General features: G+C 38.3%; 2 protein-coding genes, 1 long non-coding RNA gene and 1 pseudogene across 3 annotated transcripts; 2 read left to right on the top strand and 2 right to left on the bottom strand.

Moving 5' to 3' along the window:
- Nucleotides 1-48,808: 48,808 nt before the first annotated feature.
- Nucleotides 48,809-109,656, bottom strand: Trhr (thyrotropin releasing hormone receptor). Its single transcript, XM_004850174.3, has 3 exons — nt 109,486-109,656; nt 108,072-108,949; nt 48,809-55,787 (listed from the first exon to the last, which is right to left on the bottom strand). Exons 2-3 carry the CDS (start codon nt 108,861-108,863, stop codon nt 55,380-55,382), a joined length of 1,200 nt encoding a protein of 399 aa, XP_004850231.1. The 5' UTR covers nt 108,864-108,949; nt 109,486-109,656; the 3' UTR covers nt 48,809-55,379.
- On the bottom strand, nt 65,270-75,025 carry LOC147824087 (uncharacterized). The gene has a single exon (XM_087190685.1). It carries the CDS (start codon nt 73,811-73,813, stop codon nt 69,104-69,106), a length of 4,710 nt encoding a protein of 1,569 aa, XP_087046811.1. The 5' UTR covers nt 73,814-75,025; the 3' UTR covers nt 65,270-69,103.
- LOC147824086 (protein CDV3 homolog pseudogene) lies at nt 79,141-83,265 on the top strand (annotated as a pseudogene).
- On the top strand, nt 107,864-110,580 carry LOC110350343 (uncharacterized). Its single transcript, XR_002396841.2, has 4 exons — nt 107,864-108,114; nt 108,185-108,295; nt 108,893-109,013; nt 109,654-110,580. It is a non-coding gene; the product is annotated as an uncharacterized LOC110350343 (long non-coding RNA).
- Nucleotides 110,581-144,179: the final 33,599 nt, after the last annotated feature.

Below are 144,179 nucleotides of genomic sequence, written 5' to 3'. Positions count from 1 at the left end.
CCCATTTGACCCAGCTATTCCCCTGCTGGGGATCTTCCTCAAAGTATTAAAACAATCATACCACAGTGATATATGTACCCATGTTTGTAGTGGCACAGTTTGTAATAGCTAAAGCTTGGAAACAGCCCAGTTGCCCATCAAATGGAGACTCGACAAAGAAAATGTGTGTTTTTTTTAAAAGAATAAAATGGAGTAGTACTCAGCCACAAAGAATGAGAAATTAGAGACATTTATAGCTAAATGAATGCACATTGAGGTGATACTCTTAAGTGAAATAAATAGGACACAGATGTGTAAATACCGAATAGTTTCTCTGGTGTGAGAAACTGAAAGTGTAGATAAGGATCAAAATGTGTAATAGATAATGTGAAATAGGAAGAAAAGGGGCAAAGGGGAAGGAGAAGTGGGAGGGGTAGGGGAAAGGAATGAAGGGAATGGAATTAACATGAGAAAATAAAAAAATGGAAACAAAGTCTTTGTAAATAGAGAGTGGTGGAGGGGTTGAAGGGAGGGCAGGGGAAGGGGAAAAATAAGAACCAAGAGAGATTATGTAAAGGTGCAAATCTCCAATGATGAATGTCATTACATTGTATACCTAAAATGTACCAATATAATTAATTTTAAAAAATAAAGAAAAAAAATGTGTGCTGAGACAACATAGGATTGTAAAAATTCATTACAGCATGTTAAGTTCATTAGAAATGCTTAAAATAGAAACCCTTTGATTTCCCTGAGCTATCTAAAAATATTCTTGAGTGTGTTGTCTTTTGAAGGATACAGAATGGAAAAAATATTGGGGCTTCTCTTTGCTCTAAATTAAAGGAGATTAGTTTTTCGATATTTTAAATATGCAACCTGATAGACCTCAAGTAAGACAGTACTCATTCTATGTTGATATTCTTTTAATGCCCAAGTGATTGTGTAGAAGTAGCCAGAATTATAATGGAATGGATATTTTCATTTCTTAGAGATAGTATTTTGAAAGGAAGGCTTTTCCAGGTATGCTCCTAAGTAAAGCTCATGTCCTAGGAAGACTTTAGTAAATTAAAAATGACCAACAGGAAAAAGCAAGGTGTGTCTGGGAGGATGAGCCACATAATCAAGGATACTGGGTAACTTCCTTTCATAAGTCACTAACAAACTAGAATTATAAACACAAGAAGACAATCTTAGCTAGAGCGAGCTGCAGCCTTTCTTTCTTCTTTCTATCTTTCTTTCTTTCATTTTTTCTCTCTCTTTCTTTCTCTGTCTGTCTTATTGTTTCTGTTCTTGAGCTACTGGGGACTGAACCCAGGGGTGTTCTACTCTGAGCTACACTACTGGCCCCTTTTATTTAGTGATGACAAACTGAATGTCTACGGGCCAAACCTGGTATAAAAATATGCTTTTCAGTATCTTTAAGATTAAATTAGTTGCCAACATTTAAAATTGGGAAAATTTACACAAAACAAATCCAGAAATCTGACAACACTGAGTCCACATTTTTGCCTGGCAGCATTCAGCCACTGTTGAGGAGCAGGTTTTCATGTGGCTTACCCCCCTCGTGAATGTGGGCTCAGTAGATATTTGAGGTGGAGCTTATGGTTGTCTCCTTTCCCTTCTCTTCCTCCTCCTCCCACCATTCTTAGTGGTTTCAATAACCTCTAAAAGACCTATCCAGTACCTTGGGTCCAAGGGTCTTGATATTCTTACAAAGTGACTCATACAAGTTCTTGATATTCCAAAGAAAGCCAGGGCTTCAAAGTAACTGAAAACCAGAAAATGGTGTATGAGACAAGTCCAATGGGCACTTGAGAATTCAAAAACAAAGCACCTCTCTAAATTGGCACCTGACTGAGTACTGATGGACTGCAGCATAGGGGCTATGCACGTGTTGGTGAGCAGTCTCTGGGAGTGGTGTAACCCTGGGGAAAGGAGAGGATGGACTGACTCAGAAATATTTAGTTGCTCATACACCAGGTATGCTGTGCATGCCGTCTGGCACATGCCCACAGAGGAGACCCTAACAACCCCTGCCAAGGATTGCTAAAGGTAGAGACCCCTGAGAGGGTAACAAGTCTGTGGGTTAGAAAGGGTCAACTGGAGTGAGAGGTCCCTGGTGGAAATCAATGGACAACCTGGTGCTGGGCCAATTACTCCTTATCCTCCCCTCCTTTAATTAACTGAGATAGGGCCAGGGATTTAGCTCAGTGGTTTCTCCACCTGCTGTGCAAGTGCAAGGACCCAAGTTTGATCCCCAGTACCAAAAAAAAAAAAAAAAAAAAAAAATTAACCGAGGTAGTCAGATCCTGAAAGAGAGCCAAAGGATTGCAGTTAGCCATTCCAACCATGGTTAAAACCAGGTGGCTGGCCCAGAGAGTCAACTGGATTGGTGAGCTTCCTTGCACACAGGCAGACAACAAAGAAAACCATGGGGTTGGAGACCAGCAAATGAAGTCAGACTGCAGTGAAATGGAACAATGAGGAAACTCAGTTTTGTGCTCTTATAACTGCAAGATGATTTTGCTTTGTTTTGTTTTGGGTTGTTGCTTTTTAATTTTTTATTATATATTTTTATTTTATTTTTTCTCTGCCTATTTTTTACATGTTCTTATTCCTTTTCTGCCCCCTTGCTTCTTTTTTTTTTCTTCTTTCTTCCTTTCTTATTCCCTTTACTTTCCTCTTCACCTTTACACCTTCCATCTGGCGTGTATGTATGAGATGACTGTGTACATGCAAAAGAGACTAAGAATCAACTAGTGCCTTACTTAAATAGTGCCTTTCGAGGACATGTCAGGAAACCCTTGACAAAATTGTGCATAGAGGACCCAAATGTAACTACCAACATATTAATAGGTCCCAGGAATCTCACAGTTTCACTTATAGTATGTCTTAGTTACTTTTTTTGTTGCTACGACAAAGTACCTGACACCCATATGTTAAGGAAGGAAAGGTTTATTTAGCTCACAGTTTGTAGAGGTTTCAGTTCATAGTCAGCTGGCTCCAGGCAGAGGGGGATGGCAGAGGGGCATTGCAGAGGAGAAATAGCTCATGGTGTGGTAGGCAGAAGGCAGGAAGTAGCAAGCAGCAGCAGCAAAGCCCGCCTTCTTTCTGTCTCATTATATTCCATGCAGGCTACAAGACTATTGACTGGTGTCACCCACACTCAAGGCACAGCTTCCATTATCCACACCCTTAATCCACATTCACACACAGTAATCCAGCCACCTTCAAAACACCCCACCTATGACCATATGAGGCTTTGGGGGACATCTAGATACAAGCCTTAACATTCTCTAATTACACTTCCCTCCCTCTGCATTAGTCTTCCCACAAATTTTCTCTGAAACCACTTCAACACCAGCCCTTTACTCCGGCTATAAAAATAATACCAATAGAGTCTGACCTGGTATTTGTTTTTTGCTTATTGATATTTCTCTTCTCACTCTTCCTTCCTTTCTTCTTCCTTTTTCCTTCCCCCTCCCTCCATATAGCAGTCTAACTGTTGAGAGTAATATAGTTCAGTCTGCAAGGGACATTGCTAAAGGGTGAAATTGTTAAAACAAGTTTCAATATACATGATTTATATCTGTTTAAATCTGTGACATTTTTATAACTTGTGGGAATTTTCCTTTGTAATATAATGATTGAGACCAATCCTATTTAACTAAGTATTTCAAGGAGGCAAATAATACCAGAAGTAAAGAAAGCCAAGATCACATCACTGGAAAACACACACTAGCTGAAGGGATCGCCATGCTAGCCACAGAATCTTTCCAATCTAGTTGATCTGTTGATCTTCAATACTCAGTGTGCATGTGTGTATATTTGTGAAAGTGGGGTATTGAAGTGCACCACTATTATTGTGTTGAAGTTTATGTGACCTTTTATGTACAGTAGTACTGTTGTATAAAGTTGAGTGTGCCAGTATTTGGTGCATATATATTTACAACTGTTATCTCTTCCTGTTTAATCATTTTCTTAACTAATATGTAGTGACATTCTTTGCATCTTTTGATTAGTTTTGGCTTGAAGTCCACTTTGAAAACAGAATAGCTGCTCTTGCTTGATTTTGGACTTCTGTTGCATAGTATATTGTTTTCCATCCTTAATTTTTTGTTTTGCTTTGATTGTTCTTTTGAGACAGGGTCTTGCTCTGTAATTCAGGATGGACTTGAACTCACTACGTAGCCAGGCTGGGCTTGAACTCATGGCAATCCTTCTGCCTGAGACTCCCAAGTGCTGGCATTACAAGTATGTGCACCACACCTGGCTTCTATCCTTTAATTTTTAATCTATGAATTTCTTATTAGAAATAAATTTAGTGCATCACAGAAATAGAAGCAAGGGAAAAATCATGTAATTCTCTCAACAGATATGAGAAAAGCCTTGGGAAAAAACAACATATTTTTATAATTAAAAACCCTGAAAAAAATAGGTTTAGAAGGACCTTATATCAACCTGATAAAAGCCATTTATGAGTAATCTACTGCCAACCTCATATTAAATGGGGAAAAGCTAAAAGCTTTTCCTCTAAAATCATGAACAAGACAAGGATGTCAGCTATCACTGCTCCTATTCAATATAATACTCAAAACATTAGCTAGAGCAATCAGGCAAGAGAAAGAAATAAAAGGGATATGTAAGCTGGGTGCAGTGGCACAAACCTATAATTTCAGCACTTGGGAGGCTGAGGCAAGAGGCTTGCTATGAGTTTGAGACAAGCTTGGGCTACATAGTAAGCTCAAGGCCAGCTTGAACTACTAGTGAGATCCTGTCTCAAAAAATAAAACAAAAAGGGTATGTATAGAAAAAAATAAAATCAACCTATCATTATTTGCAGACAACATGATCCTTTACATAGAGGACCCCAAAAATTCCACCAGAAGACTCCTAGAACTAATAATTTAATTCAGCAATGTAGCAGGATACAAAACCAGCACACAAAAATGAATAGCATCCCTGTACTCTAATAATGAACTCAATGAGAAAGAAATAGGGAAAACAATACCATTAACAACAGCATCAAGAAAAATTAAATACTTAGAAATTAACCCAACCAAGAAAGTGAAAGATCATTTTACAATTTGCAATTGTAATGAAAAGTACTGTACTTTGAAAAAGAAAATTGAAGAGGACACCAGAAAATGTGAAGACATCCCCTGTTCCTGGATAGACAGAATCAATATTAACAAAATGTCCATATTTGCCATCATTTTATATATACATAATTCAATCCCAATAAAAATATCAACACCATACCTCAGATGACCTCAAACATACAAGAACTGACACAGAGTGACAAAAGCAATCCCAGGCAAGAAGAGCAAAGCAGGAGACACCACGATCCTTGATTTCAAGTTGTGTTACAAAAATCTAGTAATAAAAGCAGCATGGTATTGGCACAAAAACAGGTATGTGAACCAATATAACAAAAACAGCACAAGGCACATTTAGCTCTCTGATCTTTCACAAAGGAACAAATAACACCCTGGAAGCCCCTTTAATAAATGGTAGTGGAAAATTGGTTATACATATGTAGAAGGCTGAATCTAGATCCAAATATCCCACTGTATACTAAAATAAAATAAAATAAAAAATGAATCAAAGACCTAGGTTTTAAAACAGAAACACTTAATATCCTCAAAAATAAAACAGGCAAATCCGATGTCTGGAAGACATAGGCATATGTAGAGACTTTTGAAACAGAACCTCAATTATATAAGAAATAAAATCAAGAATCAACAAAATGACAATATCAAATTAAAAATCTTCACAGCAAAAGAAACCACCAGTAGAATGAAGAGACACTACAGAATAGGAAAAAAAATTTTTCCAGCTAGTCCTCAGATGACTAATATCTAAAAATTATAAAGAACTCAAAAAAATTAGACCAGCCCAAAATAAAAGATCCAGTAAAAAAAAAGGGCACTTGAAAGGAATAGATACTTCTCAGAAGAAATACAATGGCCAATAAATACCTGAAAAAATGCCTGACATCTGGCCAATAGAGAAATGCAAATTAAAACAATGGTTAGATTCTACCATAATGCAGGGAGAAAGACTATCATTAAGAAATTAAATAATGAAAAATGTTGGCAAGGCTGCAGGAAAAAACAGCATTTCCACATTGTTAGTGGGAGTGTATGCTAGCCACTATGGAAATCATTATGCAGATTCCTCAAAAAGCTGAAAATAGAAATTCCATTTGACCCAGATATTCCCCTTATAGGTATCTTCCCAAAAGAGTTGAAAACATCATATTATAGCGATAGATACCTACCCATATTTATAGCACCACAACTCATAATAGCTAAATCTTGGAAGAGGCCTGGATGTCCATCAACAGAAGATTAGACAAAGAAAATGTATTTATGCACAATGGAGTACTACTCTGCCATAAAGAAGGAGAAATTTGAATGATTGTGGGAAAATAGATACATCTTGAGACTGTAATATTAAGTAAAATAAATTAGACATGAGCTTCAATATTGCATGGTTTCTCTTACATGAGAAACCCAAGTATAAATAAGGAGAAAAATAAAAGATGGATAAGACGAATGAGCCAGGTGGATCGTTTGCAAATAAGAAAGGTATCTAGAGTTGGAGGGAATGGGACGGAGGGAAGGGAAAAGAAATAAAAAGAATTAAGATGTGTTATGTACGTGTACCAACTCACCTCAGTGAATGTAATCACTATGTACTGCAAATATATGCTAATAAAATATTTTAAAATAAGAGCATTTGTAAAGTACAGACTACCTTAGCATGAGACATGACTCTGCACACTCCATTCAAGCTATAAAGCAGGCCCTAGTTCAGTTTTGGTTGCTGGAAAGACACGTTCTACTTTTTGCCCTATCTGTATAGTGGCCCACTAGCTCACAGTTGAAGAGAGTGGCTTTGAAATCCCTAAAAGGCATTTGTGAAATGCGTGCTGTCTCAGCCTAGCAAATGCCTCTGCCCCCTCCCTTCAGTGGCTAAATCATCCAGAAGTCAACGGTTTTGTTCCTGGATTCACACTTTGCTTTTCAGCCTGTGTAACGGCCCATTTCCTTCCAATATAGCAGAGTGGACTTGGAATGGGTAAAGAACATTTGTGAAGTGCAGACCACCATAGTCTGGGACATATAATTCCACGCTCCACTCAAAATATGAAGCTTGTCCCAGGTTAAATTAAGATTATAATTAATTATAATTAATTTGGGTTTATTTCAGGTGTTCAAAATATTCTGTAGTTTATGTGTCCCCAGGTATGCTATTTTGTCCTCCCTAGTTGTTAGGACTGGAGGCACTTTGTGGTTTTCAGAGTGCTCTCTTGCGCCCCTAGCCCCAGGATCCCATTGTCCAACCATCCCCTTGTTTTTACTAGGTGTGGTCTAGTTCTTAGGACTGTACGTTCTCTGCAGTTTTGGAGAGGTTGCTTCCTGTTTTCTTCTCTGCCCCTTATTCTCCCTTCCACCTCACTTTTACCATATGATACAACAACAGTACTACTTGGGATAAACTCAAAAAAGCAGAAAACGTATCTGCACAAAAACCTGCATAAAATTTTTTATAACAGCTTCATTCATAATTGTCCAGACATGGGTGTAAGCGAATGTTTCTCAGTAGATGAAGGGATAAACTGTTGTTCATCTAAACAGTGGACTATTATTCAGTGATAAAAGGGAATAAGCTATCAAGCTGTGAAAAAATATAGAGAAAGCTAAAATGGAAATCACTAGCTGAAAGAAATCAATCTGAAAAATTATATACTGTTTAACTCTGACTGTGTGACATTCTGGTAAAGACACAGCTGTGATAACAGTAAAATAACCAGTGCTTACCTAAGATTGAGTTGTGGGAGAAGGCTACATAGGCAAAGCACAGTGGGATTTCAAAGTCGTAAAAATACTACACATGAAACTGTACGGTGGATACATGTCATTTTTCATTTGTCCAGATCCATAGAATGTGTCCCGCCAAGAGTGAATCCTAATGTAAGCTGTTGACTTTGGGTTATTATGATGTGTCAATGTAGGTTCATAAGTAATAGTAAATGTACCACTCTGGTGTTGGATTTTGACAATGGGGCTATGTGTGAGGGTTGGGGAAAACGGGAACTTTCTGTACCTTCCTCTCCATTTTGATGTGAATTTAAAATTATTCTAAAAACCAAGTCTTTAAAACATAAAGCTATTTTTGTTGGTACCAGAGATTGAACTCGGGTCTTTGCACTTCATAAAACTATTTTGAAAAATTTTAAACAAATAAAAAATAAATTGAAGTTTTGGACTGTAGAAATGTAGAGCTTCTCTAAGTACCTAGCTTGATGAGAAAGAGCTCATTCTGGGCTTAAAAATAGAACCAATATGAAAGTATAATTACACACAGTGCGGTTCAAATTTAAACCTTCTGAATGGAAGGAAGTGAAAAGAGTAAACAAGTTTGTATTCAAACTTAGTTATAGAAAGTCATTAGCAAACCTCGACTCCATGTCATCCAAGTGTCAGGGAATACTGTTCTTCCCCTTACAACTAGGAAGATTACTTCAACACCTACCGTAAGACATGTGAAAAGTTTCACCACTCCCCATGAATCTCTGCAGTTTCTCAGGGCACTTATATCCTCTTTGACTCTAGTCTCTGCTGTTTCTAAAGAAGTAATTCCAAAAAGTGGTTGCAAATGAGTATGGATTCTAGAGGCCAGTGGCATAGGATCAAATCTTCTTACCAACTGATTGGCTGTGTGCCCTTGGGTGAATTATTTTACCTCTGCTTGGATTTATTTGACTGAAAAATGAGATCCCCACAGGATTGTAATGACGTCTAAAACGATATATGTAAAAGTCTTAAAGCTGTGCCTTCGACACGTTATTACCCGGTTTGTGACGTTCTTCTCATTTTACTTGTGATACCCTTTATTTAATGCTTTTTATTTCTCACTGAAACCTACTTACACGAAGTGTTTGAGTATGTAGCAGGCTTTACTCAAGTAGCATGTTTGTAATAGAAATATGAGCTACCTATGCAAGTTTTAGTTATAATAATCACATTTGAAAAAGATAAAATTAATTGTAACAGTGTATTTTTCCTTAAACTAAAATACCCCAAATATCATCATGATCAATTGTGATCAATCTGAAGCATAATTATTAATGATGTATTTCCATTGTTCTTATTTATATTAAATCTTTGAAGTCCAGTGCATATTTTACACTTAAGTGCATCTTAACTCTTTACAGTCACATATCAGTGATTTATTGGTCACCTGTAGCTGGTGGCTGCCATATTGCTCAATGCAAGTCTAAAGTGGCCAACAACTTAAATTGAATTATTAAATATTGTTGTTTGCAAAAGTCTTTTTCCTAAGGAATGTTTAAAGCCCCTATTGAATTTAGTACCTGGTTAGCTTCTCTCTTCTTTTCATTCCCTGAACTTTCAGGAGCCAGAGTAAAAAAATCAATGGAAATCAATTCATCTAATTTAATTGTGTAAAGCATGTCGACCTTTTCCAGCCTTCAGCTGAAACCTCAGCCTCTCTGTGAAATACACATTCTTGACTGCACAGAATGATTTTCCCTTGTACATCTGGGAACAGCGAACAAAAGCTACAAATGGAATGACTTGACCTGTGGCTTTTCCACTTTACCATGGTGTGAAAACATCATGTTTCGGTTGTCATTCAGATTTTGAATTCTGATCTCTTCTTAGACAGTGAAATGCTGTAGAATGCTCTCTGGTGGTGCTGGATAGCCACAGCTCCCAGTCAGCCACACAATCAACTAACCACCCACACCTAGAGTGTAGTGGGATGCTTAGCCATGATTGTGCTAGGGTAGGTGTATGAGGTGCATTTTTGATTTGTGGTATTTTCATCTTGTGACAGGCCTATTGGGAAGTAACACATCACAAGTAAATTGAGGACCATCTGTATTCACCTTCTACACTGTTTTGATAGCCAACAAGGGCTGCTTATAATTTTTAAGGTTTTATTTCTTAGGTAAAGACTTTCTTTCTATTCCCTATATTGTGCATAAATAGGGCCATTTCTTTCGTTTGTTTATTTATTGTTTTGTTTATTTATTACTAAGGTTTCTGTGCATAAATATAAATTTTATTTTTAGATATATTGATTTAGTGTAGCTTTTACAGCTGGGAAAGCACTGGAAAAAAGATACTGTATCAGAAGAACAATAATGATATTCTCCAAGTATCAAAGAAATGCTGTTTTTCCCCCTAGCATGAAGGTGGTAGAAAGTTTTCCAGAGCGTAGTGTGGAGTCCTCTTTAGGCTTCCTCGGGTAGATTCATTGTTACTTTTTCTTATCAGAGGGAATTTAAGATTGTAGAACTGAGTTAAAGATCTCTATTTTTACATCTGAGATCGTTTAAAGTGTCAGATATTTTAAACAGTCATACACAAGAAATGTATAAAAAGATGATATACGATCCATCAAATTAACACTAGACTTTTACCAAGAGCTTTTGTGTTTAATGGGGCACTAGAAGGTGAAATCTTAAAGTGATAGCTTTTTAATTACCATACAAAATAGATCCCTGATGTAGCAAATGCAACTTTATCATCAATGTATTTCATTTCAGAGGCTTTATAATTTTATCTATCTATTTAACCCTATCTATTTATTTATCTATCCAGATATCTATCTGTGTCAGATTGATTTGTCTCCCTTGCTCAGGTAGAGAATAGAGGACAGGCTGAAATTATTTTTTAATCAGAAAATTTAATCGATCTCATGTTTGAACATTCTTTGTGCAGTAAAAACATAACCTATGCTTCAGTGATGATTATGAAGAGTTCATAATCCCAATGAGCCTCTCAAATTATCAAAGTGAAATTAAATGGTATGCTTTATACTTTCTTATAAGTAATATTTGAGATTTTTTATAGTTCAAAATTATTAATCCACATATGGAGTGTATATTATATCTTTTGGGAATGAATGGTTAAATAACTCAGTTATTCCATTCTGTTACCATAAGATGGAAGTAGGTTTATTGTAAAATAATAAGATTAAAAATAAGTTTCTTTTCACTGCAATTATTATAACAGAAAGTGGAAATATGCTTCACTAAGATTTACAATTGAGGTTTCTATGGAAAAAAATTCGAGGGGGCATTATTCTTTTTCTTATATTAATTAATCCTTCCAACTTAATTTGTTTTTTTCATACATTCATCTGAACCTTAAAAGTAAAAGAAACTGTTTGAGGTACAGACTGACAAAGCCCACACTGTGCCCTGACATTTTAGTCACAAATAGAAATACAAAGGGAATCTACATACTGAGATTCTTTTTCCTTGAAGAACTCCTCTATTTTCCCTTGTTACTCTGAGCTTCACCATGCGAACAACACCTAATCAATACTTCCAGGTCTGACACCTTCTCTGGGCTCAGGTCTTTCACTTCCAATGTCTAATGGATATTTACGTTTGGAAGTTCAACAGGCACGTGAAAAATCATGACATCTCCAGGTCAATTCCTACCCTTTCAACTTAACATTTCATTGTACTATTCTCCCGCTTAAGTTGAAATTACAAGTTCACTTCCAAACTCTTCATTTTTTTCCTCACCTCTATCCACTAGTGACTTCACCCTGTTGTTTCTGTGAAAAGCCTTCAGTAGCTTCCTGTTTAAGATGTGTTCATTCTAGTTGTGGCTCTTATCTCACATGTAGACAGTGACAGTCCTCATCATCTGGCCTTTGTGTATCATGCATTTTCCTCCTCTGGCCTATTCTACTGCTACCATCTAAGGGATGCAGCCTGGATAGAATATAAGGGACAGAAAGAGGGCTGCTGCTGCTGTCACTTGCTGCTTGCTGCCTTCTGTTTTTCTGCCCTTTTCTCCTCTCTGCCCACCATGAATATTTCTCCTCTATGATGCCCCTCTGCCATGCCTGCCTGCCTTGGAGCCAGCCAATTATGGACTGAAACCTCTACAGACTGTGAGCTACAGTAAACCTTTCCTCCTTGAACTTTGGGTGTTGGGTGTTTTGTCTCAGCAATGAGCAAATAACTAAGACACTTCTCAAAACACAATGTTGAGGGCTTGTGAAAGTGTTATAGGAGCCAAGTGAAAGAACTCTCAATGCTCAGAGCTGGGACGATTGGAGGAACAAAATAAGAAAGTAACATTGTGTTAAAATCACATGTAAAAATATCCACAATTCCATATGAATATAAATAATTGAGTAATGCACCAATGCATGAGAAGTGACAAATCCTCCATGCCTCAGATTTTCATATTTTATAAAGGTATCCTGCACTCAAGGAAGTACGTAGAACATAATTCCCACTTCTTCAATGTGGGCAGTGCATGAAGACTTCCTGTGAAAGAACAGGATAGAAAAGAGAATACAGAGTAACTTCATCATGACGAATCTAGGCACTGTCAGAGAGCCGGATGATTAAGTTTAACCACAATAGTGACGAGTCATCTTGATATCATATATCCTCTCTGTGATTTGACCAAAAGAACTGAAAACTTCACTTCTGCAGTTTTCCTCTCCAAAGCACACAGTTCTTGTCCAAAATAGGGAAGATATTAGAATATTCCAGTTAAAGGACATTCTAAAATATTACCTGACTAGCTGCCAGATTCATTAAAATTATGAAAAATCTGAATTTTGTTCACAAACAAGAGGAGTGGAAGGAGACATGATGAATAAATGTAACAGAATATTCAGAATAGGATCTTGAAATGGAAAAAGGAGATTAGGGAAAAAAACAAGAAAACTTCCATAAAGTATGGACTTTAGTCCAACAACAATTAATATTAGTTCATCAGTTATAACGAAAGTATTACACTTGTGTGAAATATTAGAAGCTGGGTATTGAATAATGGGAGCTCTATTAGCTTCACAATTTTTCTGTAAATCTGAAACTATTCTAAAATAAAAATGTTATTAAACCAATTCAGTAACAAAAATTAGAAAATTATAACCAGAATAAAGGATGGCTCCAAAACTTCTATCTCAGTGTGACTTAGAAGATGGAAAAGTGAGGGTTGGGGATTTAGCTCAATGGTTCCGCTGCCTGCCTCGCAAGAGCAAGGTCCCAAGTTCGATCCCCGGTACCAAAAAAAAGGAGAAGGAGATCGAAAAACAGGTCTAAGAGAGTTGGTTTCAAGTTCCCATTAGCTTTGTGGCAAGCACAGTGTTTACACTTGGATTCTATGTGACATATATACTATCAAATACAGGGTCTTCCTAAGTCGTAAGTTGCCCAGGCAGGGCTCAAATTTGCAGCCTTCATGCCTCATCTCCCAAAGTGCTGGGAATATAGGCATGTACCACCAAACCTGGATTCAAAGTGCTTTTATTTAGCTTTATGTAAGTATGGAAAAAGTTGAACTGCTCTTGTCAAAGAGCGTTGTTATTTCTATGAGGGTGGCTTGAAGGGACACTTCTGAAAAGATCACCTATGAAGAAAGATTAGCAGGGACCTGATCACCTATAATATGGGCAAGTCAAGGAAGTCTTTCTGAAAACTCAGCACCTGAGCTGAAGACTCAGCGCAAAGTAGTTAACCAGTGATAAAGGAGGAGAGAAAAATGCACTTCCAGTATAGGAAACATGCATAAAATTCCCCTGGAAGGTACTAGACTGATGAGATGGAGGATGGGAAAGCAGGCCAGTATAGTCTGAGAGAAAAAAATGAGGATCTGTGGTGGACCAGGCTGAGGAGGCACATTCAAGGCAGACCAGATAGGACCTCATCTGCATGTCAAAGAACTTTAGTGTTTATCACTAGGGCACCAAAAAATCATTAAAGGGTTTTAACCAAGGCATTGATGTTGTATTTGGGAAGATATCTGGCTGAAGTATGGAGTGTAGATTAAAAGAAGGCAAGATGTGGATATGTGGGCGAGTGGAGTTATGAGGTAGTGCCATGGTCCCGGTCAGAGACGACGGTGGAACAGGTGAGAGAGCAGATGGAGACAGAATCCCAGCTTCTTTTGAAAAGAGTAAGATACTGACCTTTTCTGTCTTGTAATTTCCTCTTTTGTTAAAGATGTGACATTCCAGGCAGAATCCAATTTATAGTTAGCTCTTAAAACATTAACTTTTTTTTTTTTTTTTACAAATTAGCAATGCTTGAGTACTGTTTCAAAAAATAACATCATTTATGTCATAAAATTGAGAAGTAATTGCATTACTCAATGAAGCATTGTGTATTGTTCCGATCTTCACATTTTTAGAGTGTTGAGAATCAAAATCAATGAGATCTTAGAACAAGAAAGAAAGATTAAATGAGTTTAATTTATTTACCTTACAGGAAAAGAAAATGAAGTGATGAAGTTTGATGTATAACATTTTTTTCAATAAAATAAAATTTATAGAAAATATAGCCAAAGGATATATAGAATATATGTATCCTTTCTTTTTATGAGAGTTTTAACGAGAAATAATGGCTTAAATTCCTAGCGAAGAGTTGGAATATATATATATATATATCATATTAGCATAGATTATAGAACTTGTAGGCCTGAAATCTATAAAATCTATAGAGCAGACAATAATTTTCCTTATTCATTTTAGTTTTCCTTTATAAATAAATGGGATTGTAGCAGAAGGCTCCTGGAGGTCTCTTTCAACCCTTTTATTCTTTTAGAGAAGAGATTAGTATCTACTGATTCTTTTTTTTTTGTACCAGGGATCGAACTTGGGACCTTGCATTTGAGAGGCAGGCACCGGAACCACTGAGCTAAATCCCCAGCCCTACTGATTCTTAACTTGGTGACACCTGTTTTCATTATGTCCCTTAATCCTTGTCATAATGCTGTGAGGCTGGATAATCGTGCCTCATGTATAGATATCAAACAGTTCTTTTCTTCCACTTCTTTCTCCAAACCTTAGAAAGAATCTATTTGGATAGGAAAGAAATAACAGCTAGGCTCTTACAACATCTCATAAATCTTTTTATGTATAGTAGTTAAACTGTTTATAGGCACAGACTCATGGATGCAAAAATAAAATTTTATTCTTCATCTTGCCAAGCTAAGAAACTCAGTCATTGTCAGTTAGAGCTCAGATTCTGAAATCTCCCTCCACCCATTTCTTCTCCTTTCTTTCCCCCTTTTTTGAATCACATTCTGAGACTGAGGGGAATTTTGGGTTATGTGACATCATCAAACATGTGGGGATTCCAAGATTGTCTTAGGACATTTTTGCCTGTGCCTGTAGGTGTCTGGCCAATGGAGTCAGCACCAGGGACAGCAGCATTCCCCAACACTGTTATCTATCAAGGCCTTTGATTATTTGTACATCATGGTCTGTCAGACTTACTTCAGCCCCAAGCTTTGTTCTGTCTACTGTTAATTTCTATGCCTTTCTTGGAGACCTGAGTATTGTTAGATGATATGTTTCTAGAACTGGAGGAGATTGGGGGAAAATATATCAGGCCCTTTTTTTTTTCTTTTCACATTGCTTCTTCACTTTCTGCTGTGGTGTGAATACCAAGCTTCTCCCAGAGGTTTGCAGTCTTTTTGGACTAAACTTTGAGAAAGCAGCCAAGTATATTCTTCTCTATTCCCTCTCTAAACTGCCCGGCCACCTGGGATTAGCATTGAGTGGGGGAATATGGCAGAGGCTTGCATACCACCCATTTATATCCTATTCTTCTACTTTCCTTTTTTGAGTTATTTCCAAGTTCCTTCTTTGCCTATAACCCATGAAATGCTTTGAGTATCATTCTTGGTTTTGGGAAAGCTATTCTTGTGACAGAACATGGGTTTCTCTGCTGTTTTGAATTTTCCTGGCTTTGCTTTTAATAAGTATATTCAAGTTTTCAAAAGTTTCCCATTCCACTAGAAAATTCCCAGAGAAAAACCAAACCATGTACAAACTATTATCTCCTTCAAATAACTGGTCTTTGCAATAGAAATCCACTGCTTTTAAGATTAATTTGGAACAAAATCTCAAAATTTGACACTCTCTTCTTATTGAGTTGCTTTTAGGGTAAGAAATTTTAGCTTCAAGGTCTTTCTTATTTTAGGTAACTCTGACATTGAAAATTAAAATAGACACAAGAGTACACACAAAAAGAAGCATATGGCTTTACTGACATATTATAAAGTGCACACTAGTGATCTCATTACTGACATCAAGAAATAGAACATTACCCATATCCTAGAAACTCCTTATCACTTTTCTTCCCCAGATTCTACTTCATCTTCAAAGGAACCACTGGTCCAGCATTTAATTCTATAGGCTAAATTTTTTTCTATTTTGAATTATATGTAAATGACAGGATACAGGAGGTAATGCTTGTGTCTGACATGTTTAGTTCAGCATTACATCTGTGATAATCATTCTTATTGTGAATAGCAGCAGATTCACTTTCATTACTACACACAACATTCCATTGTACAAATATTCCCCTGTGTATTTATCCATTTTGTTGCTGATAGATATTTAGGTTGTGAATTAGTCAGTTTTCCCTTTTTTTGAGACACAATACCTGAAAGCCCACAGTTTATGAAAGGAAAGGTTTCATTTAGCTCATAGTTTTGGGAGAGTCAACACATGGTTGTCAGATCCCAAAGCAGAGATATCATAGTGGAAGAGCGTGGAGGAGTAAAGCTGCTTATTTCATGTTTTCCAGGAAGCAGAGTGTGGGAAGAGTGCCAGAATGGAAGGGCAAGAGACCAGACATAGACCCCAAGGCTACATTTCCATGTCCCATCCAGTTATACCTAGAAGTGCACTCTACTGATCCCTGAGGATGATCCTGAAGTCAATAAAATTGAAACTTCACCCTGATGGCTACATCATACCCCCTTCTAACTTGTTACCCAAACCGATCTCCTTAAACTATACTTATCTCCAAATAAAGACCATAGCAAGTGCGTAATAATACCTAACACAGGGCCGGGGATTTAGCTCAGTGGTTCTGCCCACTGCCTCACAAGCACAAGGTCCCGAGTTTAATACCCAGTACAAAAAAGAAAACACAAACAAACCCTAACACAGTACAAGTATCTTGGGTACAACCTAAAACACAATAATCCCTTCCCCAAAGTCTCAACTGTCGTAGCATTTTTCAGAAATCCAAGTCAGGTCTCTTTGAGACTCAAGACAGACTCTTAGCTGTGAACCTCTGAAAAAAAAAATAACAAAACCCCAAGAAACAAAGGCACAAGGTAAACATTTCTCAAAAAGAGGAACTGGGGGGATAAAAAAAAAAATGGATCAAAGTAAAACCAAATCCCAGAAGGGCAAACATTGGGTCCAGTAGCTCTGCCTGGCATCCTGTGCATATAGTGTGAGGTCCTGAGGGTTTGGGCAGCCCCAGTCCTACAGCCTTGGTGATTGCAGCCCATACAGACTCTCTCTGGGGCTGGCTTCACTCTTGGGTTGCAGCTTTCTTTGGCAGACATCCCATGTTCCAGGCATCTTCGATTTCCCAGGGTTACCACTGCTCCTTTGGCTTCATAACCTACACCTTTATACACTGTCCCCTTTTGACACTACAACTGTTACATTCTGTGTACCAGTAAATCAGTATAATGTGGATGATATCAAGGTCTGCTGTCAGTGGAAGCAGCAGCCATGTACCTCCGCCCTACACACACACACACACACACACACACACACACACACACACACAGAGTGTCTGGATGGCTGAGAACAGTGAAATGAATCCTGGGGAACTGTTTCCCTAGAGGCCTTTCTTGAGCAGGGATCCTAGAGATTCTCTTCTCAAAAGAAAGGTTGACATTCCTATATCCGTGAGTTGGCAATGCATGGGTTCTTGCTAATTCCTGAAATGTCCCCAAGCTATCTTTCTTCTTGTCCCTGTGTGAAGCACTTGCTTTCTTTTTAGTACCACTAATCTCTTTCACAGGTATACCTCTTTTGGCCCCAACTTTAAACATGATTTCTTCTGGAAAAAAATAATGAGTTTCTCAAATTTCTCCTCTGTCTCGCTCCCCGATCCACAATATAAATATGGATAAAAACAGCCAGCAATGCCCATGCCGCAGCCTGAATGTTAGGCTTCTTGAAATTTTCTCTGACAGAGGAGATTAACCCATGATCCTTAGTCTCATTTACCTGCAAACTCCCAGGACAAGGGCAAAATACAGAGAATTTTTTTCCAGAACATAACACACATGGTCTCTAGTCAAACTGCCAATGACCTATTTGTTCACATTTCTAACAGCATTCTGGTCTTCTGAGATCTGACCAGAATAACTCATCAGGTGCTGTTTATAGGATTGTAGGGCTTTCCTATCTCACGTCTCCAAACCTTTGCAAACCCCTCCCACAAATCACTTCTATAAGCTTCTGAGCCATATGGTCAGGTGTAGCCACAGCCATGGTACTACTTCTCTGGTACCAGTTTTCTGTATTAGTCAGCATTCCTGTCATTAAGACCCAATATCCAACACACACAATTTAAAGGAGGGAAGGGTTAGTTTAGCTCATCGTTTCGGGAGATTCCCTGCATGATCAGCAGATTCTAAGGACGGCAGATAGGTGTGGCAGACTAAAGCTGCTGAATTTGTGGTGGACAGGATGCAGAACAAGGAAAGAGTGCCAGAGTGGAAGGGGCAGGGGACCAGACACAGAACCCCAAGACCACGAATTTCATTTGCCATACACTTTATGCACTTCTGTTGAATAATTTATTTGGTGAGAAATGTTTATCTTTCAACGACAGTGTTTAGTCTGGATGCATTATTATTTGAATATCTTCTTATCTTGATTTCTTTTTTCTCTAATGCCTTCTGTCCACTATTGATAGGATACTTTCTAAAAATCAGATCCAATTCTGTGATTCAGAATCCTCAATCACATCAGTTGTGTCCCATTGCTCTGGAAACTAATTATAAACCCCTTTCATAGCCTATAGAACCTTCTATAATTTGGCATCTGCTTACTTCATTCTTCACTCTTTTCACCAAACTTTGCTCTTTCCTACATGCTCTCCTTTTACAAATGGTTTGTTTCCTTTGTTGTAAGCTCAGTTCTTTGTCATTCTTTGACCATCTCCCTGCCCATTCCCTATTATGATTTTATCTGCTAGCTCCTAATTACTCAGGCCACACCTTGTCATTTCTGTGACAAAATAAAAAGTCAAACTGTCAAATTCTGTGCATTTTGGAAATTGCATCATTTGAGTGAAACATGGAAAAAAGTCCAAGCATCTTGACAAAGCTTCCCAGGTGCATTCTTCTCATTCTAGGGTATATAAATGATGCTTAGCAATATCATTTGCACAAAGAGAGCCATTTCAGTTATGGAACATCTTATTTATATTCCTCCTTCATTAAATAGTTTTCATGACATTTTCCCCTGAGCTGTGTACCATAAATTCACAAATGTCCACTTTATTTACAATGTACCATCTAGATAGACCACAGTTAGAACATATCATAGAAAAAAATCTTCCCATAAAAAATATTAGGTCTTTCATTAGCAGGTTTACAAAGAGATCAACTATGGCATCTCTTGTACAGATTGATTTTTGGCAATTTTTCTTTCCCAAAGAGCGGGGAAAGTAGACTGTAGACTTGGTGCTAATCTTTTCCTTCTCAATTTCCTAAGGGAAGCACTTTCCCCTTCTTAGTCTAGATTGATCTCCTACTATTTTATTTGTGTCTAGATTCTCCACCAAAGCCTCATGTGGTCATAGCTGGGGCTTTTTTCAGAGGTGGCTGGATGTAGAATGTTTGATGCTAGGATTAAGAGTGTGTGCTTACTAAATTAATCCACTGATTGGTTTAGCACACGCCTTAATCCAGGTACCCCACATAGAATATAAAAGGGCCAGAAAGAAGCTGCTATTGTCACTTGTCACTTATTGCTTCAGTGCTTGTCTACTGCAATGCCTCTCTGCCATGCCACCTTACCTTTGAGCCAGATGATTTGGGTTGAAACCTCTGCAAACCGTGAGCCAAAATAAATATTTCCTCCCTTAACTTTGGATATTGGGTATTTTGCATCAACAATGAGAAAAGTAATTAAAACAGAATTTGGTATCAGAAAAATAGGGTCGTTGCTGTGACCATGTGGTTCAGGAACTTCTGGAACTGGCTTGAGGGAAGAGTTTGGAAAGGTTCAGAGATTCCAGCCAAAAAAGCAGCCCTGGAATGCCTGAGGCTGTATTTGATGAAAGAGTCTGGTTAAAGCTCAGAAGACCAGAATGCTGATAGAAATTCTGCTGGTAAAGACTAGGCTTGGGAGGTTTCTTCTGGGAATGGCTGCATTGGCTATTGAACTCCAGACAATGTGTGTTATGGCTTGGCAAGAAATTTATCTTCATTTTGCTTGTGTCCAGGGACTTTGCCTGACACTGAGATTAAGGGTGGCAGACTAATTAATCTGGTAGAAGAAATTTCAAGGTAGTCTAATGTTGAGGCTGGTGGCCTGGCTACATTAGGAGCTTTTAGTCAGACTTCTGTTGAGAATCAAGAGCAAAGAGCTCAGCACAATGATTTAAAACATTTTGAATTTGGCCAGAATGGAAGCTTAGTTAAATTTGAGGCCTTCAAAGATGGAACAGAAGAGAAATTGGTTGCTGAAAGGATTAGCAAGAAAAAGCCAAGTATTTCAGAAGATGAAAGAAAAGATGGCCTGAGAGCATCAGAAGAAGCAGTAAGACTCCAGCCCTTGAAACCTCCAAATTGCAAAAGTGAAAGGCTTTACTTTGAGAAGAGAGCCCCAGCATACCATGTTTCAGAATGGGATTGGCCTAGGGAAGTTGTTCCTTAGGATTTGGTTCCTAGGCACTGGACCCCTACACCCAAAAGAGAAGGAAACCTGGCTACTGCTCCAGCTGGTGGCAGACCTTGACATCATCCACGTGGTGCTGGGTTTAGGTGCATGCAGAATACAAGAGCTGTGAGCTCAGGAAGGCTTCCACCTAGATTTCAGAAGAAGGCCTGGGAGGCCCAGGCAGGTGCCCCTGAGAGGGCGGTGTGTGAAGCTGTATGAAGCTGAAGGTGCTGTGGAGACCCCAGAAGCCAGGAATGTGGATCATCTGAGGAAAACTGCAAGGAGTGAGCAAAGTCAGGCCCAGAGAGAAGCCATGGGAGCTACAACCACCAGTAGTGCTATAGGGGCAGAGCCACCCAAGCCCTTTGGAGTTCACAACTTGCCGTAGATTGCCAGGAATGCTGGAAGTGGATCTGTGGGATTTAATGTTTGCCCTGCTGGAGTTTGGTCTTGCTTTGTTCCCATTCCTTGCTATCGCCCTGTTTGTAACTTTTGGAATGGAAATGTCTATCTTGTGTCACTGAATGTTAGAAGTGTTTCACTTTCTTTTCACTTGCACAGGTGTTTGCCACTAAGACTTTGCCTTAAATCTCAGTGGAGACGTTAGACTTGGGCTTTTCAGCAATACTGAAACTGTTGGGACTTTGCTAACTCTTAGGGATGGACTGAATGCCTTTTGCATAAAGTAGTGTGCATGAGTTGCTGGAGGTGTGGCAGGGGTGATGAAGCATTATGGCTGTGTCTAGATGGCCTCACAAAGCCTCATGCAGTCATAGGTGGGATTTTCCCCGAGGTGGCTGGATCTAGAGTGTGTGTTGGTGGAATTGATAAGGTCCAATGCTAGGATCAAGGGCCCTAGGATTAAGGGTGTGGGTGCTACCTGCCCTAAATAGCCCTGGTAAGATATAAGGGATAGAAAAAGCTGTGGTCGCTCCCTTGCCTGCTTTTGCTGTTTTCTGCCTGCCACAAACTGTTTCTCCTCTGTGATGACCCTCTGCCAAGCCACCCTGCCTTGGAGCCAGTCAATTATGGACTGAAACCTTACAGACTGTGAGCTAAATAAACTTTTTCTCCCTTAACTTGTGAGTGTTGGGTATTTTGTCTCAGCGATGAGAAAAGTAACTAAGACACCCCTTGTTTGTACCTTCTGGAATAGCAATGTTTATCTTGTGTCACTGTATGTTGGAAGTGTCTGACTTTCTTTTCATTTGTACAGGGGCTTGCAGCTAAGAATTTGGCTTCAATCTCAGAAGAGACTTTAGACTTGGACTTTTCAACAATGCTGAAATTGTTCGGACTTTGGTAGTGGAGATAGACTAAGTGCCTTTGCATAAAGGGATGTGCATGAGTCTTTGGAGGGCCAGGAGTGGAATGTTATGCTTTGTATCTAGACGTCCCCCCAAAGCCTCATGTGGTCATAGCTGGGGCTTTCTGGAGGCGGCTGGATCTAGAGTGTGTGCTGATAGGGTAAGGGTGTGTGCTTACTAAATTTGTCCACTGATTGGTTCAGCACCTGCCCTAAGCTGGGTAGCCTAGAGAGAGTATAAACGGGGCTTGTTGCTTATTGCTGTGGGTGCTTGTGTTCTGCACTGCCCCTTGGCCATGCACCCTGCCTTGGAGCCAGCTGATTACAAGTTGAAACCTCTTCAAACTGTGAGCCAAAATGCACCTTTCCTCCTTTAACTTTGGGTGTTGGGTATTTTGTCTCAGCAACAAGAAAAGTAACTGAAACACCTACCAATGTTTTTGAGGCTTCCTGTGTTCTCTACTCAAGTGTTCCTGAGTTTTCATAACTTCTCGTTTTCTTGTTGGCTGTAGCTCCCTTCGTAGTGTAAATTCCATTGGAGTGATTACATATATTTCATTTATTCTTGTGTGCCCGAAGCCTGGTATCAGTGTAGAATGGGATCCATCTTTTCTTCCATTATTAGGATTCAACAACATTTGTGAATTGTGGAGTTGTTTAAATATATCTGCTCCTTTAAACTAAAGTCATTTGTTTGCCCAGTCTCCAAGCTGATGTGTTGCTTTCTAGAGCTTGTTGAATGAAGTTTATATATAGTTAAAATTGATTGATGATTTTAGCATGGCAGGGAGAAAAAGATTCATGAGTTTCTTGTACAGACCTTGTCATCATAATCCAATTTTACATTCTCATCAAATATAAGCCATAATATATGTCTTTGACCTTTCCAGAGATGTTTTATTTATTCCCAGGCACATTTCCGCTGATTTAATTTCTCTGTTTCATTATCCTCTTTTTAAAAAAATCTTCTCCTTTTCTATCCATATCTCTTTGTGATTTATATTTCCTTTTTGACTTTTAAAAAGATCCATTCTATTTCCTTAGTTTTTGTCACCTCATTAAGAGAATTTTAAAAAATCAAATTTTCCTTGTGTTTGAATTTGAGATTAAAATAGTGAGCTTCTGGTTACTGTAATAATTAGTGGTTTAGTACCAGCTTCATTCTGCAAAGGCTGACTTCCAGTTTATACAGGAGGTTGAGTGATAAGATTATAAGACTATTAGCACTGATAAGATTATAGGCCCTTGGGCTGGGGATGTAGCTCAGTGGCTCTGCGCCTGCCTGGTGAGCATAAGGTCCTGAGTTCCATCCCTGATACTGGAAAGAAGAAGCTTATAGGCCCTGGAAATTTCTACACTATTCCAAAGCACTTCAATGAAAAGTGATACATTTACTTATTAAACTGGATTTAAATAATACCTCATTCCAACAGAATTCATAATAATGATAATTCTGAGTTTATGTGATAGATGACAATTTTTTAAAAAACTAAATCATCCTTTACACAGAGAGTATGGCACCAACTGAGGCTATATGTGTTCTTTTGAATCTGATATGCCTGTGTTTCCTTGCTCTATGGGATGATTGAGTTGTACAATCTTTTTATTCTAACATGTTTCTCTAATCTAATTGCTCCTAAAACAACATGTGTAATCTCACTTGGTCTTCACTGGGTGTGAATTCACGACTTATGTAATTAGCTCACCTCTGTTACCTCATTATCTAGTCTTATTAGCAACAGTTAAAGAAGTACTACTTGATGTTAGTGTAATCTTAATTATAAATCCAAATATGGGCACCAAAAGTATGTAGACATCGTGAGCAACAAAGTCATCATCTAGATGTTTTAAAATAAGTTCATATTAATTTTTAAGATAATTATTAAAATAGATACATACAAATTAAAAATTTTATAGGAAACTCCTAGGTCCTTGGGATTATATTTTTGACTCCCTGGAGTGATATATACTAGTTTGAGAAACAGCACCCTCTTAATTCTTAGACCAGTGTCTCTCCAAGTTTGGTCCTAGGCCAACAGTAACTGCATCTCTTGAGAAGTTGTTAAAATGTCATTTTGAGGCCCCACCCAAAACCTACTGAAAAAACAACTTTGAAGGTGGGGACCACAACTCTGTGTTTTAGCTTTCCAGGCAACCTGATGCACAGTAAGTTTTGAGAACCGCTGTCCTAGACTTATGAGGGAAAGCTATCTGCCCCTGGATAAAAAAGATGGTAGAATAATATAGTTGCATTTATTCTAGGATACACATGTGACTTGGTGTATACAGATATTCTTCGTTTAATGACTTATCTGTTTAAAGGCAGTTCAGACATATAACTGAGGTAGTCTTTCCGATTTACGACCCGCTGCTTGGACTTATGACCCATCTTTTCTTTCTTTTTCCTTTGTTCTTCTCTTCTTTTCTTTTCTTTTTTTGTACAGTTCTATTTGTAGAGCCTCAATGCTCTTGTTTATAGAGCCTCAATGTCTTTTTTGTACATACTAATTCAATTAATGACTGAGTCACAGGACCAGAACTCGGTCTTTCAACCACAATGTTTGTATATCACAAATCTTAAAAGATTAGTATTCAATCTTAACCAAGGGTAAAGTTCTTGTAAATTTTGCTGTAAAGCACGAAGAGGACAGTAGTAAGACCAAAATAAGGCTGTCCTCGTGCTACAAGGTACGGCATCATGGGCTGGATGCTAGAACTTACCCTATGAAGATCAGAGGCAAGAGAGACCAAAGCTCAGAGTGTATGAGGAGTGTCAGAGAGAAACAATGTGAAATCTGAGTATTAGGGGTTAATAATCAGTGTTCATGAACAAAGCAAGTCTAAATTCTAAACCAGCTGGAGACAGTAATTTGTAGACTTCCTGTTGCCATGGAGTTATTTGGACTAGACAAGACCTGCTACTGTGAGAGGGCATATTGTTATTATTCTTGAAACTTCAGTGTCCTGACAATTATAGTTTAGTGAGATATGGTGAGGGCTGTTACATGAAATTGTATTTGAGAATATATCAGCATCTGAAGATTGTCTGTGTTCACCTAGTTGGCACCTAATCATGCAGGGGTCAGTGTGAGCTTCACTTCTCCAGGAATATTTTCCTGGCCTTATGAGAAGAATAAAGGATTTCTCTGAAATTCTCTCATCATGGGAATTTTCTGCTGTAATGTCAGGGCCCTTTTCCTCCAGTATGTTAGAAAACTTCATAAAGGACTGTGTCAGGAATCCTCAAGACTCCCCGATCTTTGAAGTTTTCTTGGAAAGGTCCATGGGACTCTTTATATAGATGTGATCATGGCTAACATTTATCACAACTGTGTAATAATGTTACACAGCCATATCAGAAGAGAAAAAAGAAGATTCTGGAAGAATTCATGGGCAATCTGTCTCGTGCTCTCTCTATCCCATAAAAGAACACAGAATGTACTTCCCCAGCAATGAAAATGCAACAAACTGTGTTATGTTTCTACCTAGGCAAACCCAACAGAGTCAGAATGCTCAGTGCTACCAATGGGAGTTGTTCAAGTAGGCATCCTCTGCAAAGCATATAAGAAAATTCAAGACTCCCAAAAGGAAAGCATATACACAGCATAAGCTATCTAGCCACAGTTTAGTCCTGTCAGTTAACTGTTTAAACTGGGGTCGATCTGCATACCAAATTCCCAGATGCCAGGCGAGGCCAACCTTGGAAACAGACCCTTCTAAAGGTAACCTTCTTCTTCACTGGGACCAGGTCTGCCATATTCTCTGCTATTTCTCTAGCAACTAGCACATTGCTTGAGACGCAGAAAATCTTCAAGATATATTTTATAAATAGATTTCCTGTAGCAAAGCTGATAGACTCTTAAGACAAACAGCATGGTTCTAGAGAAGCTTTGGCTTGAGCATGTTTGTCTACACATATGTGTGTGCACACACATACACACGCACAGAGCAAGCACTAAAAAATGTTCCATGTTGTAAGGCTCTCTTATGAGTTACATGAGAGTTACAAGGCTCTGGATATTTGCCGTCTGTTTGAGGGCAAGGTCACAGACTTGCTGAAGCTTTTTTATATGCCTGTCAGCAGACCTGGAAATTGATTCCAGACTCAGAGTCCCCTTTAATCTGGTGCAAAGGGGGTGATGTAAAAAGTGCTCTCTCTCACGTCTTTCCCTTCCTTTCCCTCTCTTCCTCCCTCCCTCCCTGAAAGATACCCTGTACTGCCCCACCCCGTGCATTCTGAAGCATGGTCCAGACTCTGAACCCCATAATTACCTCTTCTGCCAAAGATACCTTCATCCTGCAGAGAATCATAACTGCAATGGTTTTCTGTTGGCACTTTTGCATTATTATTTTATGTCAGTGCTCACTAGCAAAACAGGTTTATATAAGATATGTAAGGATTTACAAGAGTTAGGTGTGGACGAGTGCAGAAGGGATGCCTGATCTCTGGAGACCCGAAGGATCCAGTCAAAGGTCAAAGGCCTGAAGCTCACTGTAGTGTCCCATGTAAGACTGTATCAGGAGGCTGAGGAGTCTGTGCTGGAAGCCAGGAGATGAAGTCCAAGGTGAAGGTGAAGACGGCAGCGCCTCCAATGAAACAGAAGCGAGCCTTCCTTCTTCATTCCCCTTTTTATTCCATTCAGGGTACAAGCCTATTTGCTGGTGCTACTCACACCCAGGGTGGGTCTTCTGTCTTACGTAAATCCACTGTGCTACCCCCAGAACTGTGCTTATCCAATTAGCTAGATGTTTCTTACTCAAATTGACACAACAGGTAACTATTACAATTGTAATCTGAAAACAAAAAAGTGTTGCAAATAATATCAGCTGCAAATAATTTTCCTTCAGTTACTTGTAACATCAACTTCAAAAGATGCTGTGTTGTGGTTATGTGCGTGCGTGCGTGTGTGTGTGTGTGTAAAGTAGAGAATTCACCACTATTGTTTGGCTGTACTAGTTGCTCTGGACCCAGCTATTATATCACGGGAACTGCAGTGGAGTTAATCAGATATTTAAAGAGATTCTCTGTCCTTCCTTGAACAATAACTCCAGCAAATATCTTTCCACTGTCTTGCTAGTAGGAGTTTATCTGGTCAGCAATGAAAGGACATTAAGAAAGCAACGAGACTTAAATCCTCTCTATAATAATTTTCATTCTTCATTGGTTATTATTGCACTAGGAACCTGTCATTAAAGATGAGTATTAGCTGGCTTCTGTTCTCAAGGAACATTCTCAAGATACACAGATTACAATATGCTATGCTAAGTACCAAAACGGAATGTCACCCAATTATAAAAACAGCATATGGGGATAAATTATTCTCTACCTAGGAAAATTTCAATATGGGTTGATTTCTAAACTCTTTTGAAAGATGAATGAGAGTTGTCCAAACTCAGAAAAATAATACATGGGATAGCAGGAAAGGGTTAAAACCAGCATCCTGGTAATAAGTGAAGCCACAGAATGGGGACTTTTTCTATTTCGAGCAGTGCTGTGGACTGAGGTACTAAGGCACAGCTATCTCTACCACAGCAAAATATTTTCAGAATGTTGGGTTAAGTTCACAAGAAAATACTGTGTGGGAACTCTTGAAGGACCAGAAAATAAGAAGAGAATGCTGAAATCACAGAGGTGGATAAACGTAGACATGGAAGCTAGTGCTGCCGTGGATAAAAAGGTTATTTGTTACAGAGAATTTACGTAACAAAGACCACTTGAGCAGTATTTGCCTTTTATAGATAATACAGATTGAAAAATGCTGAAAAAGCCCAGAAAACTACTAGAGATTTTTAAATTTGGAAATCTCTTCACAAAAAGAATATAGCTGGCTAAGTAGATGTATTTGTGCTAGCTCTCTATTTCTGTATTAGGCCACTTTCCATTACTATGACAAAATACCCGAGATAATAAACTTAAAAGAAAGAAGGTTTATGTTGGCTCACAGTTTCCGTGCATGGCTGCTTCACCCTGTTGCCTCTGGGTTTGTGGCCAGAATATACCACAGAGAAAGCCTGTTGACTTTGTGGTGGTCAGAAAGCAAAGAGAGAAAGGACAAGGAAAGAATGGGGTCCTAACATCCCTTTCAAGAACACATCCCCTCGTGACCTAAATTCCTCCAGTAGTCACCTGCACCAGCTCCACAAAGGTTCCACCCCCACCCCCAAAGTGCCAGGGGGAGCTGAGGACCAAACCCAGTGGGGCATATTTGAAATCCAAAGAGTAGCACCAGGTGTTTAATGGAGATGTATTCATATTTCTGCCTGATGTGACAGTTAATGCTTTTGGAATTATAATGGCAAGCATAAGAAGCAGAAAGCATGAGAGACATAGCTAGGGGAGAATGGACGTTGGAAAGGTAAGATAAAGCCAGCCTCATCGTTCTCATCCCTAGTCACTGTCAAGAGCTTGGCTAATAATGAATTTGTACTTTCTGATGCCACAGGCTCTTGCCAGGTAGGAATTAAAATCCTTTCAAAAGCAAAGAAGAAAATAGTAATTCCCAAGGCAACTTTCTGAAGCTGTACAAGCAAACCCATTGAAAAATTTCCAACTACAAATAATGACTGCGAGAATAAGAAGCTACTTAGGATTCACAGAGGAACGTAAGCATAAGAGAAATGCTGTCAAAAGTTATGTAGAAGATAGCAACAGAAATAAGTCATTGAGGAGGGAAAAATAAAGTCTTTGAAGCATTTTTGTATTTCAGCCAAATGCACGTGTTTCATAATTAACTCTGAAAGATACTCATTCATTTGTGCTTGTGTTATTCGCTTAATAAAGAGCGAGAGCCAAGTATGTGCCATATAACGTGTCCTTCCACTTTTGGGATGGGATGCAAAGGCAATGAGTAAAGATATGAAAGATTGTGAGTTGGGATGAATAAACTGTCTTCTTCCTTCGATAGAGTGATCCTTGTCATTCCCCATAATCCAGAGAGGGTTTTGAAGTGGGAGAAACTGGAGAAGATTTAAGTTGGGGGTTTATGAAGCCCTTTCTGAGCTTTTCAAATGAGATTTCACAGATTATGTTCCTGAATGTGCGTATACATATCTATATATATTACAACCAGTGTGTATGCACTACAACAGCAGAATAAAAATATCAGGAAGAAGGGCCAGGGATTCAGCTCAGTGGTTCTACAGCCTGCCTCGTAAGCGCAAGGTCCCAAGTTCGATCCCCAGTACCCACCCCCCCAAAATCAGGAAGCAAAAAACAAGTAAATAGGTAAATTCAGGTATAACAAAGGAATAGGCTAAATGATATAAATCTTTGGATATGAATCTGTTTCTATTCTTGATTTCTTTTGATTTGGGACTGGGAGTCATGCAGAGGATTATAAAAAGTAATAATTGCTTACTTGAAACATAGCTTGTAGGGTAAATTAAGTGTGGAATCCAGAATCTGTGTAGCCTGGGCTCAATCCAAGCAGAGCTGCAGACTCCTCGGGGACTCCAGGCACAATATTGAAAAGCACAGCCTTAGTCTTCTCATTTAGAAAATGGGGATGTAGTTAAAATCTTTCTTTATAGAATGTTAGGATGAGGCTAACACAGTGCTTATAAACAGCTTAATACCTTTGATGATAATGAAAAGCCACCCATGCTTCAGAGGAGCAGACAGCCTGGTCACCTTTGGCCTAATGGTTCTCACAGTTTCAGCCTATTAGCATCACATGGGGTAGGGCTGGCTTCGTGGGTGTGTGCCTTGTGCAGTCCTACAGAGCCTCCAAAAATAGGGCCCTGTACTTAGTTTAATGCTCTGCAGACACCATTTTAACCTTCTTAGTAATTTTTGAGAAGAGCTCTATAATTTAATATTTGCAATGGACACTGTAAATTATGTAGCTGGTCCTTTGTGAGGAATGCTTAACAGTTCCAACTCCTGAAGCCTATCAATATGAATTAAGTCAGAATTGTCGAGGCTAGGACTAGAGATCTTTCTACATATTTAAAGCTCCATAGAGAACTCTCATACTTAGCAAAGTTGAAAACCAGTGCCTTTGTTTCCGGTTGACTGACAGTAGTCCAGGGTTGTTTTATTTTGTTTGTTTGCTTGTTTGTATTTTCTCTCTTTCTTTTTTGCTTCAATGGCCCATATAATCTTGGTAAGGGACATTTCAGTGGGGGCATAAGTTTGTAGATGTAAGAGAATTAGCATAAATTCCCCAGCTTTGAACATGTCTAGCAGCAGGCTGCACACGTTGCAGTGCCTATGGAATAACACTGACGGAAATGAACTTTCCTTAATCTACAAAATGGGCCTTTTAACATAACACACAGAGAACTAAGGAGATCATGCATATTAAATGCTTAACAGAGCTGACATGTAGTAAGTGTTCAATAAATGAGAGATGTTATGAATATTATGATGTTTACATGTTATTTTTTGTTTGATTAATAACAGAATCCTTTGATGACCCAAAGACTCCTATCAAGGGAACATCAGTATTTGTTCCAAAGGATGTATCTAACAGCTCTTCACGCAAAGAAGTGTAGAAAACACTTGGTCAAAGATGTAGGTGGCTAGTGGCCAGCCACACCACAGCATACAGGAAGTTTCAATAGGTTACTCTTCCTGCCAAACTGTCAAATTATTGAAACGTTTTCCAAAACATCATTTGACCTGTTTTTTCAGACCCTCCTCCTGTAAGAAAGACATGGCTTACTGGAAGGAAAAAAAAAGTGTTCTCAGTTCTCATGCTCTGTGCACATCAAAACATAGCATCTGATACTCCTCTCAGTCTCTACCCAGGCCAACAGCATCTCTCCACTGTCAATGAACATGCTTAACGAGTGTTCCTTGATCTTAATTTTCCTCTTTATTGTGATCATAAAATAACAGAGTGGATCCTATAATTCACTTTGCTTAGAGCTTCAAACATTACTACAATGATGATAGATAGGTTTTAAGCCTTAGAGGAAGATAAAGACCAAAGAAAATGTAATGTTGTTGTTTTAAGCCATAAACAAGCCATAAACCTATGGTTTTAATATAACAGCTTGAAATTTAAATTTTCTATTCTCCTCCATTTGAGAGATTACTGGTATTTTGCTAGTACCACAGGGAGAAAAAATTATGAATGACTTTTAGTGGAAAATTACGAAGTATGTAAACACTGGTTTAATTAGAATTCAACAAGGAAGCCAAAGGCAGACATTATGTTCCTGACACCTGGTCAACATGTTTCTTTGGCACAATGTTTGTTAGTGTGGCAGCACTTGGGGTTGACTTGGTGAACTCAAAATCGTACTGAGGCTCAGCCCTCATCCACGACCAGTTAAATTAGAATCTTTGAAAATGCAAGTATGGAACATCAATACTTGAAAATTCTTCCCCAACTGATTCTAATATATAGAGAGCTTGAAAACATGGATACTCTGATAGAAACGTGAAGGATCTTTGTAGAAGTCTCAAGGGTCACATGCCTTAAGGGTTTAAGAAAGCATAAAGGGAGTACAACAACAAAACAAAAAACCCAATCAACCACACAAGGTAATAAAAACAAACAGTCCATTTGGTAATCTGAGTGAACTGCATCTACAAACAAATCATACAATGTAATAGTGCTTATGTTTAGCTTTAAAAAAAAAAGCTATACATAAAGATACCTCCAACCATATTGGTTGGAGTAAATCCTCTCAGAGAACTTTCTTATGATGGAAGCAACCTGAAGGCTCCAACTCCTGACCCTAAGGGCATATTGGTTGCAGAACAAATTCCACACAAACACAATTAAGCTTCTTTCTTCAGTGGTCTTTTGGTTTATGGCTTTTGCCATAGCTCAGCCGTTTAGCATTCCCCTTGCATACACACTCCAGTTACACTTGAGCTCCCTGTAAAGCAAGTGTCTTAATCCTCCCACGCTCAGGGTGGGGAGCTTTTCTACATTGATGTCTCTGCAGCACAAGTTGCCTGCACCCTTATTCTCTGATGTGTTCAGGTTCCTAAGGGACTCAACTTCTCCCACAGAAACAAGTGCCTAGCTTCTACTTCTGAAAGGGACTGTTGCACTGAATCTCTACCTGTAGAGAACTACCTGAACAAAGTAGAGGGGATTGGAAAGGATTCCTTTAAGCCAACTCCTGAAAGCCTACATCAGTTGTGAACCTGCTTGCTTCCTCTGGGGCACCCATCCAAGCCCCTGTGAAACTTTGAAACACAGAAACGCTCTACGCCAAGGCAGTTCTGCTAGAATAACTGTACATGGGGAAATGACACCAGAGAGGGGTGGGGGAATGGGGGAAAGGCTGAAATAAAATAGTATTTACTCATTCAGTAACCATTGAGCATGCACAGTCTAGATTAATCCTGTGCAAAGTCTCTTCTCTACCCAGGAACCAGTGATTCTTAACTACATTAAGTCACTAGTGTCACTCCACTCAATGGCTCCTTACACTCATGAGAAAGTCAAAAGGCTTTATTATGGCCCAGAAGACTGTGGTATCTATCTGCTACTCTGGAGCTTCAACTGCTTTGGCCTCTCTGCTATGCCTGGAGCTCATGGGGCACCTCAGGGCCCTTGTATTTTTCATTCCCCAGCTCAAGGCTTATCCCCCAGAATTCCACATGGCCCTCCCTCCCTTCCTTTAGGAAGAGACAAGCTGAGCTTCCTTTATATTTTGATTTAATTTTTGCTTTCATTTTGGAATATCTAAAGCTTTGCCAGAAATCACAATGATAGTAAGAGGTAGTCCCTGTACCCATCCTGCAGTCTCCCAGAGGATAGTCCCTGATAAAAACAACACCACCAATTCCCACCTCTCCCTCTTTACTCTGCTTTATGGTCCTCTGTGGCGCTTCCATCCAGCTGTCACACATTGCTGTTGTCTCCCGCCACTAACATGAAAATGTCGCTTCAGTAGAGGCCTTGCTTGGTGCATGGCTGCATTTTCAGCACATAGACGGGGAAATTATTAAATCTAAACAGTCTCAAGTAAAGTTTCAAGGCATATGTTGGAAGATCATTGAAATGGCATCACTTGGCAGAGGTGTTTCTTTAGGGAATCGGGCATAGTTGTCCTGCATTTCTACCCAAACATCTCAGCATGTCAGCAGATAAATTACAGCATGGCAGGGACTCTTGTTTTCCCATAGATTTCTCTCCAGCATCCAAAGCAGCAAAAGGCTCTCATCTGTGCCCAACATATATTTTTTGGAATGAATATAAAAAACTGAACTATCCCATCCTTCAACCAAGCCATAAACCTGAGATCCAATCTTGACTTTTTTCTTTTCTTCATACTTTACAGCAAATCATATATCAATTTGTGTGGCTTATATAGCTTCTAACCAGTTCAATAGCCATTGTTTTTGTTTAGGCTTTGAATATCTCTCACCTGATTACTACAACAGTCTCCCACCTGATCTTCCTACTTTACTTTAGCTTCCTTTTAATTCATTGTTTTAGTCTGTAGCTAGTGTATAGTTTGTTTTTTAAAGAAAATCTGACTAGGCGGGTCTCTTGAAACTTGTTAAAGACTTCCTACTGTGTTCAAGGTTAAATCCAAACTTATTAATAATGCTATATGGAAGAAGTGATTGGACTCTGCTTTACTCTTTCATATTAAACTCTAGACTCCAGACATTGGTATTGGACTCTGCCTTAGCTCTAGAATTCTGCATAAGGTGGACGAGGTGTTCCTGAGAACAGAGAATAGCTGAGAAGAGCTCCATTCCCTCCTCCTCACTCATGTGACTACCTCCTGCCACTTTTCCTTATCTACCTCCAGGTTTGGGTTATGCACCTGTTGAAGCACCTTCCCCAAACATATCTATCATTTTCTATCTCTGTGAAGGTAGAGTTGTCATCTAACTTGCTCACCATTGCATCACCAGCAATACTTGGATACTATGCTCCAGGAAGATGAAAATCAGACCTACCGTTCAGTGCTCAGGATTTACTACTAAAGATTTTTGACCTTAATGTCCTGGATTTCATCTCCTTTCACGAGTGAGGATTTATTCCCTGAACTGCAAAATCTAACATTCTGTGAGTGGTTCACTTACCAAAAGCATTCTAAGATTTAATAACACCTTAGTACAAAGACATTTTAAATGTGAAGGTAGTTAAAGGGTCTCTCCAATGCCCTGTAAACAGCACAATGTTTATTCCAATAAACCGTGCTTTGAGCTCAACAGTTCATCTTTTATTCAAGCTTTACAAACTTGCTATTGCTTGGAAAGTATCTTCCTATGGCATAGTATACTTCAACACATGTCTGCATGCAGATCCAGAGTTCTTCAGTACATTTCATGTTTATAATGCATGTAAATATGTAGTATTTAATGGACTGGAATAAGCAAAAGAGTAGAGGAGAAGGAAGGGAGGAAGACAGAAAGGAAAGGAAGGAAGAATAAAATTTAATGAACTTGGATTAATTAGACATCAAACTGGAATCATTTTTTAAAAAATTATTCATTTATTAGATTTATTTTAAGCCACTTTATTGCGATATGATCAATAAGGAAAACACTATAGCTATTTAATGTATATTTTTAAAGCTACAAAAGGCATTGTGCAGCTGTTAAAAGTGAAGTAGAAAGGAGCAAAGGAAAATAAATTCTTAAAACTGTAATAGGAATATACTGATTAGAAAGTGCCAAGTAGTGCTGCAGGCTTAAACACTGATGCATAGTTTTAAAAAACGTCTGATTTAGGGAGGCAGAGTGGCAGAGTAAGAAGTACCCAGTTTTAGAACGGCAGTCTAAGTTTAAACCCTGACTCTGCCACTTACAATCACTAAGTCCAATTCTGTATCTCAGGGTTTTCTTCTATAAATTAGGAGTGAAAAAAAAATACTAAGTCTAGTTGTTTTGAAATTTAAATAAAATATTATATAAAAAGTACCTGGATCATAGAAGTTAGTCAACAAATAACTGGCATATTAATGTTTAAATATTTGGTTGCTTTTAACAATGAAATGTGACCAAAAGGTTAATGGAATTTTTGTTCCAGGCTGATCATCAAGTACACTAGGCTCCTTCTGAAATCTCACTCATCAGAAAACAGAATTTGATGCTGGCTTCCCACTGGGTCAAAGGACCCCCGCCCCAAGGTGCATTTCTACCAGTAACGCTTTCTGTCTCTGTCCTGACTTCCGGGATTTACCAGGAGGCTTCATTAGACTTGGCACGTTGTTTTGTAAAAACAGAAGGGAAATCATTTAGAATACTCTGTAACAAGCACATCAGATGCTAATTTATTCTTTACAACGCAATTATGAGGTAGACAGATATTTTAGGGTCCCCAAATGATGAATGATGCAACTCCATTCTACTGAATGAAGGAAATTCACCCAAATTATCTAAATTCCCACAGCTTGTTAATGGCAGAGACAGGATTCAAATTAGGCCTGACTACATGCCTGCTACCTTTCTGTCACACAGAATAATATCACTGAGAGTCAATCTCAGGCAGGTGGTCTTCCAGTTTTCTTCTGAACTATAGTTCAGAAAGGGAAATATATGTGCATGCTGAGTTTACAAAACAGAGTTTTGAGAATCATGTAATCAAATGAGAACAACATTCAAAATTCCATTCAAACTGATTCTCTCAGGAGAATTTTAAAGATCAAAGCTCATTATAGAACAAAATCTATGAGCCTGACAAGATGCCATGAATATTGGTTTGGTAGCCATGAAAACAGAATCTAATTTCTTTTTTATGTTAGTTTTAGAAACCATTTAAGAAAATATCTGTGACATAAGTTCAGATTCTCTCTTTTCCAGAGAATGTTTTTCTCCATTAATTTCTAGATGCAAGAGATGTTCCTTCTAAATGATTCATTATTGAAACTTAGAGAAAACCTGTGGAAAGTCAATTTCTTTGCTCCCTCTTGTTGAGGTTCAGAAAATCCAACACATTTTAAAAACTTTGGTAAAAATTCTTTTAAAAAATATCCTTATTGAAATATAATTACTATCATCTCTATTTAATGTACATAATTTAATATATTGGGACATATGCATACATTGAACAAAAACTTCTGGTGATTTTTTTCCTTTCTTAATGCACTGACACTTCAGAATGGTCATTCTATCATCGTTCATGTGCAATATATCCACCAGTCCTTCCTAAACATCCATCTTTTGAAATAGTATGCATAAAATTTCTACTGGATCACACTATCACAAAACAAATTTTAATTGGTAGCTCATATTAAAACAGCAAAAATCTACACCAACTCAGAGACATCTCCATAGAGTTCTGCTAGTTCTTTTTCCAGAATGCATAACCTTTGTTATCTTTGTATCAGAAGTGGTATTTGTATCAGAAGTACAATAAGAATATTGTAGGTCAGTTTTCTTCATTTGCTTCCTTAAAATCTTACAGATGTTGCAAGGTGGTATTAAGGAAAGTCAAAGTTAATGGATAAATAACTATTTGGCTTCAAGGAGATATCGACACAAAGAGAGAACTATTATTTAATAGGAATTCAACAACAATAAAGGTAAACAGACTATCTTAAAATAATAATGATAATAATATCAGGAACTATTTCTAAAATACTGTGTATTTGGTACCACAAGTGTTACATACAGAATAACACTTAGCTCACTTACATGTGTTTAAAATTTAGGTATTACTAGTACTATTTTACAAATTAATAAACCAAGATTTCAGAGGGTATCATTTTGATATAGGGGGAAGAGATGTAACTCCCTAACCTACTAGATATCTGAAATGCAAGTTCATGTTCTCTAAAATCAAAGAATGAATTCTAGGAATAACAGAGGTCAAGAGTAGGAAAAATTTATTGGGAGAAAGATAGCTTCTGCCTAAGAGAGACAGAAGGGGGACCGGAAAGTGGGTCACCCACTCACCCTACTTTTCAAAGATGTTTTATACACAAAGCCATTTGGTGAGGTGGGTACAAAGTAGGACAAAACTATAAGACCCAATGGAAATTTACAAGGTGGGCATGAGGTGGGACAAAACCAACCAATAAGATTACAAGTACAGTCACCCAGGTAATATTGATTAAATGGGGGTCAAATGGGGGAGCAAGTCATGTAGCAAGTACACAAGGATTTTCAGTAAGAATGGGGGTCAGGGATATTTCCTGGAGAGGCTAGGTTAAGACCTTGACTCCCCACCCAGGTGATTGATACCTATTTAGAATATCAGTCACTTATTTATTCTACGTGAGTGTGGTAGTTTCTCTTCTTTTACAATTTTGGCCTTCAGTGAATGTGTCTTTACTCTCCTCCATGTTGGCTCCTTGTGGGCTGGCCCTGTCTAACTGCCTACAAAATATCTAATTAACTTACCTATCTGCAATAATTTCACCAAGTTTACACATCAATTGTGTGTCAAAACCAACAAAAAATTTCAAATCTGTCTGATTCCTTATTTTTACCCACTCTACCATGTAACCTTCTTGAGGTTCTAGAATTCTATGTGTGTATGTTACCCTGAGAATATCAAATTCACATTCATACTATGTGTTCCTTTAAAAAACACCCTCAAATATCTTGAAAAGAAAATTTGGTGAAATCAGAGACTATTGTGATTTTTACTACAATCAGTTGTCCATGTTAGTGCAAATAAAGTAAGTTGAATTTTTCCATTTCTTTTTACCAGAAATTAGCAGGAGTGTATTTAAAAATACTGCTTAATAATATATATGATACAAATTTTACATTTTCTAAGTATTTACAATATTGAAAGCACAGTATTAGGTCCTAGAAATACATATGCCCATGTAAAAGACTAATTGTTGAGAAAATTTGGGTTTTATTCTAAACGTTAGATGTTTAAACTTAACACAACACACTCTCCTTGACACTTCACATGTTAGTCATTGTTCCTGAGCAAGATACAATCAATCAAGAAACTTTTGTTAAACCCCTATTATATACCAGGTAGTATATTTGGTAAGTATGTTTCATTATCCAGAAACAAGTATTTTTAATTATACAGAGGGAAGAACAGGAGTAAAATTTGAGAGCTATCCTGGGTGGATGTCAGTGGAGGGGTCCTTCCCAATGCCTGGACAAAATGAAAGAACAACTGGAGAAGACTTTTGGGAGAAGATAGCAGAATGATCCCCAAGACAAATATGGTCTCCTTCTTGGTTTTACCTATTACCTGGTTGAGCAAATTTCGTAGTGCAACACAAGGGCATGACATTCTTGAACCAAGGACACTAGAGCAATTTTTCTTCTCTGTCTCCTCTGTGGTCAGGGTATGTGTGGGCCAGGCCAAAGGTCAAAAGCCCTTTTAAAAACAAAAATAATGTAATGTTTGAATCATCCATTTAAAAACACCTTAAAAATTGATAACATTTATTGTGGGTGAAAGTATAGAGGAATGATTACTCTGCTGTATTGCTGGTTGAAATGTAAATAGATACCAAATTCTTGGATACATATTTAGCAGTATCTAACAGAATATAAAATGCACATGCGCTCTGACTCAGCAATCTTACTTTTGAGGGTGAGATTGCCATAAGATTGACATGAAACACCTTCATAATGATGCTCTTTGAAGTATTTTTTGTGATACTAAAATGTTAGTGATATAACACCGCCTCCAGTGTAGAGGAGCAGAGCAACCACCAGAGCAAAGGTGAACCTTCCAAGCCACCGAACCACTGCTCCCAGCACAGAGGAGCAGAGGTAACCCCAGCAGGGAGGAGATGAACCTTCTGGGCTGCTGTACCACCACCCCCAGTGCAGAGGAGGTGAGCCACCTGGGGATCAGCAGCACATATCCACTCCCACCCCCTGCTGAAATGAGAAAACATGTAAACAAGTCTCAAAACCAGACTTACAGATCACCTACAGCAATCTGAAAGGGAAACAAGATGGAACAATCTGATACTCAACCACCTGTACTTTGTGAACTGGCACAGAAAGAGGATCTGGTAAAAATGAAATCAGAAATAATTTCTCACATAGCAGCAAAGATTGTGTCCATAGTGCAAGACATGATTAATAAATCTAGAGAGGACACAGATTAAAAAATAGAGGAGCTGAGGAACATGATAGAATCCCAACACAGGAAAAAAAATGGAATCCATAAAACAGGTGCAAACAGATTTCCAGGAGATTAAAAGCTTCATTGAAAGTTTATGCACCAGAATGAGCCAATGTGAGGACAGAATTTCAGATATAGAAGGTAAGATTGCAATTAGTGACCAGGAAAAGAAAAATTGCTTTGAAATAGGAAGGGACCAAGAGAAATCAATCCAGCAACTGCTAGATGATGCAAAGAAGAATAACATCAGACTGATCAGAGTCAATGAAGAAACAGAAGAGGGCAGATGACACAAAAAACAGTTCACAGAAGTGATGGCAGAAAACTTCCCAAACAGGGGAAAAGAACTTGACATACAGATAAGTGAGGCATAAAGGACTCCAACTAGCCTTGATTAAAAAAAAATTTACTCATAGGTATGTAATAGTTAAAATTCCAGAAACTCAACAGAAGAACAAAGTTCTACAAGCAGAGAAAAGAAACAAGTCACATTAAAAGGAAAGCCCATCAGAATCACAACAGACTTCTCAAGACACACCCTCAAGGCAAGAAGAGTTTGGAGTGACAAATTTCAAGCCCTGAAGGAAAACAGCTTCAAACCCAAATTGATGTACCCTGCAAAGTTTCCTTTCAAAACTGATGGAGAAATAAGATACTTTCATGACAAAGAGCACCTTAGGAACTTCATGAATACCAAATTAGCACTCCAAAAATCTCTAGACAATATCCTAGAAAAAGATAATGAGGATCACAACCACAGAAAGCCCAGCAGAAGGAGTCCATCAGGTATGACAAGAAATTAAATGCAAAGGGGGAGAATCCAACAAAAAGAAAAAGTCATGACAATGATAAGTCAATATGTATCAGTTATAAACATCAATATTAATGGTCTCAATTCACCAATCCAAAGAAATAGACTGGCAAAAAGATCCAACAATATGCTGCATACAAGAAACACACTTAATTCAAAGAGAAATTCATAGACTGAAAGTTAAAGGGTGGAAAACAATGCTCCATGGGACAAGAACCTGAAAAAAAATAAGGAATAGCTATCCTCTTTGCAGATCAAGTGAATTTCAAACCAACACTGATTAAGAGAGACAAAGAAGGACACTACATCCTTGTAAAGAGAACAATCCAAGAGGAAGAGATGACAATAATAAACATATATGCAGCAAACACCAGTGTGGCCAACTATATAAAACAAATACTAACAGACATGAGAAATCAAATAAGCACTAATCAACACTAAAGAAGACCTAAAAATTCTAAACAACCCAATATCAATCAATGAAATTGAAAGCATAATTAAAAGCTTACCAACTAAGAAAAGCCAGGGTCCTGATGGCTTCACTGGTGAATTCTACAAGACATTTAGAGAGGAACTACTGCCACTACTGTTTAAACTCTTCAATGAAACTGAAAGGGAAGCAATACTCCCAGATTCATCCCTGGAAGCAAGCATCACCTTGATCTCCAAAGCAGAGAAAGACCGAACTGAAAAAGACAACTATAGGCCAATCTCACTAATGAACATAGATGCAAAAATCCTTAATAAGATACTGGCAAATAGAGTGCAGAAGATCATCAAGAAGATCATACACCCTGACCAAGTGGGATTCATCCCAGGGATGCAGGGATGGTGCAGCATACACAAATCAATCAATGTAATACACTATATCAACAGAGCCAAGGACAAAAAGCATATGATCATCTCAATAGATGCAGAAAAAGCATTTGACAAAACCCAACACGCATTTATAAAAAAAACCCTACAAAAACTTGGAATAGACAGTCTCTACCTCAATTTGATCAAAGCCATCCATGAAAAACCAACAGTCAATATCATACTAAATGGTCAAAACCTGAAATCTTTCACACTAAAATCAAGAACAAGACAAGGATATCCACTTTCACCACTCCTGTTCAATATAGTTTTGGAAACATTAGCCACAGCAATTAGACAAGAGAAAGAAATAAAAGGAATAAAGACAGGAAATGAAGAAGTCAAATTGTCAGTATTTGCAGATGACTTGATACTGTATATAGATGACCCCAAGAACTCCACCAAAAATCTTCTAGACTTAATAACCAAATTCAGTACAGTAGCTGGATACAAGGTCAACACACAAAAATCAATAGCTTTCCTCTACATGAACAGTAGACTCACTGAGAGAGAAATAGGCCAAACAATTCCTTTCACAATAGCATCCAAAACACTGAAATTCCTAAGAATCCACCTAACAAAAGAAATCAAAATCCTCTTCTCTGGAAACTATAGCACTCTGAAAAGAGAGATTGAAGATGGTATCAGAAAATGGAAAGACATCCCTTGTTCCTGGGTAGGAAGAATCACCATAGTGAAAATGGCCATACTTCCAAAACTGCTAGATAGATTCAATGTAATCCCAATCAAAATCCCAGCAGCATACTTCACAGACCTTGAGAAAACAATTGAAAAGTTTATTTGGAAGAAGAGACCCAGAATAGCAAAAGCAATTTTAGTCAATAAAGTCAAGTTAGGGAGTATCACAACCTCTAACTTGAAACTATACTACAAAGCTATGGTGATAAAAACAGCATGGTACTGGCAAAGAAACAGACCTGAGAATCAGGGGAACAGATTAAAAGATGCAGAAACAACTCCAGCCACACTCAGCCACCTCGTCTTCAACAAAGGCGCCAAACACCCTCACTGGAGGAAAGATAGCCTCTTCAATAAATGGTGCTGGAAAAATTGGGTTTCAAGTTGCCAAAGATTAAAACTAGACCTATATCTCTCACCATGCAGTAAACTAAAATCAAAATGAATTAAAGATGTAAATATTAAAATAGAAATGCTGGCAGGCCAGGAAATTAGCTCAGTGGTTCCGGCGCCTGCCTCTAAAATAGAAACACTGAACTGGCTGGAACATAAGTTAGGTAGAACTCTTGAAGACATTGGTGTAGGAAAAGATTTTATGAACAAAACCTCAGTTGCGCGTGAACTAGCACAAACAAATCAACAAATGGGATCTCTTCTTATTAAAAAGCTTCTGCACAGCAAGAGAAGCCACCAACAGTGTGAAGAGACCACCCATAATGTGGGAAAAAAATCTTCACTTGTTGTTCCTCAGAGGTCTACTATCTCGAATCTATAAAGAACTTAAAAAAATCAGACCTCCCAAATTTAAAGAGCCAATCTGAAAATGGGCGTCTGAAATGAACAGATATTTCTCAGACAAAGAAGTAGAAATAGCAAATAAACATATGAAAAAATGTTCAACATCACTGGTCATTCATGAGATGCAAATGAAAACAATGCTGAGATTTCACCTCACCCCAGAAAGAATGGCTGCTATCATGAAATCAACCAATAACAAATGCTGGTGGGACTGTGGGGAAAGAGGAACCCTGCTCCATTGCTGGTGGGAGTGTAGACTGGTGCAACCACTGTGGAAATCAGTATGGAGATACCTCAAAGAACTAGGACTGGAAGGCCCATTTGACCCAGCTATTCCCCTGCTGGGCATCTTCCCCAAAGAATTAAAAGAATCATACCACAGTGATATATGTGCACCCATGTTCATAGCAGCACAATTTGTAATAGCTAAAACTGGGAAGCAGCCCAATTGTCCATCAACTGGAGACTGGGTAAAGAAAATGTGTTTTTTAAAAATAAAATGGAGTGCTACTCAGCCATAAAAAATGAGAAATTAGAGACATTTATAGCTAAATGGATGCACATTGAGGCGATACTCTTAAGTGAAAGAAACAGGACACACATGTGTAAATACTGAATAGTTTCTCTTGTGTGAGAAACTGAAAGTGTAAATAAGGACTAAAAGGTATAATAGATAATGTGAAATAGGAAGAAAAGGGGCAAAGGGTAAGCGGAAGTGGGAGGGGTAGGGGAAAGGAAAGGAGGGAATGGAATTAATATGAGAAAACAAAAAAATGGAAACAAAGTCTTTGTAAATAGGGAGGGATGGAGGGGTTGAAGGGAGAGCAGGGGAAGGGGGAAAAATAATAACCAAGAGAGATTATGTAAAGTTGCAAATTTCCAATGACAAATGTCATTATATTGTATACCTAAAATGTACCAATAAAATTAATTTTTAAAATCATTAAGAGGAACATGGTACTGAGGAAGATTATAAGACATTTTTAAGCCTTTTTGAGACCATTGATGCAAGTAGGTTCATAGATCCTGGGATATTTTGAGGTAGCATCTTGTAGAAATTTTAGAACAGGAACACTTCTACTCAATCTTAGGAGGAAATACTATTAGATGATGAGTAGGTTTTATTACCCAGCAGTGTTTGAAACAAACATCCTCATATTTATGTTTGTGTTTCATGTCTTTGTGTTATGTATTGGGCATGGGTAGGGAATTAGGGTAGTTTGGAAGAGGAGAATGAAACTCAAGACTGAAGAGAACAAGAAGGTGGCCATTAGCTATAACTGTAAACAAACCACATAAAACCAAGAGACAGATACTTACTAATATGTAAATCTACGAATACACAGTCATTCTAAGAAAAATTGCTGTTCAAGCTCAGAAACAGCTCAGGAATTGTAAATGTCTCCATTTACTTCCCATGTTGCCTTTAGTTATTATGAGGAAGCCATTTTGCCTGTTGGAAAAGATATTTTCTCTACCACTACAGATACATAAATCCTCGCCTCAGCTTCTTTCTCACTATTTACTTCATGAAAGTGACAATGTTTTTTCCTCAGGAAGCAGTTTTGATGCAGGCTCCCAATCCTTCTAAGTCCTTTATATGTCACTCTATTTGACTTTATCATGCTAATCATAAAACATGATAATATTTGCTTTTATAAATTTTCCAAACACATATTATATATATATATATGAAATTAAAGGACAGTGATTCATGTCCTATTCATTGCCATCTCTGACCAGGGAGCAGAAGGAAAGAATGAGATATAGTCTAGCTTGATGACTCACAGGTGGTGGCAAATCCAAGTCTCTAATTTGTAGCTCTCCATCTGGCTGGAGAAATCAGTGTTTCCATATCCTTCAGATACAGGATTAAGAAGAATGTGTTCAGTATTCCAGACAAAGGCATGTATTCTTTCAATTGCCTCAAATCCTTTTGGGGACCAATGGAATTCCTCCCAGGGAAAATAACCGATTGAGAATAAACTAATGGTACTCATAAGATATATTTTAATAAGGTTAAAGGAATTTTCTCCAATAAATCCAACACAGAATATGCTGCTTGAAAGTCTTTTCAGTGATCCCTTTCAAAAAAGTTCTTGTTTGTCTTCCCTTCATATAGCTATTGGGGGAATAGCTGATGTGTGTGTGTAACAAATAGGACTTAGAAGGCAAACAAATATTTTAATTGTTGTTTTTATCACCCAGTTGTTTTCAGGTTTTCTTCAAAGAGCCCAAGAATTATCCTTCCGTAAAATTTGGAAGTTGCTACCACGATGACATCTACCATATTTAGGATGCAAGACATATGATACTTAAGGTATGAGAGTGGGATAAAAGTTGAAACACCATTTTAATTATCAATGATAGAGCTTTTCTGAGGCTAACATGGCTAACATAGAGTCATTTAAAACTCCTTGAAGTGGATGAGCTTTTGATTAATGCATAAGAATGACCAAGGTCATGTAGAGGATACATAATATACTTTAGTTGATCAGTAAATGTGTGTGAATTGCAGAAATAAAGATATTATGTTTACTTTTTTTTCATTATTTTATATTTCTGAAAATTAGTATAATCTGGGGTTCAAGGAAGAGAAGAATAAAGAGAAAGGAAGGAGGGAGAGAGAAATTTTGGGATTAAATTAGCTTTTCAAACTTATGCTGCTATATAACACAGTATTAAAGTAACTGACCCAAATGAGAGCCATTCAGAAAGATCCTTGCAAACAAAGAAAAGCCTTGCTGCACTTACATTATAGTGTGACAGTTATGAACATTATTAATCATTTTTAAAAAGTTTGCATGATCTCATCATTTGACTAATGATTTTTAAAAAGCTACCTGAGTGCCAAAATAATTTTGGCTTCTGGAATTCCTTCACCAATTTTTATCATTTTTATTAGTAAACATTTTGGGGGAATAATTTTAGATTTACAGAAAAGTCACAAAGGTACTACAACCACTATTCTAAACCAGAAAAAAAGTTAAATAGTGTTGCTCTTATTATTATCATGCTTTATATTTTCAAGAAAAATTTTTTTGTTGTTTCAAAGTAAAACGTATTCCAAATAAATACCTATTTTGAATGAGCACTATTGGGGTTTAGAGTGCTGCTCTATTTTTGTCATTCCATAGTGAACAAGTATATACAATGGCCATGAAACTTATAATTACTTTTAAATGTAATTTAATTTAATCCTCTACTTTACTCATGAATTAGACGTTTCTATCTCCATTCTATCTGCAATGACTATATTTCTAAGAGTCAAATTGTATTAGTCAGCTTCTCTGTGCTATCACAGAATACCTAACATACACAACTTAAGGTAGGAGAGATTTATTTTGACTCACAGTTTCAGTCAGTTCAGTCCATGGTGGGCTGGATCCATAGCAGAAATGGCATGGTAGAAGAGCCCAGCAGAGGCTCATGTCATGGTGACCAGAAGTAGAGCAAGAAGGGAGGAGCTGGAAACAAGAATACGCCCTACCAGGTCATGCCCCCAGTGACTCACCTCTTCGGACCAAACCCCACCTACAAGCAGTACAGTTAGCTATGAATTCATCAATGGACTACTAATCCACTGCTGAGAATAGTGACTCCATGATCCAACCGCCTTTAAATACATGATACATTGAGGGTACATTTTATTTTTTTTATTTTTTATTTTTATTTTTTTTTGGTACCTGGGATCAAACTCGGGTCCTTGTGCTTGTGCAGCAGGCAGTGAAACCACTGAGCTAAATCCCCAGCCCCTGAGGGTACATTTTAGATCTAAATCATAATACAAATACTTACAAATTACATTAGAAAGAATGAGGAAAAGGAAGTTAAATTGAAATGATAGGTTCCTTTATGATTCAGGAGTATAAAGATACAATTTTTTCTGTAATTAATAAATTGTGCTGTATTAAAAGTGTAGTGACTAACCTCTATATGCAATGCTACTTCTTCAAGATTTAAAAGGGCAATCTGTGATTGGAATTACAAAGATATATCCTCAGAGTCACAGTCTAATTTTTTATTTTCAAGATGAAAAGGTATTTCTGTCCTATGACTCATAAATCATTTACTTTAAGCAAAACATGAGTCAAGGATTTGAGTACAGATGCTTCATTTTGGGGATTACTTCAGGAAGCAGAAGTGAAGGAGTTCAGACAGTGGGACAAGGAAAGACAAAGAGTCAGTGAGGATGCGTTTTTGAGCTGGTTTCCAGTATGGAGAATGAAGTTCACTCATGTGGGACCCTCGGATGAATCATTTTGAAGATACTTCAGAAATATTTCATCAGAAAATGAAAGGCTGTAGTATTTGTCCATTGGGTTTCATACCCCATCACTTGAATTTGTTGGTTCTCAGGGTCTTCACTCCCTTGAAATCTTTGGCTATTTGTATTCACAATGAATGGCTTTCCAAAGCTGTAGTGACTGTGGTGGGTAGAAGATCAGTCACTTTAGTTTGATGAGCATGGGAGATGGCAATATATGTTGAACTCTGGATCATGGGTGTGAGGAAGTTATGGAACCAGAAAGGAAGTGGGATCCAAGACACCACAAATAACTGTTGCCTGTGGTTTGCATAGATTCATCTGCGTTGTATCACCTTTTAGAACAAATGTAACAGAATGGACAGTTTTGTGGAGTGGGTGAAATGGACATGTTTAACAGATTTTCATGTCGGAGGAAACATAACTGAATCATAAAGCCAAACAAATTTTAATGTTACTATGAATGAGTAGATGGTGTTTGAGATCCAGAAGACTGAGACCTTTCAGTATCTACATCCAGTCTATACCCTTTTAGTTATTAGGTGTGGTTTACAATGCCTTCTCTTCATTAAATTCCTTAATAAATACACTTGCTTGCATCTATTAACAATAATCGTGGAAGGTCCATTATGTTCCAGGTACTTTGCTAATCACTGCACTTTGTTGGCCATAGTGAACAAAATATGCTCTCATCTTACAGTATTTTCAGAAAGTCTAGAAAAAAGTATATGCTACTTGGTACAAACTAATTATCTAAGAGAATTAAGAAAAATTTCAATAGCTTGTGGTGCTATACATTGCAATATAAGAAAAAAATGAAACTTAGGTAATGTTAGTGGTAATGTTCTGAAATATTTAAAAGAATCTTATCTTTGTTATTTCCCCATAGCCCTGCCAGTATTTATTGCAGGGCTGTAGGGAGAAAGGAACCCTGCTCCACTGTTGGTGGGAGTGTAGACTGGTACATCCACTGTGGAAATCAGTATGGAGATACCTCAGAGAACTAGGACTGGAAGTCCCATTTGACCCAGCTATTCCCCTGCTGGGGATCTTCCCCAAAGAATTAAAAAAATCATACCACAGTGATATATGTGCACCCATGTTTATAGTGGCACAGTTTGTAATAGCTATATCTTGGAAACAACCCAAATGCCCATTAACCTATGAATGGATAAAAAAGATGTAGATTTTAAAAAAATATAATGGAGTATTATTCAGTTGTAAAGAAGAATAAACTTGAGACATTTCTAGGTAAATAGATGCGTCTTGAAACCATACTCTTAAGTGAAATAAATAGAATACACGTGTAAATATTGCATTGTCTCTCTGGTGTGAGAAACTGGAAGTGTAAATAAGGACTAAAAGGTATAATAATGTGAAATAGGAAGAAAAGGGGCAAAGGGGAAGGGGAAGTGGGAGGGGTAGGGGAAAGGAAAGAAGGGAATGGAATTAATATGAGAAAATGGAAAAATGGAAACAAAGTCTTTGTAAATAGGGAGGGATGGAGGGGTTGAAGGGAGGGCAGGGGAAGGGGGAAAAATAAGAACCAAGAGAGATTATGCAAAGGTGCAAATTTCCGATGATGAATGTCATTATGTTGTGTACCGAAAATAAAATTTAAAAAATATATATATATACTCTTTTAAGATCATCATACACAGTGTATTTATCATTGTTATTCTCTAATTATTTTTGTTATGAAAAATTATTTTTCATAGAATGGCTTTTATATTTTTTGTATTAATATCTACTTGTATTACATTAAAATAAAATAAAAAAGAGCCTTATCTTGTTCACTGAATGTTTCAATGTCTAAAATGCAATATTTTATTTTCCCAAAGTTCTTCAAGTGTTAAAAAATGAAATCATTTGAACAAAGTTTGAAATTTGCTTAAGTGAGAATTCCTGCACATGGCAAAACAACTTTATCAAATGGAATTGTTTACTAGAGCCCCAGGGACTACAGAAACCTGCCTCTGTACAGAGCTGAATTTTATAACTTGGGTATTTTTGTCTCACTGAGTCCAGGTGAGCTGGAGATTATTTAGAATTATAGAGGTAATGGAGCAGTCTGCTTCACAGTAACATACAGTATTTGAGTTTACTTTGTTATTGTTCAAAAAGTGATAGAGACATTTGAAATAATTACTTCAAACAGTGTTGCCCAAATTTCAGTTACTTGTATTAAACTTATGATGTTTGCCTCATATGGTATCAAAATGAGGTTCTATTATTAATGTTAATGTAATCTGGATTTTATAAGCTAGTCATTTTTTCCAATACACATCAAATTTATTATTAAAATTGAAGATGTCTATTTGTATATTACTTATACTTATCTCAAAACCTACCAGTAGTACATCTTAGGTGGCCCTGAATTAAAATGAAATCTTTGGGACAAATGGTCAAGTTATTCCCCAAATAAAATAATTTGGAAGAAAATGAAAGAGAAAGAGCCAGGTATTTTAGTTTGATGCTTTATTGCTCACCACACATGTTGGGACAGACACACATTTCCCACTGTAGAACACATAATACTGCACTTTCTTAAAGAAGGATTTTTGTCTCAAAAAGGACACAATGGTAAATTCCCAAGTGATGAAGTGACTCAGCACATAGCCTTCTAGAACTAGGAGAAGGAAGCCAAGACATTCAGAGGTACATCATAAGCAACATGCAAGTCAACAATGTTGTCATAGTAACCTGAAGCTAATAAGTATGTGTTTTTCAATTTAATATTTGATGTTTAATCTTTAATGTTGAAGCTTAAATTCTTGAAGGATCTAGCTTGCTGAACTAGCAGATTTCTATGGTTATCATAATTGATAACTTCAGCATTGGTAAGGACCTCTGAATTATATATATATAAATATTCTTCAATACATGATGACAATATAATATAGAAAAAAGATATATATTCACTTGGAAAATTCAGACTCTAAGAATACATCTAAAATTGTAACACTTGTATGACAAATACTATACTATGTTTTCTCTAGATAATAAATGAAGCTCACAAAGTTTAGAAAATAAACATAGCTTGCTTATATACATTTCTACTTTACACCAGGATGGCTATTTTCTCACCAAATGTAAATAAAGTTAGCTCCCTTTCTTATTTTATTTTATGTTTTTTTTTTGGACTGACTGCCTGTGTTAATCAATCATCAATGAACTGGGTGTGCATTGGATGCACATTCTAATATTCAGAGTCTTGCTCTAGTTTTATTTTGTCTATCTGTGATTATTCATCTTTTTTCTCTTATATGGACTGTCTTGCCTTTTACTATCTGAATCAAATCTATCCTTGAAGGAAGTCCTATCTTCTCTACAAAGTCTTCCTCAATGGCTCAGAAACCCTTAGGTTCTCTTCCTTCTAAATAATTTGGTTATGTGTGGTATGAAATCACACAGTTTGGCTTCCAATTATGTATTCGGCTTTTATGTTTCTGTGTCACTATATCATCACTAAATTGTGATCTCCTGGAAAGCAGAGACAACGCTTTGATCTTCATTTATTATTAAATTAGGTGATTAGTGCTCATGAAATTGTCACACATGCTATATCTAAGGATTGTTCTGACCATAAACTGGTACATGAAGCAATGCCTTTCACTGAGCCAAGAAAACTGTTTAAAAAATAAAAATAAACTAAAACAATTATTGTATCTTGGTAGATTTATGGGCAAATGGAGGATCACTGAAGTTTTCTAGTATACTCCTTACTTTGGAATTCATTGATGTATTTCTTCACTTGGCAGATACTTAGGGACAATATCCAAGTTTAGATACTGTGGAATACAGTGAGAAACAGATTTGCCCAAGGAGTTTTCTCTTTAGTTGCTTATAAAAAAAATTTGATAACTAAGAGCCTTGAAGGCCCAGAACCCCGTGGTTTTCAAGGTGAGCTCAGAGGACTGCAGGCATCAAAATCACCTAACAAAGGAACACTTCTCGGGGCAGGGACAAATAAAGCACATTTTGAGATGAGCTCCCACCTAATTCTTGTGTACACCAAAGCAGGAGTGGCTCACTAGTCCCACTGAGGGTGTAAGCATTTGGCCTCATGACTGGGGCACCTTGTGCTGTTTCAGGCATAATGGAGTGCTCTTACTGACTTTTGAATTCAGACCTCATCAGAGACCTTACCCTACTGCCATACTGCATTTATTTTTCTTTCCTGAAAAGGCTCAGTCTTTGTCAGTATCAGTCCCATATATTTTTAAGGAAGTTCATGTTCTTTTTTGGCAAAGAATGGCCATATGCACAAGAAATACGGCCATTGCTTTGCAGAAAAGAAAATAATAGTTCATAGGATCTCAGGAGCTCTAGCTAACTCCATTGTTTAACCCATTTTTTACCTTTGATAATTTTTAAAGTGCTTTCATTTCCATTGTTCCAGTTTCATTTCTGTTGTAGCATGAGCTTGACCCACATTCTCCTGCATGAGAACTCGAAGTAGATTTACTTTTTGTAGTGGCCATTAGAACTATTTTTTGTGTTCTTGCCACCTTCAGATTTGAAGGCGCTGTTTCAACTGTACTATTTCATCCAGCTTTTTAAATTTTTCATATATAATTTCTAAAATATGAATTAAATTGTATTAGATGTGCCATGAATGTGCTTGGGATAGACGAATGTAGACAGGCCTGACGACATTGTGTACAAACACTGATGATCACTCTTGTCAAAGAGAATATCAGAATACTAAAATCAGAACCATATCCATTGGGCACAAACCATCTCAGTAACAAATTGTTCCTCAATGTGAAATTCTCCTAAATGAAGTTGGCTGTTGAGTGATTAGAGATTATTTTTACAGACCAAACATACAATAACAATATTATAGGGTATTACCTGACTTTGCTTTGTTTTTTCTGTGTTTAATGAAGTGAAATATTAAAAGAGTTGATATTTCTAATTATACTCCATAAAATAAAATTGGGATATGTAAATGATCTTTACATTAAGTCATTGTAAGATGTTTCCAAATGAACTATTAATAGTTGCTTTTTAAAGGTATTTATGACATCTGAAATTCATATTCTTAATATTACCAAAGAGTTAAATCTTGAAGTGATAGCATAATGGCCTTGTTTTTTATCACAGATTTTGAGATTTATAAAAATTAGAGTCTAGTGCTTCCTCAAAAATTTCTGCAGTAGCTTTTCACATATTTTTTTTTTTTACTGAAACCTCTGAAATGCCAAAACTCTACCTTATTATAATTTAAAAGTGGTTTTATGACAAGGAACATTTTCAGAACATTTTCTTATACATAAATGTATTTGAAAGAACATTTATACTTTTCTTTAAGACATTTCATGTCCAGATTTATTCTTGAATGAAGTTAGATGCACCTTTCCACTCTGTGGAAAACGATTCTTGAGGAAAGAAGAGAGTTCGATGGGGGGAAAAAAGAGAAGAAAAAAAATATTTATCACTACTGGGCTCTATAAGATTTCTTCATGTGTTTTCATCTAAAAACTTGTTTGCTCAGTTTAATCTTGGTTTTGATGGCGATTTCCTGTGGACAGCTAAAGCAGTAGAAAACACATTGTTGCAGATTTCCATGTTTGTTTGTGTCCTGGGAATGAGTGATACCAAACATTTGAAAATTTTTTTCTGTGAGCTTTAGCACTGACAGGATGCTGCTCTCTCTCATTCACATCTAGTTTTCTCACTTCATGCATAAGTATCCCAGCCCCTCTGTGAGTTGCAGTTCAGAGGTAAAAATAATATTGAAGGTAATATTTATAGAATTCATAGCATCATGAATTAAGTTTTAAAAATGTTTTTCTCCAAATGTTATTATTTTCTCTTCTATCATGTTTAAGATTTAACATATTTTAGAATGACTTCACTCTTATTTTTAAAAAGCAAACCAAAAATGTGTAGATCCAGCTTTACCGGGTCATATTATCATTATATCATTGTCCAACATAGCCTAAAAATGAAACAATTCAAGTATTTATTTAAGACTTAGTTATACCAAACTAAATCATAATAGCTTAAGTTTTCCCTTTGACATTACCAGTAGTTTAGCTCAAAGCAGCCATTTATTTTGGTAGAGTATAAAGGTATATTGTTCTATGCCATTAATCTTTTTAAAAATGATCATAGAGTTTGTACTGTTCCTATTTATCTTTGGTATTTAGAACATTTGTGTTATTTGTTAAACTTTTGAAATATACTCGCAATACTGTTGAAGGAGTCCGAGGAGGGAATTTATGTTCACTTATTTTATTCATTAACTGTACCTTTCACCTTCTTACTCAGTTTCAAGATCTAACCAAACACCACTTAGCAATTAATAAAATTGGAAGTCATAAAATAACTGAAGGAATTTTATTAAAGGTATCTCTTAATAACATTACTTTCCTCTGCCAGCAATTTTTAATTTAGCTCTTTATTTTTCATTAGATGCCATATTCAGTTTTGTGGAAATATTTTATGATTTAGTGTAGTGCAACAAAGGATGCTTTTAAAAAGTTTTATCTTCTGTGTGGAGATCTAGGTATCAGATATTACACAGGAATGTTTAATTTTATAATGGAATTTGTTTTAGAGTAGAAACACTATGAAATGCGTTCTTTTGGATTTCCCATGTGGTCTAAAACTAAGAGATTATTACCAGATAACTTTTTAAAAATTAAAATGGAAAAAACTGACCTCATGTATAAAATTTCCAAAAGGTCAGTAGATTAAATTGTGTTCTGTATATACCATATAAAACTAATCATAATTTTTTCAACTTCTGATATCATTCTGCAGATTGTATATATATATATGTATGTGTGTGTGTGTCTGTATACATACATATACATGCTTATTAGGCCAGGTTTTAAGAATTTAATAAGACTATCAACTTTAAAAAAAAGAAAAAAATAGAAAAGCAAATTTTGCCCATTTTCTCTCCTCAGTAGCCACACTATTTAGGGAAACAGCATGGATGCCTGATTACTGGTGTTTCCACCAGAGAAGGCACAGCTGTGGAGATACTGTCCTGAAGATGATGTTAAGTACTTACCTGGATGCCTAAGACACTGCAGGCACTCAATGATACTAGTTCTCTCTCCTAATGAAAAAATTCTACTTCATTCCAATCCCTTCGTTAGTCAGTTTATGTACACGTGTGTGTGTGTGTGTGTGTGTGCACCTGCACATGTGCTTGTGTGATTTAGGCTGTGTCACTCTAGTGTTACTGTAGTGCTCCAAGATTAATATTTAATTGAAAATGAAAATTCAGTTAAAATAGACTATTTAGTGTCAGGCAAATAAATTTTTAGGATATTTTTATAAATATGTGCTTGCATTTGTTTACTTATAAGGTGACAGGATAACAATGTCTTCCTGAAGTAGATGAGGCCATGTTTCATAGAAGCACATTTCAGAATAGTATTCTGGATGGCAGAGTCTTCACGAAGCAGCATTTGAAAACAGAATCTTCCAAAACAGAATGATGTATTCTTCTTTAAGAAAGTGGGGACAGGTAATTATCATTAGCAACTAAGTTCCAGAAATTTTGAAGAAATAGGGATATAGGTTGGAGAGGAAAGATGCTAGCCTATAGGGTACTTCACATACTTTTTGATTAAAAATCAGTGATTACTGAATCGTTACCAAGGGCGATTGATTTATACTCTTAGCCTGATTAGCCAAATCTCAGTAAGTAAGTCATTTGAACAAGATTAAAGTAGGACCAGACGGATGTCCTGGGTGGGTTCATATTCCCACCTGTCTAATAATCACAGGAATAGTAAGTCTAAGTCAAAAATATAAAGATACTGATAATACTATGAAATCAGTTTTGTCTCTGTGAAAAATAAAGTTAACAGACTTCCACATCACTTTGATTTAGAATATGTACACAAAATATCACTAGCATTTGAAAGTAAACCTACAAACGACAAATTTGTAGGAAGGAAAAGCAATGGCAGACAAGTTAAAATCCATCATGGGAGGTCTACACGAAATGGGAAGTCTTCATCTGGAAGTGTAATAGTTGGATTTTGGCCAACGACAAAGCTTTGGAGAATGTTTCAGACTTCTATGCTAGGTTTAGCTGGAGGGTTTTCTTGACATGGTTCAGTCGTTTTACACAGGAGAATGTTCAAAAAGGATTTTCTTCCTTAAAAGTTTCAGAGATAAAATGAATCCTTTTTTGTAATAGACCTTGTGTTAGCTATACATTTCCACATTATATGTTAATTTGTATCTCCACGGTCATTTAATCTGAGTATTTCCTACTGCCATCCACTATTTAGGAGGCTTGAAAATTTGGTAAGAGCTGGATTTATCTCAAAATCAAACCAAGTCTCTTCAATTGATAATTTGGGGTATTCTGAGATTCATTTTACATTGAAGCTGTATGATGAATCTACTTTGTCAGAAATACTTTGCATTTTTAAACATTATAAACATCATGACAGCCTTTTAAATATTTTGAACATTTTTGAAATCTCATTTTTACTCAGTAACTGAAATGGCTTTTTCTTACTTTTCTCTGTAGTTTCAGATATTCGTGAAAAGCCCTGCACTTTATGAAAATGAAATACTAAATAAAATATTTAAAAGTTTATATGTTGCCAAATTACCAAATGTATGAATAATTTTGGGGGGAAGTCACATTTGATAAGATTATTATAAATAATATAAATTTATATTCAGAGTTTACTGTAACTTCATAACCCCAGAAAAAATAGTGATTTCCCCAAGTAAATGAAAGGGGATAAACTTTTAATTTAGCTGTTTTCCAGATTTGCCCCATTGTTTTTGTGATACTAGTTTTGTAAAAAGAACAACCTGAATCATTGTCGTGGGGTGACCAGGAATTGCCAGAGCAGGGCTGAAGACTGCAATGCCTTCCAGTGTGAATTTTGGGTGCGTCCTCTTTTGTCCATAACTGCAGAGATTCTCATTTACTTTGTGGTCCATTTTCATGTAATTCACTAATCAACTTTGGCTAAAAGTTACCTCAGAAGCCAAGCAGGTATCAACAAAAGACACTTTTGTGGCAGACAAGTAAGGGTCCGTGACAGTGATGTCATCCAGCTCTGTGCTGTAGTGTTCTGACTCCTTGATGACGCTGTAACTCAGGGCCACGCTGTAGCTAGCTGGCTTTTCCGCTGGCTTCTGCTTGCAGCTGCAGAGCTTCTTGAAGGCGGCACGGAATTTCTGGGACATGAGGTTGTAAATCACCGGGTTGATGGCACTGTTGAGATATATGCAAATTCTGCAAAAGAGCAAGAACCAATTTTCTTGGAAAGGGCTTGAGAGAAATGAGTTGACAACCACAAGAGTCCTGTAGGGCATCCATAAAAGGGCAAAAAGGATTACGATCACTGCCAGCATCTTGGTGACCTGCGGAGAAAGAGAAAGAGATGAGGTACAAGCACGAATTAAAAACAAAACAAAATCACCCTCCCTCTCTTCTCTCAGGTCTTCATTCCCAAGATGTACCCTGCGGCAAGGACTTAGGTACAGGTCATTCATCTGGGAGGTGAACCCAGGCAAAAGGACTGAGAGCATAAAAGAGAGTGTGATGGAGCTGCCATAGGGGTGATGTTCAAATAGCTCCTGCTGTGGGCAGCTGCAGCTCGAGTAAGGTGCTTCAGAAGTTACAGAGGCTGGGACATTCATCCCCTGCTGCCTGCTGCCACTTGTCTAAGGGTGCCTTGGGGATTTCATCTCCTCTGTACCTCTAGGACTGTCTGGCCCAGGAAATTCCTGGAAACTGTAGAGGGGAACTTGAGGCAGAGAAGAGCAGTGACCAACACGGACCCCCGGGTGTCCAAAGAGGGGCACTATCTGAAGTGTGAAGTATAATCAAAATATGTGGTGAATGTTTACATTTTAAAAATTTATAACAGTAAAAGACACACAGTAATTGATCTCCCTCAAAATACTCCCCCTCAGTTTGAACACACTTATCCCATCCTTCTTGCTACTTTCTGAAGCAGTTCTGTGGAAGTCCTCCTTTGTGTCTTTATGAGGTGTGGTTAAAAAAAAAAAAATGCCATGAATGCTCCTGCTGAAGAGCATCCAATGGAAAGGTGGGCTTATAAAAGCACATGGTGTGTCTCATTCACCCTTCCCCAAGTCAAAATGACCACGAAAGGTAAACATTTTGAATCAGTTCAAGACATTGAGGCAGTGATAACTGGGCAACTGGAACTGGACTTCCAGAACTGCTTCAGAAAGTGGCAAGAATGATGGGATAAATTTAAATATTTAAACATTCACTGTATTTTTCAATCACATTTCAAATGTTGGTGGAAACTATAAAGTATTAGAACTAAGAGTGGAATCCAAGTGAGCCTGCATTCAAAACTTTTGCTCCTCTGACTACACAGCTTTCCTTCAGATTAGAGAGAGCTATATGAAAGAGGAAAATCTGATATTTTACCTAGGATGAACCCTTAAGTACAAGCAAAGCACAAGGGGTAGGACAAGAGGTGGGATAAGCTTAATATCCAAGATCCCCCAGGGAGAAGATTATCAACTGGAATAATTTAGTAGATTTTTCTCTTACTTCAATGCTCAGAGAGATGCTGGAAATTGGTCTGAACTATAGATCATCTGGCTTTGACTTTGAATTTGGGAGCTAACAAAACAGAATGAGCTTACTCTTCCTCCTTCACTCCTGTCATTACCCGAGCTGTTGCAATGAAGCCTCACCAGCAGCCTCCATCTTGTTATGGCGTTGAGGGAGATCATCCTGTCCTTGGAAAAGGCTGTATAAAGTTCTCCGATGTAGAAATAGAATTCTTTGTGTAGACACTCTGTTGTCAGTATCTACTATAAGCTGAGTTTCCTCCCTTGTCTTGGTAAGAGAAGCCATAACAGTCTCATGGGCTAGGCCTTTGTTGCCCAACACTCTGAGGCCTGCCCTTGGCCATGCCTCTTCCAACCCAGTTGAGATCTTTCCTGGGCTCCGTATTGTGGATAATGCTACCCTCTTGCTGTTGTTCCTTGGTCTATAGGAATTGCTTACCTTCTTCCTTGACACTATTCCAAATATTTGCTCTCAGAATTCTCATCTGTATGCACACATAGTTTTTATCTCTTTTCGCAACATTCCTGTTCCTAATGCCTCCTTACAATGGGCCTGGTGAGCTGTCTGCTTACTCTTTTTTTGTACTGGGGATCGATCTCAGGACCTTGCACTTGTGAGGCAGGTACCATGCCACTGAGCTAAATCTCCAGTCCCTTTCACTTACTCTTAATGTATGGTGCCTACTCTGCTCCCAGGGTCACTTTCTCCCCATCTTCAAGCCCTTCCAGCTTTCTGGGGCTGAGTCCCAGGCCAGCCTGTTCCATCCTACTCCCCAGTCACTGAGCTTCACTACTGACCTAATGCACATGGGATACTCATACTCCATTGTTATCAAGGGGGTGGAGAAGTTGGTCACTGGGAAGATGTGATTTACACATTGGATCACATAATACGGGATAAGGCATTCTTTTAGAGATAAGGACGGTCCACTCAGGTTGCAGGTTAACTAAAACTAGATTTTGCCTAAACACATTTTAGAGGTTATGAGTAAATATTTTTCTTGGTCCTTGGAAATCATTCTGAGCTTTGGAGGGAGCCACACTAATTATCACCTTCATTGTCATCCTCATCACAATAATCATCATTGTCATCACTTCCATCCCTGCCTAGTACTCCCAGTTCTCTGACATAAGGTCCCTGCCCCAGTCCTTGCCAAGGACTAAGTATCCTACTTTGGAATCCCCGCCTTTAAATTAGATTGCTGCCGTCATATGAACCCTCTATTAGGCCCTTCATGATGGTAATCTGATAAGTAATATAAGTATTATCTTATGAAATGCTTACAATAACTACGAGTAAACTAGTATTAATCTTACTTTGTACATGAAGAAAATGAATGCTAGAGTTTAAGTGATTTGAAAGTTAAACACACATGTGGAGTGACAGAACTGTGATTCAAATCGGACTCTACATATGCTAAAGATAGTGTTCTTTCCTTTATACTTCATCCTCCCTATGAAATTCTTTTGTATTTTCAACAGATTTCTATTGTGATCCCATCAGGATCACAAAACGTTGAACTTCTTAATGTAAAACCAACACATTTATGGCTGGTACATTTCAGAAGAAAGGTGGAATTTCATGCACTCCATATTTTCCCCTACAATTTTTGGATAAAACATGGAATTCATATGTCACATCTACATCACTCTTTTCATTTAATGTCGGTGAAGGGAGCGACTTCCATTGTGTTAAAGAAGAGCAAAGTGTATCAAGGTTAGTATCTGTCCTTGCTCTTCTGCAGCCTCCCATGTATACTTTGACATCAATTCCAAAATCTCACTGCAATAATGTGTATTTGTTCATTTCTCTGATGAAGAGTCAACTTCTTTACAACAGGGGAAAATTTATTCATTTCTCAGTTCTGAGGGATTAGTACAGTATGTGACATGCAGAAGGCCTTGGAAAAAATTTAACAAATTCAGGCATGGAAAAAATTATATTACGGTTTGTAACTTGTAACCATGATTGTTTTCTGATTACTTGTCCAATGAGTTATTAGAGGATTTTTGCAAACTTCTTTTAATATTAAAAAATTCCATTTAAATGGAGGTTAAGTTAGTAAAATGAATTTTTAATATGTAGTAACTTTTCATTTGAAATATATTTTAAAGAACTTTAAGGAGATATAAAATGAAGCAATTACAGTGATGTTTCTAAGACTATGAGAAAACTATCTCAGATGAAATGATATAGAATATATTTAATCCCATTCATAATTATTTTTAGTTAATTTTAAATATCTTTAATTGGGTTTAATCACTTTCTGAGGAGTCCACTAGTTTTTGGTAAAGTCATCACTTGAATTTTTAACAGCACCTTTTAAATATTTCTAGAAAGGAAATATCCTGGAAATTGTCTTTTCTAACCAATTAATTTCACTGTGGTTATTGAAGTTTTATTTCTGATGTTATTCCTTATCCTGAATAGCATTTTAAAAAGTAAAAATTGAATTTGCGCATTGGTTTTAATCATAGTATGTGGGATATGAAGTGATCTAAAAAACTGCTTCTTTACAGCAGCCTCTGCCCCAAGATGTAAAGATCCTCAGAAACACCATGATACAACTCGGGAGAGGCGATCTTATGATTTAGTTTTGGTTGACAAACATTCAAAGTGATCGACTTGCATCCTTCTGTGTATCCATGTGCCAGATCTTCAAGACTTACGGGAGAGACATTGCCAGTTCCAGAGAGATAGTGCCAATTCCTTCACATACCTTAAATCCGAAGGGAAGGTATGTTGCAAAGTGACGTACGCTAAGACACGGGAAGCTTTGGTGCTATGACAGCCACTGATCTGCACTTGGGATTGATGGGTGATCGGCAAGGATTTCTGGCCCAGGTGATATCTATAACAAAATCTTCAGGTAAAGAGAGGTGGAGAGAATGTCCCTGCTGAGAATCTTAGTGGTGCATATCATGGGGCCTAGAAGTAATCCAGCATTCATGTTCCACTTGCAGACTATGCAAAGAAGTGGAGCTGCTTCCTTCCCTAGTCAGCCGTGAAGACCGTTAGAAAAGCCACCGTTCTCCTCTGACAAGGTGATGAAACACTTTGTGGAGTGCTTGGCCTCCTTTACTGGACAGGAGGACACACGGCTGCCAAAACAGGTACAGCAGCAGGGCTGTGTGTTGAGTTTGGGAAGATGCCCGCTCTGGGTAGCCATTTCAGTCAACGTGGAGCAGGTGGCCATTTATGCAAAGCATATGGGCAGCTAACAAAGGAGACCGTCAAAATCAGTTGATTAAAATGTAAAAAATATTTAAGAGATTGTTGGCAGAGGTGGTTGAGAGGAGGGTATAAGGGCAAGAGGACCTGCTGGATGGGCCTCTGTCCTTGGCCTCTGTGGGTAAGGGTGAGTGTCTTTCTGAGGATCATCTGAAATTTTTGACCTCAAGTCCTTCTGTATATCTTTTATTCTTTGCTGTGTATAAATAGATGGATTAAGTGGCAAATAGTTCTCATAGGAAAGTTTGGATTCCGCCTTTCCCCACAACCCTTCTGTCATCCTCATAAAACTTCTAGATAAAGGTTCTATTCAGGGATTTCTTTTTGTTTTAATGTGAATTGAACACATTTCTATCCGATGGTTAAAATTAAGATTATAGTTCCTCAATGGAGCATAAATTGCACTCTGCCTTTGTGTGCACAGTGGGATCAAGGCCAACAGCTTTTCTCTTCTAGCCTGCAGAGGGATTTTGTATCACTATCGCTTATTATTAGTACTAGGATTCTTACTACAAGTTCTGAAACTATTAACCAACATTTTAAAATCGTTTTTTCTTTTTTAGAATACTATTAGGTTTATTTAAAATTGCAAAGATGATTCAGAGTTTCTATATGCCCCGTGCCATACCCCCTTCCATTATTAACCCCTTGCCCTAATATGGCACATTTGTTGCAACTAATGAGTCAATGTTGATAATTTTATACAGAGTTAGTTAACTCTATGTGTCACTGAGATTCCATTAATTCTTTTCCCTCATATTCTTCCCTTCCTTCCTCCCTCCCTCCCCCCCCTTTCTTTCTTTCTTTCTTTCTTTCTTTCTTTCTTTCTTTCTTTCTTTCTCTGTTCTAAGATCCCATCTAGGACACTAAAATGTATTTAATTATCACCTGTACTTAAGGTTCCTCTGGTCTAGGGCAGTTGATCTATCTTCCCTTGTTTTTAGTGCACTTAAGAGTTTTGAGGAGTTTATCAGGCACTTTACAGAAATTGTCTCAATTTCAGTTTGGCCGATGTTTTTCTCCTGGTTAGATTGGGGTTATGGGCTCTTGGGACAAGGGCCACAGAAGTGAAGTGCTAACATTAACACAACATTCAGGGATGCATGCTATCAACTTGATTTATGATGTACTGCATTATTATATTGTTTTACCAAGATATCCTTTGCATTTAATTACTTAACCTATTTATATGGCGTAATTCCAGACATTATAGTCTACTTACAGAGTTCCCAACCATCACCACAATCTAATTTTCAATATTTTCATTACTCCTAAAAGAAACCTATTGCTCATTAGCAATTATTTTCTACCTTTCCTCTCTTTCCCCAGACCTTGTCAACTACTAATTTCTGTTGTATCTATATAGATTTATTTGTTCTGAATATTTCATATGGACAGATTCATGCAGTCTTTTTTGTCTATCAGACTTCTTTCACCTAAAGTTAGCACATCATTGTACATATTGGTGCTTCATTTACTTTTATCATATGATTGTGATTTTATAGTATGTATATAAACTATGTATGTATATATAGTATTTATATTATATGTATATATCACATCTTGTTTATGTATTTATCTCTACTTTTTGCTCATCATGAATAAACTGCTCTGAACATTTGTGTGCCAGATTTATGTAAATGGGGTCATTTCTCTTGTCTTTTATTTCTCTTTATTTCATTTTGTAGGAGTGGAGTTGCTGATTTGGGTATTGCCTTTTAAGTTATATTCAACAATATTAAATACTTCTTTAATCTTTAAAACAATTCTGACATAATTTTATTATACTGTTTAATAAAAATACTAACTGATTTTTACAGAGATATGAGTAGTCAGGAAAGATATATGGACAATGCTAAAACAGTTGAGATGTAGTCTTAACCTCTCTTGAAAAGTAGAGAATAATTATATGACAGAGAAAAATGAGCAAGAGGAAATGGGATTTTTCTATGGCATTATTGTTTATCTATACTAATAAGAACTTCCATTTACCAGGCATTCCTGTGTGGAGTGATTTCAAGAGAGAAAGGAAGAAGTGGAGATAGGCATTATAAACTTGTCATTTGAGAATGTTGTTGGAAAGGGGAATTGAGTAATAGACAACTTGTCAGAAGGAGCTGAAGAAGATCCATTTTATTTATTGTTTCAAAGATGGAAGATACTATAGCATCTTTGTTTTCTTAGGGAATGATTACACAGAAGGAAACATTTGCAATCCTGGGCAGAGAAGGAGAGGTCGACTGGGAACCCTATTCTAAAATAGGGCATAGCATTCGGAGCACAGGGTGTGAGGCTGGCATCTTCCTAAGTGTAGGCACAACATGACCTTTTCAACATCTGCTCTTTCTTTCTTAGCCAAATTGAAGAGATCAAGATAACGAGTGAAAAACACGCCACCTTTCTCACCCACCTTCTGAGTCCTTAATGGAGTTCCAAGAGCAGTTAATTGTGGAGTCCTTTGGAATTAACAAAGTGCTTTTGAGTCATTAAACCATTTTGTTCTCATATCCCACTGAGATCTGGAGGACAAGTGCTTTGTTCCCATTTCATTGGCGAGAAAATGGAAACAGCTCAGAGAAGCAGAGAAATAGGCCATGCACCTCATGTAGAAGTAGCAAAGTTAGTCATTGAAGCATCGTCCTTGGACTATAGGCCTCGTTTTCTTTCCAGATAATCACAGAAATTGACATTTAGAGAAGCAACGCGGCTTTCTTTTTGCTCTAATGTTTCTTTATGAACTATGTGGAAAGGATAATACTGTTGCTGGGAATCACTGGTAACTCTGAAATCCCTTATGGGTTTTTTCCTCCAAATCAGAGTGCCACATTTAGAGAGTAGTGATTAGGGAGAAGAAAGTTGTCATGACAAAGCAGATAAGGGTCCCTCACACCAATGCATTTCCTGGGGAAATAAGCAAACAAGAAAATTGGAAATGCAAAACTAATCAAATAAAGTAATGAAAACTTTTGTTTTTGGGGTGGCAGACTAATTAATAGCACCTCATTTATTAGGTTCTGGTTACATGGGATCAGGGGACATTTTAATTCATTGTCAGAGATCAACTTACTAGTCTGCTTAGGAAGTCAGAGGAATTGATTCATACCTCAGTTCTCTGTGGGATTTGGTTGGAATTCTTGTACTGATTCAGAAAAATATCTGAATTTTGATTCTGCTAATGATTCAGAAAGAGTTCTGTGCACAGCCTGGGGGATTGCTATTATTTGGACGCACTTCCTGTGGAGGTAAGTGCTGTGCATAGTCCCGTGTGTTGAAGATACAACCACAGTTGGAATCAGGATTCAGCCTTGTGGTTTCACAGTCTTCTCTGCCTCTGAGGACACTGGGAAAGACATATGACATTTCTGGACCTCACCTAAATGCTAAGGCAAACTCAACTAAGTGGAAAAGCTCTGCTACTGCTAAAATGGCCAGGCCATATAACAGGAGATACTGAACTCATCATTGAACTTGTATTTGAAGACTATTTATTTACCTCTTTCATATTGGATGATTTTCAAGGGTGTCATAGCAGGTAATGTTAATAGGCCTTTTATCAATTTTGGATCCTACAATGCATAATGTCTTTGGCTTACCAATTAAAGTACATTAATGACAAACTTTTACATCTCTGATGCTCAGAGGGGTGAAGGAGTCCCCTGTACAAAAGTCTGCCACAACATATGTGCCTAATGAACAGTTGTGTTTTTATTGCGTGAACATCAACGGAGTTCCCAAGTGTTGACGTGCTACTGTGGAAGTATGTATGGGTTTAGGGTTCTTTAAATTAGCAAAGTGCTGTAGCTATAGCTCTTCTGGCTGAAATGCCCTCATTTTCAGAAGTGTACTTCCTTCTGGAAATATTTCTTGGTTAATGAATATAAAACAGCCTTTAATATTCTAATGCTGTTCTTTAAAAAGTAACAATACATTCTGTGTTTGGACTTTGTCCATGTTCTCCAGCCTTCTGCATATTAACAAAGTGTTCTGTCACTGGGAGTATCTTGCTCTCAGATAGCCTTCAGCAGAGTGATCAATGACCTTTTTTGCATTTTGTTGTATTAATTTTGAGCCAGCTGAAGGATAAACTTGACTTAATAATTAAGTAAATCTGAATTTAGCCAAGCTTTCTCACTGTTCAGGGGCTCTGGGAATTTCTTATTGCAGAGTTTTGTTTTGACATTTGTCTGGACATTCAATTTTTAAAAGACAGTTATCAACAATGTATGACACTTTATAACATGGAATGAGTCATTGGTGGGGTTTAAAGTTGCATGATGGACTGGAAAAAGGCTTGGATTCAACTCAAAGTCAGTTAAAGTACAATAAAGGTGAGTGAAAGTCGAGTGGTGATTCACAGTAGAGAGATTGTGGACTGACAGAGTCTGTGCTGTGGGTTACTTAGGGATTTCTGCCCAAGAAGCCACTGAGGGATGCTAAGGCATGGGTTCTTGACTCCACCTGTCATCAATAAATCTAAATGTTCCACTCAGAATAGCCTTTCTGGCAGGAATTGTAGAGTGTTTTCTGGGTTCTCCTCTGGTTAAAAATATCCATGAAAATATTAGCAGAATTTCACACCGGAATGTGAATTTGGTAATGTTTGAGGTATCAGTTGTATTTGGTAATGCCCAAGGAAGGAGAAGTAGGACTTAAGGAGAAAGAATGGTGTTAAAGAATTTTAAGGTATAAATTGTAAGAGTAGCACTGGAAATTTCCTTTCTCCATAGTTCTAGAAGGTGCTGAGGAAGGTAGGCAGGGATGTTTTCTGAGAGAGGCATTTGAGAGGCTAAAACAGAATTCTGTATTGCAGAGAGTTGCATGTTATCAGCATGGGTATAGATTGGAGCTGCCACTGAGAGGATGCCAGAGCGGGAGCTACATGGTGACACACTGCTGTGCAGTGCACAGTGTCCCCTGCCTCTGTGACAGCCAACTCTCCAGCTCCCGTGAGAAGAAGTCGTACCACATGCAAGTGGGGAGGCTTGTGGGAAGTGGACAGAGTTCTGCACTTAAATCTGATACATGAGGAACGCTCAGAGCCTTGCATGAGAGAAAGAAGTGTGTGTGTGGGGGGGTGAAAAGCATGCTGGGACTCGAACTGTCCGGGTTTGTGGGACTGGGGTTGAGCACTAACTCACAGTATTATTTATTAGTCTAAGAGAGGCCCCCAAATGATTTTAATCTCTGAAGATGTGTGTGGGATGGGGACTGTAGAGTATTTTCTTAACATGCTTCAATCTAGGGTAGGAACAACAGGATGGAAACTGAGAGAATTCTAATCCAGCAACAGGAAGTGACGAATGAAAAGGAGGAAGAGAATCAAGACGTATGAAATATCTACCATGCAGCCAGCAATGGGCTTGGAATTTCCTTCGTAACAGCCCTATCTTATCTGCATTTTACAGAGGATAAGATTGATTGAAAGCTATTTTGTAAAGATTTGCATCTTTAATTCCCAAGTCATATTTTTCTCTTTGCTAAAATATATTCAATAGGGAGGCAGTATTTTTCCCAATGTTTGTAAAACCCAAAAACAAAACTCAGAGTTAAATGTTGGAATGGGTGGAGGCAATGTGTGGAAGGGAAGTAGGGAGAATGAAAACTAAACCTTAATTCTATGCAAGGTTTATGCCTCTAGCACCTAATGAAGTTATTCCTAGTCACACTGTGACACTAAATCCTAATGGAAGATATTTTTAAAATGTTTTTGATTTGGGCTTCTTCTGATACAAGAGGGAAATAGCTGTGAGATAGGTAATGCACAGCTAGATTTGAGGATGGGTTGCACAACTTTCCACAACATTGACAATACTAGTAATTATTGTAGCGTGGAGGTTTCTGCGTTGATTATGGTGTCAGATTATTGTGTGTGAGGAGAGGCTGGCTTCTCTCCTCTTGGGTGGATGTTTTCTTGTCCAGGGGAGGTGGATATTTGGAAACATGTGTGGAAAGGAAAAACTCAGTTGAGAGAATTAGGATTCAAATTACGTTAAAATCTAAATTTATCAAACAAAAAGTCATTCTGAATTATTTTATGAGCCACATTGAGAGAATGCTACCGCTCATCTTCTGTGGGTTGGTTTGCTGTTTAGCCTTTTCTGTGTTCTCTCTCCCAGGCACATAACTGATAAGCAGCTAAGCATGTAAGAAAAACTGCTCTAATACATCTTGTCTTAGTTTGTTTTTAAACTTTTGCTCTCTAGGCCATCATTATTGCTCCTGGTCATTTTTCTGTTTGGAACCAGACCTGAGGAATTCTAAAGAGGGCGGGAGCCTTGGTTGGCTCTGAGCTGGAGATCTAGCTATAATAATTCCCTGAAGAGATCGATCCTTTCTGGGGGACATAATTCCCATCCCTGTCTCTCCTGTACTTCTCTAACTCGATGGTCTGGTAAGGGTGATATCGTGGACCAAAATACAGACCGACAATACCCCAACTCCTCACACAATGGGGGATCGGGCAATCAGAGGATATTTTAGAATATAAAATGTGAGTGGTGGCGAGAAAGAAAGTGATGGTGATTCCTAAATGCAAGTAAAACTCTCAGGGAGCCAAGTGTTTTGTGGGTGTTTATTTGTCTCGCTTCTAAAACTCTTGAATGAAGTCCCTCATCGAGTGCCTGAGAATGGCTGAGAAGCATCAACTCCTGCACCTGTGTCTCTCCCAGGGGAGACACTGAACCAGGCTCGGAGCCATCATGAGATACAGAGCTAATTTTCTAGCTGTACTGGAAGAATGCACAGAGACAGCCCAAGTTGAATGAGGTATTTTCTTGCCTCAGAAAACCATAGATTCAATTTCTTCTGTTGATTTTAGCTTTCTTATTTTAGATTTCAAACATGATATTGTAAATGTCAAAATTCAAAGCTTTATACCCTTCGCCTTTCAGTGCTTTCTCAGCCTTGACCTCTGAATTTAATATGTGAAAATATGTGTATGAGGATTAATTGCAAAGCGGGCAGGAAAACACATTGTAACATGCACTAGAAACTTCTAACACAAAGGCCTGTTATGTTCTTTATCTTGTCTCAAAATTGCGTCCATGTAAGGGCCAGCTGTATCACCGTGTTAATCTAACAGACTAGACAAAGCCTCCTTGCGTTTAACTGCTTCATACCTGTTTGACTAGAAACTCATTTGAATATGGGAGGTGTGTAAGGCATGTTGGCCCTGGCTATGAGGGCCAAGCTCTCAGACAGATCAGCAACGCAGCAGTGTCTCCTCTGGATGGTACGGTCTGGGTTGCTCTGCAGTACTGCATAGTGGCTTAGGTACTATAATAGGCTATGAAGTGGACAGAGCTGGATTCCATCTGCATAACCTGGCAAAGACATTTCACCCTTCTATGCCAGTATATTCACCTATGAAATACAAGCAGATATGAAGAATGAATGAGGTGATTTATGTTAAGTACCAGCATAGGGTTTGGTCCTCAATAAATGATGGCTAATTTCACATAAATTAGGGTGATGAGATTTCCCATTACTGAGGAAATGTGGAGGATTTAGCGAGCGACATTAGCACTTTTGATACTAATAATACTTTACAGAATACTTGATATATCTTAAACATAGTATCAGGAACTCTATTGAATTATTTATTCTTTACATTATTTTTAAGGTAGGTATTTTCTTCATTTTATAGATAACAAAGTGAGATCCAGGAAAATTATTATTTCCAGAAAGAGTGATGGGTGCTAATCCTTCCCCAGGTTCATTTCTCTCATGACTACCTGCTTATCAATCTGTGCTCATAGTCACAAGCTGAACAGATCCTGTCTCTCACTTGTTTACCTGCGTTTTTTACCTTTTTGCCCCTATAATGAAGGCTCACTGGGGAGCCCTACACTGTTCCTTCAAAGAGAAATATGAGGGTCTGGCATTTACTATGCACAGTAATATTCAGGAAATCAATCAATCAATCAATCAATCAATAAACAAAGAAACAGTTTGTCACTCTAAGTACCACAGTTCCCATGGAATTCCAGGGGGCTATTTTACAATTCTAGCCCCAATCACAAATGTCATTATCATTTTGCTTTCTTTATTTTCCTGTATGTAAGATCTCGATGGAAGAAATAACATTTATTGCATATTTTATACCTAATCCTTAAAACAGGATTTGGCATCCAAAAATACTTGAAGTTACAAATTAAATTCAATTTGTCAAGATTCCTTCTCCAAAAGAGACAGGATAGATCAGACAGATTATGGTGCAGAAAATTTTCTAGGGTATAACGTGTTATTCTGTAAGAAAAAAAAAGTGACTGGCTACATTGTTACAAACAACTTAGGAAAATTGAAGCCCCAAGGAAATTCTAAGTCAGTATGATTTATGCCGAGTTCATTTCCTGTTACTGAAATTGATTGACACTATGTTAAGGTATACCAAAGTGAAATGTGATTTGCCTTCAAAAGATTCAAGTCTCACTCTGACAGGTATTTGTGTTTTGTCCTTTCTATCTGCTGTCACAATCAATCATCTGTGGCTTATATGTTATTCCTAAAATTGTAGGAAGGTATTTCTCTCGGTGATATTCTGTCTATACAGATTATAAATTTGTCTTTTTACCACCTGTTGAGATCCAGGAGTTTTCAATATAATCCCAAAGCATTTTCTTTAGAGGTAGTGAATTAAGATACAGGAAGGGATGTACTAGTTGCAAATTTAGGCTGCTTGTGATAACTGTGAACTTTCCTGTTTCTTGTTAATTGTGTGAAATCCAGACATCTATTTAATATATATTTATCAATTTTATTGAGCACGTGTCTGCACCAGTACATGCACTAAGCATGTATTTTCACAAATGAATCCTTAAGTAGCAATAGTTCAGGAGTTAGCTATGCTTACTGCAAAGGGCCTGGGTTGTTGACCTCATCGGAAGAGTCGTCATCTTGTAGCTTCTGCGCCATGCTTTGCTGCTGGATTTTGTTTAGAGGTGTTATCTGAAGTTTGGCTTTCTACAGCAGTGCTGTCTGTGGAGGTTTTGGATGGATCATATAATTCAGGGAAAGGATGGTCCTGGCCAAGTGGGTCTCCAGACGACGAGCCGAGCCCTTGGGAGGGGGGATGGGGGAGGTTCCTCGGTGCTGAGAATAGAGGTCCCTCCACAATTTTCGGCCTCCCGTGTGCGTCTTCCTTCGTGAGCTGCTCCCTGGGGTTGGCCTTGAGTATTCTGTGGGCCTTGAGAGAGGCAGTTGTATGAAAGCCGTAATGTTTTTTGGAAGGTAAGCTTGGCTTAAAAGCTTTCATGCTTTTAACTCTCATGCTGGCATTTTCTAAAACCCAAATGCTGTTGGTGAGGTCTTCGGCTCCGTTCCTCACCCCATGTGGGGCTTTGGCCAAGGCGGAGGTGGCCGACCTGCCCAGCAGGGGATCCTGCAGGGTGGGAGACACAGGCACCTTCTGTTCTGTATGGAGCAGGTTCCCAGGCCCCAGAACCCCCTCATTCTGCCCCAGCTTCCCTGTGCTGGGGCTCCTGAGGCTCCATCCATCTTCGGTGTTTTCGGCCAGTGGCTGGGTGCTCTGCTTCTCCCTGACCACCTGTTTCTGCCTCTCTTTGAGCAGTCCTTTCCGTATGCCCTTGGGGCCCTTGAGGACCCTGTGCTCTGTCCGCAGCCTTCTCTCTTCATGCTGATCTTCCACCAGGCTGTTTTCCTGTGCTTGAGTACTTGCCAATTTCTCAGGAACGTCGGGAACAATTTGCAATTTGGGACTTGAAAGGCTGGACTGCATAAGCATTCCTGTTTTCTTTTTTTTCTTAATCTCCTCAATTTTTTCCTGAATTTCTGCATCTAACCAACTCTGTAGAAGATACTGCTTCTTCAGTTCATTTCTATAAGCCGAACTGCTGGACACAGGTTGATCAGAGGGGTTTTTCATATTGCCTTTCATGTAACCCTGAGGATTAGCTTCATTTTGTATATTTGAGAAAAGGCGTTGGATGAGTGGCAATAATGGATCTACACCTTCTAGATTTACCTCTGAGAAATTTGGCAGGCTGTAATTGAGTGCTCCAACCACATCATTTTCATCATTAGAGTTAAGCTCCTTATCCATGAAGTCTGACCAGCTGACATCGCTTTGTTCGGAAGATGACTTTCCAGACTCGATCACCAGCTCGGTCTCGGTGTTCTTTTTCCGGGCCTCTAACGCCCTCATGAAGACTCCTTCTGCGTTCCCTACAGGGGCTTCCTCAAGACACTGCTTGGGATTGGTCACACACTCACTGTCACAGTGCAGCTTGACTGTCTTGCAGACAACCTCAATATCACTTTTAAATTGGCAGAGGCAGCAGGCCATGGGCCTCGGTATGATCAGTGTTTTCAGTGTAAGTGTCATCATGATGATGTTCTGGACCACTGGAAGTGGCGTGTATGTTGTCCCCAAGTCTAGATATCGTAATGCTGGCAATTTAAAAAGATAGGAATCTTCGACACTCGACAGAGGATTGTGATTGAGGATGACTTTGTGCAAAAACTGCATTCCATGCCATGCCCTAAACGTCCCAAAGCTAATCTGTTTAACTAAGTTGCAGCGAAGATTTAAAACCTGCAGAAAGGGTAGTGCTTCAAAGGTTTGTGCTTCAATAAACTGTATTTTATTACAGGATAAATCTAAATAGTGGAGGGACAGCAGGCCTTTAAAGGAATTTTTATGTAATGCAGTCAGGCCATTTTCACTGAGATTTAGTTTCTCAGCCCACCTGTATGTTGTCCAGCTAGTCTCACCGATGTGAAGAATATTGTTTTCTTGGAAATTGAAGGTGGTAAAGGTGTTGTTGGGCTCTAATACAGGCACTTGGTGGAGCTTGTGCTTTGGGCTGAGACCAGCACACGACAAGGTCTCATGCTGACAGGTACAGAGCTCACATATGTCAGTGTTTGTCGTGGCATTCTGCTTCTCTTGCACTGTGGAAGCCTTTCCTGGAGAGTGACTCACAGAATACTGAGTGGCCACAAATTCCACATCCAAAGGCTGAACAGTGACTTCAGCCGGGTTTGGATGCTGAGCCTGCACCTGCTCAGGCTGTGTAAGCATCACCTGAGGCTGCTCTGGAGGAGGAGACGCAGCTTCCTGCAGAGGTACAGAAACCTGAGTCTCTACAGTGAGTACTGCAGTTGTGAGCTCCGGGTTCAAAGGTTGGTCTGTGACTGTGGGTGATGTTGGATGCTGAGCTGGCTCCAGACCCGGAGTTACAGCTTTCACCTCATGAGACGCCGGAGTTTGAACCACCTTAGGTGGTTCTGGAGGCTGAGATGGGATCTCAGGCATAGTTGGAAAAGATCTAACTTTTGCACTAATTCCTGGAGCGCTGATAAGCTTCTGGTGCAAAGGTCGAACTGTGAGCAGACTGAGTTTTGAATGCTGAGTCTGAACCCAGTCCGGAGGTGGAAGTGTCACTTTGTGGTGCTTCAGAGGAAGAGCTGTAGCGTTCTTCAGGGCTGTGGAAAATTCACCATCTGTAGTACGTTCTGGAATGATGGTGGCTTCCAGGTTCAAAGGGTGAAATGCGCCGCTTGGCTGCTGAGCTTGACCCTGAGCTGGAGTTGGAACTGTCGTCTCAGAACGGGGTGGAGGGTGAGCTGCGCCCTCATTGGGTGGCTCACTTGGAAGCTGAGGGAGCGTCTTGGGCAGGGTTGAAGAAAGTTCTACCTCCTCAGGAGGATCTGGAGGAGTAGATGCGGCTGGTGGCGGTGCAGGAGATGGTTCTTCCTCTGCACGCTGAGGTGGGGTCATCTTCTGAGCTTGAGAAGATTCCATCTCATTGGGTGGCTCTGAAAGTGGAGCTGCATCCTCCTCCTGGGGGACTGAAAATGGTTCTGTGTCCTCAGGTGGCTCTGAAGGCTGGGCTGAAAATGTTACTCTTCCTGTCAACAAAGGAGAAAGAGTAACCTTCCCGGGGAGTCCTGAAGACTGAGCTGCGAGCTCTTGCTGCACTGGTGAAACTGCTACACCAGAGGAGCCTGGGGACATCGCTAAGCTCCGGGGCTGGTCTGGGGAATATTCCCCAGCAAGCTCTGCAGGTGGAGTTGGAACCTTGCTGTCAGATGAAGAGAGTTCATCCTTTATGGCAGGGTTTGGCTGTGGAGTTGTAAGCTCTTGATTGTCTCCTAGAGATTCAAACTGCTCAAGGGACACTGAAGACTGAGCTGGGGCCTCCTGTGCAGTTGAAATTTTAATTTCCACCTCACTAGACAACAACTCTGCAGGAGTAACAGCACCACGGGTCAGTGTTGGAGGCTGAACTTGCTCATCACCTAGAGGAGAGACTGTTTTCTCCTGTAGTTCTGGAGGCTCAGGTATGAGTTCATTAGGGAGCTCTGGAGGCTGAGCTGCAGCCTCTTGAGTGGTCCAAGATGGTTCACCCTCCTCAAAAGTGTGTGGATTTCCAGCTTGGGTCTCCTGCTGAGCAAGTTCTGAAGATGTAGCTGGAGCCTCCCGGTGAAATTGTAAGAGCTCAGCTCCTTGGGAAGGCTCAGAAAACAGATTTGGAGCCTCTTGCTGACTTATAGAAGGTTCCACATCATTTACTGGAGTTGAGGGTTGAGCTGCAGCCTCGGGGAGCACTGGGAAGTTTCCCTCCTCTGTGGTGGGTTCTGGGGTTATGGCAAGCTGCAGATTCAGAGGTTTACCAGTCACATGGGTCAAGTGTGGATGCTTAGCTTTGTGATGATGTGGAGTTGGCAATCTTTCTTTACCATGCTCCGAAAACTGAGCTGGTTGCTTCAGCTGGGTTGGAGAAGTTTCCAGCTCTTCAGTTTCCCAATCTGAGGGCTGATCTGGGGCTTTCAACTGGATTTCTGAAGGTTCTTCTGTCCTAGAAGACTCAGAAAGTTGAGCTGGCTTTGTCTTAGTGGCAGAAAGTTCAGACTCCCCAAGAGGGCCTAGAGGCTGAGCTGGGGCCTCTTGGTAAGTTGAGGGAGTTTCTGTTTCTTCAGAGAGCTCTAAAGTCTGAGCTAGGATTTGTTGTTGGGTTGAGGACGGTTCCTCCTCTTCAGGACTCTCTGTTGGTTGGGTCAGGGTCTGCAGTTGGCTTGAAGTAGGTTGTGGCTTTTTCCCTGCCTCTGTAGATTTGGTAACCTTCACGTCCACAGGTCTCACTGTGACAAATGCCATGTTTGAATGCTGAGTTTCATTCCTATTTCCAGATGGCACATTTGCCCCCTGCATCAACCGCTGACCTGTATTCTCAGTACCAAGTTCATACTGAGCGTGGGCATCCTGCTGGGTTATAGAAGGTTCAGCTTCCTCGGGGGGCTGTGAGAGTTGATCTTTGACTTCTTCCTGAGGTAAAGAGGACTGGACCTTTGCAGGCTTTGAATTTCGAGTTTGGGCCTCCGGCTGGACCTGAGGAAGTCCTGGGGCCAACTCCTGGGAGGGAGCAGACGATGCTAGGTCATCGTACTCTGGCTGTAACCCCGGAGTAGGGTTATCAGGCAATGCTGGCAGAGGAGGGAAAGACCGGGGCTCAGGGGATAACTCTGGCTTGGTGGTCAGCGGGACCCAGTACCTTTCTGGAAGCGGGAATGCCAGGACCAGGAGCCACAACTGCTGCCAGATGAGGAGTGTGGGAAACCAGGGGCACCGCAGGAACATGACGGGGGTGGGGGGAAGGACCAAAATGAGTGCGATATAGCAATCTAGGCTAGTGAAGTGCAGGTGCTCTGCCCTGTAGGGTAGAACCCTTCTGGCAGCCACTTGCCTTTGAGCCTTGGGAACCCGGACTGTGCTGCCCCGCCCTGTATTTATGACATCTTTGCTAAGGAAACCTGTATTACATCAGGCCCAAGTGACCTTGCCCCACATGGGGGAACTTTCCCCCCTCAGTGACCAGGTCCACCTCCCCTTCCCCAAGAGAGCTGACAGTGGCCTCTCACAGGGCAGCCTCCCCAATCACGAGGCAGGATGTGGGGCTCAGACTGGGTGGGACCCAACCACGGGGTAGGGTGGGGTGAACAGGACTGGATCTCTGGCTCCTCAGAATTGCTGGATATTTAGTTTGCTTCTTAAAGGTTGTTACTGAGGGCTGACACAGGTGGAAATCCCAGCAGATGACCCCAGAAGTGAGAGTCTCACAGGCAGGGCTGCCCAGGCCGGGAAGGCTGAGACCAATCACATCCACTTCTTATGAGCAAGTCTAGGTCACAAACAACTCAGCTGGGATTTCTCAGGGTCTCAGTCTTCAAGGCTTTGAAGCAGGAAAGTATTTCTGGTCAGGGTCTCTCTGCCCCTTCTCAGGCTTCCTTTGAGCAAGGCAGGTAACGTTGGCCATTTGATAGCTGCCCCTTCTGAGGCTCATGTGAAAGTGGCTGATTATTATATAGGCCACATTCACCCAGTATGTCAATGCCATGAAAATAAAGACTACATTCTTGATTCAGCGGAGTTTATCTGGATGATCTACTCTGACCAAGTTAGCAATTTGGCAGCTCTCGGCATCGTAGGTAGTTCAGGGCAAAGGCCCCACGTCACTGCCTGTGTTTGGTCCCAAGACGAAATTGCACTAGGGGGTTCTGGAAAAGCAGCTTCCTATCACGGGCCTTTTGGGCTCTTTGAGCATTGCTCACTAAGTACATTTGGATGGCATAGAAATAGTCCAGAATGGGCCACTATGGGATTTGGGAGAACCCAGTCTGAGTGCAGAAGACGAACTGGGAGAATGCTGTGAACAGAATCCGAAGCAAGGCCCCGGCCGAGGGTCCAGAGCTCTGCTCCTGCACCGGCAAGGTTTTGTCACTCTCAGTGGGAACTGCAAGAGGTACCAACTGCCACCCTGCCTTCACTGCGTCTGCCGTGTGAGCCTTTTAGAAGACAATTTTAAAGGCAGTCGTCCATGCTGTGCCCTTACATGGAGACACCAGGACTGAGGAGAAAGAGGACATTAGCAGGACAGGGGTTTGAGCTGATCCCACGTGTTCACAGTGTCTGAGCAGGAATAAGCTTCCTTTTCTAGTGAAAGCTGCTACAGTTTGGATCTTGAATATCCCCAAAGGCTGTGCATTAAAGGCTTGGTCTCTAGGGGCCAGCTGTTGGGAGGAGGTCTTTAAGTCTTGAGGCGCCTGTGCACAAGGGGAATAGAAGATTTGGCCCCTTTCATTCTCTTCTGTTTCCCATCTTAGGTGGGCAGTGCTCTGCCATGCGCTCTTGTTATGCTATACTGACTGCCATAGGCCCACAGCAGCAGGGCCAGTTGATCATGGACTGGAATCTCCAAAACTGAGAGCCAAAAGAAACCTTTTCACTTAGTGAATTGATTATTCAAGGTTTTTGTCATAGTAATTGAAAGTTGATCAAAACATTAAATGTTATACATTTTCTTCAAAACCCTACTTTAATTGCATTCTCCAAATTTTCAACCTATCTTATGTACCAATAAATGTTTTGCTTCCAAAAAAATTCCCTTACAAATTGATTTGACCTGATCTTGGGTTTCAGCTGTTGCTTGGCTGATTTTTTTTTTCCTTGCTTGTTTGTACTCCACTTCTCATATATGTCAGTGGAAACCCTAGGATGTTTACAAGGGTTCTCCTTCATCAAGCCCAAATTCTTAATTTTCATCTCCCAAGCACTTTGATCATATGCAGACTCAGCTTTTTAGCCTCTTATCAGATGCCTTTTGGTAATCTTTTTCCCACTTAGCTTGGACATCCGTGTATTCCTCTTGGAAAACAGCATAGAGCTATTCCTTTTCTCTGTAATCTTGTCCTAAGAACTGGCTACCTTTGATCATTTTAAAAGTTAAACATTTGGCCTTCTGTCCCTTACATGAATATTTGGAAGGAGGAGGTATAGAGGAATGTGGAAGAGGCTTTCTGTATTCCACTGGATACGTGCAGTATCTCCTTGAGTCAGTGAGATAGAATGGCACTAAGACATTGAAATAGAATGGCACTAAGACATTGTGGAATTGCCTTTGCAACCACCTGCTGCAACCATAATTGTTCCACTGCTGTTTAGACTGGAGCCAACAGCCACGGTTAAGTAGCTCCATGTCCTACCTGAGACATGGACATATTTTGATCACATAGATTCCTGAGTACTCCTATCCGTTTAGTTTCACCGAATCTCTCAGGCCACTTCATTAAATTCTCAATAATGTACTTATTTAATTTCCTTATTGTTACTGTGAAAGGGATGTAAGATCAGTTAGAGATCCTTGTATTCAAGCAAGAGTACATACTAAAATTACTTTTATGATTCAATTATCTCTGTTTTTGGCTTATTATTAGCCATACTTCTGTGTTTTTATTTAGGTACATATTTGTGTGTGGAGTAGTGGTTGTTGTACGGTATCAACCTTATCACCAACTATTTTCAAAAGAATATTATATTACTTTCCTTATAACTTAAGAACTTTACAATATATTTCCATCCTTCTGTCCTTTATATTATTGTTCATATATTTTATTTCCATGTTATAAAAACTTCATAAGATATCATATTTTAGCCTTAGTTATCCAGTTCTTTCTTGAAGAGATTAAAATGAGGAAAAAGTCTCTTTTACCTCTATACCTATCATTATCTTTGTTCTCCATAATTCTGTTGTTGATTTGAATTTTATCTATTTTTTTCTTCCCTGAAAAACTTCCATTAACATCACTTCTCGTTTGTAAGTCTGACAAATTCTTGTAGCTTTTGATTGTCTGCAGAAATACTTCTTTTGGCTGGAAGTGGTGGCACATGCCTGAAATCTCAGCTACACGGGAGCTGAGGCCCAAGGATCACAAGTTCAAGGCAAGCTGGGCAGTTCAGAAAGAAGCTGTCTGAAAATTTTAAAAAATGTAAAAAACCAGAGATATTATTCAGTGGCAGAGTACTTGACTAGAGTGTGTGAGGCCCAGGGTTCAGTCCTCATAACTATAAACAACAGAACATTTAACTTGTCTTCTTTTTTTCCAAAGTTATTTGTGTTACATATATAACCATATTAACAGCGCCCCCCCAACTTCAAAAATCCTCCGTCATATTTTAGCTTCCATCATTTGTAATGAGAAGTCAGCTGTCTTTTTTAATGTCTGCTTCACCTTATATTATACACTTTTTTTCTCCTCTGACTGCTTTTAGGATTTTCTCTTTATTACTACTTTTCAGTAATCTCATTATTGTGACTTCTTGTGATCTTTGATTTTTTTTTTTTTTAATTTAAACATTCCCACCAGCTTAGACCACCAGCGGTATATGCATAGCTGGCCCATTGGGGAGTTTGTGCCACCAGTGGTACAAATAGATCTAATCACTTTTATCAGTCTTTTTACTAATAAAATTAGTAAAAAGCTGCCTGATGGGACAGTCATGCATGTACCGCCAGTGGGATCAGGCTATCAGCCAGCAAGACATACGAATTATGACCCCATCACAAACATGTTAAAAAACTATTATGCTTAATGTTCTTTGATATTCTTGAACTTATATGATTATAGTTTTAATAACATTTGAAAAATTTGGGGCCTTTTCATTTTTTTCCCAGTTCTCTTCCAATTACTCGTGAGTTAAACAAGTTGATTTTCTTTTCTTTTTTTTTTGGTACTGGGCATTGATGGACCTTCTGCTTGCAGGGCAGGCGGCGGCACCACTGAGCTAAATCCCTGGCCCCTAGACTATTTAATATCATTCCACAGGTTACTGAAGTTTTGTGTTTTTGTTTTTGTCTTTGTCTTTCATTTGAGATAGGCTCTTTCTGTATTTCAGGATCACTGGTGTTCTTATGCAGTGTCCAATCTGCTGCCAGTCCTATGTGTTTTGTAAATTCTGTCTCTCAACATGTTTGTATTTATTCACCTTTACATCGTTGAGTGTATAGAACATGTTATAATGGGTGTTTTAATATCCTTTTCTGCTAACTCCATTCTGTCATTTCTGTCTCTTTTAATTTTTTTTTCATTGGTAATGGCTCAGGAATTTGTTGTTAATTATTGGTATAATTATAACATTTCCAAGGATAAGTAAATCTATTTCCCTATCATTGTTTGTTTACTTATTTACATATTTTATTTTCTGGCTTAAGAATCCAAGTCCAGATAAAGAAAAACCTCCTTGTGATGCTCAAGAGTTAGAAGAATGTGATATTTTCTTTGAAGAGAGCTCCAGCTTATGCAGATTTGATGGCAGTACATTAAAAACTACTCATGTGGTAAGTTCCTGATAATATCATTTCTAAGAATTTGTGAAGAAATAGGAGTTACTTAGATGATACTTGCCTGACCATATGACAATACGTATGTTTTGCAGAAAATAGCCTGATTGACAGACACTGATTAATAAAGCCCATCAATCCATAAAGTAGTATGAGACCCAATGAAACAGTGTTTTATTGTTTAGGTACTACTGTGTAATTGTTATTTTTTAATTGTTTTTTTTTTCTGTGTCAATTTTCAACATACACTTTGTAATGTATGACTTCATATCTGCTTTTTACATTGAAGATTAAGATGTAAATATTTCCACTTTATTTTAATCCTTGATTAAATGGTTGGATTATATTATGATATTGTTGATGGGGGTCTATATGTTTGTTTAGTGATTGTTCTGTACATTATAGTTTACTTCTTTAATAACTTTAAACTTTCCTGATGCTATTTTAAATTTTTTTTCTTTTTTCAATGAAATGTTTTCTATATTTAGGGCTATTTTTGTAAGAAAGAACTAACAGAAGTCAAATTACCGAGTCAGAGACTAAACTACCTCTGACAAACTAATTTCTACTTTATATTCTCATTAGTAATATTTTTATTTATTGCTTGCTTTACTGCATCTTTACCTACACTTTCAGTTTTCTATTTAATCTTTACCAAGTATACAAGAAACAGGATCTTGCTTTCTTTTTAAAAAGATTCTTAACTGTTTCATATATATATATATATATATATATATATATATATATATATACGTTTCTTCTTTTGTGAACAGTTTTTTTGTTTGTCTTAGTATATTTTTTTACTGATTTGGATAACTTGTTTTATACTTGGAAAACTCTTGCATTCTATATCCAGTGATTTAATTTTTTCCCTTTTACCCATCTTGGAATATTTTTATTCAACTTCTTAACTCATCTGAGATTTTTTTTCCTCCTCTCTTTGGGTTTTCCTGAGTGTATAAATATTTTCCCTTAGAGTTACATTCTGTTTCAAAGCTTTGAGAAGTGTTCGTCAGTAACAAATAGTATTGCCTGAAGAATTGGTTCAGACACTGCATTCCAGGATTGGTTCTCATCTTAGTTGTTTCTGTGAGAAAGGTCTCCATAGCAAATTGGTGACTAACTCAGAGCTGTGCATGTAGAAATTAATTTAATGTTATTACCAAAACCAGAAGTGATAAGACCTTAGGTGATTCAGTTCCAGGAAAAGCAATAGAATAATTTGATCTTTTGTTATTCTATTTTTGGACTTCTGACTCTTTGATAAAGGGTTTAAAGCCTTTGTTTTCAAGAAAATCTTGAAACTTTCTACTCTATTTTGCCTAGAGTGTTTGTCTGTCTTGCAGGGGATTGGGAGAAAGTGCATTCTAACAGAATTCATGGAGTCAAAATTAAAGATCATTTGAACTTGTTTTACCAGATTTACTAAGTTCCAGCTCAAAAACTCAGTGATAAACCAATGTTAAATCTCTTTTCCTCTCATTCACTTACTATTCCTTCCTACTCTTTTTGTTTTGTTTTGCTTTTGGCTATTTACCAGCTTTCTTTAACTGATGGCTGGGAATAATCAAAAAACTTTTTTAAATGAGTATTTCTAGATTATTCTAATGTAGACAGATGAGGTCGAATGGCATAAGACCAGTATCTAGCCAAAGCTGTACCAAAATTAAATACTTGCACTTACAGTTAATTTTATGTCTGCATTGCTTTCCTTATAACCTATCAAACCAAAAAGCTCTTAAAAATAAAAGCATGTGGACAACATCTTGTTCACAACATGTCTCCAGTTCCTGATTCATTGTTTTAATACATAATTTTAGATTTATCTCTTGGTAACAATCATAAAAATATTTAAGAGTTGCTTTAATTCCATCTTGGATCTCTGGAAATTTTCTTGTACCTTTCACTTCTCTCTTCTGACTTTGAATTACACTTCTATTTTGAAGAGTAATTGTTTTCAGGAAGTTTGTCATATCTAATCAGGGTACTGATTCAAACCCAGATCATCAGAGCTGTTTAGGTTTCATAAGAATTTTGTTTCATAGATATTTTTAGTTTTGACATATCCTGTAGATGATTCCTTTAATCATGAGCACACAGGGCTATCACATAACTGCTTATCTCAGTTATGTCTGGGGTTCAGTTTTAAAGAATTATTCCCACAACTGATTGATAGAAGACTCTTAAATCTGACTGACTGAACATTGTATGTTTTGTAATGAAGAATATGGTCAGTCTTCCTAAAGTTGTAGTCCTAGGAGCTATAACTTCTAGTTACTATTTTCTACCTAACTTATATAGGGAAAGCATTTGATCTGAGTTGTTCTAAACTGCTGTATTTTTAAGAGTCCAATAATTGTGATATAGATTTCAAATTTTTCATATTGCAAAGCTTGTGATACCGTGAATTTATTCTCAGATGGTTTTGTGAGAAAACACACCATCAAAAAATAATTTTAAAAACTAAAAGAAATGTTGGTGTTTTCAAATAGCACATAAAATTCAGGCAGACCAAAATAAAAGTAAAAGGTGTTACTATGCTCAACTATTATAGTAGTAGTACAGTCAGGATATATTTTAAAGTTATAAAATGTGGACCCATACATGACTAAATAATTTATTCATATGTATACATATATAAATATATAGATATGGCCTTTCCTCTCCGACTGTGGGGCAGGCGGGATCCTGCACCGCTGTCTCAGGGGGCCGCCTGCCCTGCTGCTCAAGCCTCGGGGACCCTGCGGGGCTGAGGCGTCACTGCCCCCGGCAGCATGAGCACAGAAGCGGCCTCGACCCGAGCTCCCAGCCCCGCGGGGCCCACCCATCCGAGCCAAGGCGGCTGTGGCCATGGCCAAGATGGAGGAGTGGAGCCTGGACAACTTCTTCGCCAAGAGGGACAAGAAAAAGAAGGAGCGGAGCAGATGCGCCACCAATGCCGCGGGCGGAGCAGCGCGGGGCCAGGCCTGGCAACCGCGGGGCTGCGGGCAGGCACGGGGACTGTGGGCCCCACGGCCGTCACGAAGGTGGTGATGAAGGATGAAGATGAGTGGAAAGAATTTGAGCAAAAAGAGGTTGATTACAGTGGACTCAAGAGTGCAGGTCATGCAAATACTTGAAAAGGAAAAAGATGATAATGAAAAAGAAAAGATCCAGGAGATAACTGGGGAGAAGGTGGAGGTGGTGGAGGTACAGAGAAATCTTCAGGTCCTTGGAACAAAACAGCTCCAGTACAAGCGCCTCCTGCTCCAGTAATTTTTACAGAAACCCCAGAACCGCTAATGACTAGTGTGTATAGGCACAATTGTTGCAACTAATGAGTCAATGTTGATAATTTTATACAGAGTTAGTTAACTCTATGTGTCACTGAGATTCCATTAATTCTTTTCCCTCATATTCTTCCCTTCCTTCCTCCCTCCCTCCCCCCTTTCTTTCTTTCTTTCTGTCTTTCTTTCTTTCTTTCTTTCTTTCTCTGTTCTAAGATCCCATCTAGGACACTAAAATGTATTTAATTATCACCTGTACTTAAGGTTCCTCTGGTCTAGGGCAGTTGATCTATCTTCCCTTGTTTTTAATGCACTTAAGAGTTTTGAGGAGTTTATCAGGCACTTTACAGAAATTGTCTCAATTTCAGTTTGGCCGATGTTTTTCTCCTGGTTAGATTGGGGTTATGGGCTCTTGGGACAAGGGCCACAGAAGTGAAGTGCTAACATTAACACAACATTCAGGGATGCATGCTATCAACTTGATTTATGATGTACTGCATTATTATATTGTTTTACCAAGATATCCTTTGCATTTAATTATTTAACCTATTTATATGGCGTAATTCCAGACATTATAGTCTACTTACAGAGTTCCCAACCATCACCACAATCTAATTTTCAATATTTTCATTACTCCTAAAAGAAACCTATTGCTCATTAGCAATTATTTTCTACCTTTCCTCTCTTTCCCCAGACCTTGTCAACTACTAATTTCTGTTGTATCTATATAGATTTATTTGTTCTGAATATTTCATATGGACAGATTCATGCAGTCTTTTTTGTCTATCAGACTTCTTTCACCTAAAGTTAGCACATCATTGTACATATTGGTGCTTCATTTACTTTTATCATATGATTGTGATTTTATAGTATGTATATAAACTATGTATGTATATATAGTATTTATATTATATGTATATATCACATCTTGTTTATGTATTTATCTCTACTTTTTGCTCATCATGAATAAACTGCTCTGAACATTTGTGTGCCAGATTTATGTAAATGGGGTCATTTCTCTTGTCTTTTATTTCTCTTTATTTCATTTTGTAGGAGTGGAGTTGCTGATTTGGGTATTGCCTTTTAAGTTATATTCAACAATATTAAATACTTCTTTAATCTTTAAAACAATTCTGACATAATTTTATTATACTGTTTAATAAAAATACTAACTGATTTTTACAGAGATATGAGTAGTCAGGAAAGATATATGGACAATGCTAAAACAGTTGAGATGTAGTCTTAACCTCTCTTGAAAAGTAGAGAATAATTATATGACAGAGAAAAATGAGCAAGAGGAAATGGGATTTTTCTATGGCATTATTGTTTATCTATACTAATAAGAACTTCCATTTACCAGGCATTCCTGTGTGGAGTGATTTCAAGAGAGAAAGGAAGAAGTGGAGATAGGCATTATAAACTTGTCATTTGAGAATGTTGTTGGAAAGGGGAATTGAGTAATAGACAACTTGTCAGAAGGAGCTGAAGAAGATCCATTTTATTTATTGTTTCAAAGATGGAAGATACTATAGCATCTTTGTTTTCTTAGGGAATGATTACACAGAAGGAAACATTTACAATCCTGGGCAGAGAAGGAGAGGTCGACTGGGAACCCTATTCTAAAATAGGGCATAGCATTCGGAGCACAGGGTGTGAGGCTGGCATCTTCCTAAGTGTAGGCACAACATGACCTTTTCAACATCTGCTCTTTCTTTCTTAGCCAAATTGAAGAGATCAAGATAACGAGTGAAAAACACGCCACCTTTCTCACCCACCTTCTGAGTCCTTAATGGAGTTCCAAGAGCAGTCAATTGTGGAGTCCTTTGGAATTAACAAAGTGCTTTTGAGTCATTAAACCATTTTGTTCTCATATCCCACTGAGATCTGGAGGACAAGTGCTTTGTTCCCATTTCATTGGCGAGAAAATGGAAACAGCTCAGAGAAGCAGAGAAATAGGCCATGCACCTCATGTAGAAGTAGCAAAGTTAGTCATTGAAGCATCGTCCTTGGACTATAGGCCTCGTTTTCTTTCCAGATAATCACAGAAATTGACATTTAGAGAAGCAACGCGGCTTTCTTTTTGCTCTAATGTTTCTTTATGAACTATGTGGAAAGGATAATACTGTTGCTGGGAATCACCGGTAACTCTGAAATCCCTTATGGGTTTTTTCCTCCAAATCAGAGTGCCACATTTAGAGAGTAGTGATTAGGGAGAAGAAAGTTGTCATGACAAAGCAGATAAGGGTCCCTCACACCAATGCATTTCCTGGGGAAATAAGCAAACAAGAAAATTGGAAATGCAAAACTAATCAAATAAAGTAATGAAAACTTTTGTTTTTGGGGTGGCAGACTAATTAATAGCACCTCATTTATTAGGTTCTGGTTACATGGGATCAGGGGACATTTTAATTCATTGTCAGAGATCAACTTACTAGTCTGCTTAGGAAGTCAGAGGAATTGATTCATACCTCAGTTCTCTGTGGGATTTGGTTGGAATTCTTGTACTGATTCAGAAAAATATCTGAATTTTGATTCTGCTAATGATTCAGAAAGAGTTCTGTGCACAGCCTGGGGGATTGCTATTATTTGGACGCACTTCCTGTGGAGGTAAGTGCTGTGCATAGTCCCGTGTGTTGAAGATACAACCACAGTTGGAATCAGGATTCAGCCTTGTGGTTTCACAGTCTTCTCTGCCTCTGAGGACACTGGGAAAGACATATGACATTTCTGGACCTCACCTAAATGCTAAGGCAAACTCAACTAAGTGGAAAAGCTCTGCTACTGCTAAAATGGCCAGGCCATATAACAGGAGATACTGAACTCATCATTGAACTTGTATTTGAAGACTATTTATTTACCTCTTTCATATTGGATGATTTTCAAGGGTGTCATAGCAGGTAATGTTAATAGGCCTTTTATCAATTTTGGATCCTACAATGCATAATGTCTTTGGCTTACCAATTAAAGTACATTAATGACAAACTTTTACATCTCTGATGCTCAGAGGGGTGAAGGAGTCCCCTGTACAAAAGTCTGCCACAACATATGTGCCTAATGAACAGTTGTGTTTTTATTGCGTGAACATCAACGGAGTTCCCAAGTGTTGACGTGCTACTGTGGAAGTATGTATGGGTTTAGGGTTCTTTAAATTAGCAAAGTGCTGTAGCTATAGCTCTTCTGGCTGAAATGCCCTCATTTTCAGAAGTGTACTTCCTTCTGGAAATATTTCTTGGTTAATGAATATAAAACAGCCTTTAATATTCTAATGCTGTTCTTTAAAAAGTAACAATACATTCTGTGTTTGGACTTTGTCCATGTTCTCCAGCCTTCTGCATATTAACAAAGTGTTCTGTCACTGGGAGTATCTTGCTCTCAGATAGCCTTCAGCAGAGTGATCAATGACCTTTTTTGCATTTTGTTGTATTAATTTTGAGCCAGCTGAAGGATAAACTTGACTTAATAATTAAGTAAATCTGAATTTAGCCAAGCTTTCTCACTGTTCAGGGGCTCTGGGAATTTCTTATTGCAGAGTTTTGTTTTGACATTTGTCTGGACATTCAATTTTTAAAAGACAGTTATCCACAATGTATGACACTTTATAACATGGAATGAGTCATTGGTGGGGTTTAAAGTTGCATGATGGACTGGAAAAAGGCTTGGATTCAACTCAAAGTCAGTTAAAGTACAATAAAGGTGAGTGAAAGTCGAGTGGTGATTCACAGTAGAGAGATTGTGGACTGACAGAGTCTGTGCTGTGGGTTACTTAGGGATTTCTGCCCAAGAAGCCACTGAGGGATGCTAAGGCATGGGTTCTTGACTCCACCTGTCATCAATAAATCTAAATGTTCCACTCAGAATAGCCTTTCTGGCAGGAATTGTAGAGTGTTTTCTGGGTTCTCCTCTGGTTAAAAATATCCATGAAAATATTAGCAGAATTTCACACCGGAATGTGAATTTGGTAATGTTTGAGGTATCAGTTGTATTTGGTAATGCCCAAGGAAGGAGAAGTAGGACTTAAGGAGAAAGAATGGTGTTAAAGAATTTTAAGGTATAAATTGTAAGAGTAGCACTGGAAATTTCCTTTCTCCATAGTTCTAGAAGGTGCTGAGGAAGGTAGGCAGGGATGTTTTCTGAGAGAGGCATTTGAGAGGCTAAAACAGAATTCTGTATTGCAGAGAGTTGCATGTTATCAGCATGGGTATAGATTGGAGCTGCCACTGAGAGGATGCCAGAGCGGGAGCTACATGGTGACACACTGCTGTGCAGTGCACAGTGTCCCCTGCCTCTGTGACAGCCAACTCTCCAGCTCCCGTGAGAAGAAGTCGTACCACATGCAAGTGGGGAGGCTTGTGGGAAGTGGACAGAGTTCTGCACTTAAATCTGATACATGAGGAACGCTCAGAGCCTTGCATGAGAGAGAGAAGTGTGTGTGTGGGGGGGTGAAAAGCATGCTGGGACTCGAACTGTCCGGGTTTGTGGGACTGGGGTTGAGCACTAACTCACAGTATTATTTATTAGTCTAAGAGAGGCCCCCAAATGATTTTAATCTCTGAAGATGTGTGTGGGATGGGGACTGTAGAGTATTTTCTTAACATGCTTCAATCTAGGGTAGGAACAACAGGATGGAAACTGAGAGAATTCTAATCCAGCAACAGGAAGTGACGAATGAAAAGGAGGAAGAGAATCAAGACGTATGAAATATCTACCATGCAGCCAGCAATGGGCTTGGAATTTCCTTCGTAACAGCCCTATCTTATCTGCATTTTACAGAGGATAAGATTGATTGAAAGCTATTTTGTAAAGATTTGCATCTTTAATTCCCAAGTCATATTTTTCTCTTTGCTAAAATATATTCAATAGGGAGGCAGTATTTTTCCCAATGTTTGTAAAACCCAAAAACAAAACTCAGAGTTAAATGTTGGAATGGGTGGAGGCAATGTGTGGAAGGGAAGTAGGGAGAATGAAAACTAAACCTTAATTCTATGCAAGGTTTATGCCTCTAGCACCTAATGAAGTTATTCCTAGTCACACTGTGACACTAAATCCTAATGGAAGATATTTTTAAAATGTTTTTGATTTGGGCTTCTTCTGATACAAGAGGGAAATAGCTGTGAGATAGGTAATGCACAGCTAGATTTGAGGATGGGTTGCACAACTTTCCACAACATTGACAATACTAGTAATTATTGTAGCGTGGAGGTTTCTGCGTTGATTATGGTGTCAGATTATTGTGTGTGAGGAGAGGCTGGCTTCTCTCCTCTTGGGTGGATGTTTTCTTGTCCAGGGGAGGTGGATATTTGGAAACATGTGTGGAAAGGAAAAACTCAGTTGAGAGAATTAGGATTTAAATTACGTTAAAATCTAAATTTATCAAACAAAAAGTCATTCTGAATTATTTTATGAGCCACATTGAGAGAATGCTACCGCTCATCTTCTGTGGGTTGGTTTGCTGTTTAGCCTTTTCTGTGTTCTCTCTCCCAGGCACATAACTGATAAGCAGCTAAGCATGTAAGAAAAACTGCTCTAATACATCTTGTCTTAGTTTGTTTTTAAACTTTTGCTCTCTAGGCCATCATTATTGCTCCTGGTCATTTTTCTGTTTGGAACCAGACCTGAGGAATTCTAAAGAGGGCGGGAGCCTTGGTTGGCTCTGAGCTGGAGATCTAGCTATAATAATTCCCTGAAGAGATCGATCCTTTCTGGGGGACATAATTCCCATCCCTGTCTCTCCTGTACTTCTCTAACTCAATGGTCTGGTAAGGGTGATATCGTGGACCAAAATACAGACCGACAATACCCCAACTCCTCACACAATGGGGGATCGGGCAATCAGAGGATATTTTAGGATATAAAATGTGAGTGGTGGCGAGAAAGAAAGTGATGGTGATTCCTAAATGCAAGTAAAACTCTCAGGGAGCCAAGTGTTTTGTGGGTGTTTATTTGTCTCGCTTCTAAAACTCTTGAATGAAGTCCCTCATCGAGTGCCTGAGAATGGCTGAGAAGCATCAACTCCTGCACCTGTGTCTCTCCCAGGGGAGACACTGAACCAGGCTCGGAGCCATCATGAGATACAGAGCTAATTTTCTAGCTGTACTGGAAGAATGCACAGAGACAGCCCAAGTTGAATGAGGTATTTTCTTGCCTCAGAAAACCATAGATTCAATTTCTTCTGTTGATTTTAGCTTTCTTATTTTAGATTTCAAACATGATATTGTAAATGTCAAAATTCAAAGCTTTATACCCTTCGCCTTTCAGTGCTTTCTCAGCCTTGACCTCTGAATTTAATATGTGAAAATATGTGTATGAGGATTAATTGCAAAGCGGGCAGGAAAACACATTGTAACATGCACTAGAAACTTCTAACACAAAGGCCTGTTATGTTCTTTATCTTGTCTCAAAATTGCGTCCATGTAAGGGCCAGCTGTATCACCGTGTTAATCTAACAGACTAGACAAAGCCTCCTTGCGTTTAACTGCTTCATACCTGTTTGACTAGAAACTCATTTGAATATGGGAGGTGTGTAAGGCATGTTGGCCCTGGCTATGAGGGCCAAGCTCTCAGACAGATCAGCAACGCAGCAGTGTCTCCTCTGGATGGTACGGTCTGGGTTGCTCTGCAGTACTGCATAGTGGCTTAGGTACTATAATAGGCTATGAAGTGGACAGAGCTGGATTCCATCTGCATAACCTGGCAAAGACATTTCACCCTTCTATGCCAGTATATTCACCTATGAAATACAAGCAGATATGAAGAATGAATGAGGTGATTTATGTTAAGTACCAGCATAGGGTTTGGTCCTCAATAAATGATGGCTAATTTCACATAAATTAGGGTGATGAGATTTCCCATTACTGAGGAAATGTGGAGGATTTAGCGAGCGACATTAGCACTTTTGATACTAATAATACTTTACAGAATACTTGATATATCTTAAACATAGTATCAGGAACTCTATTGAATTATTTATTCTTTACATTATTTTTAAGGTAGGTATTTTCTTCATTTTATAGATAACAAAGTGAGATCCAGGAAAATTATTATTTCCAGAAAGAGTGATGGGTGCTAATCCTTCCCCAGGTTCATTTCTCTCATGACTACCTGCTTATCAATCTGTGCTCATAGTCACAAGCTGAACAGATCCTGTCTCTCACTTGTTTACCTGCGTTTTTTACCTTTTTGCCCCCATAATGAAGGCTCATTGGGGAGCCCTACACTGTTCCTTCAAAGAGAAATATGAGGGTCTGGCATTTACTATGCACAGTAATATTCAGGAAATCAATCGATCAATCAATCAATCAATAAACAAAGAAACAGTTTGTCACTCTAAGTACCACAGTTCCCATGGAATTCCAGGGGGCTATTTTACAATTCTAGCCCCAATCACAAATGTCATTATCATTTTGCTTTCTTTATTTTCCTGTATGTAAGATCTCGATGGAAGAAATAACATTTATTGCATATTTTATACCTAATCCTTAAAACAGGATTTGGCATCCAAAAATACTTGAAGTTACAAATTAAATTCAATTTGTCAAGATTCCTTCTCCAAAAGAGACAGGATAGATCAGACAGATTATGGTGCAGAAAATTTTCTAGGGTATAACGTGTTATTCTGTAAGAAAAAAAAAGTGACTGGCTACATTGTTACAAACAACTTAGGAAAATTGAAGCCCCAAGGAAATTCTAAGTCAGTATGATTTATGCCGAGTTCATTTCCTGTTACTGAAATTGATTGACACTATGTTAAGGTATACCAAAGTGAAATGTGATTTGCCTTCAAAAGATTCAAGTCTCACTCTGACAGGTATTTGTGTTTTGTCCTTTCTATCTGCTGTCACAATCAATCATCTGTGGCTTATATGTTATTCCTAAAATTGTAGGAAGGTATTTCTCTCGGTGATATTCTGTCTATACAGATTATAAATTTGTCTTTTTACCACCTGTTGAGATCCAGGAGTTTTCAATATAATCCCAAAGCATTTTCTTTAGAGGTAGTGAATTAAGATACAGGAAGGGATGTACTAGTTGCAAATTTAGGCTGCTTGTGATAACTGTGAACTTTCCTGTTTCTTGTTAATTGTGTGAAATCCAGACATCTATTTAATATATATTTATCAATTTTATTGAGCACGTGTCTGCACCAGTACATGCACTAAGCATGTATTTTCACAAATGAATCCTTAAGTAGCAATAGTTCAGGAGTTAGCTATGCTTACTGCAAAGGGCCTGATAGTAAATATCGTCATCTCAGTGCCATGTAGCACCCTCCTATTTCTCAAGTCTAAATCTACCACTGCAGTGAGGAAGCACCCACAGACAGTGCATAAATAACTGGGCCTGGCTCGTGCAGCTCCACCAACACTTTATTTAGAAAAACAAGCAGTAGAGTAGTATTTGACCCATGATCATACTTTGCTAACTAGTGAAATAGTTGAACACTTCTAATAAATCTGACAAATGAAATACAACCTAGTTCAAACTATTACAGTGCTTTTATGGCCAAGTTTTTACATCCTTCCTCTAATTATCAATGAGTCTATGAGAAATACGGACCAAATAACTGTGGCTCTCAGCTCTTGGACCAAAGTTTTGGTTTAAAGTATGAATTTCTTCAGAACATAATTATGGGTAGCATTACCTCTCTACCAAAACTTAAAAAGTGTCATGGTAACACTGTTTTAGTAATCTTGGAATCTACTTTCCTAAAAGGAGAGGACCCTTAAGGATGATGAGGTAAAAAGTTGTGTGGAAATCAGTACAGGGGCATTTACAGATCGATGGTAGGTGGCCACTTCACCAGTTCCTGGGTTTCTCCATCAAGCTTTCCTAATTTTCCAATGGAAAAGACCCTCTTCTGCTGCAGTTACTCTGGGTTGGTTTCCATGCTACAGCGCTTACCAGTTGCTAGACTTACTTTGCCTGAGTCTCATTTTTCTTTTCAGTAAAATGGTTGCAGAAATTTTACCTATTCACAGTGTTTGTACTGCTTAAAATTCTAGAGAAGTGAAAGTTATTTTTGAAACTAACAATAGAAAACGCTCACTGCTGACTATGCCTTGAGACTAGTTCTAAATGCTTCACTTAGATACTAGCTCTTTTTGATGATATCATTGTGAAGAAGGTACTCTCATTATCTCCATTTTACAAATGTTGAAACTCAAGCAATACTTACTAATGGTAAAACTAGGATTTCAATCAATGAAGAATCTCTTGTTCCTTGTCTTCCTAAAAAGGTAACTGTTTCCTATTCCTCACATGAGAAGGGCTGAATAAAGATGATCATGCTTTCTCTTGCAAAAATGAACTGATTGGGTTCTCAGCATTTGGCTAAGGCATCATATGTCACAAATTTCTCTTAATCACTAATCTACCTAATGATTCTAATGGTTCTACTGGTATACTTCCTGTGTACAACGCCAAATGTCCTGTGTAAGGCAACTTCGTGTTTCATGTTTCCTCACTGGGAAAAACCCAGTTGAGTGAGTTTCAAGCATTTGTTTACAAGTGACATTTGCTAGTGCCTTTGTACAGAATCAAAATACCACCATGCTTTGCAAGGAGGACATTTAACATCTCTGACTGTCCCGTCTAAAATGATACCTCCTCTACTTTAGAACTTCATTATCCCTCTTAGTCTCCTGATTTTTCTCCTCAATCTTATGTCACAATTTTATATAGTGTATATATTTATTGCTTTATTTCTTTTTCTTCCTTCCCCTTAGAATATAATTTCCATGGGACAGAGATCTTTGTCTTGCTCATTCATTGCTGTGTTTCCAAGGTTGAAGAATGCTTGGAACATTTAAGCAAATATTTGACACATTTTTGTAGAATGAATGAATGAATTTGTCGTACATACGTATAAGAAAGAGAGTTCCCTTTTGTGGGGCATGTATAGTCTACTTTATTCTAATTTTAGTATATGTGCTGCCAAAGCGAGCACATAGTCTACTGGATTCTAATTAGCACACTATTTAGCATGTCTGAGATACTAATACTGTTGCAAGTGCGTGAGGGTGTGCAAGAACAGTGTTGCTCTCAGAGGCTTTGGATTAGATGACAGGATCAGACTTCTTGCTGTTGCACTGTTTAGGGGGTGACGTGAGTGAGCTCCATGTTTCTAAATCTCAGAACCCTTATCTTTAAAAGTGATAGGATAATGTGCACCTGTGTCACAGCTGCAAATGAGATGAAGCATGAAAATCCCATAGCACTATGCCTGGCACACAATGACATTACTTATCACAAAGGCGACATGACTGACGCCTGAACAAATGGAGCAGGCTGTTTTCTAGGTGACTTTCTTAGAAACAAGATCAGACAAGCAGCCTTGTTCATGATATTAGCCGAAGATTCTAAAATCTAAGCTGGAATGTTTAAGCAATGATTCTTGAACTGGGATGAGAAGATGTTGAGAAAAAATTTGAAGAATCACTTGCGGGAATTCTCAACAATCTCCACGCTCTTGACAGTCCGCAGTTTTGCTTCACATTTATCTTTGCTTCTTTTTATAGAAAAAGACACATAGTATCTTAGTCATGTGGAACTGGCACCTGTTCATATTGTATCTCGCTCCTTTTTACTTCCCCTTTAGAATTTGTGTTGTAATCTGGCTCTGCTGCTGAGGGGACAGTGCCTGTGCCTCACTGGTTTGGTAACAAATTTACAATATGCTACTAAGATATAACATTTTCAGATCTTTATGAGACTAGAAACATAGCAACAATGTAAAATATTGGCTACTTACTCTACAAGAAAATAACTTCTCATTCCAGACGCTTTTGTGCATAACATTTTCCCTAGCACTACTATATAACAATTTACCAGAATATTTTACTACCGGATACAGATACTTCTAGTTCTTTTTCAGGGAAAATGGTGTTTGTGAATTTTATGCTTACTAATAATCATCTTCAAGCTGTTTTGTGACAAATACTCAGTGTTTTGGAAAGAATATTTTATATTTCTTATTGTTACAAAATAACTTGATTTTCTGTTCTTAACTTTTGAGATTATGTTGGGTCATTGTAGCTGAAGCAGAAAGGTGACCTTCCTGAATGAATAGGATTAAAAGCTTTACTCTGTAACTCTTTAAAAGACAGAAAAAATATCTGACAGTGAACTTATACTTAGGTATCAGTTCCCAAAGAGTAATGTACCTTCCTTAAATGTTACCATGACCTTCTTAATGAGCACTAAAGTTACTTGAGATAATTCATTTTCTCATAGGCCCAAAGTTAATGTCTTTTGACTATTATGACTATCAAAATATAATGTGGACACGAGGTTTCTTCTGTTGACTAAGTGTTCATGACTTAAAAAATAAACAATATTTCTCAACCTTTTGGCTAAGATCAAGTGTTAAAAATTAAAAAGAAACATCAAGATTGATTTCTTCCTTGTGGTAGGTATATATATATGCATATTTGTCTATTTTTAAATAATATATTGTCACAGTAGGGGCAATGAACCTGGTGAGGTTTAATAATATCTCTCGGTTAATTAGTCTGAAGAAGTGGATGAAGTTGAGGAGGCGCCCGCAACAGAAATTTACTCATTAGCTTGAAAGCCCTGGTCCATAGCAGCACCTTTCCAGCTGTCTGAGCTGTGAGTGGTTGACACAAACTCCTTAAGATTGCAGAGCTCCCCTCGGGAATAAGCAAGCATCCTGTGTGATGCTGAAGTGTGAGAGTGGGTGCCTTTATATTCTCAGGTCTTTGGGAGGCATGAAGCATTTTAAAAATTAAAGAAAATGCCTTCTCATTTGTCAAGCACTCCTCATTGTGTTGACCCTGTTGATCAAAAACATTTTCACCTCATGATACCTCATTCCTTGAGGAGTAGCAAAGTCAGGTCCAGAACTCTGGCACAAATGAAGTGTTATGTTTGTCCCAAGGTTAATTGCTTCTAGGTGTATTTCCAGAATTCTTCAAAGATAAAATGGAAAGAACCAAGATATTTGAGTGGAAGGAAAAAGAAATTGTGACTACCAGACAGGTATGTCATCTGGGGATCTGATAAAGCAGAAGCATGGCTCAGGATTGTGGGGAAGGAGTTATTTTCCATCAGCTGGTCTTGCTTGCAGTGTTTTTGAGCATAGGATTTTTGAGACACTTGGTTTCTGTTGATTGGGAGCCAGCACTTCAGACAGAATGTCTTAGTAAGTGAGGAGACCCCTGCTCTGTGGTAAGACATGCAGTGCAATCTGTTCTGGCCTTTGTCGTAAGATCCTGGCCTCGGTGAAGGAGGATCAAGTGCTCCCTGTGAAACTGTACTCGTCATGGATGGGCCACACGCTACAGCAGAAAACAACCTTGAGGACCACACTAGCTGGCTGTTGGTCACTGAAGTGGCTCATTAAATATGGTTTATTGGGAATGAGTCCCAGAAAAGACATATTGGGAAATGTTCAGATGCCACTCAGAAACTCAGATTCTCTCTAATTCACCACCTTGCCAGTTTGGTTTTCCTAAGCATGAATGTCACATAATTCTGTTATCATTCTACACAGCACCTACTTTTCCCACTTCCCACAATAGACAGCCACTCCTCTACTAGTGCCCCTGTTCCCTTCCATCCACCTAGCCTTCTTCATTAATGGCTTTGTTTTATAGCCCATGAAAAAGTAGAGGCCAGCTTGTAAGAACTTCCTGTTTTGCGCACTATAAACTAAAATTGATCTTCAGGCATGATTGTTCTGATCTCTTTTTCCTGTGTCACACTCATCCCTTCTTTTATTCACTTATTTACTCATTTACTTATTTGACACATTTATGGGATATTTCTATGTTCAAGACACTGCTCTGGGTTGCTGTCTAGTTTTCCCCCATACATCATTCAGCAAGTCTATGTGATCTAATTTATGAAAATTGCACTCACAACATTTATCAAGGCCTTTTAGGGTGTTTTCTAGTCCTTACCATTACCATTTTCTATTGACCACTTGTGGATATAGTCTCCTCCTTGAGCTCCTGGGCCTCTGTTTTCTCCTGGTTTCTCTGCTCCTTCTCTGGCTGTTGCTTCTCTATTAAACAGACTCTTCATTCCCTTCTCCCTCGAGTTCTGCCACTCCAAGATTTCTTTTCTCTTCCACAAAATTTCCTTCAGTGATTGCATCTATTCTGCTGTCATCAACAAATCAGTTTATTCTGAGCTGTAAATCTATGTTTCTAATTGTACCATTTTAATTTGTAGACACTTTAGACACAACATGGGCAAAAGTGAATGTGTTCTCCCCTCTGAAGTCTGTTCTGTACACATTGTCCTCTTTTAGGTAAATTCCACTATCCAATCAAGAATAGCAAGAGCTAACATTTATTATTTCTAGGTACCAGGCATTGTGAGGTACATTTTTGTACTAAATCCTAACTACTTTGGCAGATAGATACTATCATTGTCAGCATTGTTACTGATAGGTACATGTACCAATTCTCCAAGATGAATGTGATCATATCATACTACAAATATGTACTAATAAAATTTTTTAAAAAATAAAGCTATGCAAACTGAGGCTCAAGGCTATAAATGAACTTGTTTATATCACATAGTTGGCCCAACACTTATTCTTATCCCTGGGAAAAAGATTCCAGAATTCAGACTCTTAACTTTCTCTCTCAGTGGTTCCAGCGCCACCTTTGACTCCTTTGTTTGTCTCCCATTTTCTCTCTATTCATGCCAAGTCTGTTGGTTCTGCTCCAGTTTTATCAGTGCCCTCCTATTCTCTCTGTCATTCACCTGATTAAATTAGGCCTTTGCAGGTAGACTTTTGCCTGCATTGAAGATCAAAAGATTTTCCTCAAGCCTCGATTTGATTACAGTATTTCTGGCCTTGCACTTTTCCAGTGACTTTCTGTAGGCTTTAGAATCTTTTCCTAATGTTTCATTACACTAGAAAGTGACCTTATTTCCTGGTCCCTGGTTCCCTCATTCTCATCCTTTGCTGCCCAGTCTTAAGGAGGTAGGGGCAGTCTCTGGACTGACTGAATCCTTCCTGGATTTCTGCTTCTCACCCATATAGATGCACTGAAAAAAATCACCTTCCTCCTCCTCATCACCTACAAGGTGTCTCTTCATTCACAAGGCTTAGTTTAGGAGTCCTAGTTTCCAGAAAACAATTCAGCTGCCTACCTCGTCCTAAGCCACTCATGTGCTTTTTCTTCTTACTAAAATGTTTATTCCTTGATTGCTTTAATTATCATTATACTTTTTCTGTTAGACTGAATTTCTTGTGGGTAGAAACTTTGTCTTACTCATTTTTATATACTGGTGCCTCACACAATGCCTGGCATAACTGGTTTTCAAAGAAATCATAGGTTAAACAGTACAAATGTCTTGAATTTTTACATCTGTTCCTTACTTCCCTATTTTCCTCTCCCATGTAAGAGACTATCATAGTTTAAGTAGACCGTGTTTAATCCACCACTGTACACTGCAGTCGGTTTATATGAAAACATTTATTTGATCACTCTTAATTTATTCAGAAAGTTATCTAATTGGTTCTTAAAGAAACCCCTGGAGATCTATCCCAGCACGTTATAATCTTTAGTTAAATATTTCTCATATAAACGTACCCTGAAACTGAGCCTTTTTCCATTTGTCCTGGTAAGACAGAAAATGCATCAGTGTCCTTTTCTCCCACCCTCTCTCATGCAAATTTTATGCCTGTGTAATCTTTCAAATGTTTGCCAAAAGAAAAAATCTGCCATCAAGTTGAACATCTGTCAGAGGAAGTGTGGCGTAGTGTCAGTCCTGCACACAGGTAGGCGTTTGAGTCACCTGACTTTGTAAACAACCTTCAAAAACGCCTAGAGCACTGCATTTGCCTGGCCTCTGGCCTCTGTGGTCCTCACCTTCTCCGCTGAGTCACTTGCAGAAAATATGCTGAGTTCACCCATAGTCATAAATTCCCATAGAACTCAAGCAACAGCATCTCAGAAGGGAGAGGCATAGGATGTTTGCTTACTTCCAGCTACTGTAGTGTCAAGTCAGGGCAGTCTATCCCAGGAGATGACCAGAAGTCATCAGAAGTCATCACCAGAAGTCAAGTAAGAAAGGTTGCAGTATTTTCCTTTCCAAAATGTTATCTATTTCTATTTCAACTCATTATGGTTGGCAAGTGTTTGACATTATTCATTCTATTTCTTGCATCTGTTTTTGGCCTTGTTTAATTGTTCAAAGCTAGCTTAAGTTTATTCAAATTCTTCTCATGTCTCACAGCTCTGAAGTGCTGAGTTTGACTCAAGTGGCCAGGCCATGACTTCTGCTTTAGATAAATTTATTTAGTCTATTAACTTTTTCCCTGGCTCATTCTTTCTTCTCTACTTTCCCTCTCAACTGGGAACATCCACCAACACTCTGTCTTTGCCTCCCGAGCCATGCTCTGAGAGACAGAGAAATAGTCTTTTGATTTTTAGCAAAGTCTCCCATCCTCTTTTAGTTTCCTAAATGTAGCATTCTTCTAGTCCTCCATTTTTGTCAGTTTCTCTTTCTCTCCTTTTCAGCACAATTCTAGTCATGTCTCCTTTCCTTTATTCTACTGATTTCCAGATCCTCATAGCTGATGGTAATATTCACTTGTAAACAAATATTTCCGACTGATACATACAATTTCTCATTTAAAGTGGAACATTTCTGACAGTATTTTTAATATCTCTCCTCAATATTTCTTTTAATAATTTCATCACTTTTAGTCTCCTGGAATTAGTCTTCAGAGTCATATTTAATTCTTCTATTTTCTTTCTCCTTTATATCTAGGCTTTACTAGTTTAGTCACATGGCAGTATGGTTGTAGGCACCATGATGCATAAAAATAAATGGGATGATGTTTCTGTCACTGTGAAATGCAGTCTTATGGGAAAGGCAAATATGTGATCAAATTATTAATAACCATATGGTAGGCTGCACAGATAAAGAACAGAGTGCTACAAATGGAAAGAAGGAACACCACACCCTACCACTGGAGGCCCAAAAGTCTGTTCTGAGAGATGAACTACTAGAGGATAGATTGGAAGTAAAAGATCCAATAAGGGGCTACAGAATGCTTAAGACGGTAGGGCCGGGGGAGCAAACACACTGGCTGGGAAGTGTGATGCAGTGGGGGCTGGGAAAGTAATCGGGGAGTAGATCATACATGTCCCAGTGGATCACAATAATGGCTTGGGGTTTCAGGATATAAGAAATGAACATACTCGGGTAGCATAGTGATGGCATCAAGCTCGCATTTATGTGATTCTATCCACACACTTGAAGATGAATTACAGGGGGGAATTGAGAGGCAGGGAGATTGGTTAGGAAGCGTCTGGAAGTTTGGCAGGGAAGAGCTTCTGCCTACAGTCCAGAGAGGAAATGAAGCTGAACTGGGACAACAGCCAAAGCAAAGACAGGTTGGATGTGGGAGAGATTGCAAAAGACAGAATTTCAGGCATAATCACTTGAGAAGAGCAGGGAGTTTTGCAAGTGGCATTTAAGGGATGAAAAGAGGGAATGGATCATGGTTTGGCAAGTGATCACCAAGGGATTATTTGGAAGGGAGACTCTGAGGGCGAAGTGTCCACAATTTGTAGAGTATGATTTTCAGTGACATTGTTCCCTAGGAACTGAGGCAGGTCCTGGTGGGGAGATTATGCTTGATTTTTTGGTTGCCTTGATCCAACCTCAGCCTGTATGTCTCCAAATTCATTTCCCATGTTGCCTTGAAATGAACATTTGGTGCATATGTGTCTCCATTCCTCAGACAGAACATGTTTAACAATTTCTTATTGATAACACTGTCTTTTCCTTCTATTTCTTCCCTTTATCTGAAATGTCCTCTCTTCTCTCATTCTCTTTAACTAACTTCTTTTTTCCTCCACATCTCTTTCATGCTTCCAGCTCCAAGAAATTTTCTTTAACTTTTACTAATCTCATCTTTATTTAATGTTTTTCTTATTTTTCTGGTTGGTACCATGTAAGCTCTGAAGCAGGAGCAATGGGTTCAAGTTCTTGATCATGACAACTAACTGTGTGATCTAAGGTAGGTTACTCAGCATCCCTGTGCATCCAAATGCTCTTCTGTGGTTAGTTACTACCTCCCACGATGAGCGTGAGGATTGGCTGAGTGAGTTCATGTAAAGCACTTGACTAGTGCAAGATACATAGTAAAAAGCCATGATGTCTAGCTTTTGTCATATATGTGGCTTGGTATGGTACTTACTGCACTTTTCTCTGAGCACGTAGTAGGAGTCGAGAAGTAGGCACCAATCTGATTGCATTAATATGCTGTTACATACCAGGAAGATCTACCTCTACCATAACAGCTAAGCTTCGTCTTCTTCTGAAAAGTAATACTGGCCTATATTTTTGATAGTTCATGGATAAAGAATGAATGAATTACACTTAAAATATCATATGTAATTTAGATATTTAATGAATGTTTCAGCACTAACTGTGTACTACCATTTCCTCACAGCAACCATATGAAAATTATTTGCATTCCTTTATACATAGGAAAAAATCGAAGAACTAAGAAGTGAAACAATTTATGCAGAGTAATAAAGATAGCAAGCTGAAGAGCTAGAACCTGAACTTGTGCTTTGTTTGACTTGAGTTCATACTTACTTGCCTACCGATGTCTGGCTAACCCTTGGGACCTGTTGATTGAAATGCAGCCTAAGCTGGGAGCCTGAACTAAACATTGTGGAACAGTGTGGATGTCAACAGTGGGGAGGGTTTTACACATAGGGAGAAATTGCAAGAGCAGAGTTGCAGGTATAACTGAGCTTGGCTTGTGTGGTAGATTCTCAGGTGATATTTTGAATCTATGGGGAAGGAATACATGTAGGCAAAGTTTCTCTTCCACTTGTATTCTGTACCATGCTCAATAATGCCATCGCCTGCCCCAGCCAAAAATCAGGGATTTGCTTTAGGAATTTTATTTCTCTGCCTCGTTATTAAATCCTACTGATTTTGCTGTCTAAACACATCTCATCTACTTCCCTTCCTGCTACTCCTACTACCACACCTGAACTTGGGCTTGCCTTTATTCTTTCCTGGACTCTAGCATCCTCATTCCTGTTTTCCTGGTTCCTGTTGGCTCCATCATACAATTTTAAGAGCAACATTCTCAAAACTCAAGATCCATTTGCTACTGTCCTTATGGAAGGCCTCCAGTGGTTCCCCAGTGCCACAAAGCTGAGAATAGGAATATTGAGCGGGCATGCAGTGCTGTCCATGGTCTTAGTATGGGCTCAGCTCCGTTACTTAAGTGACAGCTTCCACTAGTATAAAGGGCTGTGTTTTTCATGTTGGTCGGCAAGCATTTACTTATTCTTTAAGAGCAGTGTTTCCTACTGAGGCCTTGCTCTCCAGCCATAGTACAGTAATCAGTCCTTGATTATTGCATTTTCTGTACACTGTCGAGCTTAGCCTCATGTTTCTACGAGGTTGTTTTTATTTAATATGAATCTTTGGTGTTTTACTGTAGGTTTATAAGGTAGTGACTATTATTGGCTCTTCACAATAGTGCCTGATATGAAATGGGTGCTCAATAAATGTTTATTAACGTCAAAAGAAAATGGATGAGCAAAGAGAAAGAAAAGGATAATGTTTTACAAGGTTTTGAAAGCTATTCAGAGAAGCTTGGCGAGATGTTTTTTTTGAAAGATGATATAAGCAAATTGTATTAGGAAAATTATTCACATGGGAGCACTTGGATTTATTATCATTTTTATTTCTCTACTAAGATCATTTATCCCTGGGTTGCTATTGTTCTTCTGTTCTGCCCTTTATGTCCAAAGCAGCTTCCTCCTTCTCAAGGAGGGGATATGGAATGCTCACAGGAAAGAGAACTGGATTTTGTATAACAAAGTCAATTATTACTTGAGCTTATTGCATGTCTAAATCAGCCTGTCCTGTGCAGAAAGAAAAATCTCCCTAAAAGTTTTTATCTGCTAATTTAATCATTGTCAAACTGGTTAGCTGCACTTTGGTTATTTTGGAATGCAAAAGACATTTGTTAATACACAAGGGCATTTTAATTAAAGTTTGAGAAGGATATGTCACAAACATAAAGTATTTTTCAGGGGGCAAAACAGAATGTTGGAGTTGGGTGAGTCTCTAAGTATGGTTGCATATGCTCTTTTATACTATTATATATTTATATGAATGATATAACCACACAAGCAGAAGTGTGCTGGTAAATATTTAACAATCATTTTCCCACAAAAAGAAAGAGCTTTAGATACCATATTTGTTGATTTCTGCGGCATAAGTACTTCAACCACGGACAGTTTTAAGGAACTGTTGTGATGTCACTGAATGCAGAATTGGGAAAAGGGACTGCCAAGCTGTTTTGCAAAGCCTGTGCTCTTAGGCTGCAACATAACACCGTGAACATACACTTTGATAGACAAGCTCAGTGCTGAGGGTGCTGGGAATACAGGGTCCTACTGTAAGGGATGCTAGTGGGCTAGGAAGACAGACAAGCAAGCAGTTATGGCACGAAAGAATTACTAAACCAGAAATATATGCAAAGTACTATAAATGCATGGGAAAACACTGTATATGTATAGGTAGGTAGGTAGGTAGGGCATCAATTGTACAAATCTTCCTGAGAAGTTCAGGGACGGCTTGATGGGGTGCATGGGGCATTATTTGATTTGAAACTTGAAAGAAAATTGAGAGTTTTCCAGAACTCTAGTATATTCAGAGAACTACAAGTAATTTAATATTGCTGAAGCATAATGTGTAAGTTGAGAGAGCCATGAGAGATGAGCTGAAAATGTAGGGAAGGGACAAAATCTTATTTGTATGATAAGGAGTTTAAACTCTAGGCATTAGAGAACTCCAAAAAGGATTGTTATAATATATCTCTGTGTTAGAGAGATCCCCGAGTCAGCGATGTGCAGAATAATTTGTAGGCAGAGTTGACTGGGAGCCAAAGAGGCTGGTAAGTTGGGCACTGAAGTAGGCAGTAAGAGGTGGTGAACTAGGACAGTGGAAGTTCAGGTGGAAAAATAGGTCAGCTAGGAGAGTTACCCCCTGGAATCACTAGAAGTTGGCTATTAGATTTGGGAAAAGGGAATAATTAGAGAAAAAGGAAACTGGAAGGTCTCCTAAGTTTCTGGTCAGGAAACAGAGTAGGAAGGACCGAAGTAGAAGTTATAAAGGAAAATAATGAGCTTAATTTTAGACATATTAAAATTAATTTAATTACATGTGATCCAAAAATCAATTGCACAGATGGATTAAGAGATATCTTTTCTAGAGCTGTATATGGGAGACTCATAGGTGGTAGATGTAAGCACAGGTCTAGAATAAAGTACCTAGAACAACCTGGTAGGATTGGAAGGAGAGGCTGAGCAGGTGTAGCGGGAACCAGTGTAACTGAGATTTCCTTCACCGAACAATCCCCTTCCACAGCTTACTTCAGCCATACTAGACTATCCTCCGTGAACATGCCCAGTTTTCTCTCACCTACTCCTCCTTTCCATTGGATTGTCTTGCTTTCTCCCTGTCTTCTTGGTGCTGTTCTCACACATTCAACTCACCTCTACCAGTACAGCTCAAATAGCAGGTGTTCCATCAAGCTCCTCCATTTTCCTTCTCTCCTCGCCCCTGCTGGGTCCTCTTTTCTAAAACACAGTGATGTGCTCAGTGATATTCATGGATCTCCTTGGAGGTGAAGTGTCTGTCTTCATATAACCCTGCAGCCTGCACACCTTGGATAGTGCTAGGTACTTTTGGGGGTGTGAGTGAATGTTTAACGACATTACAGAAAATGCTGAACATCAATGAGCTACCATGAAACTTTGCTCTATGCCAAACCAGCTCCGGATTTACAACTTTCCCCTAATTTGTTAAAAAAGAAAAAAGATAGAGGAGACTAAGGACATAGTTATAGTAGTGGCTTTCACTTGTCTGGAGCTTGAGATGTCTACATTTTGAAGAATTCATGAGATGCTTTACAAAAAAGTATAAAGTAGTTTTTCATGTTCAAGGTTAAATGATTTTGAGAGTTATTTTTTATGTGGCCAAATTGAGAATTCTGTAGGAGTGCATGTTTCCTTTTTTGTAGGCATATAAGAAAATTAATTTTTCTCTGCTGGTGAAACTATGGCTCAAAGCATCAAAACTAAAATTGGGAATAAACAAGGTATATGCATCTAGGACAAAGGACACAAAGCATGTAACTACAGAGGATTACCATGTAGTTGATTTATGGGTTATGTAATATGTCTTTCCTTCTACAGGATGTGAATCAGAAAATAGAAAGGTATTCTTTAGTAATAAAAATAAAATGGCACATTTAATTGCTTTTGTGCTAAGTGACAAATTATACTCCCCCCTCAACTTAAAGATCTTCACAGTATTAAGCATATGGTTAAAGCTAAACAATTGGAACAAAAAACAATTACAAATAGATAGATCTGTAAAATCAATGCTAGTAAACTAGAGTAAAACAACTCTAGTAAACTCTAATTTAGGCCTATTGCTCAAGAGTTAGTACAGTATTTTACTCTACCTTGTGAGGGTCATCATTGACTAAGCTGACCAGGGAGAAGGATGGCTGTGTTGAGCAGAGCTTCTCTAGGATGTAGGTAAAGTTAGCAATTCCACAAATCACACACCGCAAAGGACTCTATGCTCCGAATAACAACCCGACTACCTGACACTCGACCAAGTATACCTCTTTCTCCTAATGTGTTAAAGATTTCTTTCGCCCTTTCAATGCAAATAGTGTCAGGGGCAGGAGTTGGAGGGAAGCAGAAGGACAAGAGAGAGGCCACATCAAAAGCATTTCCTTATTTGAGTGCTTCAGTTTTTCCCCCATCACATCTTATGACTTGGAATCAAGAGGGCTCCTAGGTAGATGAGGGTGGCTGAGAATCATGGGAGGGAGAGAAAAGAACCTGATTGGGCAGGCAGCAAGACAGCAAGTATGGGATTTTGTCTGAAGCATCGCACTGATGTTGATTTCAGCAACAACTTCATGAGGTAATTGTTTTACCCATCTCAATGATGAGAAAACTGAGGTTCAAAGAACCTAATTCAGTTCTAATCACTTTCTTTTTCTTTGAGAAAATTAATTTGAACATTGTGTGTGGAAAAGCATGCAGCAAAATATATACTTTTTAACTATAACTATATATACATTTATATATACATTTTAACTAAAATAACTATTTTAACTATAACATATGTAATGTTTAACTACAATTATATACATTTTAATTATAATTTATCTGTGTTTTCCATAATGTAAGTGACTTTTTAAACCACTATCATCAGCAGCACCACCAAAAGTCATGTATTGCTTTCAAAAGCAAAGTTGCTTTTGTTTCTTAAACTACCTGCATTCTTTCTAGTAGAGTAGAAGACTTTTAACCATTTTTATGGAAACAAAGACTGATATTTTTAAGGCTTGATTAGTCACATAAAATACATAACAAAAACTCTTGTGTCTATTAGGACTTGATTTCACAGTTTTCCTACTAGTTGTGCTGCTAAGAAAAGAAAAAGATGTTATAATGACTCCACTGAAAATAAAACTGGTAGCCTATAATATTCTGTATGCCCTTGAATCTTGTGGAAAGCAAATATTTGAATTGAATATGTTTATTGCTATTTTTACCTTTTATCAAGAGGTTCAAGTGTTTCTGTGCTTCCAAAATACTAAAAAATCCAATCGATTACAGAGAAGTACATAGTCAATGATAGAGATGCTTTATTTACACAATGCTGAGGACCTGAACTGAGTGACTGAGGGGCATTTTTTGGCATTGTGTATATGGAGCTGAAATGTAATAAATGTGATAATTTAAATGGTACTGCCTCAAAATCAAAACAACCCATTGTAAGGCAAAAGACTGAGTCAATCGGGTGGTCCTTCTGTCTACACAATTTCAAGCCACAAATTTGAGTAACTTATTTCATTGAATTTACTTGATATTAAGGTAGTTTCCTAAAATAATTGAAACTGAATAATAGCAAGAAATTTTATCCTCAATCTTTTGGACAGGGTGATAAGTTAAAAATAAAACAAGCAAACAAAAACCTTGGATTTGTCCATTACAGATAAATGCTCTTTTATTTCCTTTTTAAAATGTAGTTCCTTTAGGCTACGCACATTTGACTTTAATCATCTGGATAGAAAGACCTGGCCAAGGTGAGTATTTATTAAAATGTAAATTAAGCTTGCCTCAAAGAAAAAAATGCAGGGAAAAATATTAAAATAAAAGTCCTTGTGTTATAGAAGGGAGAGGTTTGGCCTTTATGAAAATTTAAGAAAAGGAAAAGCCAGATCGTGGGTTACTAATTTTGGGCAAAACTGACTTTCTTTCATACCTGTCATTCCCACGCACCAAGATACCACCAGAGAACCTGGTGCCATATTGAATTGCTCTCTCTTCATCTTTCATATTTAATATGTTCACATTATACTGATTCTTTCTCAGAAATGTCTCTCTGGTTTAAAGCCTAATTTAGATTTTCCAAATGCAACACCTTACTGCTTCATTCTTTTGTTTGTTTGTTTGTTTTTGATTCTGGGGATCGAACTCGGGACCTTGCACTTGCAGGCAGGTGCTGGAATCACTGAGCTAAATCCCTGGGCCCCTTACTGCTTATTTCTGTATCACTACCAAAGCTTCCACAGAGGTCTTTCTGCCACCAATCCCTCGATCTTCCGATCTGCAGACCTACAGCTGTCAGATTTCTCATCACCAAACACCACTTTCATGATTGCTGTTTCCTCGTCACTACTCACATTCTTCGGTGCTTTTACATTAAGTTCAAAATTCCTTTTCCAAAGCTATGAGTGGCAGTTCACACCTGTAATTCCAGCACTCTGGGAGGCTGAGGCAGAAGGATCACGAGCCTGGGAAACTTAGAGACTTTTAGAGACCCTATGTCAAAATAAAACAAAATTTAAAAGGGGGCAGAGATGTAGCTCAAGTGTGAAGGCTATAGGTTCAATTCCCCATACAGCAAAAGAAAAAGGAAAAGAATCCTTCACCTAGGATTCTCTGTGGTGTTCTCTCCCTCCCTCTCTCTCTCTCCCTCTTCTCTCTCTGTCTCTCTCTTTCTCTCTCACACACACAATCAACCCCAATCTTATTTTTACTACTCTCTTTCATCAAGTCTTCTCTTATCCTCCTAGCCCCATACTTTTCCTTCTCTTCTCTAAGCTTCTATCTCATCTAAAATTAAGATTACAGAGCAGGTTCCTTAAATGCACTTCTGTTAATCCATGTTGTCCCGTGTGTCTCACTGAGGTGCTACTGGTGTCTGTCACAGGACCCTTCCTCCCTATGTGGGCATCCTGCTTTCCTGGATGCTGACAACAATGTTACTGTGACAACTCTGAATGTTTTGATTACCAAATGCCCTGAAAAGTTCCTCAGAGAAGTTACTATACCATACACACATAGGTTTAACAAATAATCTTTGTTTAAATAGCAAATATACTTTAAGAACAAATCTATGGCTCCTTCACAATTGTCAGGATAGTTAACAAACTACAAAAGAAACAACTAGTGCTCAGGTGAGAAGCACCACCTCACTTTAGGTGTCTTTCTGAGGATTTTTCACTGGACCTTCACACTCATCCTGAGTGTTGCCACTGATCTCGTTTGCTACATAAAGAAGCTAAGGCTCAGAAAGTTCTTATTATTCAAAGTCAGACAGCTTGATTGGAACCTTGGCATTTTAACTTGGGGTTCTCTGAAGCCAAATCTTTGCCCTTTTCTTCTATCACATGGGCTCCACAGACAGTTTATCTATAACAGCTTTGAAATAACAGGGTAAACATGTAACATAGTTAGCAATTTAAAGAACACTATTAAGGGTGATAGGTGGTAATGACTGTAACTGAAAGAAAGGATATAGGCCAGACAAACAATTTTTAGACTTTGTATCAAGAATACAAATTGGAGTCTAATGAGTAAATTCACTCACTGACCTTTCTTGCTGCAGTATTAAGTGAAGTTTGATCTCTAATTGAAATGTACATTCTTTACTCTCTTATTGCATTTGTTAATGTGTGTCTTGGCAGATGGTCAGCAGATTTCTGTATAATTCCATTAATCAGGTTTTGAGTAAAAGATGGCTAAATATGCCTCGTATTAGGTAGCATTGCTAGATCCAAAGCAACAGGAATCTAAGCTAGTAAGAGCTGCTCACTTCTTCCCTTCTATGATCTGGGTATCTGGAATTACAATGTTGTATGAAGCAAGTATCACAGTATCATGTAAAATACTGCATATGTTTCTTTTTGGTTAGAGTTCATTATTTATTTCATGCATATCTAAAACATCTTCATTTTAGTAGTTTATTCAAATGTGTGTCCAAATATATCTTCAGTTACAATTCTTCACTTATCAGCTATCTAGAGTTTAGGAAGTAATAGTGTGAATGACCCAAATGCATACTTTAAACAGTACAATCAGATTATACCTATGCACATAAAATAAGCTGTATTTACTTCTGGAAAAGAGAGAGAGATATAGAGAAAATTCAAGCCATTTGAAAGAAACAAGATTGTTGATTTCAAGTTTTTTCTTTAAACTTGGAGAATAAATGTTTACTGTTTATTATGTTCAACAAAAAAGGAAAGGGAACTGGAAACTAAGTTCATAAATTAGCTTCAAACAATAGTGTAAATACAGTAAATGTATACATGATATAAAAGCATTTTGTTCTTATAAATATTTACTATAAGGAAATTGTACTTCATTCATTAATAAAACCATAACTTTATGGGCATTCAGGTATCTGAAAGAAATGTTTAGTTATGCTTAGCTGGAAAAGGAGACATTTAAAAATTAATCTTTTTTTTACAACAAACTGAACTTTCCCCCCTTTTATTAGAGCATTTCCCAAGCAAAGTGCATTTTTAGCTTCTGCATGCTGGGTTACCCTGTAGGTAGCTAAAGGACAGAGTGAAAAAATCTTCCCTCAAGAAGATGAACAAAAATATGTCCAGGTGCATCTTTCAAATATGTGTCTCAGTTGTAAGTACCCATAGAATAGCAGGAAAAGTTTCACTATTTTTGACTATTTATGCTCAAACTTTCCTGGTAACCCCCTTGTGCAAAAGGGTTCTTAAAGATAATCCTGTGCCATACCATAGGATTTTTCTATATGGAAGTCAGAAATGGTCTCAGTGTTCTGATAACATTGTCAGAGAGGCACAAACATTTTAAAGGTGAATTTCTGGAGTTTCTGTTTACAGCTGCTTATATCTTAATAGCACCTGAACTCATACCTGCAGAGGAGGTACTATCAAATTTTCCCCACCTATTTTTAGGTCTCCAGTTGCTTTGGAGATGGATTTTATATGTAAAGCAGAAGCTTAGGCTATAACACATTTGCATGATTATATTTTGGTTTTGCCATCAGCTAAGTAGGACAAAGCTGATCCTATCGCACAAGGAACTCTATCCCGCATTTCCTCTATTGACTCGGAGGTTCAGCTTACCTGCTTCCTTGAAGACACAGTGCTGTTGAAACATCTATTGGAGGTATTTAAATTCACATTCTTGTTCTGGTGGGTTGAGTCATTTTTCAGTGTCTTACCAGAGTTTTCTTTAGGGTCTGAAGGAATGGGATTTAAGAAGAGGATTCTAGCTATGAATCCATAGAGGACAGTGGCCAGGATCATTGGCACAACATAAAACACACCAAAGTCCATCAAATAAATAGGTGAGTAGTAATTCCTGGAGATCTTGTAGCCACAAGACACCACAGTAGCATCTTTGTAGGTGCTAATGTTGAGATCCAGCAAGAAGAACCAGAGCATACAATAAATGGATGTGAAAGCCCAGACAAAGATGATGATCTTTTTGGCTCTGGAAAATGTGCAGAGAAACTGGGCTTTGATGGGGTGACAGATTGCTATGTACCTTTCAATGGTAAAGGCTGTTATTGAACAAGAGGATGCATTAATTCCCAAGTACTGAAGGTAAGTAATGCAGAGGCAGCCAACATAGCCATAGACCCAGGAACCATAGATGCTGTCTGTAATGTTGGGGAGACCCGCAGCCACCAGGACCATGAGGTCAGCCACTGCTAGACTCACCAGGTAGCAGTTTGTGGGGGTCCTCATGTGCTTGGTTCTCAGGACCACCAAGACTACCATGATGTTTCCCACGATGCCCAGACCACAAATAATGAGTACAAGTAAGATGGTGACCACTTGGTATTCGAGGGTCACCACTGCTCGTGGCTGGAGCTGGGTTTGGTTCAGTTCTCCGGCTGTCTCGTTTTCCATCCTTAGTGGTTGAACTTTCTCTGAAACAGTGACCTCTTAAAACATCTTCTGCTCCGTGCCCACTTCGATCACAGCGGATCTACTCTCTGTGGAAGATTGTGCACATACTCATTCACAGTGTCACCATTCCCGATCAAGTCACCAGCACAGGTAACTCTCACTTCCTCCCCTTCCACTTCTGATTTTTTCAAGTAACATAAGACTCCTGTGTACTTTCGAAAACTACTTTTATTGCAACTCTAGTGTAGGATAGAGTAACTCCTTTGACCAGCTCCCGTTAAGAGGGACTAGTTCTTCTTAAGGGAGAAAAATGCTTGAAAGAAACAGAAAAAGCTCCTTGTTTTGAAATAGTGCCTAGCTGAGAAAAACTAAATAATATGTGCTAGCAGAAAAATAAATACAAAGAAACCTTTCAGATGCTCTAGAAAAGTGTAATAAAGAAGAAAAGGGTACTGGGGGAAAGCCAAAAGGTTCAGTGGTCAAGGTTCATAGGAATTTAGCTATTGCTTCCTCTGCTCTCAGACAGTGAGATCTCTTTGGTATAAAATATCAAGCTCTTGCACCTACATTTCCCTGTCCCCTCTCTCCCCCATACCCAACAAAAAGCAATTTTCTTTCTTACCTTGTCTGCTGTCGAGCTGCTTGCTTTTCTGGGCAGATGAAGTGGTAAGAGGTCCAAGTTTCCAATGCTGCAGAAAATCTCTGCTACTCTGACAGGGAGGCCACTTAGCAGCGTTCAGTCTTTCGAACTGCAGCTCCTCTAAACCTCACAGCCCTTTTTAACTGACAGACCAGACAGCCGCAGCAGCAGCAGGAGCAGCAGGAGCAGCAGGAGCAGCAGCAGCAGCAGCAGCAACAGTAGGAGCAGCAGCAGCAGGAGCAGGAGCAGCAAGAGCAGCAACGAGGCTGTCAAATCATAGATCTTCCCCTAAGGAGAGCACACACGCGCGCTCTCTCCCCACACAGACACACATCCACGCACGCTCACTCTCCTCACAAGTGCCAGTCCGTCCTGACTGATTAACAGTCTTCTCCCTCTGAAGGACTCACTTTTAATGGATTGCTGATACCATCTCCGTGTGGGAGGCTGAAACCACAAGCGAGGGGTCTAGGGGCAGTTAGTCTTGTGGTCGCTGCCAGTCCAAGTTTGGCAGGAACTCCAGGACCTGAGCTGCCCTGCAACACATTGCCCCTCCTTGCCTAACAAGATTTGGAGGATAGCAAAACCTTCTCAGTCTAGGCACAGCCCTTAGAGCTTGACATATCTGTTCGTGCTGAAATCAACTTCCTTCTGTACTATGGAAACCTCGAGAATGTTCCCCCAGTTAGCCTATAAAATCAGCTCTCTCCTCTCACGCTATATGAATGGAAAGTGAGTTAAGATTGATTTTAAGCCATTGCAACTGTCATCTTCCAAGTCTTGTAAAAATATTTGTTTAAAAATACAGACTTGAGCTAAGAACATTGACTGAAACTTGCACTTGATCTGTGAAGTTTGTTTTTCAACTGTGATTGTCTAATTGATCGCTCTGGGTGTCTTTCCCCTTTTCTCCATTCTATGGATTCTATGGACCACCAGCCATGTGCGTATAAATCAGCCAGCAATGGTTTGTGTCAGTGTTTTCCTAGGTGGAAAAGTCATCTGGTGGAATTCTAGTCCAGTGCCTCTCTGGCACTACACATCTAAAATAAAATTTTATAGAACTTTTTTAGAAAAGTACTCTTCAACTTGATTTTTTAAAATTTCTCTAAAGTAGCCAAATCTATACATTTTTTATGAAGCTCAGAAAATATGTCTCTCTTCTCTGCACAACAACTGAATAGAACAGCTGATAATGTTTGTCCACTTTTATCTTATTAACTGACTGTGGTAAATAGCCCCTAGCTACATTTCCGGTATGATGAACTGACTCTCTATTTTAACAAGTTCAGATGCTCTTCCTTCTGCATAGACAGGACCATAGGGATATCAAAATATGCCCAAGGTCAGATAACAATGGTTGAGGGTGAAGTTATGAATTATACTCAATGCCTTCTACCCTCTGAATCACTGAGGAATCCTTGAGTATCCATTTCTTCTTCCAAATCAGCTGTCCTTAAAAGTAATGACCCATAAGCCACATTCAAACTTCACATATGTATTGTTTGCACTGCACAAAATAGGCTCAAGCATGATTTAAAATCATTAGATTATTTTTTACCAAAGTCCCTAGAAAAACAATGGAGGGCACCAGCCAAATACAAATTTTTTATCCTGTCTAGAATTTTTGTTTGCTCCTCCAATTGGTTTAGTAGACTAGACAACAGACACCTATTTATCTCTCCTTCTCTGGTCTAGAGGATAGCGATTATTCTGAAAAGTTTATTTCTACTGAGAATGAAGGCATTGCTTGCCTACTCCACCCCACTATCTCAACTCAACATATCTCTTGCAAAGTCCTACTTCACAAGGCATATCCCTTCCCAGGCATTCCAATCAAGCCTCCTACGTAGTATGGCATAACTACTCTACTATTTATCTTTACTCTAATAAAGAGGAGAAGACTGAACCTCTACAATGGTGTCTAGTTTTAAAAATTTACCTCTGCTCCATTCTTTAACATTTTACTCAATCAATATTATCTGTCTCTATTAGTTTAATGAGTTAGGCTCCTACTATGTGCCAGGCAGCTAGTACACAAAATTTTGTTTTCCCCTTCAAGTAGATCATAGTGTATTGGGAGAAGCAGACATACAGTTGCAGTAAGATATGCACTAAAAACCACACACATTCAGGAGATTTGGTCATGAAGGAAAGGCACTTGAGGGAGGTGGGGACAGTGGACTAAGGGACCAGGGAAGGCTTCCAAGGCAAAATAACATCTGAGAACAGTCTTGAAGAAAGCCTAGCTCTCTTTTGATAGGTGGGGAGAGTAAAAACATTCTGATTGGAGGTGATAAGATACACAAAGGCTGAGCTGCAGCAGAAGGCAAGCATCTGGGGGCTAGGGGGTGATTTTATGACCCTGTTTGGCTGTGAGGAGGGAGCTGTGTTGAAAATGCTATCTGATAGCTAGCAAGAAGCCCTCCCCTGTGCTGTGACTCATGCTCTGCTTGGCTCCTCCTCTTCTCTCTTAGCCTGTTCTGTCTGATCTGGAGAGACCACGCTTCTGACTTGACCTCCCCTGACTTGTCTGCTCTCTGGTCCTGCATGATCTCAAGCAACTTCATGCTCTGTGTGAAGTCACGTTTAATAAGTAACTGATTTCTTAAAGGGGGTTTTTTGCTTCTAAATCTCAATTAGTATTTAACACCTGCTCCTTATGTACAAAAACTACATGAAAAAGGTAAAATTAATAATCCTTACATTTGGATTGAGATTTTTTTGCCCCACAACGATATCTTAAATTCTAATCAACTTCGTTCTTTATATTTTTTGAGTACTTTTGACTAGAGAGAAATGCCACCTTTAAAAATAGTTCTGGGTATTTGATTTGAAAAGAAAGTGGACAAGGACCAGGGATTTAGCTCAGTGGTTCCAGTGCCTGCCTCGCAAGTGCAAGGTCTGGAGTTCGATCCCCAGTACCAAAAAAGAAAAAAAAAAAAGAATGAATAAATCACTGCTAAAACAGTATACATGGATGGCAAGCCCAAAACATGCATGCACTTCTGAAATCCACTTTCTAGTGCTGCTCCCCTGACCTTATGCCTTTGGCCACACCTTTTCACCCATGTGCCCCTTGGCTGGCATCGAGAAGGAACATTGGACTTCACTGGGTCCTTTGTAAAAATGTCTTTGGACTCCTGGCTGAGACTTTCTTTATTCTGGTCTGGCTTCAGACTTGCTCCTTAAGCTTGCAGAAAGACTTAGAACTTCTGCTCATGCCTCTTTGCGTTTCCAATTAGATGGCTTACTCATGATACATGGTTTTCCCTGTCATGGTCACACCCAAGAAACCATGCATTTGGCCAAAACTCTGTTCCTGAGACCCACTGGCTGACATCTCACACCAGTTGGATAGCCTGGATCTATATAAGAGCATCTCCAAAGAGCCTCCTCCTTACCTCTGGAAGTGGATTCAGCTAACTAGGGAGTAAGTAGCTCTCCATTAGTTGTCACAAATCCATTAACAGTAAGATGATTATTTATTTATATGACCAACATTTTCTACACTTTAGCATGCATCCATCTTACTACACCCAGATTCCTGCCTGTACCCCCAGTTTTATGTTCCTGTAGAGGTAGGATGGAAGTGTTCTTGCTGTTGCTGCTGTACCACATTCTGAGTACAGGGATCCCCTCAGTGGGAGACTGGAACCTGAAGACAGTATCCGACAAAACCTATTAAATAAGGGCACAGGGGACCAGAACTCTTGGAGTTAAGGAGGGGTTTATTGGTAATATTCTTCTTTTATACATTTTTCTGTAGGATACATCAATTATTAACAGTTTACAATGCTAGTCAACTAACAACCAGTTATATCTGCGAGTACATAAAGCATCTAAAGAACCATCTATGCTCCTTTAATCTTAGTGCATCTTATCTGAATCATCCTGGCTACTTAAAGCTTCTAAAAAGTTAGCTATTCTTATCTAGTCTTATACCAAGCAAATATTTGAGAGTCTCAAGGGACCACAGTGGAACGAACACTGTAGGAGCGACAAACTTCTTCTGAAGTTATCTTTAACTTCTCTATCTGGGCCTGCCACAGACATCAGGACAATCTGCCTTCCTAAGTCTGTCCGAGGGCCCGAGAACTTCTCATATCCTCCACAGAGTAGCAGGGTGTTTACTACATAATCTGGCTCGGTGGTTCTGGTAGGGTCATGGGAAGCAATGAGGAATCAGAATCGCTTAGAGAAAGTTTCAAAAACCTATAGATCAGCCTCACTCTCCTACATATTTTAGGTATAGGGGTGTTTCCTGGGACCAGGACCTGAGAAAGAGATGGGAACTCTGGACAAAAGCAATTGACTTGATCTCCTATCTGTACTTCACTCCCTGTTGTTAATTACTGGCTTGGCTTAGCAAGTGAGGAATTGTCAGAAAAGAGTGCTCACTACAGTCAAGTGGCCTTGGGGTCAAGGAGAGTTCCTGATAGCTTAGCTTCTAAACTTCAGAACATCTGCCTAGGGCAACGGTTTGCAAGATCCAGGCCAAGTTGAGTAGAGGGCAAAATTTAAGGGCTACCAAAAACTTCAGTAATCAAGACAATCAATATTTTGATGCAATACATTTTAAACATGAAATTTAATTCAAAAGTATGATGAATAAAATATCAAAATTTTAAATAAAGATAGAAACAAGATTATGACTTTGTTTCAGCTACAGGTGTGCGGTACTGGTCCTTTACTTAAAATTTTGATGTTTTGTCTATAACATATAATTTTTCATTCAAATTTGATTTTTAAAAATATTGTATTAAAACATTACCTTTATTACTAAGGGTTTTGGGGGGAGGAAATCCCTTAAATTTTTTGCTGTTACTTACTTTAGTCTATTTCAAACTTTCTTATCTCTGGCTAAATTTCAGAATCATCTAGAATTTTTAAAACTGTAGATACCTGCGGTCTATTCGTACTTGATTAGCCAGGAAGTGAAGCCATGGCCTTGCTATTCATAATGATGGTTGAGAACTACTGAACTATGACAGCAAAATGTGTTGTCTAGAGATGAGAAATTGGAGCTATGTGATAGTCCAGGAATCTGTGAGAGGGTCAGGGGATGATACAAACGGGATGCAAGTAACTTGCCATGATTCACAAAGGTTACAGCATCGAAAAACTATAGCAGCTGAAAGCACTGACACAGACCGGTTTCTGGGAGAAATTGTTTAAAACGATGCAGGTTTGAGGCAGGCTGAATGTGGTGCCATGTATCAAATTATGATTCATATGCTAAAACCATGGTAAAATGTTAGTTACCGGAATTGAAATGTAAGGTTTGCATTCTAGAGATGGAAAATGTCAATGCAGGATTTAATGATGAGTCACTGAGATACTAGAGGAAGGATCCTTAAATCTCCTCTCTTCAGGTACAGGCTCTGTTACAGACCCTGGAGGAGAAGGCATCTGGCAGACTTTATAGGAAAAATGTCAAAATCCATCTTTGCTAAAATTTAGATGTTAGCCAGAGAAAATTGCCTGGCTTTTTTTTTTTTTTGCCTGGCTTTTGATCAATAAATAAAAATACTTTATGTAATGGGATTAGGAAGTTGTGTTTTTTGCTTATTGGAAAAGTCATGAAATTTCCCTACCATACATACTTTTACATTGCCTAGTGTCCATATTTCTGGAGAAAGTAGGATCTTAAATTTAAAAACAAATTACAGGACTGGAGATGGCTAAGTGGTAGAGTGTTTGCCTAGCTTGTGCAAGGCCCTGAGTTCAATTCCCTGTACCACCCCCTCAATAACCAGGCACAGGAAGTGTCCGTGGAAATGCTCCACGCAGACACAACACCTCGGTCCCTGTGCAGTCTGTACAGTTGGTCTTCTGGTCAGAGGAATGCCATGTTTAGGAAGGGTTAGCACTGTCCATGACAGTTTCCCCAAAGTGTCACTTGATTTGACCTACACAAAAGACAAACTTGTCTAACTTCTGAGCTTATATTTACTTTGGTTTATTGCACATTTTATGTTTGAAAAAATGTGTGTAATTTCAAAAAGTTACTGTAATGAAGCCATTGGAAAATTTTATTTTTTAACTGATCATTATTTATGATTTAACTGATTATTTACTCTGGCTTCAAGGACTCTCAAACTAATTCAAATTTATATTTTTACATAAATAATTGTGTAAATATTTATCAGTAAAATGTTCTTCCTTTTTCTAAATCAGTCAATATACTGACCTTTGTTTGCTCTTTTGTTCTTGTTTATAGATATGCTTGTGTTTATTATTTGTTTACATATGTGCATCTTTTAAAAAATAGTTTTGATAAGGTGCAAGTTGAATAGAACAAAAAAAGCATTCATTCAGGGATTTAGCTCAGTGGTTCCACTGCCTACCTCGCAAGCACAAGGACCCAAGTTCGATCCCCAGTACCAAAAAAAAAAAGAATATAAAGAGATATGGGGATTTAGCTCAGTGGCACTGCACCTGCCCCGCAAGTGCAAGGCCCTGGATTCAATCCCCAGTACCAAAAAAAGAGAAGTGTATAAATCTTTGTAGCCTTGTCACAATTAAGAAAATTTCTGTCATCCTGAAATAGCTCTTATGTCCCTTTCCAGTCTGTTGTCTACCCTGAACAACTCTGTTCAGCTTTCTATCTCTTGATTATATTTGTTTTTGAGGAGTTTTATGTAAGTGAAGTTACACAATATGTATTCTTATGTGTCTGGCTTATCTAATATTTTTGCAAGATAAGTAGTTTGCCCTTTATTATTATTGCATAGTATTCCATTGTATGTATATGTATATATGGATATATCGTATTATGTTCATCCATTTAGCTGTTGGTGGACATTTGCATATTTTTTCTGGTTGTGTTTCTTTCAGGTTTTTAAAAGACTGAAACCTACATTAATAAAACTATTCTACCTACTATAAGATCAAAAATATTAAAATTAAATGCTAGTGTAGGACAAATTTTTGGCTCTTGAAATCTTTATAGTAGTTTTCTGTAAAACAAGATGTTTCTGAAATACTTTACTATATTCTCCTCTTAAACCTTTCTGTCTGCTCGGAAAGGGAAAGCCGCTGTGAAAAAGAATGTCAGGAAAGAAGTGCGGTGGCTGAATTAGGAGACAGCGTTACAAAGTGCTTTCTCACCTGCAGCGTAAAGGTGCACTTGTTTGGCCATTCACACTTGTCAAGTGCTGACTTATAGAGTGCCAGTTATTTGACAGGCTCTGTGCCAGACACTGTAGATGGAAATATGAATATGAAAGACACAAAGGAGTCCCCAGGCTGGCATGGGTGACTGACATAAATGCCAATTATACTGTAGTGCAGTGTTTCAGCAGCTATACCTGAGGTATGCACACATCTTTATACAGGGCTAGCAGTGACTAATTCTGTGTAAGTGGTATGAGGTAATTTTACAAACCAGAGAAAAGACCAACAGGACTCAGAATTTTAAAAGTGAGCATTGAGTTGGACAAATGGCCCCCTGAGTAACCAGCTAGGGCATGAGGAAAGCAGCGTGCAGAGAAAATCCTGAGAAGAGAGCAGGAGATGCCAGGATGCTTTCTGAGGATGTCCCCGGTAAGCATTATTCCACAACCTGTGTAGCTTCCGATTCCTCCTTGAGCTGAGGGCTCTAATACAAGGGCAAACATTAACCTCATGGCTTCTGACTCAGTGAACTGCTCTTCAATCCCAGCTCAATTACTGTCTGTGCGGCTCTGAACAGTCATTTAATTTTTCCATGCCTCAGTTTCTTCATATGTAAAGTAGGAATGATAATAGTAGTTTATCTCATGGTTGAGAGAGTAGAAGAAGACTGTTTTCTAATTCTGCTGATTTTTCAAGTATGGTCTTGTGAAGTTGTGCCTAGGTAGTAGCTTATTGGTTTCTAAATCTGGCTGGAAAGTTCCTAAAACCTCCAGGAAAGCTAGATCTTAGAGCTGAGATTGCTGAGAGCTGACAGATTAAATACAGAATTCAAGTCTCAATGGTCAGTGGAATGTACAGTGTAGACCCTTGAACAAATCCTCGGAGCAAGTCAGGCAGGCTAGCATAGCCACTCTGACAGACTCCTTCGCACTGAAATTGGAGTCTCTCTGCCCAGTCTTAAGCAAAGCAATTGACTTTCATCGAACTTTCTCACAAATGAAGGTATGAAAAGAATGGTGAGAGCTCACATTGCAGGATTTATACTTCTTTGGATATGTTGGGGTCTTTATTGTTGTTTTGAGTGTGGTCTATTTTGCAAGAAGAAAAGTAGATTCCTAGAATAGGAAAATCTATGAAGCTAGAAAGTAGCTCACTGGTTACTCAGATTTAGGGGAGGGATTGGGAGATGACATCTAGTTGGTAGAGAGTTTTGATGTGGGATGGAAAAAATGACCTAAGGTTGATTGTGGTTGTGGTTGTACAATTCTGTCAATGTGCTTGGGTTTATTGAATGTTACATTTTAAGTTTGTAAATTGTGTGGTATGCAGATTTGGGGTTTGATCAAGTTGTTTTATTAAAAATTTTGAAATGGAATTCATAAACATTGTTATTGATATTCCCCATTTAACGACTGAGTTAAAGTCCTGTGACTAGGTTAATTGAATTGGTTGCTAAATGAGGAATTGCATATATTATGTACATTACAATATTCAGAACAAAGAAATGGTTAAAGAAAACTCCAACTTGATGACTTTGCTTTTATTTGAATAACATATGCAGTACTGTAGTGTATAACAGAACATAAAACTACGGCACTGTACTGCACAGTACAGTCAGCAAAAATTACAGTATTGTATAAATGAGGTATACTGTACCAGAAAAAAGACACTGGGGCTCCATAAACAAGATGTACAGAACTGTACCAAAAAAAAGATGGTCCGAGCAGCTGGCTGTAAGTCCGAACAGTTGTTAAACAGGTAGGTCATTAAATGAGGAATACCTGTATTTTCAAACTAGAAGTTGAGACCCCGTGTCGGTTTGTGAAATCAATTTAAAGCTTAGTAAGAAAGACTTTTTCAGGTTGCAGAAAATGTGCTTAAGTATTGTTTCATAAATCACTCTTTTGACCTATGAACATAAGTAACAAAGAAGTTAACATTGGTAATAATGCACAACACTGCTCTATGAATGTTATGTGTGGTAGCTCAGTTGTTTCTCATAATCCTCCTAAAAGATAGATCTTATTACCAACCCAAACCTGCAAATCAGGAAACTACGCTATTAAAAACTTCCCCAAGGACAGACAGTAAATTCCAGGTCCAGGGAGCAAACCTGGAAGTCTGGCTCTAGAACTATGAAGTATATGGTTTTAATGGAACATAGTGAGCATATCTCACTATTTATCTGGTCAAAGAGCTTGCAAACCCCTGTAATGGGGAGATGTGTGACCCCCACCACCATCAGCAATGTTTAGTGAGTGTTACCTTTGCAAACCTTCAGCTGCCTTGGCAAGGGCAGCTAGTGTCAGTGTTCAGGTTGTTCTGAGTTTTAGCTAAATGATTTAATCAATTTAAGAGTGAAAGAGGAATATAAATGTAAGCAAAGGAATAAAACACTGAAGTCTTCAAGGGCATGGTTTTAAGGAGAGAAAATGGTGAGGTGCTGGGATGTGCCAGCTATAAAATAATTCCATAACATACACAAAACACTTTTTAAGATAATAAACATTACTGTGCCTCCTCATATTCCAAGTATTATAGCAAGCAAAGACAAATCAAACAGGATCCTTTGTCTGCAACTAATTTATAATCCAGTTGGAGAGGTAAGCAAACATAAAATGTGAGTTACAATAAAACCTCATAGGTTAAGTGATGGAAATGTAAGCAGTGTAGTGAGTGAGCTCTTCAGTTGTATATAGTGACTGTCAGTTTGGCCTGGAGGATTGGAAAAGCTCATGGAGGAGATAAGCCTTGACCTAAATCATGGGAGAAGAAAGAGGAAGGAAGTTTTCTAAGCTGAAAGACGAATGTGTGTAATAAAGGAGCAGAAAGGCAGAATATGTTTGTGGAACTAGGATTTGTTCCAATCTACTCACTACCGTGTTTCCTAATAATAAGAATGTCCTTAGAAATAAACATTCCATATTTTTCTACTGTATCCCAATAACTGGAGAAATGGTGAATGTTACCAAAATAGATGCTTTCTTCTACACTCTTGAGTATATGTAATTGGACACCACTGCAGCTGAAAAAAAGAAAACGGCTACAATATTGTGGCTATTCTTAATAAATTCCAGTTGGACTGGCTCACCTAAGGGGTGAGTGTACTTCAAAGGTTGAAGCATTTGCTCTTGATTGATTTAGTGCCTGTCCAGACAGATACTGTAGGTGGCAATTTCAAACTTCCCCCTCTTGTCTCAGTTAGATTATGTCAAGTGTTTGCCACCTCCCTAGGGCAGAACAAGTCAATGGAATATCTTCTCCTAGACACGTGCTTTTAATGTCATATTTCCACAAACAATGTTAGCTTTTGGCCATCTGACTTCCACTGTGTGTAATGATCCGGTGTCTTTCAATAAAAAACCTTAGTTCCATTTTTGGAAGGGTGGGGTGAGGGTCGGGGGTTGTGGCCAAAGTAATGGAATCAAAGGCCTTGAGTGTCCCATAGAAAACCTGACCCTGGGAATTCTCTGTGTCTCAGTGTCCCCATCTATAAAGTGAGGATGTGGAATGATCCATATGTCCTGGTTTTAAATGTTTGATATTAAGATCATTTTAGGCTCTTTCTGAGAATTAAAGGGAAATGATGTTGAAGATTCAGGTAGCTCAGAGTCATACTGTAGCATTTCTCCTGCCTCTTGAGGAGAAAGACATGTCTTGAGGAAATCAACATAGAAATTGGTTTATGGACAAAATTATATCCAGAACTTACGTTGTGAAATTACACCTGTTAGTTGTGTCCTCCGGTTTCCAGCAGTCTTGTACAACTGTGCTGTGGTCTGCAAGCCTGCTCTATTTGACTTTTGTTGTGGAAGAGTTCTAAAACTCTTATGTATAAAAGGCTCATTGCCATTCGCTAGCTTAGCATGTGTGAAGGCCAAGAGCCCCACAAAGAAACAGAAGAAAAACATGTTGTCAAAGAACCAAGCTCTTGGGGATCTTTAAATTGCTGCACACTGGAACTAAGTTCCCTGACAGTAAAGAGTAATACTCTGCTTCTGTTATAATCATGATATTTACCTACTTGCTTCCTCTTCTCATGGACTACATATTAATTGTAGAGAAAAGCAGAACTCTACTGGCCTAATGATGTATAGTTTATGGTTCTTTCATGTAAGTACATATCTTTTATCGGTTACTGCCTAAATGTGGCCAAGGAAATGCTGAATCGTGTTTCTGTGCTGTTGCTATAGCAATTCCTGAGAGATAAAACTAAGCATGCAGTATTCAGATGAAATTTTGATCAAATTAATGTTTAAATTAAAGGTGGATTTTAATTTATTTATTAAACTATTTGAAATCTGGTCATCTGGGAAGCTGAAGCACTACTTTCCCAATTACCTTTACCTTTTCCTCTTTGGTTGCTGTTTTCTGCACGTAGGTGTCTTCAGCAAGGACAACTCACTTGCATTTTCCCATTTTCAGGTGAGAATTACTTAATAAAAGCAAAGACACTGACTGCAAGAGCCAAAGGATCTGCTTTTTTTCTGGGAAACCATTTAGATATCTGTTCTTTGATGGGAGTGATAGAATTACAAAGAGATTTCCAATGCTTATTCCGCCTTCTACTTCTTGAACACGGCCCAAATATTTTTTAGTTACAATAGCTGTACTGTGGAAACTTGGCTCTAATTTTAATTCAGTGTTGCATAGAATGTCCTCATCTGTCGTTGCTGTTGTACCGTGCTCATATTTCCATAAGTACATTTGAACAAAATAAGCTAACCCATTGGTGGTGAGTCCAAAATTCCTGCACAAAAGCAAAGATATGAGCATGTAGTAAATGGACGTAGGTGGTGTGGAAGGCTTGTATGGACCGCACAGAAGGGCGTCATGGGAAGACGGCAAATGTGGAGCACTCTCCTCAGCTCCTTGCTCAGTATTGCATACACCGAGCACCAGAAAACATTCTGCATTGATCCAGAGAAGAAATGTGTTTTGCTTTGCAGGCCATGTTATACCTGTTGTAACTATTCAATTCTGTCACTGGAGCACAAAGGCAATCATGGACAATATGCACATGAACAAATCCAGCTCTAGTACAATAAAAGTTTATTTATAAATAATGAAATTTGAATTTGCTATGGTTTGCATGTGTTATATAACATTCTTCTTCTTCTGATTTTATTCCCTCACCCAATAGTGGTAAACTAAGCTCATGGGCCACTAAAATAACCAGATGTGCCCAGCAGGCTGCTGTCTGCAGACCACTGATGTATAATGGTGAAAATGTAGGACTGGAGTCAGATTATTTCTCCTTAAATTCTGGACTTTTCCTTTCAACTTGCTTGACCTTGGACAATTAATTTCTCTGTCTTGGTTTTTTGATGTGTACAATTAAATTGGTAGTAAAACATACTTACGGGGTTTCTTGAGGGCTCAAAAAGGGATAAACATGTATACATTGTAATCTAATCTATTAATGTACATGTTAGATTAGAATTGTTCTCACATAGTGTGCTCACTACTAGGAGTCACCGTTATCCCCAGGAGGCCTCAGTGTACCATGAGAGATGCTTCGTCGGTGTGGCACCAGCTGAAGTAGCAAGGTTTGGTCTGCGTTGAAAGAACCAACACAGCTTCTTTGTTCTGCACCCACCAACACAGCCTCGGCTTCCTTCGGCCCACTTCCCCGACCACCCGCTCCTGGCCACTGTCTGTGACCTACTTACGATGAATGATTCCCCGTGGAAACAGCTCCGTGTGTTCTGCGCCCCAGCGCCTTCTTTCTGTCCCGCAAAATTAGTCATTTTGGTTTGCCTTCCACTGCAGTTTCTAAGTGTTGACATGGTGATTTCAGGACCAGTCTCATCCTTTTCAGATCTTATGACAGCCATTTTTTACACCTCATAAATCCAGCAAGGCAAAGTTTTGGTTGATCATTATGCAGCTGCTGGGCAGCAGAGAGCTGCCCTCTCAGGGTTGTCGAGAAAAATACAAAGCTTTTTATGATGCTTGTGTTTGCTCACCTCATTTAACCACTCCTAGTTTTTCTAATTTCTGTTCCTTTAGGAGAGTTTGGAGCTGAGGAATATTCTTTTGGAAGCCACTGTCGTAGATAGAGGATAGAAACGTTCTATTTGGAAGGAATTTTGTAAATACCAGAGGTTGTCTTCCTGATGATTTTATTGACTTTTTTTTTCATACTAATTGATTTAAAATCTTCCAAATCAATTTCCCAAGAAAGGCCAAATTAAAGTCTTACATCAGGGCCGGGGATTTAGCTCAGTGGTTTCGCTGCCTGCTGTGCAAGCTCAAGGATCCGAGTTCGATCCCTGCTACAAAAAAAAAAAAAAAAAAAGGCTCAAAAAATATCTTACATCAAAATTTTCTTTAACGATAAAACCACAGGAAGGAATGCTGGGCCAAAACTGCATGGAGACCACTGGGAACATTTTCCATTGCTTTTTAAAAATGGTGTGGGACATTTTCGGAGATTGGTCATTTTCATAGGTAATACCTATGGAAAAATGTTCAGGGTGCGATTTCCTACTGAGCTGTGTGGTAATTGGTTCAGACTTTTGTTGTTGTTTTTACTGATTACATTATTCATTCATTCAAAGCAAAAGGCATAAGTTATGCAGTCCGTTCTAATCCTGGCCCCAGAACTTGGCAGGATTATGCCCTTATGCAAGTAACTTAAGGTCTCTTTCATCAGTTTCCTCCTCTGTGAGAAATGGGGGAAGGGGAACAATTGAACCCATCTAATAGAATTGTTGTGAAGGATGAAAATGATAGCCGATGTGATAGTCTTAGAATGTATAAGAATTCAATGAATGTTAGTTCAGTTTTTTTTCATTTATTAATTCAGCTATGAGTTCAGAAGTCCCTACAAAACTCAAACTTTGGCACTTTTCATTTACTAGCTGTAGGACTTTGGGCAAGTTTGCTTCCTCTCCCCGAGACTCAGGCTTCTCATCTGCAACACAGGGATAATAATAGTACTTGCCTAATGGTATTGGAGTGAGGAGAAAACATTCAAAACATTTCATACATTCAAACCATTTAAATCAAGGCTGAACACATAATAATTGTTCAGTAAGTGTTAACTATCGTTCTATTTGTAATTTTTCAAGGGCCTATGGTAAGCTTTGGGTATTTAGGGACAGAAGATAGAGCCGTTATGTACTCACAAGTTGCTAAATGAAACTGTAAGTCAGTAATTGCAACAGTGTGGTAACTGATGACTGATGGTGTACTAATGCTTATTTGACAGTAATGACCCATAGTCAATTTATTTTTCTTTCTTTGAAACCAAGATAACTGATATGCTTTTAATTTGGATACAAACCCATAATATTCTCACTAAATGCAAACAGCAGGTAGTTTTCACAACAGAGGGAGGTTCAGAAGAAAGCAGTTGAATTCCAGCACACCTGGATTCAATTCCTCCCTCTGTGATTTACTAGTTAAGACCCTAAGCATCTTAGAGACTCCATGTTCTTCTTTATAAAATGAGTGTAATCTTATCTAACTGCACCATTGTTGGTAGATGGAATTTGTTCTGTACCTGGCACATGAGAGTTGAGTGGAAGCTACTGAGATTACTGGAACAGAATGGAAGAAGAAAATACTAAATTAGTAATCAGGATAAGAAAGTAATTATGTGTTGGTTTAAATAAAGCCTCATTTCCTGTCCTCTAAGAACAAAATCTCAACATTGTCAGTTGAACTTCAACATTACTAGTTCTAAAATTATGAATAATTAAATAACACAAATGGCTATGGGAGAAGTAAAATTTATTTCACAGAAAAAAATCATTAAACCTAATGGAGAATATTTTTAAAATATACTTAACTCAGCAAATGGTGCTGGACTAATTGGACATGCACATCCCCCAAAATAAGCATACTTACGAAAGTTAACTCAAAATGTCATTAATGTAAAAGTAAAGCGCAAAAGTACAAAATATAGAAGATAACATAGGAGAAAATCAAATGATCCTGAGTTCAGAGATGACTTTTCAGTTGCAACATTGAAGGCATATAATCCATGAAAGATCTGACAAATTGAAATTCATTAAAAATTTCTGCTCAGCAAAAGATAACTGTCGAGAGAAAGAAGATAGCCATCTAAAGAGACAAAGTATTTGCAAACGAAGACATTTTTGATAAAGTGCTCTATCCAAAGTAGACCCTAAAAAACTCTCAACCCAACAATAAGTACACAAAGCATCCAATTAAAAATAGACCAAATACATGTAAGGAGACATCTCACAAAGGAAGGTATACAGTTGGTAAATAAGTGTATACAAAAATGCTACATATCATATGTCATTGGGGAAATGCAAATTAAAACAACGAGATAATAGTACCTACCTATCAGAATGACCCAAATCCAGAAAATCAACACTAAATGATAGAAAGGATATAGAGCAACAAGAATTCTCATTCATTGTCAGTGGGAATGCAAAATGATTCAACTACTTCGAATGACACTTTGACAATTTCATATTAAACTAAACTTACTTGGGCTGGGGATTTAGCTCAGTGGTGTCACTGCCTGCCTTGTAAGCACAAGATCCTGAGTTTGATCCCTGGTACCAAAAAAAAATTTAAAAAACGAAACAAACTAAATTTACTTTTACGTATGATCCAGCAGTTGTGCTTCTTCATAATTTACCCACAGGACTTGAAAACTTATATCCACACAAAAACTTGCACATGTATTATTATGGGAGCTTTAGTAATTATCCAAATTTTGGAAGCAACCATGGTGCCCTTCAGTAGATGGATGAATAAATTGTGGTGTATCCAGACAAAGGTATGTTCTTCAGTACTAAAACAAAATTAACTATCAGGCTATGACAAAATGGAGAAAATTTAAACTCATATTATTAAATATAGGAGACCATTTTAAAAGGCTGCTTACTATATTATTTCCAACCACATGGCATTTTGGAAAAGACAAAACTACGAAGACAGTAAAATTATTGTTATTGTCAATGTTGGGGTCTGGCAGAGGTGAACAGGCAAAATTCAGAGGAATTTTAGGACAGTGAACAAACTCTGTATGATGCTCTAATGGTAGGTACACATCCAAACCCACAGAATGTATAACACCAAGAGTGAGCCCTAATGGAAACTGTGGTGTCTGGGTAATAACGATGTTTTAATAAAGAATCATCAGTTACAGCAAATGTACTGCTCAAGGTGGGGGGAAGATGTTGAAAACAGGGGAGGCTATACATGTATGAAGCAGAGGATCTGTGGAAAATCTCTGTACTTCTCAGTTCTGCTGTGAAACTAAAATTGCTCTAAAATATACTCTATTTTAGGTGTACAATACAGTTACATTCATCATTGGAAATTTGCACCTTTACATAAACTCTCTTGGTTCTTATTTTTTCCTCCTTCCCCTGCCCTCCCTTCAACAATTCCACCCCTCCCCATTTACAAAGACTTTATTTCCATTTTTTTTGTTTTCTCATATTAATTCCATTCCCTTCTTTCCTTTCCCCTACCCCTCGCACTTCCCTTTTCCCTTTGCCCCTTTTCTTCCTATTTCACATTATCTATTATAACATTTAGTCCTTGTTTACACTTTCACTTTCTCACAATAGAGAAACTATTCAGTATTTACACATGTGTGTTATATTTATTTCACTTAAGAATATTGCCTCAATGTGCATCCATTTAGCAATAAATGTCTCTAATTTCTCATTTTTGATGGCTGAGTAGTACTCCATTATATAAAAAAACCACATTTCCTTTATCCAGTCTCCAGCTAATGGGCAATTGGGCTGTTCCAAGTTTTGGCTCTTACAAATTGTGCTGCTATGAACATGGGTGCACATATATATATCATTATGGTATGATTCTTTTAATTCTTTGGGGAAGATACCTGGCAGGGGAATAGCTGTGTCAAAGGGACTTCCAGTCCTACTTCTTTGAGGTATCTCCATACTGATTTCCACAGTGGTTCCACCAGTCTACACTCCTACCAGCAATGGAGCAGTGTTCCTCTTTCCCCACAGTCCCACCAGCATTTGTTATTGGTTGATTTCATGATAGCAGCCATTCTTTCTGGGGTGAGGTGAAATCTCAGCATTGTTTTCATTTGCATCTCATGAATGACCAGTGATGTTGAACATTTTTTCATATGTTTATGTGCTATTTCTACTTTTTTGTCTGAGAAATGTCTGTTCATTTCAGATGCCCATTTTTGGATTGGGTCTTTAAATTTGGGAGGTCTGATTTTTTAAAAGTTCTTTATAGAATCTAGATAGTAGACCTTTGTCTGAGGAACAGCAGGTGAAAATTTTTTCCCATATTGTGGATTGTCTCTTCACACTGTTGGCAGTTTCTCTTGCTATGTAGAAGATTTTCAATAAAAAGAGATCTCACTTGTGGATTGCTTGTGCTAGTTCACGGGCAACTGAGGTTTTGTTCATAAAATCTTTTCCTACACCAATGTCTTCAAGAGTTCTACCTAACCTACTATATTCCAGCCAGTTAAGCATTTGATATAAAAAAGACCTTTAATCCATTTAGATTTTACTTTAGTGCATGGTGAGAGATATAAGCCTAGTTTTTCTGTTTGGCAACTTGAAACCCAATTTTTCCAGCACCATTTATTAAAGAGGCTATTTTTCCTCCAGGGAGGGTGTTTGGCTCCACTGTTGGAGATGAGGTGGCTGGAATTGTTTCTGCATCTTCTACTCTGTTCCTCTGGTCCTCAGGTCTGTTTCTTTGCCAGTACCATGCTGTTTTTATCACTGTAGCTTTGTAGTATATTTTAAAGTTGGGGGTTGTGATACCCCCTACCTTGTCTTTATTGACTAGAATTGCTTTTGCTATTCTATATCTCTTCTTCTTCCAAATGAATTTTTTGATTATTTTCTCAAGGTCTATAAAGTATGCTGCTAGGATTTCAATTGGGACTGCAATGAATATATATAGCAGTTTTCGAAGTATGCCATTTTCACTATGTTGATTCTTCCTACCCAGGAGCAAGGGATTTCTATCTTCTGATATCATCTTCAATCTCTCTTTTCAGAGTGCTATAGTTTTCAGAAAAGAGGTCTTTGATTTCTTTTGTTAGGTTGATTCCTAGGTATTCCAGTGTTTTGGATGCTGTTGTGAAAGGAATTGTTTGCCCTATTTCTCTCTCAGTGAGTCTGTTGTTTGTGTAGAGGAAAGCTATTGATTTTTATGGGTTGACCTTGTAACCAGCTACTTGACTGAATTTGGTTATTAAATCTAGAAGACTTTTGGTAGCATTCTTGGGGTCTTTTACATAGAATATCATGTCATCTGCATGTAATGACAATTTGACTTCTTCATTTCCTATCTTTATTCCTTTATTTCTTTCTCTTGTCTAATTGCTGTGGCTAATGTTTCCAAAACTATATTGAACAGGAGTGGTGATAGTGAACAGACATCCTTGTCTTGTTCCTGATTTGAGTGTGAAGGATTTCAGTTTTTGACCATTTAGCATGATATTGGCTGTTGATTTTTCATAGATGGCTTTTATCAGATTGAGGTAGAGACCATCTATTCCAATGCATGTTGGGTTTTGTCAAATGTTTTTTCTGCATCTCTTGAGATGATCATATGGTTTTTGTCCTTGGCTCTATTGATATAGTGTATTACATTGATTGATTTGCATATGTTGAAACATCCCTGCATCCCTGGGATGAATCCCACTTGGTCAGGGTGTATGATCTTCTTGATGTTCTTGATGATCTTCTGCATTCTATTTGCCAGTATCTTAGTAAGGATTTTTGCATCTATGTTCATTAGTGAGATTGGCCCATAGTTCTCCTTTTTGGTTGGCTTTTCTCTGCTTTGGGGATCAGGGTGATGCTTGCTTCCAGGAATGAATTTGGGAGTATTGCTTCCCTTTCAATTTCATTGAAGAGTTTAAACATTAGTGGTAATAGTTCCTCTCTAAATGTCTTGTCGAATTCAGCAATGAAGCCATCAGAACCAGGGCTTTTCTTAGTTGGTAAGCTTTTAATTATGTTTTCAATTTCATTGATTGATATTAGCTTGTTTAGAATTTTTAGGTCTTTGTCATTCAACTTTGGTAATTCAAATGTATGTAGGAATCTGTCCATTTCTTCTGTGTTTTCCATCTTATTGGCATATAGGTTCTCAAAGTAGGTATTGACAATTCTCCAGATTTCTGCTGGGTGCATTGTAATTTCACCCTTTTCATTCCTAATTGCATGGATTTGGAGCTTTTCTTTCCTTTTTCTGATAAGGTTGGCTAAGGGTTTGTCAATTTTGTTTATTCTTTTGAAGAAACAACTCTTAGCTTCATTAATTTTTTGAGTCATTCTCTTAGTCTCCATTGCATTGATTTCTGCTCTGATCTTTATAATTTCCTCCCTTGCATGAGTTTTGGGTTTGTCCTGCTCTTCTTTTTCTAGAAGTTTGAGGTTCAGCATCAGGTTGTATAATTGAGCTTGCTCTGTTTTCCTCCTGTGAGTATTCACTGCTATGAATTTCACTTCTAAGACTGCTTTCATTGTGTGCAATAGATTCCAATATGTTGTGTTGGCATTGACATTTAATTGTAGGAACAGTCTGATTTCTTCTTCAATTTTCTCTCTGACCCATTGGTTATTCAGAAGTGTGTTGTTCAGTTTCCGTGCGTTTATGAAATTCTTAAGGTCTGATAATATACAGGGCATAACTTCAATTCCTTTGCACTTACTTCAACATGTTCTATGAGCGAGTATGTGCTCTATTTTGGAGAACGACCCCTGTGCAGCTGAAAAGAATGTGTATTCTGATTTGGTGGGGTGGAACACTCTGTAAACATCTGTTAAGTTCATTTGTTCAAGGATTTGATTGAGTTCTAGTATTTCCTTGTTTACTTTTTTTCTAGTTGATCTATCTATTTGTGACAATAGGGTATTGAGGTCTCTCACTACTATTGTATTAGTGCTTATTTGATTTTTCATGTCCCTTAGTATTTGTTGTATATAGTTGGATGCACTAACATTTGGTGCACAGATATTTATGATTGTCATCTATTCCTCTTGGATTGTTACCTTTACAAGGATGAAGTGCCCTTCTTTGTATCTCTTAGTCAGTGTTGGTTTGAAATCCACTTGATCTGCAAAGAGGATAGCTACTCTTGCTTTTTTTTGGGTTCCTGTTGCATGGAATATTGTTTTCCACCCTTTAACTTTCAGTCTATGAGTTTCTTTTTGAATTAAGTGTGTTTCTTGTATGCAGCGTATTGTTGGATCGTGCTTCTTCACTCATTCTGCCAGTCTATTTCTTTGGATTGGTGAATTGAGACCATTAACATTGATGGTTATAGCTGATATGCATTGCCTTATCATTGTCATGACTTTTTCCTTTTGTTGGATTTCTTCCCTTTTCATTTAGTTTCTTGTTGTGCTGATGGATTCATTCTGATTGGCTCCCTGGGGTTGTGATCCTCAGTGTCTTTTCCTAGGATATTGTCTAAAGATTTTTGGAATGCTGGTTTGGTATTCATGAAGTTCCCAAGGTGCTCTTTGTCATGAAAGTATCTTATTTCTCCATCAATTTTGAAAGATAGTTTTGCAGGGTACATCAATATAGGTTGGAGTCTGTTTTCCTTCAAGGCTTTATATATGCCACTCCATGCTCTTCTTGCCTTGAGGGTTTTTGTTGATAAGTCTGCTGTGATTCTGATGGGATTTCTTTTGTATGTGATTTGTTTCTTTTCTCTAACTGCTTGTAGAATTTTGTTTTTCTGTTGGGTTTCTGGAATCTTAACAGTTATATACCTATGTGTAGATTTTTTTTGATCAAGACTAGCTGGAGTCCTATATGCCTCACTTATCTGTATGTCAAGTTCTTTTCCTCTGTTTGGGAAGTTTTCTGCCATCACTTCTGTGAACAGTTTTTTTTATGTTGTCTCCACTCTCTCCTGTTTCTTCATTGACTCCAATCAGTCTTGTTATCTTCTTTGCATCATCTAGCAGCTGCTGGATTGATTTCTCAGGGTCCCTTACTATTTTAAAGCAATTTTTCTTTTCCTGGTCACTAATTGCAATCTTCTATATCTGAAATTCTGTCCTCATATTCGTTCATGGTGCTGTGTAAACTTTCAGTGGACTTTTTAATCTCCTGGAAATCTGTTTGCATCTGTTTTGTGGATTCCATTTGTTTCCTATGTTGGGATTCCATCATGTTCCTCAGCTCCTATATTTTTTAAATCTGTGTCCTCTCTAGATTTACTAATCCTGTCTTGCACTATGGGCACAATATCTGCTGTTATCTGAGAAATTATTTCTGATTTCATTTTTTCTAGATCCTCTTTTGTTGCCAGTTCAGGGATTCCAGGTGGTTGAGTATCAGATTGCTCCATCTCGTTTCCCTTTGGTGTTTCTGTAGGTGATCTGGAAGTCTGGTTTTGAGTCTTGTGTATGTGTCTTCTCATTTGGTGGTGGGGGATGCTGCTGGTGCCTGCGCTACTCACCTCCTTGGCCTGGGGGGGGGGCTCTGCTCCTCTGTGGTGGGGGCGCTGGTACCGCAACCCAAAAGGCTCAGGTACTTGGCACTGGGGGCCTCTGCTCCTCTGCCAATGTTATTATTATTTTTTTTTTTGGTACTGGGAATCAAACTCAGGACCTTGCACTTTCGAGGCAGATGGTGGCACCACTGACCTAAATCCCCAGCCTGAAATATACTCTATTTTAAACAACATAAAAATCCTAAAAAATATATAATGATTACGTTTGCTAATCCTTGATACAGACTTTAACTGATGATTATTGAGAGAATTTTCCCACAGTGTTTCACTGAAAACACAAAGCCTGCTAATCTCAGTAAGGATTTTGTCGTTCAGTTACTTGGAGAAGTTTTGGGCTAAACAGATCCATTTACTGCAGAACATTTTATACCCCTTTAAAATTAAAATTGTATCTCTATGAAGGGATAGAGTGGGTAGCATTTCTGCAAGTTATTTGACTATGGAACTCCCCTCACCCCTTTTTCAGGTGTGTGTAGGAGCATGTGTTCTGTTTCCCAATCCAGAAGAAGTCATTTTGGAAAATGATACTTTATTTTCCTCTCCTCTCCTCTTTTCCTGTCTCTTTCCCTCCCCTTTACTCTGCTCCTATCTCTTCTCCTCTTCCTCCCCTCTCCTTCTCTTTCTTTTTCTCCCTTCCCCCTCCCTCCCTGCCTTGAAGATTGGGTTAGGATTAGATCAGGGTCTCATGCATGCAAGATGAACACTCTATACCACTGAGCCACACCCTCTGGCTTTTATTTTATTTTATTTGGTACTGGCGATCAAACTCAGGACATTGCACTTGCAAGGCAGGCGGTGGAACCACTGAGCTAAATCCCTGGCCCCCTTTATTTTATTTTTGAGACAAGGTCTCACTAAGTTGCCTAGGCTGATCTCTATTGTGATCTGCCTGGTTGTGAGATAAAGCATCTGGAGAGCTTTTATCACACCCCTGTAGCATTCATTTAAATCTGCTGCACTGATTCTTAAATCCCTATGGGTGTTCTGAAGGTCAAAGCATAATACCATGGCAGGCACAGATGCATTCTTCCCATCTCTTGGTAGTTAAAGTCATCCTAGAGATTTTCCTTTGAACTTGTATAGTGAGTTCATAATGAGCATCTTAAAATTTTTTTAAAGGAAACTTTCTTGAAGCATCAGATTAACGCTTTGAAATGGGAAAAAAATAATGGGAAAAAAGTTGAAATCCATTGCAAATATGTACTCCTCAGTCTTTCATCTCAGATTTGAGATAATTCTCTTTTGTACATTAAAGGCTTCCCCTCTATCTGATTCAAGCTCACAGTATAAATTACATGCAGTTACTGCTTGTACAATGCTTGCATCCAGAAAGAGGAGTTATTCATGTAGTGTAGGTAAGGCTATGTTGTCTGAAACCAGATGTGTTGTTTGAAGAAAAATGAAGAAAATGGTAAGGACCAAGACCAGCTGTCAGAACCTGCTGCCTATAGTCTTGTTAAATACCTGGACAGACAATCGAGGATCCATATGGCTTTTTCAAATCTGGGTCCATATGGGAATAAAGAAACACATTTTGTCTAAACTGTTGTTTCTATAACTACTCACATGTATGAATTCACTTATCTGTGTAAAATTCCATATGCAAATTAAAACTTCTCGAGTATTTGAACTGTTTCATGGTGAGACCCACTCAGTGCTGGCAGCAAGCAGGGTTGCTCTGCCCCTGATCATCTGCTTCTGTCGCTGGGGCATAGTGGCTAAAGTGGGCGGCAGTCTTGCTTTACACGGTGATTTGGGATAACCACTCAGTTCTTAATGGGGAAGAAAGTTGGTTTCCACAAATTCAGTCAAGCTTGCAATTATAATATTTAGAGATCTTTACAATAACAGATTCCAGTTTCCTACTTTATTCCCTCCACCTGAGTTGGACCTGTCAGGCTGACACAGCTCTGTGTTTATCGGATGAGTGAGGAACAGCAGTGATCTCATTCTGGAGCATCCCTGGAAGGAAGGTTATGAGGATCAAAAGTTATCAAGATAGAGAGGATCTTGATCTGTCAGTTACTTTTCATTTGTCTTCAGAATGGAAGTGTTAATTTTAAAACATCTTGTTCTGCTCTTTACATTACTGAGAATCTATGATTATTAAAAGATTTGTCATTAATTATACAGGCATTTTGCTTATTTTTTTAACAGCAAATGCTTGGTGGTTCAGACTTACCTTTATTGCTTAAAAATATTTTGTTAGAACAAATTAGTTAGTAGTTAGTGTTCAGACTTATTTGTTCACCAGTACTCAATTTCTCTTGGTCATTGCCAGAGACCTTATCCTGACATCTAAAGTACATAAATCCTGCCTAAAGCCTAAGGCCTACCAGAAATCTTATTATGCAGAAAAGCTATTCTTCGCAGCCCTTTGTAGGAAAAATTCGGAGACAAGCAGCTGGTAAGAAAGTTGCCCCATGTTGCCAGGTAGTGTGGAGTAGAGCTGAGATTTGAATTTGGGTGCACATAGTCACATGTTCTAGGTTTTCCCAAGACCTTTTGTATAAAGTCAACTCATTCTGAAATTTCTTGAATTCCTTCAGCCCTTTAGTACCCATTAACTGAGCAGCATAGAAGAAAAGAAAAAATGGAATGCCAAAAATATGCCACAGTCCCAGTTACATTCTAAAAGACAAGCTCCCAGAAGTTTTGGACTATGGTGACCACCTTAGATATGTCTTTCTCCTTCCTGGTTATTTTGAAAAGGGTAGAATTTGTTTAGCAAATGTAAATGCAGCATGAGTAAAATATTGCATTGTGGCTGTATTTCATGTACATTAATCAACATGGCTAAGTAACAAGAAAATTTGGGCAAACTAATGTTTTTAAAATTTTCATGCTAGAGGAGAAAGGCAATCAAAGCAAAGATGAAGAACTAAAGATGAAGGTTTTGTTAAGATTATATTTGTCTGGCATACCACTTTCAATAATAAATTTAAAATGTGGTTGATGAATCAGGTGGATGAATAATTACCTTGAAAATGATACCCACAGAGGAACAGTGGGTGAGTCAGGCCCATGTGCTATAGTATAAAACAGACCATAACCTGTTACCTCTTCTGTTTCTATGAGTCTACAGAATTCTTATTAAGTTTTTCTTCTTGGGATTCTTTTCTTCTCTCTACCGGAGAAATGCCCTCTGAACCCCTGTTTGATTAACCCTTGTACTGTACCTTCCACAACCTAGTTGAAGTTGGGATTGTTTCCTGTGGGTTGCAGTGTGCGAGCCTGTGCCCTGTTTACATTTCTGTTTGAATCAGTCTCTAGTTCCTGTGGCTGTTACTTCCCAATGGATGGGTGCCCAGAGTCCATAAAGCTCTCATAAACACTCTGCACAACTTTTACAACAATTATCATTTTTTACCCTTGACTGAAAAATTCAGGGTTCTGCATCATCTCCACTGCTTCAGCTAAGAGTTTCAGAATTTTCGTTTTAACACATTGTGAGTGTGGAGCTTCAAAAGTATTCGATGAAAACATTAAGTGAAACCACTTGTCACAAATTAAATGGTGTAAAGGAGACTCTTATGTTTGATAATATTTTCATCTCTAGGGAAGAAAGCAATACTTCATTTTGGTACATATGATTTTTGTAGGGAATATTCACTCCAGATATCTTGGCAGATATTGCTATTTGCTTCCCAATATTAATTTCCCCTTGAGAAGTATGAACACTTTTGGGGTATAATTCACAGCTTTTCTTGCAGTCCTGCACTGTAAGTGCAAGTTACTCTTCAGGACTTCCAAGAATGCCAAAGGGAGGCTACAAGCTAAGAGATGGACTGTTTTGAGTTTTATTTCTTCTTGGGAAGCAGATGGGGTAGCTGAAGATTTATTGGCTATCATAGAGCATGAAGCGACTTTGAAGATGCTAAGATCTTATTGGTAGAAAAGCCTGGGTCTCTGATGTTCCTGGGCAGGCTCACTCTTGACTTCCTATTGCTATACTTCTTTTATATGAGAAAGAAAATATTTATACTTTTTAAAAGCTAGTAAACCATTTTTCTCCTCCACTCTCTTTTCCCCTCCTCTCCTCTCTTCTCTTTTCTTCTCTCTTTCTCGGTGTAATTTTTTTTCTATAGGCAAACTCAAATCTAACCAATAAAGAAGACAAAAGTGTTTAGTGAATCTCTCATTGTTGACTTGATTCTATGTGCAGTTATTGAAGGCATGATTATTAGTCACAATCTCTCCTGCAGAATGAAGCCCTACCACTTCTCATAGGCCAGATTCATTGTTTAACTTTTGTTTTAACACCCATAAAAAACGTGGCACATAGTATTTGTTTTTTTCCTCCCTGTTGGAAAAATAAGAGTGCTTTCAAGATCGTGATTAGATCTTTTCACCATTTTCTTGTGTCGTGTGTTTATTGTGTGCCTAACCACTAAGGACAAGTGAAGGTGGCAAGATTAGCCTGCAGCGTCTTCGGGAGGTCTGCCCAGCAGACCCAAAGCTTGGAATCCACCTTCTGTCCCCCACAGATGGACCATCAACCAAAGTGGACCATGGTTCAGCTGCCTCCACCTCACATTCCAAGCTGCCTTCTTGATTTCCTTCATGTTCCAGTACAGGAACCAGCACCACAGAATCAGAATTTTATGGAGTTATAGAGCCTTGAAATTGAGTTCTGCCAAACAACAGTGACTGAGTCAATTTTCACTTTATTTAAAACTCTCATCAGAGCCCTTCAGAGATTCAGATTCATCACTGTACACAGATTTGTCTTATGGATTCTCCTCTGTTTCTCCTTGTGATAATTTACACCTTTTCCCTGACACATTCAGATTGCCTTATCTTGTTCTCTTAACTAATGAAATTATTCTCTCAATGTGTTTTCAATATGGAGAACTATTTCTTTGTGTTTTTAAGTTAATCACATACTGGAGGCCAGAATTCAAATCTCATTAATCTATCCTCCCTTAAATAACAAAAGTAATCTGTTTCTAAATTCTAATAATCTATCTTCCCTGAATTTTTAAAATAAAATTTCCACATTCTTTTTCTTCCCCATACCACAATTGTAATAAAAACTAGTTTATGGGCGATCTACCAGTAATAGGTGCTTTGCAAACAGTGTCTCCAAATTCTTGCTACTACCAGTCAATCTAGAGTTTACAATCTCTACTTAGTGTTTCTCTATTTCACTTATTGTGATCTGAGATATCCTCAATTATATTCTCATTTTACCAAAATATGGAGAAACCAAATATTTAGCTTGCTAATTGATATTCTGGCAACATTCCCTTGAACAAAACAACCTATGAAAAAGTTAAGATGAAAACAAAGATTTGTTTGATTTGGGGCACTAAGATATTAGTAATGCAAATATTCAGAAGAGAAGGCATTGAGATATAGACAAAAGCAATTTTTTTGACCATGATATGTACCTGAAATGTCAAAAAGTCCTACTGTCCTATTTTAGAAAAGAAAATATTGAAGGCTCAGCATAGTTGAAGACTAGAAATGATTTGAGATTAAGGTTTCAACTGGAGTTTCTATGAAGTATATGAGGAAATGAATGCAGAAGGCTAGACCCCTTTCTAAATTAAGTGGAGAGAGCAGGTACAGGATTCTTCAGGAAACCTTGGTTCGGGAAACTTGCGTGACCCAGGCTCGCCTCCATCAAGGCATTTGTTACACATATAAACTACTCCTTAAAGGCACAGGCAACCTTATCCAACACTTCTTCTGTGAACCTAGGCCAGTGATAGGCCCAATGGAAGAAGAATGGTAAAATAGTTATCTTTTGTAGAACACTCATATTGTGCCAGGTGCTGTTCCAGTCCCTTGAGCTGTATCTCTCCTTGAGGTCCTCATAGCATTCCTGTTTGATATGTCCTACTAGCATTTCCATTTCACAGAAAGTGAGGTCCAGGCATGGTAAGGTGCAGGCATAGTGAGGCCACACAAGTCACTGAAATTCAGACGATTCATAATGGAACAGTTAAGGTCTGTTGGGAAGTTAGATGCATGCCGGCACATTGAACCACTTCTGTAAAAACAATGATCCTATGGAAATAATATTTTTATCATGATATGAAAAAATATCTGCTTGTGAGACAGCAAGTACTTAATCTGAGGATTTCTTACCACTTTTTATCTGAAAAGACATTTGTACTGGAAAGGTCTCGGGATAGATTTGGTAACTTTCTTATGGACAAGAATACCAGAATGCCAGAGGGATGTGAATTTTTACTACTGAGCAAATATAAAATGCAATTATTTAATACTTGTACATGAAATATCTGGGCAAAAACCCAAAAACTCCATGGATAATACTTCAACTTCTAAGTTCTGGTAACCACTATTAATTGATAGGAACACCATGTACAAACTTTTGTACAAAACTTTAAAATCAAAGAGATAACATGTGAACTTTTTTCTCCTTTGACATTTTGTCTATGTGACCTGTGTTATTTTTGATAATCCCAACAGCCCCAGCGTAACAAAGGCAAATATTCCCAGCTTCAATTTATACATTAGAATCTTGAGTATCTGACTGAACTGCTAACAGTATACAGAAAGCCCAAAGAATCATATTATTTGAAAACGGAGATTCAAAGTTGAAAGTCCAGTGCTATTTCCACTGTGCTTCTTTTTCTAATGGCTTGGGATATTTTGAAGATGAAAGTAGGATAAATATATCCAGTGTGAATAATATAGAAAGATAAACTATTTCAGTTTATCCAGGACCTAAAAGATTTGCTGGATGTGGGAATTTTCAGGTGTTAAACTTAAAAAATCCCCTGGGATGGGCAGGTCACTTTCTGTAACCTTGTTTATATGATTTAAAGTAGAGTAAAATAATAGGTGGTTTTAATGACTATATGTATATTTACACACATGTATATATATACAATACATGTATATTATATGTATATATGAATAGATCAGCATGCTGCTAGGTAGGTTGTGACTGAAAGTGAATTAATAAATTAGAATATTATTTCCTTTAAAATGGAGGAAATAGAGAGAATAGAGTGTGAATGCTCCTATTTCAACTCATTTAAAACACATAATTATAAACCTGCAAGCATAAAAAAGCTTGAGAAGTTAGTGCCCAATGAGATTTGAACTATTTTTCAGGGACAAGTGGTATATTTCTCTCTGAGTATTTAATGAGGCAATGATGAAGCCTAAAGCAAAAACATTATTTTTTTGTAGTTAAATTGAAAGTATAAATGGAATTTCTATTAAAATATTAGTATGAAATTAGAAAATAAAATTTACAACTTCTTCAAAGTGTAACAACAGCTAATGTTAATTGCAAACCTACCTTCAAGTGTTGCTCTATTTCACATTTAATCATCACCACAACTATGTGGAGGGAGATCAAATTATTATTTCTATTTTATAGATGAGGAAACTGAGGCATGTTCAACATGGCAAAGCTAGAGTACAAACTCAAGCCAAGAGGTTTTAGAGACTTTGTGTTTAAATTCTATGCTGTATTTAGTCAAAAGTGTGGTAGAAGGTGGGTACTTCTGCTAACTTACAACTCTCATTTGGAAAGAGTCTCCAATTGTGTGGAAGCTAAAGTACTGGGAAAGGCCATAAAGAAGAAGAGAAACTGGAGGGTCAGGGATGGAGTTTGAGTTTCTCCCTATCTCCTGTGCTTTCATCAAGCAGTTTTCCCTTCAGTCATAGTCTCCATGCTTCCTTAGCACTTGCCTTATTAAAGCACCTCAATGAGATCTGAAGAAAGGGAAATGTCAAACCTATAGAGCCATCTTTGTCCCTTCCACACAGAGTTCTCCCAGGGAAATCTGTTTCATTCTGTATTTTATTTCCTTTTCAAATGAAAATTTTGTTGAGGCAAATTTTCCAGAATTTGAATTTTATTATAGGAATATTCCCATAGGTTCATTACAATTTCTGATATTCAGGATGGAAGAAAATGTTCTTTGCTTTTATGATTCTAGAAAGAGCTCAGATATGATTTTTTTTCTACAAAATATGTAAGTGTGACCCTTAGTAAATAGAGCTTTCTTAGATTGTGTAATCATAAACTTCAAAAGAAATGTATTCATTCCAAGTCTCTTCTGTTCAGAATAATTTATATGGATGTTTCTACAAGGATGTGTTATTTTCAAGTAATTAATTTCATGTTTTTAAATGCTTGTTCTTATGAATTTAAGGCATCAAACACAGACTTGGGTTCATTTTAGTTATGTCATTAATTAACTCTCTTATCTGGATTTTGCTTACCAATAAGATGGATAAGAAAAATAACCTATCCAACTTGTAGGAGTATGAGAATTAAATTTATAGAAAGAAACATCTAATATATAATAGATAAATTGTGGGCATACGTTTCCTGCTGGGACTTGCTTCCTAAAAGTCTTAGACTTCCTTATGGACAAAAATGGAGCAAAAGCAGATTACTAATAGTGGGTATAGGTTTGTAAAACTTTTTCCTGCCTCTGGATTTAAAAGTATCTATTTACACAGACCATTAATCTGAATGTGCTATTCCATCTTTGAACAGATGTCAGTATGTTAAAAGAAAGTGTTGTGCTTATAATTTTCATTAAAATAGACTTCAATGCTACTGTGCAAATTCATCTAGGACCTCAGAATTTCAATCATTTCTTAAGTAAGAGAGAGGAAATATTCCCAAGGTGTGCTATGTGAACCTAGAACTGGCAGAGTTAATGTTCCAGTAATTAAGAATTAAATCTGATAATCGCTTCTTGGCCTTTTGGCTAAGATCAAGTGAAGAATTAAAGCTGATAAACCAAAGATGTCTAAAACATGAGATGAGATCCTAAGTTGAAAAGAGCAAGTGTTGGCACTTGACGATTTCTCTTCTTGAAACTTTTTGACAAGGATACCTGAACAATGCAATAGGGACCTAAGAACAATTGGGAAAGAGCAACACTTTCTGCTCATAGACAACTTTAAGATTAGTATTATTATGCTTAAGCACTCAGACAGAAAAGAGGTGTGGCTTTAACACCTTCCAAAGTGCAATTGTTACTAATAAATTATATATAATTTAGATAATTATAAATTATATATAATTTATATAATTTTTGCTTCTTTTAAGGGAGATAGTGAATTCTGAGAGCAATTGCAAGAAACTAAATAAAGGCTGCCCTTTACAATTTTACTTTTCTGTGTTCCAGTTCTTTCTGCTTCTCTTCCTGTCCTTTTATATCTTCATTAGAGGCATGTATTATAATTGGACATTTCTAATTAAAATGCAGCCTCAGAAGGCATTGCTGTAGGCACAAGAAAGAAAATGTTAATTTTCAGCCTGATTAACAGTATGTTTAAATTACAGAATGATTGTGAGTTTCCCAACCCCTACAACTAAGAGAAAGTTACTAAAACTGAGAAAAACTGAAAATATGTGTTTAAAACATAGGATATATGTGTTTATTGTTATACCTTTATAAATCCATGGTATAAAGAAGGTGGTTTAATACTTTCCTATCTAGATATTATACCATTCTAAGTAGTGCCAATCCATCTGACCCAGAATTACATCTACCCTCCAACTCTTATTAACCCACTTACTCTCAGTTCTCACCAGACTGCTTGCATTTCCCTGCATCTTCTTATACTCTCCCTGGCTTTTTCTTTTTTGCATATACTTTTGAATATGATGCTCTCTGTACTTGCAACATTCTTTTCCATTCATTGAAATGCCCATATTTCCTGGCCAACACTTTCTTGCATCTATCTGTAAGTCATCCATTCATTCTTTCTTCATTTCATTCAACTCACACACAAATTAGCAGTAAGGTATGTGTGAGGTGCAGTAGGGAGAGGGCCACACTCAAGAACAAGACCTAGTCCTCCTCTTGTGACTTACAAGTCCGGCACAAAGAGGTTTCTACATCTCTTCCCCTCTTGAGTTCATTCTCAGCTTTGCCCAGGATAGAGAGAGACTGTTAGCCTAATGACTTTGACATTAAGGGTAGAAAAGTATACAAAAATCACAAAGGTTTGGCTTACAGATTAAGGCCTTCTACAATTAGACAACAACTCTATGAGACCCCATCATTTTCCCACAAAAGAACGAAATATCAAGTCCATTTCTGTGTTGATCATCATTACCTCTGAGAATAAAGAACTCTGACTTGGTGGCAGAAGAATTAAAAACTAATTAGGAAGAGAGAGAGAGAGGATAGAGGCAGATCCCAGATACTCATCTGGTCTCTGAGTCAGAGATGACTTTTAAGACAGACCAAGTCATTCTGCCCACACTGTACAGTATTGGTAATTATCTGTCTCTGTCCATTTTCCTTACTAAGCTGTAAACTCTGACTTAATCACTTTGTAGCTGATGAGACACAATAACTAAAAGCTAGAACTAAAGGAAGAGAGGTTTATTTGGCTCACAGTTTCAATGGGTTCAGTCCACAGTCAGCTGGCTTCAAGATAGAAAGAACATGGTGAAAGGGCATGGTGGAGGGAAGCTGCCAACACCATGGAGGTCAAGAAGTAGAGAAAGATAAGAGACAGAATACACTCTTTCAAGTACACTCACAGTGACCTCCCCAACCTTCCAAGGAGCCTCACCAAAGGAAAGGGATCAATATAGGACTAAAATCCAGCAGGCAAAAATTAAATCTGTAACTCCATGCCTGGCATCTGGGGCACATGATAGTGAGATGTGAGCTCCAGAGGGCAATTCTGCCCCATGGCTTTGCTGGTTACAAGACACATGGCCTCTTTGTTTGGCTGATTCCATTTGCTGCCTGCTGTTTTTCTCTGCAGACATTCCACATTAATGGAATCTTCAACTTCCTGGGATCTCCACTGCACCTTTGGCTTTAGTCTCACAGCTTCATGGCTCATCCTCTCAAGGGTTCTTGCCTGGCCAACCTGTCCTTCTTCTGAAATCTTAGTGAAAGTCTCTCTGGTTCTGGGCCACCATACCGCTGCTCCCAGTGCAGAGGAGGAGGCTTCCAGGCCACTGTAGCAGTCCTCCCAGGGCAGAGGAGGAGGATTCTAGGCCTCTGTAGCACCACTCCTTGTGCAGAGGAGGTGAGCTGTGTGGGTGGCAGCACACACACACACACACACACACACACACACACACACACACATGGACATCCTCTGTCAAAATGAGAAGACAAGTAAACAAGTTTCAAAATCAGACTTCCAGATCACCTAGACCAACTCAAAGGGAAGCAAGATGGTACACTGTGATGCTGAACCTCCTGAACTCCCAAACTAGTAACAAAAGAGGATCTGGAAAAAATGAAATCAGAAATAATTTCTCAGATAACAGCAGAAGTTGTGCTCATAGTGCAAGACATGATTAATAAATCTAGAGAGGAACTGAGAAACATGATGGAATCCCAACATAGGAAACAAATGGAATCCTTAAAACAGATGCAAACAGATTTCCAGGAGATTAAAAACTATATTGAAAATCTACACAGCAGAATGAGCCAATGTGAAGGCAGAATTTCAGATATAAAAGATAAGACTGCAATTAGTGACCAGGAAAAGAAGAATTGCTTTAAAAGTGTAAGGGAACACAAGAAATGAATCCAGCAGCTGCTAGACAATGCAAAGAAGAATAACATAAGACTGATTGGATTCAATGAAGAAACAAGAGAACATGTAGATGACATAAAAAAAAAACTGTTCACAGAAGTAATGGCAAAAAACTTCCGAAACAGAGGAAAAGAACTTGACATACAGATAAGTGAGGCATATAGGACTCCAATTAGCCTTGATCAAAAAAAATCTACATATAGACATATTATTGTTAAAATTCCAGAAACCCAACAGAAGAACAAAGTTCTACAAGCACTTAGAGAAAAGAAACAAATCACATACAAAGGAAAGTCCATCAGAATCACAGCAGACTTCTCAATGCAAACCCTCAAGGCAAGAACAGCTTGGAATGATGCATTCCAAGGCCTAAAGGAAAACAGCCTCCAACCCAGATTGATGTACCCTCCAAAACTACCTTTCAAAATCGATGGAGAAATAAGATACTGTCATGACAAAGAGCACCTTAGAAACTTCATGAATGCCAAACCAGCACTCCAAAACCTTTTAGACAAAATCCTAGGAAAAGTCAATGAGGATCACAACACCAGGAAGCCAAGCAGAATGAATCCGTAAGGCATGACAAGAAATTAAATGCAAAGGGGGAGAATCCAACAAAAAGAAAAAGTAATGACAATGATAAGTCAGTTCATGTCAGTTAAACCATTGATATTAATGGTGTCTACTCACCAATCCAAAGAAATAGACTGGAAGAATGGGTTAAGAAGCAAGATCCAACAATATGCTGTATACAAGAAATGCACTTAATTCAAAAAGAAACTCATAGACTGAAAGTTAAAGGGTGGAAAATGATACTCCATGTGACAGGAACCCTCCAAAAAGCAGGAGTAGCCATGCTCTTTGCAGATCAAGTGGATTACAAACCAACACTGATTAAGAGAGACAGAGAAGGACACTACATCCTTGTAAAGGGAAAAATCTAAGAGGAACAGATTACAATCATTAATATCTATGCACCAAACACTAGTGAGCCCAACTATATACAACAAATACTAACAGACATGAAAAATCAAATAAGCACTAATACAATAGTAGTGGGGAACCTCAATACCTTCCTGTCACAAATAGATCAACTTGACAAAAAATAAGCAACGAAATACTAGAACTCAATAAAACTCTTGAACAAATGAACTTAACAGATGTTTACAGAGTGTTCCACCCCACAAAATCAGAATACACATTCTTTTCAACTGCACATGGGTTTTACTCCAAAATAGACTACATACTCACTCATAGAACATGTTGAAGTAAGTGCAAAGGAATTGAAGTTATCCCCTGTATATTATCAGACCATAGTGCAATGAAATTGGAAATCAATAGCAAAAGAAACTACAAAAATTTTATAAAAAATGTAAATTTAACAACACACTTCTGAAAAACCAATGGGTCACAGAGGAAATTAAAGAAGAAATCAGACAGTTCCTTCAATTAAATGACAATGACAATACCACATATCAGAAGCTATGGAACACAATGAAAGCAGTCTTATAAGGGAAATTCATACCAGTGAATACTCATATTAGGAAAACAG

Source organism: Heterocephalus glaber, unplaced genomic scaffold (assembly GCF_053883595.1).
Source record: "Heterocephalus glaber isolate CG9 unplaced genomic scaffold, H.glaber_assembly_v1.0 deba00001555, whole genome shotgun sequence".
NCBI classification, from domain to species: domain Eukaryota; kingdom Metazoa; phylum Chordata; class Mammalia; order Rodentia; family Bathyergidae; genus Heterocephalus; species Heterocephalus glaber.
Note: the sequence above shows the minus strand (reverse complement) of the source record. Positions and strands in the feature narration are given on the sequence as shown.

Coding starts and splice junctions, on each gene's coding strand:
- LOC147824087 (XM_087190685.1), bottom strand. CDS start 73,813: ATGTTCCTGCGGTGCCCCTGGTTTCCCACACTCCTCATCTGGCAGCAG.
- Trhr (XM_004850174.3), bottom strand. CDS start 108,863: ATGGAAAACGAGACAGCCGGAGAACTGAACCAAACCCAGCTCCAGCCA. Junction 55,788..108,071: donor CTGTGTCTTCAAGGAAGCAG/GTAAGCTGAACC, acceptor CTTTCTCCGCAG/GTCACCAAGATGCTGGCAGT.